Source organism: Corvus moneduloides, chromosome 1, assembly GCF_009650955.1.
Source record: "Corvus moneduloides isolate bCorMon1 chromosome 1, bCorMon1.pri, whole genome shotgun sequence".
In the NCBI taxonomy this organism is placed as follows: domain Eukaryota; kingdom Metazoa; phylum Chordata; class Aves; order Passeriformes; family Corvidae; genus Corvus; species Corvus moneduloides.
In genome coordinates this window covers 100,833,444-100,943,126 of record NC_045476.1, presented here as the reverse complement: position 1 = coordinate 100,943,126, position 109,683 = coordinate 100,833,444, and the positions used below count along the sequence as shown (strand labels likewise).

The 109,683-nt window shown below is 42.3% G+C and overlaps 2 protein-coding genes across 4 annotated transcripts; both read left to right on the top strand.

Annotated features, from left to right (window-relative positions):
• Positions 1–23,577: 23,577 nt before the first annotated feature.
• Positions 23,578–53,133, top strand: NR4A3 (nuclear receptor subfamily 4 group A member 3). The gene is made up of 8 exons (XM_032120276.1): positions 23,578–24,000; positions 26,514–26,672; positions 29,261–30,147; positions 32,338–32,467; positions 33,427–33,599; positions 38,942–39,141; positions 40,303–40,481; positions 49,970–53,133. Exons 3-8 carry the CDS (start codon positions 29,263–29,265, stop codon positions 50,230–50,232), a joined length of 1,830 nt encoding a protein of 609 aa, XP_031976167.1. The 5' UTR covers positions 23,578–24,000; positions 26,514–26,672; positions 29,261–29,262; the 3' UTR covers positions 50,233–53,133.
• Positions 53,134–80,320: 27,187 nt separating this feature from the next.
• Positions 80,321–108,954, top strand: STX17 (syntaxin 17). Of its 3 annotated transcripts, none has more exons than XM_032120257.1 (8): positions 80,321–80,356; positions 86,132–86,313; positions 90,231–90,296; positions 98,179–98,398; positions 103,548–103,666; positions 103,750–103,800; positions 105,366–105,452; positions 106,136–108,954. In XM_032120257.1, the coding sequence occupies exons 2-8, from the start codon at positions 86,191–86,193 to the stop codon at positions 106,373–106,375; spliced, it is 906 nt and encodes a 301-aa protein (XP_031976148.1). In that variant the 5' UTR covers positions 80,321–80,356; positions 86,132–86,190; the 3' UTR covers positions 106,376–108,954. The 3 variants fall into 3 exon arrangements, with proteins under 3 accessions (XP_031976148.1, XP_031976157.1, XP_031976142.1); XM_032120266.1 differs by lacking the exon at positions 80,321–80,356 and adding an exon at positions 80,618–80,722; XM_032120251.1 differs by lacking the exon at positions 80,321–80,356 and adding an exon at positions 80,653–80,738.
• Positions 108,955–109,683: the final 729 nt, after the last annotated feature.

The following is a 109,683-nucleotide window of genomic DNA, read 5'->3' as shown; positions in this document are numbered from 1 at the left end:
TAAAGGTACTTTTCCCCAAATCATAAACTATCATGTCTGCCACATAACTTTTTACTTCAGTCTGTTTCAGCCTCTGGAAAATGACAGATACTGAACATGAAGGATTTTTAACAACTTGAAGAGGGATCCTAGAAACCAAAGACCAGTATGTCTGATCTGCTGACCAAACCAGTAAAAGCCTCTAGTAATTGACTAAATTCTGAAAGACAAGAAAGGGAAAGGAAAGAGAAAGGGGAAAACATCATACAGGAATAGGTCATTTGTTTTAACAATAAAGAATTCATGGAGCAATATTTGAACAGAACAGCAGCTTTCTCACCAGTTCATAACTTCCTTAGTATTGCAGAAAGGAAAACTTAAACAGATTCTATTGGTCTAGAATAATTAAATTTGATTGACTATATTGTAACAGAGTAGTAGAAGAGAAATATCTCAGTCAGGCACCAGAAATATGACACTGATTACGTGGATGATGGTGATTAGATTTATTGTGAAGACAATATCTAAATATTGCCAATGAAGTGTAGAATATAAGCAGGTCTAAAGGGTTACAGTATAAGCAGGTTGAGCTAGAAATGTACAGGTTTACAGTCTTTGGCTTTGCAGAACACACAGTCACAAAGCACCTATGGAGCTACTTCATTTTATCTCCACATGTGACCTTATCTTAGCAGTTTTACTCACCTGTCCAAAAGTGAATGTTTTCCTTATGAGAGCATCCAGAGAGGCCCTCCTGGTATCTTAGGATAAATCGTACTACCCATCAGAGACAATCACAAGGGAGAAGAGGTATGTCTGTGGGGGGAAGACTCACACATGGCCAGACCATCTTTTGTCTCCAGTCACATATATGCCAGCAAGTTACTTGAAAGAAAATCTCTAGTCAATGCATGAATAAATGCGCCAAGCAAGCTATTGGCAAAGTCAGTGATGTACTTGGGATAAATTGTTAGCATTCATGCAGAGAAGGGGTTTGGAAGTTTTGTTTATTTATTTTATAAGCATTAAGACTCTAAATAAGTTGTTTCAAATTCCAGAGACCCTCAAAGCATTGGCAGACTCAAGGACCACAAAATCACCAAGAGAACTCTCACAGGTTTAAATTTGCTCTTCCTTCTACCACTGCACATTTTTCTGGGCCTTCCACCTGAGAAGTTGAAAATCAGTCGTCTGACAAAAATGGACATGTAAAGTCTTCAGCAAAGACCTAGCTACAGGATAAGTGTGACATTATGTTCAAAGAAAAAATAAATTCAGTCCAGTAACTTGAAAAAAGAAATTACTCAAACCAGCATACATATACCAGGTATTTTTTATTATTATTTTAGGAGTTAAAAACCACTTAGCATTGTCTATTAATTGTAAAAAGTGGTATACTTGCATGGAGCATCTTTGTTCCTTGTATATGGGCTATTCTCCTCATTTTCTAATTATCATGCCTTTTTTGAAGATGAGAGTTGCAACACCAATACTCAGATCTTGGTTGTAGGCAGAAGTTTTAACCATAGAATCTCTCTTATTGCCTTCGGTCTGATTCAGGAGACACTTCCATGGGGACAACTTCCCAATATTTTCTGACAGGTGCTGAGCAGATAGGCACTAGAAAACATGTATTTCACCATTATCTCACTTGCTTCATATAGGGTGTTATTCAAAAAAAAGGGAAAAGAACACATTGATAGGAGTAAAGTTACTTCCAGTGTGAGTGATTAAATCTTGCAGACAATAAATAATAACTTTTTAAGTTTCATTTTCTCTTTTTATTATTAGCCTGTGGTCCAGCAAATGCATCTGACACACTGGACAGGTATGTATTCACAAGACTGTCTTTGTTGCTAGGTTCTCCCCTGAGCCCATGAAGTTAACACACCCAGAAGGTCAGTAAAAACAGCTTTTCAATTCCTGTCTTGCTTTTTAAAGGCTTTGGGATGAAAAGAGGTACACTGACATTAAGATGCACCTGAGGCTCTGTGGCTTCGGACCAGCTCACCGATCATCTTTCACAGCCTATGGAAAGATTATAAACATTTTGGTATTATAATCATCCATCAAACCAGTGTGTGGTGGGTAACGAACTATGCCATGGTGTTCTGTACGATTTTACATTGAATTTCAATCATTTCCATTTTTTCATATTTAGAAACAAAACATTCCTTTTGTCAACTGTTATATGCACACACCACATCCTGTGCACAAGATGTTTCCTCCACTACAGGCCACGGTGGGGAGTATCACAGCAACTTCTCCTGATGTCAGGACTCAGTTCCCCACAATAGGCTGCAGTTTCACTGACTCTGCCACCTCTGACAGTGGCCAACACTGGCTACTTTGGAGAAAGCATAGCACCGTTGCTCTTTAGCCAGAGCCAGTTTAAGGTCTTTCTGAACCAGAAGTGACATCACCACCTTTGTTTGTGGGGTTTTTTTTTCCTTTAGAAGTACCTCCTCTTGCTTGTTTGTAAGCTTTCATCTTGAAGACTTAGTTTTAATTTGTGGCTTATTATAGAGAAAGGAATTACTTGGTGTGTGTCCTCCCATCCACTATTTATCTCTCTGTAAAGAGCTATCAACTCCTCTCCCCTGAAATGTATTATTTAAGAGGAAAAACTCTTCTGTCCTTATATGAAAACTATTCCAATGATTCTTGTTTCTTTGCTGAGGTTGGGGATTTTTTCAAATTCTACTCTATTTTCCTTTTGATAAGGTGGCTCAAGATGCACGCAGTGTTCAAGATTTCCATTGATTCATATACCAATTTGATGAAATTTTCTTTTTCCACTTCCTTTATTTTTACTTTTTGCTCTTTCTACTCCTTCCTAACGTAGTTCTGCTTGCCTTTTTGACCCCTATTTAGTATTGAGCTGACATTTTGACATAACTAGTCACAGTGAGTCCAGGATCATTTCTGAGTGATAATAGGTAAAACAGAGCACATCACTGTGTACGTATAATTAGTGCACATGCACACTATTTTACATTTACCGGTTCTGAATTTCCTCTGCCATCTTCTCACCCAGTCATGCAAGAACTGCAAGAATTTCTGCACTGCTTTATAGCCAGCTTTAGGTTTGATGTCTCCGTAAGCTTCGTCACTCCCCTCATTCTCCTCAGACTTCTTTTAAACATAAAAATACAGACTGCATTGTGCCAGATCAGTGATCCCCCTAACCAAGCATTCTGTGCAATATTGACTAAAAACAAAGATGCTTAGGCAATAGCATTAGAACACAACCCTGGAATACCTACCACTCTCAACCACTCCTGAGTTTGCATGCTGTGTTTACAGCTTTGGCTTGCTTTTCCACACTGCTGCCTCCTTGGAGCCAGAGAAACTTCTAGTGTTTGTCATGTCATCAGGTGTGGAATGTCAGAGCTTAGTGACACACTGTGCAAAGAACCACCTCCTCTTGTTCTGAACGTGACTCCCACCAGCTTCCTTTGGCACCACAGACACTCCGGCTCTAGTCACCCTCTAATGACACCCATGATTTGGTTGACTTCTGTTTTCGAAGACCGAACCATTTGTTAGCTATTTTTGAACTGATTCAGAGTTTCTTTAGGGTCAGGCTCAAAACTGAACTACCGAGCAAAAGGACTAAGACAGCCAGATGGGCTAAAAACGTTGTCCAATGCTTTTCTGGAAAAAATTGTAGCAAGTATTTTCTCCTTGCTATTTGATCTATAATTTAAATGCAAGCTACACCAGGTTCTTGTCCCAAGAGCAGTTGCAACACTCCTGCAAACAGTTACTAAATTAGACTCTTGCATTTCAACAATATATAATACATCTGTAAATTAAAAGTATATTAAGAATAGATGTGCAGAAGAAAGAAGGAAGCAGAAAAAATTAAACTAAAATTTTTAGAAACATTCTTTTGAGTTGACTTTGCTTGACTTTCTATTGTCTCCTCTTTGATTGGGATTTTTCCTCACCCAAAAAAAACAAGCCTAAGTAACACTTTTACTGCTGGCCAGCAAAGTGAAAGTTGTGAGGGCAGAAGTTTTGGGGTAGACTACCAAAAACTGCACAGGAAGAGCAGACAAAATTTACCCTATTCTTACCCTATACTTTCATATACATTGTTATTTGGGCTTTTTAAAAGGAAACTGAAATCATCCTTGCCTATGCCCTAGGGATTTTTTTCCCCTGGTCATTGTGGAAAGTCGAGGTTGAAGCAAGTGAATTTTACACTTAATTCTGAGGACAGGGAGGTTTATAGTTGCTCTGATGTGTTCCAGGAATCAATCCCTCAGTTCTGGGCTAGCTGCAGAAGCAGTTTGTCTCTCCCATTCATTCCCCCTCTTGCCAACAATGCCATTGTTCCAGAGGAATGCAGCTGTCATGAGCGGCCGTGACTGCAGAAGGTGCTCCCTCAGGCAGCCTGGGCCACTGCCATCAAGCATTGTAAAGTGTAAGACCAAAACCAAAACCTTGAACTTGCCTTGGTGCTCAGCGGGGCTACAGTGCAATGAGCAGAACTTCAGGGCAATATGCTTTCAGCAGCCTGTAATAGGGAGGAGATGAATGGCTTCATTTTGCGTCAGCTTTGCAAATCTATACCATATGACTGGCTACTAAAAGTCAGTAGCCAACCCGAGCGCAGGGATTTGTAGCTTCTAAAGTTATTGTGAAATTATGGGGGGAGGGAGTGGTTCAGTACTTATACAAGTGAGAGGCACAATCTGAATTCAGGAAACTGTTTAAATATAAATAAATCCATACTGTGTGGAAAATCATGCTGCCAATGGCCTGTGTCCACAAAGGAGTCCTGCAGAAATTGACTTTATTCAGATAAAGGGAGACTCCACTCGGCCATACCCCTATGGGGTCTCTCGAGTTGTTGGAGGACACAGCCTCCTTTTATCCTAAACTCCTGACCGCGTGTTGCCCTCCTCCTCTTCCCATTGGCTGAGGTACTAGGAAGGTACAGCCTTCCCAATCCTATTACTACATATCTCCCCTCCACCATGTACCCCCACACCCATTCTTACAGATCCTTGTTTCCAAGTCGTTTGTAAAGACATACAAACCCATTCCTCCTATCAGTACAATTATGCATCCATGAATTTAGTGAATCCTACACACTGTTCAGTCAAGAATTTACTTTAGCTTAGCACTTAACTCCTTTCTTCAGTTTTAAAAAACAATTAGGAGGGTTTTCAAGAAGCAAACATTTACTGTTCATGTGAAAGTGTACATCGAAGCTCAAATCTTTACATCTGTACAATTATTATACCAGGATGCACAAACTGATTTTACGAGGGCAATTCAAGCATCATTCAGAAGTAGTGGTTAACTATCAGGTTTTGTCTACATCATAAAATTTTGCAAAAAACAAGCTCTAAACCAAACAAAATCTTTATTGGAGTTGTAGAACTTCAGTGTGACATTCCCCATATTTTTCTTCTGGTTCTCCCAAAGCACTTACTCCAGTCCTTACAACCTTTAAGAGATCTTGCCCAATATGACCAAGACTTCTTACCTTCTATTCTTCCTGTTTTATCACACCTATCAAGTTCTATCAACAATGACTTTCAAAGAATTTCTCTTGTACATCCACCCTTCCCCTACCCAACCATCTCTACCAATAATCAGCCCAATGTCCAAATGATCACAGCTAAGAACAATCACTTATATCCTCAATCACCCATTTTCTAACTTTTCCCTCACAATTGACTGAGGAAATTCAAATGAAATTAGAACAACCTGCAGATGACTGCACTGGTTATTTCTACCTTCCATTATTTTTGTAGAACTTCTTCCACAACTAAGTGCAAGCAGTTAAGTAAGCGCATCATGCACATTTTAAGTATCAAATTAATTCCAAGCAAGCAATAAACTTACCCAAGCATATTTCTGTAAATAAATTACTGAGAATGTATACAATATCAAATCACTTTGACACACAGAATTAAAAGGGCCAGCATGAGGGGATTAGTCTTTCTCCAAATCATCTTGCGGGGAATGGGAAATGGAAAGCAGTCACCAGTCCTCCAAGACTACTTGCTGCTCTAGGGCTCTAAGCCTTAAGAATATCACATCTCAGGCTTGCGTCTTCTTCTCAGTGCAAAAGTCTTGGCTTTGCCATGGAAGAGTGAGCAAGTTGCGGACCAAATAATTAGGGAAGATCTACTCCCTAATAGAAAAAGCCATGATACATAAAGGCATGCACAGATCTCATCATACATACCTCACATGCCAGATCCCAGAGCAGAACTCCTTACTAGTTTTGCTTCACGTCTGAAGTCAGTTCTGAACAACAAAGTCAGTAGAAGAGTGCATAATGAAAGCCAAATGTCAAAAAATGTTTAGAAAAAGGCTGAATGTAGAAAAAAAAAAAAGCCACCCATGCTTCAGACATTAGCAGGTTTCATTAGCACTTCTCCCACAAGGAGACCAGCTTGGAAAAAAAAGGTAAATAAGAGTTATTAAAACCCTAGAAAGCTAGCATGAAATCACTTCTTAATTTTACTACATAAATGAAAAAAATTAGTCAATTAGGGATATGTGAAGCAGGAAAATCCAGAACTGGCCTACTGTGGAAGCAAGGAGACCCAAAACAGAGACTGGAAACTCTAGAGGTACAAGGCAGAAGAGAGATTAGACTGAAAAGAAGAACAGAAAGCATAGAAACCGAGAAGGGTATTTTAACGCATGACCACAGACATAAGCTGAAAGCTGACATTAACAAACCACATTATCTTGTGCTCATCTGCTTATGACTTCCCACTCTATCCCATTTTTGCTTCTCATTAAATGCAAAACAAGGGAAGAAGGCAAAAAACGCCACTTAAATCTTTTTTAGAACATGGAACCCTTGCATACAGTATTGTTACAATCATATTCAAGAACTGGACCAAGCTACACTTTTTAGTAATTCAAATATCAAACTAGATTTTAATACAATTATGCACACTGTTATATTCCATCTAGACATGTTTTTCTAAACTAATTTTCTTCACTTCAACAAATGAATCATTTCTGGAAAAAAAGCAACAGGAATTTGCTCAAGATAAAATTTTGCAAATCTGCTCCTAGACATATATCTCAGAAAGAATGCCTTTCTTTTTTGTATTTAGAAAATATATCTGACACATTGAATTCTGTAAAACAGACTGGAGTGACTTCACTGACAAGTATCCCAGTCTACCTGAAGTTAGAGAGTAAACCTTTGGAAAGAATAGTTATTTAAAAAAAAAAAAAAAATCACACAAAAACCAACCAACCAAACAAACCAAACCCAAGTACTCAAAGAATGTACAGTATTGTCACATCAACATCTGATTTTCTTGTGACCAATTGTTGCTGCAAATATATTTTTACTGTTTACCATTTGCAATGACAAAAACACTACTGATTAGCCTGATCACAGACAGCATCACGGTAGGGGATGTTTACTCTCAGCACTGAGCATTAAGAGGCATCCAAGACAGAGGAGACAGCTCTAAAGGAGACTAGCTTTTTGCTTTATTACCCTACAAAGCCATTATGACTTTGTGTCATACTCATCTTTCTTTCCTTTTCCCTAAGCTCTGTCTTTGTTTCAGTTAAATTTCTCTTCTATTCAAATGAATCACTACACTGGTAGAATTACGGTCCATGCACATGAGCTGAGAGAGTTGCTACTTTTTTGGTTTGGGCTGAGCCCCACCAAGATTATCTCTTACTTCCCACATTTTTCATCCTCCTTAATTCAAGGCCTTGGGACCCACCATCAAGAAGTGACATGGTGTTAAAGTTAGCTTTTCTTGGCCCACTCTCAAGTGTCTCAAATCTAGACTTTCTGCAGGAAGAGAGTTTACTGCACGCCTAAGTGCTTTTGCTATCAAAAACCCTTAAATGGCCAATTAGTAAAACACTTGAACCTCAAACAAAAAGCTCAAGATGAGTTTAAGGAAAGCTTGCTAAGAGTGTTTTTGGTCAAATACATTTATGGATTTAATTTCGCCCACCAGTGCTACACCGTATGATAGCTCTCACCAAAGTTCTCTTTGAAATTTCACAGCACATAGATCCTAAGTAAACATTTCCTGGAAAGATAGTGCTGTGACTCAACTCCACCATTTTCAGAAAGGTAGGTTGAGGGCTTGTTCATAACTAGCTCCTTTCATCTTTTTCCCTTGGCTCTAGACAGCTGCCAATGGCTTGGAATTCATAATTTGGGGATGACTAGGTAGTGGCAATGATACCATCTACCCCACTGATGATGTCACAGGTAATCTCTCCTAGTGCAATGGTGGAATACACCAGGAGAAATCTGTCACAGATTACTGAGCTGTTCCTAGTTTCAACTCACCTGTGCAGTCATCTTCTCAGTGTAGGAAAATTCTCCTCCTTACAGATAAAGTAAATGCAGAACCACTGAGTTTCTCTCCTTGAATGTAATTACTGAAGTAAACCATTTTGCTTGAGAACTGAAGCTGATATTAGCATCAAAGATGATGGTATAGGGCTGATGTAGTCTCTGCATGATGTTCCAACAGACATGTATCCCAGAGGAGGGCATACATTCAAAAAAACTGAGATTTAAAATAGTTCCCACTTGTCCAAGAAATTACTATATCAAATACGCTCTAGAAAGCTGACTAGCAACTGGAAATTACAAGTATCACTATTCAACACACTACTAGATGTAAAATTTTCAATTGATCTGCAGACAGAAAAGAATTTGTCTAGTCCACCAGGGCTAGAAAACATATACAAAACTCCCCAAATGCACAGAACTCGGTGGAAGCCCTAAATCACCAAAGCAGCTAATTCCCCTAGTGCAAGAAGTTGCTTTTCTGAACTCCATTGATATAAAAGCACAAGACAAGAAAAATGTAATATCGAATATTTTGTAATCTGTAATTTAAGCAAACCAATCAAGTTTTTGATGTTGACCTATAAAATGAAGCATAAAAAAACCCAACAAACCCCACACCAGAAAACCGTCAAAATGGCTGGATTTCCTGAAATGCCAAGCACTAGAAGTGCTCTATTGAGTAAATCTGCTATTTCCATTTTCTTTGTTACTGCTTTGCAAAGACTCTCTGGAAGAAACACACACCTTGGTGCAAGCAATAAGGGGTCGCTGGGGTTTTAGAAGTCGTCCAGTTTTCTTTTTCTCTTAAAGAATTTTTCCCATACATGTTGCCTGGGCAACAAATTACTGGGTGCTTAAGAAAAACAAAAGACCTGGCCACAAAGGGAGGGTTCCAAGTGGCTACTCTCTTTCACCTGGGGGGTGGGTACACCCCAGGCTGGCTGGTGGTCTCGGCATTTGGTGTTCAGAGGGAGAGAGGCTGCCATCGTTGTGGAGGGAATTTGTCAGCGCTGCAGGCTTCTGCTTTTCGGCTGCCTTCCTTCTACCGTGAGTGGAGCCTGCTCACTGGAGCGGCTGTTGCACCGGGACCCTAACAGCCCACCTTACTAAAAGAGGGACCTGTTCACCATCTGCTCGGGTGCTTCAGGGAGATTCCCGGAATTCCCAAGCCCGCCTTTCCCTGCCCTGCTGGGAGCTGGGCTGCGGCCGCCCTCTCCCCACCGTTGCTTCGAGCCTTCACTACCCTGTAGCCCCGCACGTCCTGCCTGCCAAGACCTCCCAGGGTTCCCACCGCAGCTCCGGAGTTTGATACTTCTCATCTGCCACCCGGGATTTGTGCTCATCCCTGCTGTTCCAGCCTGCCGTTCCAGCTTGCTGCTCCCGAGGGTCCGGCCGGACACCGCGATCAGCTGCCCAGGGGTTTGTGAAGCCTTTGTCCCATCCCTCCCCGGGATCCCAGGGCACCGGTGCCGCGTGCTCCCCGAGCTCGCTCCGGAGCGCCCCCTGCAGCCGCGGGGGAACCATCGCACCTGCCCTGCTCACCGGGAGCCGCCAGCGCCCCTGCCGGCTGCAAGCGGAACTGCACCCGAGGGGAAAGGGCCCGACAGCCGAGAAGGCTGGGACTGGGTTTGTGATTGTTTGCTGTTACTGCCAGAGTTATTGCTGTTTTGTTTAACTGGTTATATAGATAATAGTAAAGAACTGTTATTCCTATTCCTCATATCTTTGCCTGAAAGCCCCTTAATTTCAAAATTGTAACAATTCGGAGGGAAGGGGGTTGCATTTTTCATTTCAAGGGAGGCTCCTGCCTTCCTCGGCAGACACCTGTCTTTCAAACCAAGACAGGGGTATGAGACAGACAACAACTGTGATGCTCCCGTACCCAGAAAGCTTACAATCAAAACTAGGTAATGATTTGATTTTCACACTATTTAGCAACAGTCCAAGCATTAGAACTGAATTTCTTTTTACAGAATTGTTTTCCATTCAATTCTTCAGACAAGCCTAGCTTTAAACCTAGCCCTACACACTTAGGAAGCAAGTGAGATGCCCAGACAGGAAAGCCAAACACGCTACTCATGCCTACACTCTCACCTGAAGAGGTTACCTGGCACACAGCCCTGCTGTGAACAGATCCAGAGGTGCTACCAACCAGGCTGACCTGAGGATTTGTGTACCCATCCTGAACCCCAGGCACCCCACATACTCACAGAAAAGTCGTCCTCATGCCTAAAGTGACAGGCAGGCATCTTCTTTTGCGTATCACTGCAATAGGTATTATTGCCATGCAGTGCTGCCATCATGGACAGCCATAGAGAACACCAAGTCCAAACCTCTGTCAGCAAGAGATATCGCAGGAATCCTCCCTAGGGTGCCTCAGGCAGTATTAGTACAGTTCATCCAGCTGCTCGCTTATCCAACATCAACTCAAGAGCTGTGGGGGCGGTAACTCTGGCAGAAGAAAGGCAGCAAATCACTGGGGGAGAGTTGCATCTTCAGCCAGCACAGCTGCTTGCAAAATGAGTTATCTTGCTACACTCCTAGCCCCAAGGGGCCCACTGCCTGCCGACACACACAGACCAGCCATCACAGCCATTTCTACACAGCAGACCACTGGCTAAAACACTTGTCTAGGCTGTGAGAACATTCACTTCCCTCCTGGACCTAAAAGGATCCAAAAAAGCCATTGCCTACCTCCTGGGAGATGGCTGCAGCTAAGCCTATTGAGACACCCATTGTATAGCTGGGAACACATTACCTATATTTATAATAACCAGCTAAAGTACACACAGATTCCCTGTAACCCTGCCTGGGATCTCAGACTAGAGGGAGAACAGCAGCACTGAAGTTACTGCTTCTGCTATGTACTCCCATCTCGGCTGCACATGGGAGTCAGGCTGACTGCAGGGTGACTCCTGAACTACTAACTCACCGCTGACACTCAGGCACATAATGATTTGTGCATCTGTGAAGACATGCTAAGAATATTGTGGCTGTTCAGCCTGGAGAAGAGATGGTTGTGTGTGGAAACCTCATTGCAACCCTCCAGTACCTTAAGTGGGCCTACATGGAAGCCAGAGAAGGAATCTTTATCAGGAGCTGTAGTGATAGGACAAGGAGTAGTGGGTTTAAGCTGAAAAGAGGGCAATTTTGAGTTAAATATACAAAACAAATTCTTTACTGTGAGGGTGTGAAAAACTGAAACAAGCTGCCCAGGGGTGATGTGCATGCCCCATCCATGGCACTATTCAAGGCCAGGTTGGACGGGGCGTACAGCAGCCTGGTCTGGTGGGGGATATGCCTGCCCATGGCAGAGGGGGTTGGAACTGGATGATCTTTATTATCCCTTCCAACTCTTTTAACATTCTATGACTTTGATCACGGGGCTGTGAACTGCCACCGCTCAAGGCCAGTTACGCCGCCGGGCGAAAGGGGGAGGCAGAGGCAGCAGCACCAACTGCCCAAGCGCAGCGCGGCCCTATAGAAGAGAGACCTGCCTGCCCAGGGAGCTCCTCCTCACGCAGCCCGGAGGCCCCCACGGGAGCGAGGCCGCCGGGGCCGGCGGCTCCCGCTGGAAGCGGCACCGGGAGCACCAGCGGCAGCGCGCGCCCGGCGCTGGCGCCGGCCGCCGGAAGGCTATTTATAGCTTGGCCCGGATACGCGCTGACGTCACGGAGCGCACCGCCCCCGTGCGTCAGCGTAAGGCGCACGTAATGGGAACGTGACACACGCACGGCGCGCAGGAGCTATTTATAGCCGGGAGAAGGCGGAGAGGGGAAAGGGAAAAAAAATTAAAAAAAAAAAAAAAAAAAAAAAAAGAAAGGAAAGGGCCGTTTGTTCGCCGTCCGCACGCGCTGGTAGGGGGAGGGCGTGGGCGCCGTCAGGTGACAGGGCCGGCAGCGGGGGGAACCGCGCGTGACGGGGGCGGGGAGGCGGCGGGCGCGAGCTGGCGGCGCGCGCGGGGGGATTCCCCCTCCGCCCTCTCCCCCCGCCCCCCCCCCCAACCCCGGCGCCCGGGGAAACCCCCCCATGGAAAATAAAAGGCGTAAAAGTAGCGGTGCTCGGGTTTCCGGCAAGCGGAGCTGCGCCCGCCCGGGTCTGGCGGTGCCGCTCCGGAGCCACCGTTTCTCCCGCCGCCTGCGTGGGATGAGCAGCCCCACGGCAGCTTCCAAACGCCTTCCTCCCACCGCCACGTCCCAGCGTGGCGGGAGCCGGTCTCCCCCGCGGGGTTGTCAAGCCCCCTGTGGGAAGGGACCCGGGCAGATCCCGTGCTGGGGACGCACCGTCCCCCGGAGCCGGAGCTGTTCTCGGTGACAGTCCCGTCCCCAGCTCCCGAAAGTTGAAAGAGGCTTTTCGGAGTTTTTTCCCGCTCCGAGAATAGACCCGAAAGGGATCTGGAGCATCTGTCGTATGAGAAGAGCCTGTGGGTGCTGGACCTGTTTAATCTGGAGGAGAGAAGACTGAAGAGAGGCTCTCATCAATGTATATAAATATATTCCAGGGCGGGTGCCAAGAGCATGGGGGCAGACTCTTTTCCGTGGTGCCCAGCGACACGACGAGGAGCAATGGCCATAAACTAAATCACAAAACGTTTCACATCAACACGAGGAAGAGCTTCTTTACATTGAGGGAGGCAGAGCACTGGACCAGGCAGCCCGGGGTGGTCGTGGAGTCTCCTTTGGAGACATTCCAAACCCGCCTGGACGCGTTCCAGCGTAACCTCCTTTAGGTGACCCTGCCTTGGCAGGGGCTCTGGAGTAGATGCTCTCCAGAGGTCCCTTCCAGCCCGGGGGTGTCCCGGGGACACCTGTTGGCGCCGCCGCCGCCGTCACGCGGCGCTCAGCCGGGCGCGCGCGTCACGGGACCGGGCGCGCGTGCCACCGCTGTCACCTGCCCGCGCCCCCCCCACCCCGCGGAGCAGGGCTGGCGAGAGGGAGAGCCCCGGGGTCATGGAGGGTCTCCCCCTCCCAGGCGGCCCCCAGCAAAAGGTGGGAAACTGAGGGGTTAAAGCAAATAGTCCCAGCTGGAGTCCTGCGGCTGCTTAGCCTGGGAACAACCGCTTAACTTAATCCTGGCTGGGTTCCACCTCAAGGCACGGTAAATGGGAGCAAACTCTTCGGGTAGGTGGGGAAGCGGCAGCGGTTCCGCCGGTGAAGGTTTAAAAACAAATCTGAAAGCAGCGCATGAGCAGAAATGAGAGATTAAGGGAGTTTAGTGGAGTGTGCTGGTATGACACAAATCCTGCAGGTAACGTGGAGCTCCCCCAGAATGTTTCTAATATGGCAAAGTTATTAAAGAGCCAACCGGACAGCTAGAAAGAAAGGAATCGTGAAATGATACAATTTTTCATAAAAGCCTATTTATGAATCACAGAATCATCAAGATTGGAAAGGACCTCCAGGATTATCCAGTCCAACTTTTGACCAAGAAATACTTTCTCTGACAGCAAGAGATACGTGCATCTAGACAGAGTAAGATCCATTAATGTCTAGGTTGAAAAGTAGTAAGTAGTCAAGGAGTTTGTTGGTGAGACAGTCTGGTTACTAGATTGATGATACTAAAGGAGACGGAAAAGAGGAAATCCAAAGCCTCCAGTGTTAGAAGGGACCCAAGTGAGGGTTTCGGGTTCTTGCCACTATTTAAATACCATGCTAGGAGCAGGTATAAGGAATGATAAAATGGTAAAGCTCAGTGGTGTTATCTCTCTGTTAAAAGCATGATACTACGGCTTAATTTGAGAGCAGCAGCATGGAAAATAAAGAGAACTGCCTAAACTCTTAAGGGTAGAAATACTGAAAATTTAACTTACTACTTCATCAGCAACAAAAACAATAAAACAGGGAAATATAATAGGAAAAGATATCTAATTTAGAACAGATGGCAGGAAGCTTTTTTCCTCCTTGCATGGAACCACAACTGCGCAGAATGATCAGTGGGGAATTTTGGTAGGGTGAAAACACCACAGTTATTCTAGCACTCAGCACATGAAAGCTTTGGTGAAGGAAAGAGAAAACGGGAATGAAATTTGCTTTTTAAATTGCCCAGACTTCTAATTAGTTTCTATTGCCAATTTTAACTGCAACATGACAAAGCTTTTACTTCATCATCCACAACAAATTTCTTATAAAAATACAAAGCATATCCTAGTAAAAAATAGGAGACTGTTCAAATATTAATCCTCTAGCTGTGCAATATTCTGCTCTCTTCCTGTAAGGCAGAGTACTGAGATTGGCCCAAACTGTGCAGGACAATGTCTTTGCAAAGACATTTGCTGGTCTTCTTGCTTTGGAAAATGCAAAGGTCCTTTTACTAGAGAAACACTTAGAATCATGGAATGGTTTGGGTTGGAAGGGACCTTAAAGATCATCTACTTTCAGCCCCCCTGCCATGATCAGGGACACATTCCACTAGATCAGGTTGCTCAAGGCCCCATCCAGCCTGGCTTTGAACACTGCTCAGGGATGGCACATCTGTGCAGCAGTGAGCACTTCCACTGATTTTCGGTTCCACTGTGGTGCTTCCTGTTTGCCTTTGTGAAGCTCAAACACTCAGAGGAGGATTTCTTAAGCAAGCAGAAGACAAGGCATGGAATCTCTTTGCTGCCATTCTCCCCCTCATCTCCATCATTGAGACACACATGCTTTCTGTAACTGGATCTCTGCTCTAAGTGCCCCAGAAGCAGTGATGATTGTTCTCTAAAACTATTTAGAGGCGTTTGACTTTCACTTCTTGGTGTTTCAAATTTTTTGCTATTTAAACCACATCATCATCTCATACAGCACTCCACCTGTAAGTTTTTGTGTAGTGTACAATTATAATGTGAGACTGTCAAGTTCCTTGGCTCCTTAAAATGGGAGGGAAGAGCCAGTAATTGAGCTTCTCTTTTGGTCTCATTTTCAAGGTTGACTTTCTAAGACATGTTTCAAATCTCAAATGCTTTCCTGAAGAGTGTGAGGCAATAGTATTCTTCCTTTGCCTTTCTCGGTTTTTTCTGCAGAAAAGGCAGAAGGCTCCTCCTATTTAGTAGAAGAGCCAAGCTTCCCCAGTAACCTGGTTTTAGTTGGAAAGGAGTTAATTTTCTTCCCAGTAGCTGATATAGTGCTTTGTTTTGGATTTAGGGTGAGAATAATGTTGATAACACACACTGATGTTTTGGTTGTTGCTAGTGAGCAGGGCTTACACTAAGTTAAGGACTTTTCAGTTTCTCACATCAACCCACCAGTGAGTGAACTGGGGATGCAGAAGAAGTTGTGAGGGGACATAGGCAGGGCACCTGATCCCAGCTGACCCAAGGGACATTCCATACCATATGGCACCATGCAGAGCACATTAAGCTGGGGGAAAGCTTGGGAACAGTCTAAGCATTGGTCAGCAGGTGGTGAGCAGTTGCACTGTGCATTGCTTGTTTTGTATATTCTAACTAGCGGTGGTAGTAGTAGTAATAATACTTCCCCTTCCATTTCTGTTGTATGAAACTGTCTTTATGTCAACTCATTAACTTTACTTTTCCCCTCCCAGTTCTCTCCTCCATCCTGCTGTGGGGGAAGTGTGAGTGAGTGGCTGCATGGTGTTTAGCTACCCACCAGGTCAAACCACAACATCTAAGCAGCACACCTGCACTCAGCGCACTTTGCTCCTTTTGTTCCTAAGTTTGTTTTGGCACTCCACATTCCCACTAGCTCCAGAGGGCTGCACAGAGGAGTACACATAACACAGCTCCAGGCATGGCATTCCCAGCCCACTATGGGCTGCAGCAGCCCTGACCTGCCAGTTTCATTCAAGTTTGGATTTCAAGATGATTTTCACAACTCCAAAGACTAGACTCTGAGCTCATCACCCTACTCCTGGAGCTGGGGCTGTAAGCTCAGGTGCATACACCACAATTTGGTCTTTCATATATAGTGCAGGGGGGTGGAAATGGAACTGATTTCATCAGCTTACTCTAGCAGCGTATTTCAGCTGATTCAGAGATGCCGGAAGGTTTAGACACGATTGAAGAAAGCTGATGCTTAAACTCTCTTAACCTGTGACGTGATACTAGTGCCCACTTCTGATCTTTAAGATATGATAAGCTTGAAAGAAATAGTCCAGATTCTCTCAGGTAAATGATTCATTTCTTTATATAAGAGAAAAAAAAAGTAATTACTGCCATTGAGGGGTTTGAGGCCTTGTGCGTTAGTTAGACATAAACAATAATAGTAATTAGTTTTCATTTCTGTGCCTTTATTTCCTAAACACCCTGTTGTAATTTTACAGATGGAGAAACAGAGCAGGCAGAGGTAAATGAAATTGTGAAAAGGCACAAGCCAGGACAAAGATGAAGCAAAAAGCAAACCTGGACAAGGCATTTGCCCTGGCAGCTGGGATCTCTCACTTCTCAAATCCCTCATCCTACTGCAGCTGAAGAACTGCTACCCTTTGGTTCTTGGGAATGGGCAGTTCGGATAGCGCAGTAGTGAGAAGACAAAGAAAGGGACAGGGAAATAGTAGGAAACAGAGAAAATGCAGTTTAAGAAGAGGTGAGAGAGATAGTAAATGAAATGCAATGCTCAGTAACATAGGAAGATGGTTTGGAAATCACTAGAGTAAAACAAACAGTAACTGGAAAGACAATGTAGTAAAAAGCAGATGAAATTTAAAAGATCTTAGGGAAAGTAAATAAGTATTAAGTTGTTGCTTTTGAGGAGCTATCCTTTGTCAACACAAGTAGAAAGTCTGCCAAAAAAGCAGTGCTGCTGAACAAGCCTAAATTATTATCTGGTATAAACTATTAATTTTTTTACAACTATATAGTTGCATTTGTTTAGTACTTCATGTGGTAAGTAAAGAGACTCCTTCTTAGGGGTAAAGATTGATAATCCAGTCAAGAATTAAATGTAGAAATGAAGGGCCCAAAAGGAAGCCATGAAAATAACTTATAAAATAATAATTATAATTGGTAAATAGAAGGAAAAAAATACTAACTTTTGGGGTTTGTAAACCAGTCCCATGGCCTTGATTCCCTATTAAAATCCATCTCTCTGTAATAAACATTACAGTCTGTGAGATCTTTGCCTAGGATAAGATGATCTTGAGCCTTTTTTTTTCCCCCACTCTCTCGTTTCTCTTTAAGTGAGCACAATCACATAAGATTGTCCTTTTGAAAGTATCAAGGCCAATGCAAAATGTAGTTCTTTTGTATCCACTATAAATCCAGTTTAAAGCTGCTTCATGATTACATAATTAATGTACTTAATTTAAGATCCCTCTGAATGCTCCTTCATCTCCTTATTTAATAATCTGCTGTGCTTGCATGTCTGAACCTTGTCTGGTCCTGGCTTCTCCCATTCCTAATCAGCTCTTATGTTGGCAGTAGGAATTATACTCTCAACAGCCCCTCTGCTTAATATGATCACAGTTCAGTCTGTGGGCTTGTCTAAAAGGCAGTCGTTCCATTTGTTAATATGTGACCTCCTTTACTTTTCATTTTGGATCACCACAACCAAGGAAGAATCGTCTATTGTCTTACAAGCCAGGCAAAGTGAACAGGCTGAGTCAGTCCAGGAATATTCAGGCCTCCCCATCTGTGGTATTGCAGAATTCCAGGGCAATTCCACCAGTTGGTGGAGCTTCTGTCTGGGAAAACGGAGCTATTGTGAACAAAGCATACTGTGCATATTTCTAACATTCATAAAAGACTGGGTTTGAATCATTTGAATCTTTCTCAAAATTTCTTCCTTTGGGGCAAAAATTTCCAATGCATGGCCATGATCCAGTTATAGTCATTTGGAAAATCTGAGCATAAACCATGCAACCATGTCTTTAACTAGTTATGAAAAGAAAAGATGAATGTTTGACTATAAAAGTATGACAGCAGGCTGGATTATATTGGGACTTCATTTAGTCAAGACTAGGACTCGGTTTTAGCAGGGGATGACTTGCCAAATACACCACCAAAGACTAAGCTAGACCTTCCCCTCTTCCCTATCATGACCTCTCTATGGCAAAGGCACCTTTCAAGCAAAGGAGGCGGAATGAGTTCCTCTTTCAGTTTGGAAACACTGCGGTGATAAACTGGGTGTCCTGACAAGCTGTTGTAGCATGCTACCTCTCATCTAGAAATGTGCTGGCCTAACATTGTAAGGCAGCTGAGGCAGAGCTGCTGTTCTAGGCTATCAAACTCTGCTGAGTGTTACTTTGATCAGCACCAGAAGATGTTACATTTTTTTTCTGAATGACAGAATAACTCTGAAAGGCAGGATTCTGACTCAGACCTAAATCCAACGATGTTTTAGATGACCAGATTAAAAATGGCAGTGTTTTTTCTAGTGCCCCATGCCCACAAATTCAGAAATCTAAATTAATCATACTTGCAGGATGAAGAAAGGGTACAAAACAGACTAACTTCAACACAATGATAAGGGCCATATCCCAAATCCCACCCCTCTGGAGCAAGGAGATGTAGTTTAGGACAGCAGGAAGTCTTAGGCTAGTAGAACCTTAGCTCACCTAAGCTTTTTCAAAGACACATCTGGAAGGAGACGGATGCTACCTTCTGTTGACTCTGTAGCTTTGTCAATTACAGCACTCCCTAGAAAAAAGAAGATCTGTGATTCAGCTCCTTTCTTAAGAAGACTCAAATCCACACTGACCTTTATCTGAGAGAATGGCCTCATCACCAGGTTATTGGTTGTCAGGAAGGTATGGAGGGGAAAAGGAACTTCAACATAGAAATCATGCTCAATCAGGCAAGAAAGTTCTCTTAAGGCCATAGCAGTATTTTTATACTATAGGTGTGTAATATAAAATAACACAAGCCATCCTTGGAGCAGGAATGGATAGTATAGGCAGTTCTCTTCCATTCCAGCAGACAGCCTGAAGCACTAGACTACAGAGCTTGCACACAAACCTGAAAGTGGTTTCACCACTTCAAACAGGTGGTTGGGATACCACCCAGAATGATGCAGGGATTACAGCAATCTCCTGGGAGGTGGGGAATGCAGGTTGAGTTTCCCCATTCCCACCCTCGTCTCCTTGCCCCAGACAAACAAGGTGAATCTGAATGTCCTGTTTTCTGTGCAAATGCTGGAACTACTGAGCTATTGTGTAATTTAGCCAACTCCTCTTTGGGGCTTTCCTAGAATGTGGCATTTAGGCAGATGAACAGTTGTTTTCTACATGCTGGAGGAAGGTAGGAAATTTTCTTTAAAAAAATGCCAGGGGATAGTCTTTGCATAGGAGGTTAGACTAGATGCCATTTCTATGGTACTACTGAATCTATCACAGAATGCACTGGGTCAGAATGGATCCTAAAGATCATCTTGTTCCAACCCCCCTGTCATAGGCAGGGCACCTTCCACTAGACCAGGTTGCTCAAAGCCCCATCCAGCCTAGTCTTAAACACCTCCAGGGATGGGGAATTCATAACATCTCTGGGCAACCTATTCCAGTGCCTCAGCATCCTCACAGTAAAGAATTTCTTCCTAATATCTAACCTAAACCTGCCCTCCTTCAGCTTAAGGCCATTCCCCCTTGTCTTACCACTGTCCAATTTAGGTGCCTCTGGGCAGATGGCAGCCAGTCAGGATTTCAGCAGTTCGACTTGGGTATCCTGTGGTAAAAGCCTAAAACCAGTGACATTTCATGGCCTTGGCCCCAGAAATCTTCAGGCCTAAAGATTGGCTCTGGTCTTGGGGAAGCCAAGCAAATTCTGATAAGGAGTTGTCAAGTTATTTGGCCATAAATACAAACGCATGGGTGGGCACTGGAAGTGAACCCCTCAGTCTCTCCACACTGTCTGCTCCCTGTGTAACCTTCATCCACCCCAACTCTGGCGCACCCAGCAAACATCCCTCAACAACCTTCCCTGCTTCCTCGATCTTTATTTCACCCAAGGCCTCCTTCATACTGCTGCAGGCTTCCTCCCCTTGCTGCAGTGCCTGGTTTTGTTATCCCGAGTTATCCCACAAGCCCTGGGAATGACATCCTTCTGGCCCTCACTCCTGCACCACTGCCTCCAGCGAATCAAGCTGTGTACACACCAGTTAGACAATTTGCCTACTGTTGTTCCTGTCCCCTTATCTCTCCCTCCACCTCGGTATTTATGCTTAATGGATTGGTAGTTCCTTGCATGAAGAACTTCCTTTTCGCCTCATGGGAAGCACACAGCGTATAGTGAGTGACCTCTCATGACATAAATAACTGCAGGACAGCAGACCGTGCTCTCCCTGGAGGGAACCTCTGCCTTGGGCCGGTCGGTGAGCAAGTGCCCGGCTCTCTGCACAACACCCGCATCTGCCCGAAGCACATAGCGCTCTCAATGCCACTTTCTAATCATTTCTCCAAACATCCCATTTCCTGTTCTTTAAATAGCACCTCAGAGATTATTTTAAAGGCTTTCAAAACACTCTTGCCGCCGGTTTTGGGTTTGGAGTGGGTTTTGTTGGTTGGGGGTTTTTTTTTTAGCCTTCTTGCATGACGATTTTTCACGTCGTGGGAGACAGGAACAGCTCGAGGAAGCTGCGAAGTTGCACAGAGTACCCGGGGGAGGAAAGGCGGGGGGGGGGGGGGGGGGGGCAATACGGTTTCTAGGACCGTCCACCTGGCACCGACGTTTTGTTCTCGCACACACTTTCAGTGCGGAGTTGCGAGTTTCGGGATGACTCTGGAACTTTATACCCCCACCCCTCCCCCCCCGGGGGTAGCCCGCCCGGAGCGGGCGGAGGGCGGTGGCGCTCCGCGGAGTCCCTTTCCCAGCAGAGAGGCCGAGAGGCAAAGGAGAAATGACAACATGGAAAGAGGAGTATTTTTATCGGGGCCGGTGCCCGGGGTGAAGGGTGGGCGGAAAGTGCCACCCTCTCTCTGTCTCTCCTCCCTTGCCCTCAGCCGCCCACGCCGGCAGCGGCATCAAAGGGAATCTCCCTTGTCGCGGCGTGTCAGCACCGGGGATGAGAGCACCGGCCCGTCATGGCATTTGCGCTTCTCCCGGCGCTTACTCAACAGGCGGGAGGGGAGGCAGGGCTGGTTTGGAGGGGGGGCGGGGGGAGGACTCCCAACCAGCGCCGCTTCTGCCATGAGGTCACCGCGGCGCTATGCGCTGTGCCCGCCGCCGCCCCTGCTCCGCTCCGTTGCGTCAGGCAGGGGGTATCCCCGCCGCGGCCGAGCGAACGGGGCATCCCCGCCGCGGAAACACCCCGCGCTGCCACGCGTGTCCCCCGCCGGCGGGGGGGGGTGATCCTGCCTACATCCCCTCCGCCGCCTCCACACCACAACCCCCCCGCGCAGCGGGCGCTCGGCCGCCGCTCGGGAATGTCAACAGCGGTTCGCCGTGTGGCCGTGCAGGGGTGGCGTGCGATGCGATGGGGAGGGAAGGCAGCGCACTGCATGGAGGGAATCGCACCGAGCCGGCCACGCGGAGGGAAAGTCCAGCCACAGCCACCATGAGACTTTTCTTTTTAGGGGGGAGCCGGGTCTGGCGCCCGCTGCCAGCGTCCGGCTGCGGCTTTCTCCCCTCCGGGGACCTGCCGGGGGGATGGGTGTGCACGCCGGGGTCCCCGTGCGCTGCCCCGCACTCCACCCCCTGCGCAGAGGAAGCCGGGCAGGGGCGTGGCCCCACGACAATGGGACTCACCGGCGCTATAAATACCCGCCCGCGTCTATATTTGGTTTGGCCGGATCACAACCGGGGGGGGGCGAGAGGGGGGTGTCCCAAAAATAGCCCTGCGCGCCCGCCCGCCGCCGCCGCCGCCGCTCAATGGGCTCCGGCCCCGCCCCCTCCCTCGCGCGCGATCCCGAGCGCCCCGCGCGGGCCCCGGCGGGGCTAAATTTAGCAACGCCGCTTGCGTCAATGACGCGGCCGCCGTGCGTCAGCCCCGCCGCGCCCCGCCCCTCGGAACGGGGCCCGCCGCGTCCTGTGCGTGGATTGGCCGCGGCGGCGGCACGAGGGCGGTGACGTGGGGGCGCGGGCTGGCCCCCGCCGGGGGCCGGCGGCGTCCGGAGTGGAAGCGTGGCCGCGCGGGGAGCCCGGCGGGTTCCCCCGCGGGGGGAGCGGGGTCTGGCCGCGGCCTCGGAGGGAGGGAGGAGGGAGCGAGGGACGCCCCGGCGCCCGCGGAAAGACGGCGCGCACCGCCTCGGAAAGGGGATCCCGGGCTCGGACGTGGCCGCCGCGCCGCCGGTCCGCGGCGTCCGCCGAGCCCTGCGCCAGCCCTGGCTTTGCTTCCCGGGGAGGGAGCGCGCCCCGCGGCGGTGCCGGCGGCGGGATGGTGGAGCGAGAGGCAAAGCGAAAAGTGCCGCCGCTGCCGCCCGTCCCTCCTCGGGGCGGTAGGCGCCTCGCCCGTTCCCGGGTCCCGTCCGTCGGGAGAACTCGCTTGGCGGAGCCTCTCTGTGCGAAGCACAAGCGCAGCACCGGCTGTCACGGCTGCGGTGACAGTCGCGAACATCACGGCTGCCGGCGGTGGATGTAAACACGGCACCGGGCATGGCGGCGGGCGGCTGCTGCCGGCGGACACAGCGGGGGAGTCGTCCGCCGCCAGCCCGGTGCCCCAGGCAGACACACGGACACAGGCAGACACACGGACACCGAAAGACACACGGACATGGGCAGTCACAAGCAGGCGGCAGCCGGAACGCTTCTCAGGGCCGCTCGCAATAGTGCCCGCTCTGTGAGCGGCACCTCCCGTAACCTGCTCCTTGCTCCTGCGCACTGGAAAGTTTCGAAAGAAAAGAAAAAGAGGGTGAAAAAAAGGGGGGAAAAAAAGGAAAAAAGAAGAAAAGAAACAAAAAAAAAAAAAGAGAAAAAATGGGAGAAGAGAAAAGAATAGGGAAAAAAATAAAAGCAAAAAGAAGAAACGTCTAAAAAAGTGAAAAATAAAAAAGTGAAAGAAACCTTTATTAATTCATCCTGAAAGTTCCACTAAGTAACCAAGCAAAGCTCTTTTAATTTGAGCCGCTTCAGTAAAGATATATTAATTTTGTTATTATCACTATCTTAATAATAATTATTATCAGACTTGGGAACGACTGGCCAGGCTGTCGCGGGCAGGCGGCCCCAAGGCGGCCGGCCGGCCGTGCTGTCCCGCTGCCGCCGGCTCAGCACGGCTCTGCCGGGGCTCTGCACCGCTCCGCACCTCTCGGCTGTGCGCGGCTGTGCACGGCTCGGCGCGGCGCGGTGCGGCGGGAGCGCGGCGCACACACTGGGGCGGGGGGGGGGGGGGGTCAGTAGCGTCAGGCTCCCATGGCGTCACTATTGACGTTTCGCATTCCAGCCGCTCTATGGAGAGGCCGCTAGGGCTCCTCTCACATAAATGACGTTCAGAGAGAGGGAGCGGGAGAGCAGCGCAGAGAGGCGCCTCCGTCCCCTCTCTCCGGCGCAGGCACACGCGCACCCCGGGGCACTCGCACCGGGACGCGGGCACAGGTCCCGGCCCGGCTCCCGCCGCACACACACAAAGGCACATCGCGGCGGCGGCGGCCGCTCGGCATCCCTCGCCCGACCGCCTGCTCACTCCCTCCCTTCGCCCGGGGACGGGCTCCTGGCTCCTCAGGCTTTTTCAATCCTTTTCCATGCCTCGGGATAACGCACCCTCTGGACCTGCAGCTACCGGGAGTCTGAGGGATTTTGTGTCTCGGGTCCTGCCGCTGGACAGCGCCTACATACGCCTTTAAGGAAGCGGGCACCTACAAACTAGATGTAAAGACGGAACCTCCACAGCAACCGAGTACGTATGCGAGTGAACGGGAGCGGCTGAGGGAGAGGGACAGCGCGGCATGTCCCCACTCCGTGAAAGTTGCGCCGCCGGGGTAGAGAGATGCTGGGGAGATGCCGGCGGCGGGCGATGCGGCTCAGCCGACGCGCTGCCGTGCCGGGCTATCGCTGAAACTTTTCCCTCACCTTCCCCCCCTCCTCCCCCATCCTCTCCGTGGATGCTCAATTGCCGCTTGGCTTCCGAGCCTCCCTGCCGTCTCGGCAACTCCTGCCGTGCGCGGGGCATTGCTGCCCCTCGCAAACGGGAGGGCTGTGGTTGAGCGGAGAGGGAGCCGGAGCCGGTGGTACTAAGGTATTTCTGCTAGTTGTTGTCATGGAAATGATGCTGCCGGCGGCGGCGGGGAGTTTACAGCGCCGGTGATGAATGGCAGCAATTTGTCTCCTTCCTTTAGCCGCGCTTGGGAAATAGGTGGTTTTGTTTGCACAAGTTCAGCTGTCTAATAGGGACGGCGGGGCAGGTTGAGCTCATTTCACTTTGGGAGACAGCAGCCCCCCTCGGCAGCCCAAAGAGCTCGCCCAAGAGGTAATTGCTGGAATGTGACATATTGTATTGAAATGAGACGGGATGTTTGCACGGCACGTCTGCCCGGCATCTGCTCCTCGGAAATGTGCACTTTTCCCTTCGGAGGTCAGAAGTGGTAACGAGGGGCCGCGGTGCCCCGGCACGGGCGGTACCATGCAGGGAGGCTGGGCAGCGCCGTCGCTGCCCCGCTCCCTGCCCCCGCGGCGCCTCTCGCCTTTGCCTTCTCGCCTTAATAGCTGCGAAAGAAGTTTCAGTCTTGGAAAGAGGCGAGAAAGCGCGGGCGTTGGGTTGTGATAGTATGTAGGGGGACAGTTATCGGGGCAGCATTATCGCGATAGTCTGTCCCGGGCGGAGATGCGGCTCACCTTAGCGCGGCTAGTTAAGAACGCTGTTACTTAACCTGCAATTTTTGGATACGATGGATTCCTTGCGAGGATATTTCCCAGGGAAAGGGCGTAAAACATTGTTTTATGTAGGGGGATTGGTGTTTTGGGATAGGATTTTTTTTCTCCAGGAAAAAAAAGTTTGGGAATGAATCGCTAACTTTTATCCAAGCCGCTTCACTCGATTACATTCTTCGCCCTATTTTTCTCTCCTCCGTGGAGACCGCTGTATGCTGGAGTCAAGCCCCGGTAAAAAACAATGGACTGAACCAGACCAGACGGTTTCTTCGGAGGTGAATCTCACGCGATCTCGTGGACGTTTGCTGGAGTGACCGTGCGGCTCGGGGCGATCCCTCCCCCCCCCCCACCCCCCCCCCCCCCCCCCCGCCCCCAAAAAAATCGCCAGCTAACCGGCGGTGGAAATCCAGCACGAAACTTTTTAATTGAATGGAGCTTCCCCCTCCGCAGTCCCTCCCGGGTAAATGAAGGTTTCGAAACTCGCCTGAAGAAGTCACAATCACAATGGAGTATTTCACGGTTTCCTCCTCGTATTACAGGGTGGGGAGGGGTGTCACTCGGGGCTGAATGTAAAGTGCACGGAGGAAGAAAAGAGCTTTGACAAGGGTAGTTATTTCCTCCTAATTTACAGCCCTTACGGCCCTGCGCTCCTGGCTCGGGCGGCGGCAGCCCGGAGGGGTGCTGCGTGGTTAAAAGCGCAGCGAGTGTCTCTAGGTAACCGGCGGCTCGGGGGGGCAGAGAGGAGCCCTAGGGCGCTCCGCGCCGAGCGGGAAACCGCCTAGCAGGAGCTCGTGAGGGAACAAAACCATCGGGAGAGAATGGGATGAGCTGACAGGCACTTATCATCCCGGGAGCTGGCGGGGGTTCGAAGGCGAGGGGCGCGGGGAAGGCAAAAGAAAGGCAAGGAGCGGGAGAAAGAGTCGCCGAGGAGCGGCTCCCGTGGGCAGGGGCCGGCGCGGCCGCGCATCCCCCGCGCTGCCGCGGAACCCGGCTGGCAGCGCCCAGAGGGTCAGGGGGAGGCGGCTGGGCAGCGCTCCCTCCCCCGCGCCGGCGATGGTGGGCCCGGAGACACTGCACAGGGCTAGCTGGGCCGGCAGAACACCCCTCAAGTCTGGCCGGTACCTTGCATAGAAACTTCCAGCCTGCTTTTCCCCGGTCTCTACATCCCAAAATGAGAAAGTTCTCACGGGGAAGTGGACGCTCGAGGATGCTGCCCCGCTTGTTGTAGTCACCCCACCCGGGGTTCTCCTCTTGCCTTCCCCAGGCTCCTCTCTCGGAGAACAAACCGGCGGCTCTGTTGTCCCAGCCCGGTGCTCGCTGCCTTTTGTGTGATGAGGGAGCGGGAGCCGGCAGGAATCCGCTCCCCGGCCGGCTCCCCATTCCCACCCGCGGGGCGAGGCGGGGGGTTGCCGTGCGAGCGCGGGGGACGGTCCCCCCACGTCCTCCCGAGGCGCCGCGCCGGGGGGAGGCGGGGGTCTCCCCTCTGCCTCGCTGGGCACCGCCGCCCCTGACCGTGTCTTGTCTCCCGCCTCCGGCGGACAGAGCCCGGGTCGGAAGAGCGCCCCCCGCCCAGGCCAGGCCCCGGGCCCGCCTCCGCAGAGAGGTCCCAGCCGGCACCCATCCCGCCGCCGCCGCCGCCGCCCGCCGCCGCCTCCGTCCGCACCTCCAGCCCCACCATTCAGCGCGCAAGATACCCACCAGGTAAGCTGCCGCTCCGGGAGAAGGGCAGGAGGGGGGGTGGGGGGGAAGTGCGGGAGCTCCTGCCGCGGCCGCGGCCCCTACCCTTCCCAAATCCCTTTGGCATCATTGGTCCCCGACGTCCCGGGGCGTTTAAATCCCAAAAGGATCAGGGCAGCGCCTGCCTTTCGCAGCGCTTTTGGCGATGCCGTGCCTGAGCACACACGAGGTTGCGAGCCCCTCGCCGAAGATGTGACAGATTTAAGGGGAAGCTGGTTGGGGGTGCTAGCGTCCCTGTGAGGAGCCCAGCTTCTCTGGCGTTAAACTGGGCATCCTTTTCAAGTTCTCGCAAAGAAAGCAAAATAACATGGTAATAGCTCCCGATGTCCCTGCCCTGATGCTTTTACCCATTCATTTGGGTTTTGGTGACAGGTTGCTCTTCAATGTGCCTCCTGTGGGGCTTTTTCTTTTCTTGCTTTAATATTGTTAGATAAAGAAGAAAGAATCCCAGGTTATTTACTTTGCAGGGGAAATAATACTGCTGCCCTAAGTGGAAAAGTAGGGGTTAGACTTAGACAAGTGCGCTGGCAAAAGGCGAGGTAGGAGGAGTCCCACAGAGCCAGGATAGACCAGACCTTTAGGTTAGGGATATTTTTTCAGTCCTTCGGTCAGAGTTATTTTAGACTTCTGTTTTTCTACTCCACTTTGCACAGAATTCAGTGACATAACTCTCTAATGCTCAGAAAAAAATGCAGAAAAAACGGCATAATGATCTGTTCCCTTGAACTCCTGCTCGTTTTCTGAGCTAGCAAAAGAGACTTTTTCCTTCGTAGAGCTGTGTATCAATATGTCCACTTGTGACATTATCTGTCCACTCACTCTGTTGTGTTCCTCCGTCAGTTTCCAGTGGAGGTGTGTGGAAAGAATTTCTTTCCCTTTTTATTTGATTAAGCACTGATCACTGTGTTTTAACAGCCAGTACTTAAACTAACAAATGATAGTGATACGACTTGCCAGGAAATGTGTGTGCGTGGAATGGCATGGACAGAAATTGATAGGAAAAAAGAGAACAGTAGAATAAATACATGAATAACATTGGGAGGCAAGGCTTGGGGGAGGGTTGTCCTGCCTTTTTCTTCAAGCTTTTGGATTTAAGAGCAGGAAGGTCTTAATTTCAGGAAACAGCAGTACTGTTTTTTTCTCAGATTTTAATGTTTCCTCGAGAAGAAGAAAAATCTGAATGGTTTGTGACAGCGTGATAATTCAAATTTGGTGCTTAGTTTAAATATATTTATCTGTAAAGTGGGCAGGAAAGAATTAAAAGTTGATTTAACACAAATTAGTTGGATTCCTCCATGCCAGGAGTGAATATTTTAAAATAGTAAATGAAAAGAGTTCTTAAAATAATGAGGAAAACCTCATTATTTTCAAGGCAGTTTTGGGGGGTTTTTTTAGCATGAATTATTTCTCAAGTGCTTCTGGAATATAAATTACCATGATTAAGAAGAGATGAACTGCACTTAATTTTGATATACATTTTATCCATATTTACTTTTCTCTTTATGAGGAAATTTATACTAATTGAGCATTTTTTTTCCTCTGCTGTGGAACCAAAATACACTACACACTTTTAGTTCGAGTTGCAAATATTGGGCTAGAATCTCATAGTGTTTAGTCAGACAAACCTCAATGAATTGCAGAATTCAGTTGATTATTTCCTGTGACCAGCAAATTACATGGCAGACTAGTAGGAAATGTAAAAGAAAATAACAATCAGATCTTTTTAGCCAGGCACTGTGTTGCTTCAACCATCCCAGCTATCAGTTAACCACATTAAGTTTTATGACTAATGAATAAAACCAACTGTATTACTAGCCTCAACCTTGCTTTCCTATAAAAACAGAAATACCACGTAATTTTTATCCTACATTTTTGCAAATTGAGGGGGATGTTGCACCCTCCACTTTTTTAAGAACATTTTACCAGACATAAGCCTTAAAACTAACAATGAGACAGCAACTTTAAATTATTAGCTGACCAGAAATATTCTTTGAAGGTCTGGAATTGGGTAAGCAAAATTGGTGTTTGCAAGTCCTGAGTAGCAAACCTTGTGATTTGAGTAATTCCTCTGACATGTACTGCAGATGCTGCTTCTTTTAAAATAAATATAATTTTTAATATTATGCGTTTGATAATCTCGTTTACCCTTCATGAAAATTTTACAGCATGATTGCATGCATACAGAGACAGACTTAGAGTCATAAACTGTTCTCATTCTGCTTATCTAATTCTCATTGACACCTATGTATATTAAGCAGCAGATGTAGGGCAGCTTGAGATGGATTCTTCTCTCACTGACACTGGTATAAATGTGAGTTTCTCCCTTGACTAGATGAGAGCAGGCTCCATAATACCGAATACTTAGCCGGTCCTTGATGAATATTTCTTGTTGAAAGGAAAAGGCTTGAGGCTAATTTAAATGTCCGAATGGGAGTTGGGTGCTTATCTGAGCTCTGAAACGTGGGAAGGCTCCTAGGAAGGAAGTTTGTGAGGGCCTGGGCCGCGGCCTGGTGCACTGGGCTGGTTGTTAACGTGCCCCTTTGCCCCTGCAGATATGCCCTGTGTGCAAGCGCAGTATAGTCCTTCACCGCCGGGTTCGAATTATGCATCTCAGACCTACGCGTATGGCTCGGAGTACAGCTCAGACATCATGAACCCTGACTATGCCAAGCTGACCATGGACCTGAGCAGTACCGAAATCACTGCCACCGCCACCACCTCCCTGCCCAGCTTCAGCACCTTTATGGAGGGTTACTCTGGCAGCTATGAGCTCAAGCCTTCCTGCCTCTACCAAATGCAAACTGCCTCCTCTGGCCAGAGGCCCCTCATAAAGATGGAAGACACCCGGCTGTCCCCATACCAGCCCTCACTGCCCCCATCCACAGATGAGGGGATGCCCAGCACTTCCATGTACTTCAAGCAATCCCCACCCTCCACGCCCACCACACCCGGCTTCCCTGCTCACCAGGGCCTGTGGGATGAGCCCCCGCTGCAGCCCACGCAGACCTGCCTGCCTCCCGGCCACCTGATGGACGCCACCCCCATGAAGACCGTGCCTCCGCGCTTCCCTCTCTTCCACTTCAAGCACTCGCCTCCGCACACGCCGTCCGCGGCCGCCCACATGTGCTACGACCCTGCCTCCCTGAGCCTGCCCCTGGGCTCGGACAGGCCCGCCGCCAGCCAGGCTCCCATGGAGGGCCATTCCTACGGGCTTCACCTGGCCAAAAGACCAGCCACCTTAGCCTTCTCACCACTCGGCCTCAACGCAGCCACCTCCAGCCTGATGGGCGAGAGCAGCGGGAGCGGCAGCAGTGGCCTCCCGTCTCCGCCCAGCAGGAGCTCTTCGTCTGGGGAAGGCACCTGCGCTGTCTGTGGAGATAATGCCGCCTGCCAGCACTACGGGGTGCGGACGTGTGAGGGCTGCAAGGGCTTTTTCAAGGTGAGAGCTCTGCGCTTCGCTCCCCTCCCTGCTTGCCCCCACCTCACTTCCCACTCCCTCTGTCCCCGCATGCTCCTGGTCCTGACCCGGGGGTTCAGGGACATCGTGTGTTAAAACTCAGGCCCCCCACCAGGGTGGGAGGGACATCCAGAGTTTTTGAAGAAGGCCAAGGAAAGCCCTGTGTAGGATAAAAGGATCTGCCAGTGGCTGCTGAGAGGAGGCCATGGCAGTGATCTGGGCAAACCACATCTCTGGTCTGCCAGCATTCCCAATGAAACATGGGTCACCCTAGTTTAAGCTATAAACTGCATTTATTCTGTAGTGAAATGCACCTGGAGTACATTCAACCTGGATTTTACTCAGTCACCCATTCCAATTATGCTTTGTTTTAAGGTGAAAAAAGAAACCCTGAAATCGTAGAGTCCACTTAATATTTTAGGTGGTGGCAGCAGTGCCGTTTGTTGTCATGGGGTGGTCAGCGTGAGGAGGAATGCAGGGTGGTCAGCACCAGGAAGAAACTGGTTTCACTCATGGGAAAAACGCAAGTACTTCTAGTTGCATTTGGTAGCTGCCTTGTAACTTTCAGCTCAGGAGCCCAGGGAGTCCTCACCGGGGGAAAGCTGCCTGCAGAGCAGTGACTAAGCACTGCACAGGGTCCTGGTGCCTGCTCTGCAGTGAAGGCAGCTCTGCAGCTGAATAGCAAGACAAATAACTTACACACAGCAGTTTCTCAGTGGAAACTTTGTGCTTATATTTTCAAGAGCTGAATATGCTCTTTTGATCTTAGATTTGGGTGCTTTGTAATTTCCTTTCAGCAGACTGGGTCCAGAGTCCAGTATTAATTTCAGAATTAGCTTGTTTAAGTGAAGAGCTTGGGATAGACTCTTGGTAGGATGGTTCTGGGCAGCAAGTTTAAGATTTGAAATATTTGGGGTTGATTTGGTCTATTTCTTCTTGCTAAGATAGCAGTCATGCCCCTGTTCTGCTCAAAGATAAAATGGAAAGAAAAACAATCCCAAAATATTTGGGGGGAGGGCTTGCAATGTTTTTTTATTGTAGATGGAGCTGTCAGTGTTACTTAATAATAATCCTTTGATCACATGGTAACACACACATCTCCTATAAAACTAATTTGTTATTTAAATGTAACTAGAAAAGGGTATACAAATAACATGGAAATAGCAGCTCTTGTTATCCCAAACCTGCCCCTGTGGAAATCAATAGCATATCCTTGATTTTTAACAGTACCTTACTCTGCAAAATTAAACTGTTTTCAGCTCCAAATCACAATGAACAATATTTGCTATATCTCTTATATTTAGTACATTGAGGCTGTTATTTGATAACAAACACAAATTAGGAAATAAAATTTATCCATTAATTTAATTGCAGTGACAGATTTAATATTGAATGTTGAGTTGATAAATTTCTTCCGGGTGTCTTTTCTAGTAATATCTTTTTGGATGTTATTTATTGATCTATCCTTGATTTTAAGTATGGCAGCTTGATACATTTTTGCACTAATATTTGTTACATTCTTCCAAAGCTTACCAGGTTTCTACAAATTTTAATTTTGTTTTATTTTTTTTCAACATGACTTTAGAGTTAATTAAATGTACGTATCTATGGCATTATTCTGTCTTTTTTCCTTAGGTCAGGTTAACTTTCCCAGAGTATTTAGCCAAAAATCTTTTGTAGGGGTTTCTGGTATTTTTATTTTTCTCCCTGATGATTTTAATGGCTAACCAAACCAGTTATTGTGGTATTTGACTAACAATAGTGATAGCAAGAGAAGTACATTGCAGATAATTTTGATTTTATTTTAATAAGGTCAGCAATAATCAAGGGAATGAACCAAGTAGAAAATTGTTCCCAAAGGGATATTAAAAGCGGAGATAATCTAATCCCCAAAGGTAGATGTGATGACCTGGTAATTTCAGATATGATTTTATCATTCAAAGTTGCCTGTCTCCAGAGACTTGCTTCAGAACAATCCTAGATGATTTTCATTGTCAGCAGCTAGCACTAATAAAATTGTTTTTCCTGCAGGCTAGTGTGTTAGGAAATTAATTTTATCTAATTATATGAATTGCACTGTCACTTTTCATGTTGTAATTAAAACACATTTTGTCAGGTTCTAAGTTGCTCAAGAAACAATCAGTTTACTATTTTTGTGTTGCATTTTTGCAGAGAACAGTTCAGAAAAATGCAAAATATGTTTGTCTGGCAAATAAAAACTGCCCAGTGGACAAGAGACGTCGTAACAGATGCCAATACTGCCGGTTCCAGAAGTGTCTCAGTGTCGGCATGGTTAAAGAAGGTAAGGGCCCTGGCTATTATCCCAGGAAACTAAAATGTTATGTTTAATGAATGTGTGTGTGTGTATGTGTGTGTGTGTGTATTTCAGCATGGATGTCTCTACAATAAATTTGACAGTGATGAGATTCATAACTTACCCCCAAATATGTGTGTTTATGTAATAATGTATTGATTTTCTGCTTTTCACCCCTATTATCATATTTAGACTAGAGACCCCAGAGTTCAAGAACAGCAAGGTCACAAGAGGATAATTTGACAGTGGCCAAAATGTCTCCTTTATTAACTTTGAACATTGCTCGATAATGCTGTTGGCTTCCCCTTGTTATCTCACTGGGGGCTGCACTGGATTGTGTGCATTTTGACATAGGATCTCGTTTCATTCCCATAAGCTGATTGTAAATTTGCAATTAATTTAAATGGAAACAGGATCAACTCATTAGTACCAATTCTGCAAATATTTAAGCATGTGAGTAATATTGTGTGAGCAGTCCCATTGCAAATACTGACATGGATAATACAACCTATATAGTGTGACCGTGTTTTTTCAAATGCTTCAAGAAAGCTAAAATTACTTTGAATGAATGCCTCTGCCATTTAAAAGAGACACTGGTAGTAGAAACACAAAAATCTGTGTTTCACATTCAGGTTTTTTTTCAGCAGTGGAGTGTCACAGGCACACATACACGGGCACACAGACGTGCCGCAAACAAAGCATGGACACAAGGAACACAGCTGGGCTCTCAGTAAGCAGCTACATTGCTGCTTACAGTCATAGGTCTGACACAGTTCTGGTGCCATTTATGTTCCTTTGCAATCAAAGGCATCAGAAGCATGTGCTGAAACTGGAGAACGTTCTTATTTTTGCTGGTCTGTCCACTGTAAGGAAAGCAGGGTGTTCATTCTGACCCATCATTTGCTGGTACCTTCACAACTCATTCCCTTGGGATTCTTTTCACCTAGTTGTCCGTACCGACAGCCTGAAAGGGAGAAGAGGTCGGCTGCCTTCCAAACCAAAGAGCCCCTTACAGCAAGAACCCTCTCAGCCCTCCCCACCCTCTCCTCCCATCAGCATGATGAATGCCCTCGTTCGAGCTTTAACCGACTCCACGCCCAGGGAGCTGGACTATTCAAGAGTATGTCTCACTTTTCTTTCCCTATTTGCTTTCCTCACAGAAATGATTTGCAAGCTGCATTTCTCCTTACCAGCTGGTTTGCCAAAATGAAATTAAGTGTGAAATTTGGATGAAGGTAGAAACTGGTCCAGCCAGCCGTTGTCTTTTTGTGATAGGTGGACTATGAGAGGAAAGGAAGTTCAGTAGTTAGTAACTATTAGTTATTAGTGTTAGTAACTATTCATTGTGAGGATCTCAATCACAAAATGATCTAATATTCTGCAGTATATTCCATGGCTGAGTGAAAGGAAAAATGCACGGATAAATAGAGCATTCTTCTTGCAAAAAGGCTGTGCCAAAACACAATCAAGTATGATGTCATTGATTAACCAGGAGCAGTACTTATATGTCCAATATCTTAACTTCCATTTTCTGAAGGCTAAAATTTAATAGCACTTCCCTAATATTCAGATAGAAGGGTTGCAGAGTATGGCACTGGATGGATAGGACCATTCCTGTTGAAATCCACAGGAATTTTGCCATTATTTAAGTGGGACCAGGGTTGGCTTTGGATACTCCAGCATGAATATTCCTTCAGTAAAACTCACATTTTTAAAACAAGCCTTTTAAAATAAAAATTCTGAAAAATTATCTCAACAAAGCTTTACCAAAGATTATATATTTTTTTAACCTTGTTCTTTAATGTATCATAGTCATGATTTAAATATTCATGGCACATTCTGAAGTCTGAAAAAAAATGTTCTGTAGTTGTTAAAATACAGCACTGAAATGGCTTGTTAAATACAATTTTTAGGCAGGTTGATATAGGATAAGAAAGAAATTACAGCTAAGGAAAAAAAAGATCAAATTCTTCCCCCTAAAAGAAATATGACTAAATTTGAGACTGTAAAAAATAGCAACTGTATTCAGACAACAACTCCATTGGCCATTTATCACTTGTTGCTAAGTAATATTTAATCCTAAATCATATTTACTGTAATTGTATAAAAATTACATTATGCTATTTTAGACTATACTTATATATATAATTTAGCAATTTAAAACATGCTGTAACATATTTTCTTTAAGCTAATCTGTAAGTATTAAATAATTTAATTTTTCAAGTTATTTTCAAGAATCTAGCTGTTCAGTGTCTGACAACCTACTACGGGGAGAATGCATTAGCCATATCTGCATGTACTTTAACTTACCCAGAATGTCTCAGGGATCATTCTGCAAATACCAAGGTGTGTGACAAGCTGTGCTCTTTGATAGCAATCTGCTGGGTTCCACAGAATTACAGGAGTCCAGAGGCCATAGTTTGTATTTTTTATTGATATAAAGCTCTTTTGCATTTACAGAAAACTGAACAAAAATTATGTACTTTTATGTGATTGTTTTCTTTGTCCTGCAGTAATTATTTCTCTTTTAATGAAAACAACCCATAGATTTAATTATTGAACAAATTTGTTGGAACAATTTTGTGGGACATTACAGGGACCATATGATTGACAGTAAATTAACTTAGTCTTGGTAGCTAAAAGATTGTGTGATTTTCTGTTAGAACCTATTAGTATCTAAGTTTTCCTTTACACTAAAATATATAATAGTCTGTTATGCCCAGCAGTACTGAAAAGACAAAAAGATTCTACTAGAAATTAGTAGATTCTTATGTTTTTCATACACCCTTATACTTACTTTGAAAAGTTAGAGGAGGTCAGAAACAAATGCTGTGTAAAAAGCAAGATTAACTGAGTTTAATGAAGCATGCCATAAACACACAGCAATGCTAAAATACTCCTCTGAAGAATCATCCTGTACCTGTAAAAACTAACTTATGGCATGTTCAGCTAGGCTGTGACCCTGCTGAGCACCACAAATGGGCAGATCTCGAAACCTGGCTTTGGAGTCAGTCCTGGCACTTCTGCAGATACGACCTTAATGTTTAGCATGGTCTTCATGTTTACAGGCTGTAATATCTTGACCGTCTTTAAAATACTGATAAAAGTTTCAGAGAGAAACATGTATCCCTTCCCTCCAAAAAACCTACACACACACACACACACAGACAGAGCAACCCAGGAAGAAAACAAAAACAAAAATGAAATTACATAAGCAACAAACTTTACACCAAAACATTGGAAACAGTTCTGTTCAGAACATGGCTGCTTTTCATCTCAGCACTGGTTTTAACTTACCAGTCCACAAGCAGTGGTATATTTAGGTACTTCGTTTCAAAAGGCAATTGCCAAGGGCTGTAGTCTGGTCTCACACCTGTTTACTGGTACAATTCCCTGAGTTCACACTTTTAAGGAAGTGAGATGAAAAACAGACCCTATAACTTGCCATCCTTATTCATGCAGAGTAGGCACCAAATCAAATAGAAATGTTGCCTTTTCAGAGGGGGAGTGCAGCATTTAGGCAACAATCCCCCCCTTCCTGGGCCACAAAATTAAGCACATATCATGGCTTTTGGAAAAATGAGCGTAGGTTTTCCTCTGTGCAGGGAAGTTATTGTTAGGCTTTTGCAGCTGTAGCAGTCGATGAAGGACTGATGAAAGCAGGCAAAGGGCAGAGCTAAGTTGTGCTATCGGGCTTCCCAACCTCAGGCTTTCCAAATCTCCTCAGATATAACATACAAGTTAATGTTGCTTGCTACACATGCAACCCCCTCCTTAAGTAACTGTCAGATTTCATTTAATTCCCAAAGGAGCTTCGAGGAAGGGAGTGGGGCAGAGCTTTGTCTTTTGTCTTTCTCCCTGTTTGCCTCCAGTTTGCATAGGGCAGGTTTAGAAATGCAGATCAGAGGGAGCCCTTCCGTCCCTGTGGCCTCCTGACCAAGGGCAGGTTTGCCAGCTGTCTTGGTCACAAGTTAGGTCAAATATCATTACTTCTCCATGAAATAATCATGGAAAAACCCCACAATTGTGGTGCAAGAAACGAAAACATACATACCATTTATGGTTACTTATATCCTCCTAAATCTATTACAAGTAAATAATATTTTATTTTAACAATCCTTTGTAAGTGCTAACTCTTTGTAGCGAGCAGCGATGTATTGCAGCAGCTGAAAACTATACAATTCCATATAATCTTTTTACCTTTCTTCTAAAATTGCTCTCATGGGATAGACTATAATAAAAAATACAGGTTATAATTTTTTTAGATGCATTTAATTTCAGTGCCCAGCGTGGGGTATATACCACACTGTAGCATTCACAGTTACATGACATAATGCAGCATTCACCTTCATTAGAAAATGTTAAAACTTTGCCGTACTTTTGCCAAAGGAATGTTTTATAAATATTGGGAACAAATTAACACCTGGCATAATTACACTGAGTTGTGATGAGTTATAATTAGAATGAACCCATTCAGAATGGGTACTATCTTTTTTCTTTCCCCTTTCTTTTCCCTCCTCTTTACTGCTCAAAGGATCAAGAATATGTCTTGCCTTAGCAATACCTATTGTGAGGCAGGAGTTTCCATCAGCCTGTTTAGTTTCCCTGTGTATTAAGAAAGAGTCATAGGTCCCCACCTGTTCAGCAAAGCACATCTCCCAGAGCCAAATGCATACTTGCTGTGGCTTGCTCTGCACCTTCACTTCTAGAGGGTCCAGAACATGCATAGTCTGTGAAAAAGCAAATTATCTTTTTCTACCCATTAATTATCTGGGTGCATCTTGCTGCAGTCCAGTGCCAGGAGTAGTTGATTCATGCTGCTTGAGTATCCTCAACTGCTCCATTCAGGTGGGAGTCTGAACACATAAATGATGCAGCATACAGATTTTTCTACTGATGCTCCCCTTCTCCATATTGTGCCTCTACCTCCCTCACTATCACAGGATTCTTCGGAGTAGCTGAGGCAAAATTTGTCTCCATATAAACTTTTTAAGAAGGATTGCACATGTTTCACCAGCTGATAAGGGATGTGAACTGGAATTTACCATGAGAAGCTCATGCAGTTAGTGTTGGGTAAGCAGAACAGAGTCACTAAGGGCTAGTACCAGGACCACAGATACAGGGAGAGGTCTCTAGGATTGCTGTGGTTCTCCCATCAGTCAGCAACTCTGACATTGTGTCCTTCATCCCTTACCTGCCAACAGCAACCAGCTCCAGCTAGGAGGGGCAGAGAGCAGGACAGCTACCTGAGAAGTTCTGCTTGCTGCCCCTGCTCTCTGTCCTGCACAGTTAGCAGCTTGGGTTGCAGTTAGCAACTTGGGTGATATCTGCAGCCCACAGTTGTAGTATGGTCCTCCCAGGCTGCCAGTCCACTGTTAATGATAGGAAAGAGTTTTTTTCTGCTTCCACTCTGGCTTGGAGAGTTGCTAGAGTGGCCTTTAGGCTGATGCACTGAAGCCTAACTGCATGTGGGAAGTTGTTTCCAAAGGGTACGCAGGCTTCTTTTGGCTGTGGAGACTACCTCAGCCTTTCTTTGGCTGAATCCATGAGAGAGAGTGGGTATGAAGTCTCTCCCAGAAATAACCCAGCAGATGTTTGATGATGAGGATATTACAGTAAATACCACATTATTCAGTACCTGCTCAGAAAACCAGCAGCACTTTCCAAGCACAGAATTGGACTAAGCCACAAAAGCTCATGTTGTATTTTCTGCCGACAGAGAGAGAGCAGTGTCAAAGGAGTGATAGGGATCCACTGGTGACGAAGTAGGAGATAGTGGGGAGTGAGCTGTCAGGGGGTCACAGGGAAGCTGAGCAAGCTGAGACTGTCAAAACGGTTGCCTGGAAGAGTTATGGCCACATAAGCAGGATAATAGGTTCTGCTGAGCCTCAAATGCTTCAATTTGAAGGATAAGAGGTGATATGGGGCAGCTGGTTTACTTTGAACCAATTCTGTATTCAAATGAAGCAATGCTGCATGTGTCAGATAAAACGTGATTTATCTTATGTGTCTCTATCACTGTCAGATAAAACGCACTTTGTGAGGTTTTGGAAGAAATCTGCATTTCCAACATATTGAGACAAATTCATCAATGGGAGAAGTGTTTCATTGTAGTAAGCCAAATAATGTTCCTATTCTAGTGTGATGCAAATTATCCTACCCACCAGGTTTCTATTTCTGTTTACTAATAGCATATAGGTACTTGTAAAACATGATATTATATTTTAGTTATAAATTTGAAATTACTTTTATACATATGGAAATGTTTTTGCAGTATCTATCTGAATAGCAAAATGCCTGTAGGTAGCCAAATAAGTAGAGAGACGTAAACCTACTTTTTATGTCTTTGTTAATAATACCAGCTTTGCCACAGAAGGAAATGTTGTTGGGCAAATAATGCTGTATGTTTCACAGAATGCCCTTAAATGCATATAACCTTGCTTTCTGTGGCTTTCATTTTAGTACTGTTCCACTGATCAGGCTGCTGCAGGCACAGATGCAGAACATGTACAACAGTTCTATAATCTTCTGACTGCCTCCATTGACATAACTAGAGGCTGGGCAGAAAAAATCCCAGGATTTACTGACCTCCCAAAAGAAGATCAGACATTACTCATAGAATCAGCTTTTTTGGAGCTGTTTGTACTAAGACTCTCCATCAGGTAACTATTTATTTCATTTCCTCTTAAGATGATGTCAAAAATCATCTGAGTGTTTTTAAGGAATAAATATGACGCTATCTTTGAGCATAGTCAATTGTACCAAAAAAAAGCACAAAATAATCAGCAATGTCATCATACAAAGGATATGATGTTTAATTTGTTTTACGCTGCAGGAAAAACCGAGAAGGTGATTTAAAAAGAGATCATAGGTGTCACTAATGTGCTTCTTTTATTTGATCTATCCCATCTTCTCCCTACACAGCAAACAAAATTGATCCTCAGGTACTATTTGAGCAAGTCTGCTTTGTACTCATAAGTATGAAATATAGAAAAGCACTTTAAGTAGGAAAGTTCTTTTCTTTTCCCTTTGTCATCTGTTTTTGAAAGGGATGAAGAAGATTTAAAATCTTGTTCAGATTGGTTTTCTTCTTAATACCAAGTCATTTAATAGAGTGAGATGCTATTTGTCAGTCTAGTACTAGTTAAGACACTTTACCAAACCCACTTTCAGAAACTGGCAAAATTGCAGACTGGTGATTTCAGTTATGCCCATGTTTATTCAGGTTGAAAATGACCTTTGCATGTGTGATATTGGCAATGGGGAGGAGAAGGAGAGGAGAGTTTGGCTGTAATTTCTCTTCTACACACAGGTTTTCATATAGAAAGGTTTATGCTGTTATGTGTATTGTGCTGCATTATTGCATGCATGTTCCATTGTTTTTTCCTTACCAATTTTTACAATCTGAAAAATGCAGATGATACTAAGTAAATGCTGAGAGTTGCAGAACCTATCTTTTTATTAGTTTTGTATTTCAAAATGCACTCACTTAGTATTCCTTTGGTTCAAACATACAGTATTTAATGCAAAATGTCTTCTTTGTTTATGCCTTTGGGCAGGACCAAAATCTTAACTAATTAGACAGTCTACACCACATGCTACAGCTAACCTCAGGCTTATAACTCTACCAAGTAAGCAATCATAGAAGCTTGTTTGTTGTACTTTGGCCCCAAGGGAGAAACATATTGTCAAACGTGAATGCCCACATATGTCTCAGGATAATATGCCTTGGATTTTAAATGACAGACACTTCAATACTGGTTATGCATTTGGCTGTAAAGTAGAAGATGCATTTATAATTTTTTCAATTGTTTTTATTTGAGGTCTGATACTGCTGAGGATAAGTTTGTATTCTGCAATGGACTCGTGCTTCATAGACTTCAGTGCCTTCGTGGATTTGGGGAGTGGCTCGACTCTATTAAAGACTTTTCCTTAAACTTAAAGAGCCTTAACCTTGATATCCCAGCCTTAGCAAGTCTATCAGCTCTAACTATGATTACAGGTAAGTGCTCCTTTTCTAATAGAAAGCTTCAGACTCTAGTGCTTTGCTTTATTGTAGATTCAAGCAATTTCAATTAATTTAGCGGTGTTCAGGGTGAAGTGATTATGATTTTTAAGCACTGGAATGGCCATATTGAAACTGTGGATTAACATTAGGCTATCAGACACTCCATTAAAATGTAACTCAACTATTTCTTTGCAGCTTCATTGTTTTCTCAGAATAGACTAAAAAAGCAAACTGCTTCCAAGAAAATTGTGTAGCTCCTATGAAAATATTCAAGATACTTGCTGAAGTCCCAGAAAAGCTTAATGAAATTACCAGAGCTAGGTCTTCTGTGTAGGAACACTAATATTAAGGCAGCTTGAGACGTAGAAGCCGTACAGCTAGTATAGCTCATCTCTTAGCAAGATAGCTAGACCAGAAAGAATGCTTCATGAGAGCAGGCAGGCTGCTTTTGGCAGCCAGGCTTGCCTAGGTATTCCACGTACTGCTTTTCTGAGAGAGGAAAATCAGAGAATAATGAGAAAAAAGTCACATCCTGCAGCTGTACAAAAGCTTTTGGGTGTGCATGTGCCCATATGACCCCTTCTGCCAGCTGGGGTGAGCAGCAGGAAACTAATGTCAGAATCTGCCAAATCTGTCCAGTAAGTACAAAATGGGGGAACATAACCTTTTAAAGTGTAATTTTTGCATTCCTGAAACAATAAAGCCACTGCATACCTTGGGCATCTTGCAATAGAAGAGTCATGGCTGATGGCAGTAGGAGGAGTTGGGAGAAAGGGTGTCTGACAACCATACAGCAGAATTTGGAGCAGAAGTCATCTCCACAGAGATCCTCACACTCATATCTGAAAAACTGGTAGTTTAACAGAGCAACTGTGTCATCAGTGTGAGACAGGGCTTCAGTGTGCCCTGAGCTGAATCTTCCCAGGGATGCTTATAAGCTCCACTGGGATAGATATTGATTTCCTTCTGCATTTCAGGCATCCACTACTTTGCAGGCAGTGGCCTCAACAGTATCAGCTGTAGCCTTCCTTTTACCCGGGATGAGATGATGTCAGGGCAACACTGAGATAAAACACTCAATGACAGATATAAAAACTAAAATTGGCCAATTCCTGCTGACATTTGCAGGGCCAGGATTTTGGCTTCAGAGTTTGCATGGTACGCTTCCTTCCTGCACTTTGGTGAGGGGTTAGTATATGTGTGTAGCTCTTTGTTTCTTAAGTATTTTCAGGCTTTTTATTAATTTCTGTTCATTTTTTCTGCAGTTCGAAAGGGTACTTTAGGGTCCAGATTTCTGGTTTCTTTGATAAAACATATAAGACCAAAATAACTCCCAGGAGCTGCTTTACTCTGTATTAAAAAGTTTCTGAGATAAGTGTTATGTTAAAGTCAGGAAGAACATTACCAGTTTTTTTTTTTTCCCTGCATATAAACATACACTGGCATATGTTCATGCCTACTTACATGTATGTGCTATAAATACCTATATATGTATGTGTATACCTGTATACATACATAATATATTTATGTATGTATATGCATTTAGATATCTCTAAATCAAGGACAGGTGCTGTCCCTCTATACATTTACATACAGGCATATATGCTCACACACATATATATATAGCACATATGAATTATTTAGATTATTTACTATATACAAGATATGTCTTTTTTAGATAGTCATTGGTAGTGTGTTCTTGATTATCCTTCTGGAGACCGAGAGGATGCAGGTTGATGAACAGGATTCCCAGCAAGATAAGTGAATGTAGCAAAAACAAAAGTATAGGAAAAAATCATCAGACTTACTCCCCTTACAAACCCATCTGTCCTGTCTTAGCATAGTAATTTGTTCAGTTAACCACTGCTTGCTTGCCCTTACATAAGGAGTCAAAGTTGTCCAGTGGCTGGCTCAGTTCACCCTAGGATAATTAGAAATAACTTTTAATTGGATACACCCCACCTTTCTTCCTTTCCTTGATCATAACCCTTCCAGGAGTTTGCTATATTGTGCTGGTCTTCCCAAAGTTTCTAAACAAATGGAAGCAATTGTTGCCTTTAAAAGGAGACAGTTTCTGTACATAGAAACTTTAAGATTTTCTCTGTTTGTCAAGCTTCTCTTGATTTTCTCACCTGAGATGGTGTTTAAAATTAATGCTGTTTGCTGCTTTCTTTCATTTCATGAGGCTGGTATATCTCTGCTGATTTGGTCTTAAGGACAGCATGTATTTTCATGTGATCTAAATTAGACCAAAGCTCTAGTGACTTATATTCACAGGTTTCAGATGTCCAAGGGCAGTTAGCTAACTCAGGGACTCAGCCAGAAATTTGGTCACCTGAAAACGGATAGCATTGTATAATGATGAACAATATTAAAAATAAAACATGTAAGAGGAAATCAGGTGATTCTAGATAGTGTATTGAAATTTTTTATTCAGGAAAACCTTGAGATTTGCCTCTGATGTGGCATCCCACAAGAAATGGCTTCTTGTCTTCTCCCTGCAGTTTGAGTATGACAAGCCATGTGCTGGTTTTCAGCTAGTTACACCAAAAGAGAAAAAATAATGAAGAGAAAATTTGGAAATATGAAACCTGAAGAAGTCTGAAATGTTGAACATTTTAAAGCATTGTTTTGAAGCTTGGCTTAGATTTAGATGGGTGGTTTAGGTGCCATTCTTTATCTCCAGGGAAGGCACCCTTTTCTCCTGTAATGGACTGTTGGAGGCAATGGGTAGTTGGCAAACCCTGCATCAAGCCCTCTCTCTGAGTCAGACCAAGGGAGAGCAACCTTCCCCAGGAACACAGGATATCCAGCTATTGAGCGTCACTGTCTTTTGTCTTAAGACAACTTGATATATTTCATGGGGATGCAGAATGGCTGTTGTGTCTGATGATTTGCGGACAAGCTGGTGGTCAGAGGGATACCAAAGACCCTATCTCTAGTCTGATTCCAACAGGAAGGGAATCTGACTCTGGTTCTCCCATGTTCCAGATGGATATCCATGTCATTAGGCTTCAAGATAAGGAGCAGGAAAGCTTTCTTTTGTGAATCTAGTTGTTTGCCTTTAGTAACAACATTGCAAAACCAGAATGCTGCCTTGAGCTAAATTTTCTTGCTTATTACACAAATTGCTCATGACTTGATGGCTTAACCAAAAAAACCAAAAACACAACAACCCTGTGATCTATGGTAGTCATAGCCTGTTTTAATACTGTACAGCATCTTAGGTACCATTGAATTCAAGGATTGTCTTTCCAGGTAAAGAAAAATTTCTTCTGGGAATAATGACCTGTTCATTCTTCTTGATTTCACGAGTGCTGTCCTCAGCCCAAACAAAGATGTGCTCTTAGAAAACAAACCCTCTTGTATACTACTAGTTTTTGGCAGTTTTGCTGAGGGAGAAGAGTAAGAGGAGCCACTGCTCTCTTTTGCATGTTCTCTTTCTGTTCTTCAAGAGTGACAGGGAGAACTAACATCTGTCCCCCAGTGAAGGAAGAAGGAATAAATGTAAAAATCAGTGTTGGAGACTAAAACACATTCCACTGGTCCCAGTGTCCTAAGATATGCTGAGGGCTGTTCCTTCATTTCGGGATGTCAAATTGTCTCCCCAGTAACAGCTCCAGTAGTTCCACTGACCTTCAATTAACCCTGCTGACTTGTTTGGAGCTGCAAAGGTCCATGTGCTATCCCAACCGCAGCTGCAGATGACAGCATAGGATGCGTGGTTATAGGCATGTAGGGTCATTTGTTCTTTTCAGTAATTGCAAAGAGAACAACAAGAGACCTATTGAGTATCACAGTACTCACTAGTTCACTACACTGCTTGCTTTGAGTAAAGGTATGTACAATATTTTGCATTACATATTCCATTAGAAAGTCCATATATTTATGCTTTTTCTATCTATTTTATGTTTCCTGAAAATCTGTGGTATGTTGCCTTGAAGAAAAAGCATTATGTCAGATTGCTGATGAATTTTCAGGTCCTCTCAGACATCAGCTTAAAAGAGCATCCAGAATGAAAGAAGTAACATCTGGTTTACTGTGGAGGCTTGCAAACAGTTGACTTAGAACTCTGTTGTGCCAAAACTCATCTTTTTACTGTAAGGTGCTCCTTTAGGATCTTCCTCTCTCTGTCTCTCTTCTCTTTTTTTACTTCCTTTAGTTGGTTTAGAAAGGCTGGACACAACTTCCTCCACAGCACGAGTGTTGCTCTAAGCATCACCCAGAAGAAAGTAGGTAGGAAACAACACACAACACTCACCTCACATGCCTATGAAAGTAAAAAAATTAGGTCTATCATGTTCTTCTTCTTTGGATCACTTATTCTGTTGGTATGTAGGATCTAATGAGCTGAAGAAGAGTGACAATATGGAAGGAAAATGCTGGCCATCTTGGAACAAGTTCTGTTAATTCCACACGGATGATTACTGTCAGTTTAGTATGTTCATGGATCACAAATGTTCCTGCACAATCATTCTATGATGGACTGGATAGTGTTGAAGATGAAGCTTCGCAGAGTAGACTAGATACTAAGCCAGTCTATGCTTGAAAATGCTTCCTTAACTTCCCAAGTGATCATTTGTTAGGTTTTTTTCTAACAGTGTGAAAATACAAAGACTGAGAGTTCCAGTGCAGATCATCGCAAGGGCACACTGTAATTTAGCCTCAAATTTCTGCATGCTCTAGAACTGCTAGTGTTTTCTCTCTCTCTCTTTCTCCTTGTTGATTAGCTTTTCCTCTCTGCCCCTTCCTTTCTCTGTCCACATCAAACCATTATTGTTTTGCCCACTTGACACTCTCGGTGGGATGCTGCCGAGTACAGAGCATTCTAGCCCTCATTCAGCCAAGCTCTTTCAGCATATGTTTTATTTTAAGTGTGTTACAGACCAGCCCAGAACCACTGTATATATTGGGCTTATTCACACTCCTAATGCTTTGTTAGACTGGCACCAGACCACTGAAGAATATTATGAGGTTTCAATTAATTACAACTTTGTGTTTGTCTTCCTGCTGTTGGGCTTTCTGTTCCAGTTTACAAACACAATTTTTAGCACCATCAGTCATACCAAGAAATAGTAATGAGACCAGTGTGGCTAAAAAGAGTATGACTGCTGCAGTTCCTTCTGAACATGAATTTGTCCGACCTCCCTATGGAAGGGAGACTTACCTACTCTGCAGCAGCAGCTATCCTTCAGTCCTCTTGCCAGGGTATCCCCTGGAGTGGGTGCTTCGTGTGCTGGGTCTACATACAAGCAGGTGGCAGACTGGAGGAGTGTAGGAGAGCTGGTTATAAAAAAAACAACCCTCCAGATTGCATTGTCTGCCTTCCCCCCGCCACTTAGCTGGGGGAAATACTGTCAGCGTCAAAGTAAAGTACTCACTCCTCCTTTTTCACTCCCACCTCTTTGTTGAGGCAAGAACTCTTTGCTTCTACAGCAACCAGCAGTCTCCATGTTATATTGTGGTTTTCTCAAAGGAGGGAGCAAACTATGGTGTTCTGTGTGGTCGCTTAGCTCATCTGACTTTAGGTACCTTGCACAGCTGATGGAGAATACAGGGCACCTCCAGAAGATGATTCATCCACCTAAAATTTAATAATCTTCTAAAAACGCCCATCCTTGTATTGATATTAGGAGGAGTTTGAGAAGTCTGTGCACCAAAGCTGGGGATCCTTGTGAAGTGTCTGAGAGTTAGGCAGGATAAATGGGGGCCAGATTGCAACAGGAAAGGAGATTCTTGGGTCTGCTGAGTTGCAGTGTTTCCGTGTAATAGTGTGTGCACAAGAAAGCTGTAGGCAACTGAGCCTTGTGCTTATTTGAGTTATAGAAGGGGAAGAGGAATGTGAAGGGGGAAGAGAAAATCACATAACTACATTGAAACCGAGACAATCAAGAGGCCTATTTTAAGTCTGCAGTGTTCATCCGTTGCATTTCTGGACACCTCAGAATTAATTGAGACTGAAAGTGATCCCCCGTGACACAGAGTGCAGAGCCCAAGGTCTTTGAGGTACTTCAGGTCTCTGAGGTACTCGTGCTCTCTGAGAGGCATTTTCTTTCCAAAGGTACTGCTCAGTCTGCCTGACCCTGGCATGATCCACCTCGGGTCAGAGGTTAGGGAAAGAGGGACTAGCACTGCTGGGTGATGGATTTCTTTGCTTTCTTCCTGTTGAGTTTTTGCTGATCAGTGTGATGATAGCACAAAATCACATTCAGCTTCCTGGGAAAAGGACAAAGGTGTAAAAAACTTGCTGTGTTCAGTTTGCCGGGATGAGCTAAGTTTGCAGAGCTTTAGAGGCAAGACTTTTGGTGAGTCATTTTGGCAGCATCTTTGCCATAAATCACCATTTTTCTTGCAAAAATCAATGCTATCCTAAAACAGAATCTTGGTTTGTTACAGGCTGAGAAATCCTATATTCACTTTACGTGTGCCTTTGTAATTATAAGAAAGTCTGACTACGATAATATTTACACATCTCCTCAATCAGTTAGAGAAAATCTATCTATTTTGACCAGCTGTACTTCTTGGGATAAATCTTGGCCTTATCATTCCCATGTGGATATGAACATCCTGTGGAAGACGGCGAATAATGATTAGAGGGCCTTGGCTTCAGTGCGACTGCACACACTTACCACAGGGATCTTGTGCTGCTCCCGCTAGGTTGTGTAAGAAAGACTGTGGGTCTTTTTTTGTACAAACGGGACTGGGCATGTAAAAAAGGCAAGAAAATGTGCATCCTGTTATTTGAACCCTGTTAAATCTAAATCTTTGAGTAAATTAGGCCCAAGACACCTCAAGTCTACCAAGTAGGGGAGCCTATTCTTAGATGAATGTGTTCTTCAGAAGGTAGTTGTGCTTCAACACCAGAGACTGCAGTGCCAGTGCCAGTGCATTCAGTGGCCTTCCCTAGCAGAAGGGCTTCCACATAGATGGCTTTGACTTTCTATGGATGCCATAGGAAATTTAAGGGGATTCATTTAGGGAAAACCCTAGAGGCAGTTCCAGGCATGAGAAATTAACCCTTATGGAGATTTGCAAGTAGCGGAGGCCATTGTATGGCAATTCACTCAGGGGAGAACAATTTGGGTTATCAGGGACTGCTTTAATATTGTAGCACCAGAGTTTAAGGACAGAATATATCTTAATTCTGAATTTTCACGATTTTGTTGTGTAAAGTAAGACTTCTAATTTGATAATCTTTGCACATGTGCATTGGTACATTTCATGGCTATTCACCAAAGACATGATTTTTTCATGAAACCTTCTGAACTTGTCAGTGGGAGACAAGCTGCTTAGTTCTGGCTGAAAATGCTAACAAATCTGCTGCATGCTCCAGAGCCAGAGATAATTTTCCATACTCTGCAGCAAGGTACACACCTACTGAGGCAGTGGTTTGAAAATGTGCTCTGCTAATTTGTAGTCAGGTTTTGAACCCACTCTAATATTCCAGCTCCCTACATCCATAAAAAATATCTTCACTTACACAGCTAGGAAACAAAACAGATTAAAATGTGGGAACTCTTCAAAGATTGCAAGATTAATTTAATGTCCTGCAGATTCTCTCAGTAGGCTAGTGGTAAAAAAAAAAGTCCTACAGCTTTTCCAACATGTATAAAATATTTATCTGCCAAGATTTTTAATGGCGGAATCTGCCTAAGTATTTACTCTCGGTGACCTGTATAGTTAAGGCTTACATAATTACACTATACACCATTTACTGGAAAGACTTTAAATATTCATTGACTTCTCATGTTTTAATGTAAACAAGGCACTTAGGATACCTAGGGTTTTTAATTCCTGCAAGGTGAAAACGTGTCTGAAGCAGATGTCACTGGCTGGATAAGTGTTGCTCTGAAACAACAGGGCAGATTGATGGTACTTAAATGATAGAGCAAGGTAGCTTCTGGCCAGAGATGTCCACGTCCGCACATCTCCGATTCTGATCCCGAACCAGTATTATTCAGGAGCTAACTGTGCCTAAGTAAATACAGTTGAAAAAAAGTGTAAAATGGGTGAATATCAGTGCAAACCCAGACCTTTACATTTCTGACTGCCCTCATTGAATCCTGTCTGTTTTATTGGTTTGTAAAGAGCATCTAAGCCAAAACAGGTGGTGAGGGGAGGCAGCAAGGAGTTTATGTACACAGGCGTGGGCAAGGCACCACTGCACCTGGTGCAGGCATTGCTCCTGCTTCTGGAAATAAAGAGAACTGTACTCTTTTCACTGTTCATTAGGGGACAGACAGAGAACTTGTCTATTGCTTGCTCCTCCTGGCATGGAGGAACAAGACTTGGGAACAATGGGCAGTGTGGCTGCTGGCTGCCAGGGATGGGAGAGAGGCCCAGGGAAGGACATGACTTCAGAAGCATCAAACACAAGAACTGCCACAATTACTCCTTATCCACTGCTGTCATTGTTTTATATATCTAATTGACTAAATATAACAAGCATTTTCTTTGATTACCTTGTCTGGCACAATTCTATTCCACATGTAAATTATTATGACTTTGCTGTGAAGCCAGTTCTTACTTACCTGTGTATTTCAAAGTCAGAGGCAAATGAACACATCACAAATTTGAGATTTTTGTTCTGAATTCTTTTTGTTCTGTTATTTTAATTCATTCACTAAGCCTTGATAGCAAACAACACAGAATTCTTTCCCCTGTAAAGAGCCTGCTTTTAATGAATCACAAACCTGATTCATTCTACTTATGCTTAAAGAATTGTGAATGCATTTAATGTCATTGTAGTATTTTAAAAAGGTATTTGAAGGGGAACAAACCCCAGCTCCACTTCCTTTTAGGAGTGCTGAGGTTTTTGTGATGGATAACATAGCAGCTGTTCAGGCATTGCTCACTCAAAGCAAAATAGTTAACTTCCAGGCTTCTTTTATCTTAGAGCTTTTAAAGATGAATAAACTAAGAAGCAGCAGCTGATCAAAATAACAAAGGGTAGTAAGGTGCCTTTAGTTTCTTGTAAGAGTGTCTGCAAATTCCTGGTGGAATTCTAGGCCAGGCGCTGATGGAACTAGCTAAGGATATTGATCGCCACTTGAATTCACTGAATAAATAATGGTTGCCATAGTTATTGAGCATTCACAACTGGTGGGGAAGCACGGAAATCTCCAAAACACCTCCTGTGATAGTTTTGCTGGAAAATCACCCAATTAATTCTGTCTCATATCATGAAAATTATGTCAGATATGCAGGATGCTTGGATTCCTTGTACTAGAATTTCAATCATAACTGAGCATCTTTGTCGCCTGCTTTAGCAGATGAAGAGAAAAGGGCACTTGCCCTCTCTTATTTTGTGTGGCAAAAAGGTTAACTGACACCGTATAACCCCAGCTGTTCTGAGAAATCTACAATTTCAAAGCACTTTTTCCTCAGAGTTCCAGAGTATGGACCTGGGTTACGCCTAAGAAAACGCTTTCTCTCCGTTTGTGATCGGGATGCTGATGTGTTTTTTTCCTCTGGCTTTGCAGAACGACATGGATTAAAAGAACCAAAGAAAGTGGAAGAGCTATGCAACAAGATCACAAGCAGTTTGAAAGATCACTTAACTTTCAGTTGCCAAAACAAAGGACAACCACTCGAGTCTGCAGAGCCGAAGGTACTGGGTGTTCTGGCTGACTTGCGTTCTCTCTGCACACTGGGACTGCAGCGCATCTTTTACCTGAAACTGGAAGATTTGGTGCCAGCCCCTTCCATCATTGACAGGCTGTTTCTGGACACCTTACCCTTCTGAGTCAAACCACCCTCCTGAGAGGCAAACGCCCACCAGAGCAGGCAAACGGATTGTGACTTACAGTTAACATTTCTGCCCTCACTTAACAGAAAAGCCGCTCCGAGTCTAACATGAGGTCTTTTCTGGCGCTTTGTCCTTACAACCTGAGGCCTGAATCTTACTGGCTTACTGGTTTGGGGTTGTGTTCTTCGTTTTCTTTTGTGTGATTTGGGTTTTTTAAATGGCTAATATGGCACTTTTGGACAATGCTATCCCAGCAGCAGTAAAAGGTAAACATGACTGTTTTAAATCTGTTGTTTAACACCTCATGGTCTATGAGGAGTAAAATTGTAGAAGCTGTGTTTGAAAGAACAGCAAATAGTTGTTTGCCAGGGTAGTATGTGTTTTGTGAGGATACCTTTAGCATACTTCCTGCATCAAGGGCACATACATCAGCACAATCTAAACAAAAATCCACTTTTTTAGCAAAGTACATTCAATTAAACATTTCATACAAATCAAATATAGCAAAATGACAATGGCTGTTAGCTCCCATGTTCAAGTGCAATTTTTTAAAGTGCTGTCTTACTAAGTCTCGTTTATTAACTAATTTATTTTACTAGGAAAACAAACGGAAGAAATCAAGTGAGAAAATTACATGCACTAACTTACCTGACAGAGTTTTCCAAACTTGATTCCATGTAGCGTGACTTATTGACAAATGTATGTGGAAGACACGGGAGCAACTGTGGCTCAGTTGTTCCTTAGCTAAGGAAACCCGAGTAAGTAGTGATTGGAGCATACAGGGTCAGTATCAGGGATAGTTCAGCTCTAGACTTCTAACACGAGCAACTCGTTAGTAAGCAGACAGAAGATGGTTTTCAAGAACAAGCAAGTCTTGTAAAATAGTATGAATGTAAGTGCTAGGAAGGGTATAGTGGGCTGCGTTTAAACATTCCGTGTTCGTACTCCTTTTTGTATGTTTATACTGTTGATGCCATATTAATATGAGATAATTTGTTGCATAGTGTCTTTATTTGTATAAATGTTTGTATGCATGGTATATTGTAATGGCTTTGCCTGTATTTATTGCAATGACTGCCAGCTCATGGGAGCCCTGTTACACATGATAACTAAATGGGGTGTTCACACTGACTCAGATACACCAGTTGGAAAACTATATACATATATATAATGTGTATGTATATATATGTATATACCTATATTTGTGTGCGTGTGTGTGTGCGTGTCTTTTTATTAACCATTTGTATATAAAATATCTGTCAAATCACAAGCAGAGTTATTTTACAGTTTATTTGCAGTGACTTTTAAGGCAGTACTGTTTAGCACTTTGATATTAAAATCTTGCTCATGTTTTGCTAAATTCAAATAATATTTAAAAAGTTCAGTTCTAAAAAACTTTATATGCACTGTATTAAGTCAAAATTTTGTTGGTCATTTTGCTAAAGAAATTTTGAATGTCAACCTGATGTCACTGTATCTTTTGTTAGCTTTAAACATTCTAGCTTTTGTCTTTTTTTAAACTATGCTGTTTATATGGAAATTAAATTATACAATCAAACAGATGCCAAATGAATTGCCTAATTGCTGCAAAGGATAACCCAGATATCGAGTCACTGTATGGTTTTCAAATAGGAATCTGGTATTTTATCACTTACTATGTTTGGATGTGCTTTTATGAAAAAATTATTCTTATATCAAGATTTATAGTAGTGTCAATAGGGAAACAGACTTCTAATCACTATAGTTAATATTTCTGGTTTACCTGCAGATAATATTTGGAAAAGTATTGCTTTTTGTATTGACTTTTAAGCTTATGTGCAAACATAATAGCATAATTAAATATCAGAGAAGCTAATGTTTCTTGTAGGTTGCTGTAACAAGCCTGACCAGCAAGACAAATATATTTTGACTGAATTTGCTTTTGTATATACTAAATATATATATACATATATATATATATATACACTCACACACATGTGCGCATACAAAAACATGCAGACATAAAATCCAAAAAAAGTATGTTTGCTTTTGTCTCCTTGTGTATAACACAAGGTCCCTTGAGAAATTACTTTTATCTAGGGACAAATCCTGCCAGGTGCTGAGCACCAGCCAGACAAGGGTTTGCAGGAGCTTTTTGCGAGTGGGCCCTTACCAAGGATTTTCAGGCAAATCAGCATAGTACAGTAAAATTGCTTTTTTGTTGAGCAAGGTTTATTTATTAAGTGGAATGTGAGTGGGAGGAAGCAGGTCGAGAGCCCCATGTGAGATTTCACGTAGCCTGTGTCCTCCAGTCTTCCATAGATAGTCTTAGCTGTGATACTCTCCCAAATCCCATCATCTGTGGAATTGTCCTTCATGTCAACTTCAATACACGGATTCATCCTAGAGTACAACCGGTGACCTGTCACAGTGGTAAAGGAAAGAGTTAATGCAGAATAAATCTACTACTATTCTTAGAGCTCTCTCAGTGTGAACATGCCTTTGTCTAGGCAGAATTCAGGAATATATCAGGTGTTAAGGGAGAGTGCCTTGCTTTTATTTCAGACAACAGTGTCTCAAGAGTTTCTTCACTCAACTAACCACAGTACTTTTTTTCTTTTTTATTTCTTTTTCTTTTTTTTTTGTGGTGTTAACCTGTGGGTTGAAAGAAATGCTCATGTACATATACAATGTAAATTAAAATTATTAAATTGAATAACTTTTTTTTTCAGAGGCCCCATGTGTGTTGAATAAGTATGCTTAATTCTGTTAAAATCTGATGTGAATTTTTTATCATTTATAAAACATTTAAAAAATTGTCTACTTGAGTCTTAAAAGTGGAAAAATTGGTGAAGCATGCTTAAGAACACTGGCAATTTAATGGCTAGTCTTTTGATTAAAATAGCTTTTATATAAATACATGCCTGCAGTATCTGGTTATGCAATTAGATATTGAGAGCTGGACCATGGCTGTCCCAGAAGTTGAACTACATATAGACCAGAGCAGAGATACTATTCACCCCTCACTCTATTTCTCCTCCATGACAAAAAGGGATTATAATTAACCCAGAGCTGATGAGGCCACAGGGAAGGGAAAGGATGGCTACAGGGCTCATAGCACCTATGTCTGGCCAGAAAGAGGACAGAGCTCCCATCCCGTCTTCAGCCCCTTTGCGTCAGTAAATCCTGCCAAGGCATCGCTCCAGCAGGCACCTGCATCATTTTCTTCAAATGTGCATCCAGCTCCTTCCCTTACCGTGCCGTTGCTTTGCAGGAGGGATCACTTATCCCCTGCCAGGCAAAACTGTTTGGCTGCAAATGCATTTCCAACAAATGCAGTTTTGAGAGGCATCTGCCACTGTTTCGGGCACCGCCATGAGTACCGATGGCTCCGGCACACCTCCGCCAGGGCTGCTCTGCAGGAGCTGCTCGGCTGGGGGTTACATCAAACGACGTGCTGTGGTGGGCTGCAGGATTGGCAGCTCCTTCCTTGGAAATGTGACAAAACAAAAGGTTGCACCAACTCTTCCAAATTATTTTCTGTTGGTTTTTTTCTATGCAGTATTTTTAAAATTTAAACTACGAGTCTTAAGATTGTTAATGATAATGAGTTTTGCACATTAGCCCCTGTTGAGCAAAATATGCAGACCTTGAGATCAAGCCACACCAGGATCTGAACTTTCACCCTACAAGACAGTTTATCCTCACTAAACTCACAAGTATCTCAATTTGTAATTATTTTAGGCCCTTGCGTCCTTAGACATGAGAACAGGTCTGTGTCCTGATCTAAGTCACCTGCACTTGTGTCCTTATCTGTGCCTTGTGTACTTATGCTCCTAAACCACATCAGCAGCAGAGGCCTTGCTAAGGGATTTGATGCCCAGTGGTTGACTCTGGCAGTGGAAGGTTGGGCTGAGTCAGGAATTTAATAGCAGGTTCCTCTAGTAGAGACCATCCTTGGACAAGAGACTCACAAAGGCACCCAAAAATGAGGAACTGTGACTAGAGGTGAGTCAAATCTCTTTCTACAGCTTTCCTACTTCTACTTTTCACATTCAGGTTCATTTGCCCAATACACAAAGCTAAAATTTCAGTTATGCCGTAGAGACGAGGGAGAGAGAGGGATTTAACTGTATAAAATTAAGCATGGCTTTGGGAAAAATTGCCAACACCCTCGGTGGACACTGAAACATGTCTTTTGATTAATTATTTGTATTATAGCAACACCTAGAGGCCACAACAGAGATCAGGACCCCATTTTGCTACCTACCCTAATTAGCACCTCCAGTACCTACCCAGGAGAAGCTCCAGTCCAAATAGACAAAATAAAAGGAAATAGGAGAATGCCAGCCCAAGTGCATACAGCATCTCAGTCATAGAGCTGGGAATAAAACCTTCTGTTTGCTGAGCTACTGTCCAGTGAATGCTCTTGTTTTGCTTTCCTTTTCTTTCCATTATGCTGCCACTGTATTGAACTATAAAAACATGATAAAAGCATTGAAATATTCAAAATAACCCAGGTATTCAAACTGACCTTTCTTACCCTGCTTATGAAGTCATCCATGAGACTATTCAAAATGATGGTCAATCACATGTTTGTGAACCAAACTAGACAGTATTTAGAAAAAAATACTTAGTAGTCCTTTATTAAATTAATGAAGCCAACCATTGGGAATATTGCACAATATGGATTAAACAATAATTACTAATGGACAAAAAAGATTAACTTTTAAAAATGCCAGACTATTGATGTAGTAATTGAATAAATGGGGTGCCAATTAATCAAATTCTTAGCAGCAGATGACATATTTGAGAATTGTATGCCAGACCTGCATTTGTGAGTATTACCAATGCAGTGATTTGTCAAATAAAAGTAAAAGAAACTTGTTTATTATATGGAAACGCAGCAAATTTTATTCTGTTTTCTTTTTTAGCATTAGAACACCTTTATATTCATAATATGGAATGTTCTGGCCGCATTTGATTACAGAAGGAGTTTAAATACTTGAAATTGTTATATGGCTGTGAAAGTCAAATGAGATAAAGATTCTAACCTAACCCCACAAAACCAAGGATTTTCTTCATAAAGAAGCGTGGGATTCCACCTTATGCTGGTTTTGGCTGGGATAGAGTTAATTTTCGTCACAGTAGCTGGCATGGGGCATTTGAATTCCCAAGTCACTGTAAAGCATGATAGAGCCCTGGTCTCCTGGGGATAGCTGAACACCTGCCTGAACACGGGAAGGGATGAATTAATTCCTTGGTTTGATTTGCTTGTATGCATACCTTTTGCTTTCTCTAATAACCTGATTTTATCTCACCCAAGAGTTTTCTCCCTTGTACTCTTCCGATTCTGTCTCCCAGCCCACCAGTGGGGAGTGAGCAAGTGGCTGTGTGGGGCTGAGTTGCCTGCTGGGGTTAAACCATGGCACAGATGTAAATGATGTTTTGCATATGGCAAGATCCTTATGTGTCTATAGTGAAACTATTCAAGTAGTACAAGATTCTGAAGTCATGCAAGAGACAAGACCATGGGGAAAAAAAGACATTTTTTTCACATTGTTTAATATTTGTATGGCATCCTTGAAACATAGAATCATCTAAGGTCATTGAGTCGAACGGTTAACCTAGCACTGCCAAGGCCATGAAAAAGCCATGTCCCCAAGTGCCACATAGACATGCCTTTTAAATACCTCAGAGACGGTGACTCCATCACTTCTCTGGGCAGCCCATTCAAGTGCTTGACAATCCTTTCAGTGAATAAATTTTTCCTAATACCCAATCTAAACCTTCCCTAGCACAACTTGAGGCCATTTCCTCTTGTCCTGTCACTTGTTACCTGGAAGAACAGATCCATCCCCACCTGGCTACACCCTCCTTTCAGGCAGTTGTAGAGAGTGATAAAGTCACCTCTGAGCCTCCTCCCCAAATGACCCCAGCTCCCTCAGCCACTGCTCACAGCACTTCCCATCCAGACCCTTCACCAGCTCCATTGCCCTTCTCCGTACTTGCTCCAGAACCTCAATGTCCTTCTTGTAGTGAGGGGCCCAAAACTGAACACAGGATTTGAGGTGCAGCCTCACCAGTGCCGAGTACAGGAGAATGATCCCTCCTCTGGTCCTGCTGGCCACACTATTCCTGCTACAGGCCAGGATGCCATTGGCCTCCTTGGCCACCTGGACACACTCTGGCTCATGTTCAGCCACTGCCAGTCAGCACCCCCAGGTCCTTTTCCACTGGCAGCTTTCCAGGCACTCTGCCCCCAGCCTGTAGGGCTGCCTGGGGTTGTTGTGACCCAAGGGCAGGACCTGGCACTTGGCCTCGTTGAACCTCACACAGTTGGTCTCATCCCATCCATCCAGTCTGTCCAGATCCCCCTGCAGAGCCTTCCTGTAGATCAATATTTCCACCCAGTAGATTGATATTCCCACCCATCTTGGTGAGAGTCTGCAAACGGACTGAAGGTGCACTCGATCTCCTCATCCAGATCATTGATAAAAATATTAAACAGGACTGGCCCCAACACTGAGCCCTGGGGAACACCACTTGTGACCTGCCACCGGCTGGATTATTCCATTTGCCACTACTCTCTGGGCCTGGCCGTACAGCCAGCTTCTTACACAGCAAGGAATACACCCATCCAAGACATGGGAGGCCAGATTCGCCAGGAGAATGTTGTGGGAAATGGTGTCAAAGGCTTAATTGAAGTTTAGGTAGACAACATCCACAGCCTTTCTTTAACGCACAAAGTGGGTCACTTTGTCATAGAAGATCAGGCTGGTCAAGCAGGACCTACCTTTCATAAACTCATGTTGTCTGGACCTGATCCCCTGGTTATCCTGTACATGCCACTGGCTGGCACTCAGGATGATTTGCTCCATTTTAGACTGTTTATCAGTTTTTATTAAAGGAACAGAGAACTCTCAGCTTATTTAGGTGGAATTTTATCTTAAACAAACAAATAAATAAACATGCTAAGTGACATTTAAAGAAAGAAATGCCTTGAAGTTGCAGAAGTAGCCCAAATAAGCTGAAGTCTTTAACTTGGTAAATAATGTGTTAAAAAACCCTCTTCACAACAACTTCCACTGTGGTCTGTGATAAAACATTACTGTAGAATGAAAGTGAATTACAGAAATGCTTGATACTGGGGAAACTTTCAAATATAGCAGGCAGGAAACAGAAGTTAATTTACCTTTCATGGGTTCTTATTATTTATCTTGCTGTGTTTCCTAATTAATTGATGATATTGATGTTTACATAGGGATTTGCTCCTTTCCAACTTTGCTTGATCCTGTGAAGAAGTCAGAATGCAGCATTTGTAGTATCACATTTATTGCCATGGCAACAGTCGAGGATTTCACAAACACTAATTAGGGTTGGCAACTTGGACTGTTTTCAGTATGGTCCCATATAATTTTCCCTCTTTTATCCGTTTCTCATTATACCCCACTTTAACAATTGACTTCTTCAGCCCGTGTACAGGTTTTTTCCCACATGGCCTCAAGATTCAGTTAATACCTCCTCTGATTTGCAGCCACCTTTCTTACATGCCCTCACACATCCAGTTAAGAAGCAACTGCAGTCCTACCTGCATTTGTGTTAAGCTCCATTTCTTACCCTTCAAATTAGTCCAAGTTTCAGTACTACCAGCTGGCTTCTACACCAGCAGGTGCAAAAGTAGTAAGGAAAGGTATAGAGGCTTAGCTGTATCTTCCAAGCTACTTTTAAAGGTAGATGCTAAATCTTGCACAAGGCGGACTACAAGCCTTCTGTTCACAGAAGCTTAAGTTCTGCAAACGTCCAAAAATCATACTAGGTATTTTAATTTAAGCATATCAAAAGCATTTATGGACACTTCATTTATTATATAATAATATAGAGAGCTGCGCCCACATGCGCCTCATGAAGTTTAACAAGACCAAGTGCAAAGTCTTGTGCCTGGGTCAATCCCAAACATGGACACAGGCTGGGTGATGAGCCAGCTGAGAGCAGGCCTGCAGAGAAGGACCCTGCAGGATTGGTGGGTGAAAAACTGAATATGAGCCTGCAGTGTGTGCTCACATCCCAGAATGACAATTGTATCCTGGGATGCATCAAAAGAGGAATGGCCAGCAGGTTAAGAGAGGTGATCCTTCCGCTCCGCTCTAGTGAGACCCCACCTGGACTCTTGTGTTCAGGTTAGGGCCCCCAATATAAGAAGGTCATGGCACTTCTCGAGTGCATCCAGAAGAGGCCCAGAAATATGACCGGGGGCTGGTACACTTCCCTATGAGTAGAGGCTGAGAGAACTGGGGTTGTTCAGATGGCAGAGAGAAGGCCTCGGGAGACCTTGTTGTGGCCTTCCAGTACTTTAGGGAGGCCTAGAAAAGAGATGGGGAGGGACTCCTTATCAGGGAGTGTAGTGATAGGACAAGGGACAATGGTTTTAAGTTGACAGAGGATAAATTTATATTAGACTTTTGGAAGAAATTCCTTACTCTGAAGGTTGTGTGACACTAGAACAGGTTGCCCAGCAAAGCTGTGGATGTCCCATCCCTGGAACTATTCAAGACCAGGCTGGATGGGGCTTTGAGCAATCTGGTATAGTGGAAGCTGTCTTTACTCATTGCAGGGGGTTTTGAACTGGATGATCTTTAAGGTCCCTTCCAACCCCAGCCATTCTATGGCTCTATGACTAATCATGTATTATGGTTATCCAATTGAGTTAGTGCCTAAAGTCTTATCTCAAAAGTCTTATCAAGCCCTGTGTTGGTAGTGAGCTTTTGAGCCTCTCAAAAAGCAAAGCATACTCGTTTGTTATCAAAGGAAGAAGGTAAATTTATGATGGCATCACCAGCAAGAGGGGAGGTTTTACTTTTTCATGCATACTCAGAGTAAGAAAGAGAAGTGTCTACCACACAAAGTAAAAGATTCCCATTCTGCAGCTCCCTTGATAACAAGTCCCAGCTGGTTGTCAAGCTGGCTTCCCAATAAAAAAGACATCCAAACAAAACGAAGGAGAGAAAACTTAATTTGGAAAGGAAGATGGTAAATCAAATTGGTTATAGTATATTTATACTCCAAGACACTACAAATTACTAAAAAGCAAGAGAAAAATAATGGAACCAGCTAAATCATCTTTGTTATGTTTCAGTTTAAATCATATCACTTGTTTCTAATACAGAAAGGATTTTGTACAGTATTAATGGAAAATGTGCATTTGAAGAATAAATTCTGAGTCTGATCACTGTCTTCTTTTCCTATGTGATGGGGAGGCAAGAACCCTTTAAACTACAGAAAAATGTCTCATAAGGTATGAAGGAATTGAGAGTTGGTCTTGATGGTAAATTACTGAATCTTTTTAGGAGATTATAGTTGAACTAAGGGAAGAATGACTATAATTTGTAAGGAGGTCTTATTGAAATAAACAGCATATTGTGTTAAAAAAAGCAAACCAAATATTTACATTGGACATTCAAGACAAAAGCGAACCATTGGAAGAAGCTTTGTATTCCAACAGACACTGAGACAAGCTGACATTAACATCTAAAGAAAGCCTTTAACTGAAAAAAAGCCTGTTGCCTCAGAAGCTTATGATTTGCCTCCCTGTTTTTTGAGGAAAGACTGTACTATGTCAGTTTGCCCAGTTTTTGATGATGGCTCCTGTTGCAGTTCACTGCAAAGACCAGTTTTAAAATTTAGTTCTAATGCTTTTGAGAAATTTGAAACCAGAGCCCTTCAGCCATTGGGACCTTATTTTCATGACTTAACTTTGTTCCCCCTATCCTTAATTTCAAAGGGCATGGTCAAACTCATGGCAGTGCTTTTTGCAAGCTTTGTGAACCCGGCCACAGTCAAGAATTTCCACACTGAGTAACTTTATTACATGAAGTTTCCTGCCTGCTGTACAGAGCTGTGCAATATTCAGCATGAACATCTGCTTTTTGTCTGATTGCTAAAGGAAACTCTGGTAGACTGCTGCCCCTTTGAAATTAAGGAGTTAGGGAACAAATTTAAATCATGAAAATAAAATGCCAAAGCTGGAGGGCTCTGGGTTCAAATTTTACAGAAGCAATGATGCTCTGTTTTAAACTGATCTCTTGAGGGAAGCACAGTGGAAAGTATTTCCATTCACTGGGCAAGCTGACACTGTTCAGTCTTTTGGAAAGAGAACCAGGATCCATTGCACGTTCAGATGCAGAATTACACCCACTTTGGACCTAAGTGATAGCTTTCAGTGAAAGACTTTTCAAGCTAAGTTAACAAGGATGGCTGAACCTAAGAAATTAAAAATATAGAAAAATATAGATAATACATAAATAAAAATGTATGTCATGAACTTAACTGAAATCCTCAAATTCTCTTATGAAACATGAGACTTTTTTAAAAAGGCTTTTTTTATTCCAGGCCTCCAAATCAGCCTCTCTTCCCATGAGATGGAGTTGTTAACACAATGTTATAAGGCTTCAGACTCATGCTGCTGGACTCTCAGGGGCAGAAAAAATCCCAGAAATCTAATAGATATGGTGGGAAATGCTATTTGGCATTGGCATTTTCCACTTTTCTATAGTGCATTACTCTTGCAGCTCAAGTAAAGGCCTGGTTCTGTCTGGGCTCCTGCATCATTTAGGCTGCAGCATTGCAGACGTGACCAGTGCACAGCAGAACTTCTGTCAGCAGCAGGGACATCAACACACCACACTTGCTTCTTCCCTCTGCAGGGCTTTCCCTTCCTTGGGCTAGGGCACAGATCATGTTGATGGGAGGAGAAACAGCAAGAAACTCATCTGGCTTAAAACCCACCTGGTTTTCCCAGGTTGGGGTCTTGTCTGTGCTCCTATGAGACCTCACCTGTCCAATTATGGGGTGCCTGGTGTAAAAAGGACATGGACCTTTAGGAGAGGGCTTAGAGGAGAGCCATGAAAAAGATCAAAGGGATGGAGCACCTGTCCTGTGAAGACAGGCTGAGAGAGCTGGGGTTGTTGAGTCTGGAGAAGAGAAGGTTCCAGGGAGACCTGATTGCAGACTTTCGATGTAGAAAGAAGGCTTAGAAGAAAGACCACTTCCCATCCCTGGAAGTGTCCAAGGCCAGGATGGATGTGACTTTGAGCAACCTGGTCTAGGGGAAGGTGTCCCTGCCCATTACAGGGATGTGGGACTGGATGATCTTTAAAGGTTCCATCCAACTCCAAACCATTCTGTGGTTCTGTGATTCCTGCTCTTTCCTTACAGGTCTGCAATGCTATTTATAGACACTTATTTACCCATTTGCTGTCAGGATACTTTGGCCGAATTTTTAGATCTGCTGCATACCTGTAGCATCAAATAGAAGCAAGAATAGCCATGGGTACTTTTTGGAACCTTACTGCCATATATTATTTGCACAGGAGTAGCCTGCGGAACTCCCAGTTGAAATAAGGGGCCCATTGTGCCAAGTTGTCTTCACTTACATAATTGGAGACATCCACAGACACCTCCAGGTCTGAAGACATTTAAAATAAATGAAAAGAGACAAAGGAAAAAAATACTATATTTGCCGTATGGAGACAACTTTTATGGACAGAGGCATTTAGAGATTGGTTTTGTTGCATGGCAACTTTGGAAAAGTTAAGAAGTGAATCCAGATCCTACCATACTAGCCCATTGCTTTAAAAAAGAAATCCTTCCTCTCTCAAGCCATGAGTCAGCATACTTTTCCAAAGCAGTGCTTTCAGTCTAACAACCATCAAATTGCTTGGGGACACTCTACCTTGACATATTTAGTACGTTCTTCCCACATCCCTCACAGAAGCCCACAGACGTCAGCTTCGATCAGACTCAGCTAGGACTGCAAAACCCATCAGGTTTGTAGGGCTAGGAGGCATGTTAAGATGTCCTAAAAAGTAAATCCTCCCAAAAGGACTGTTTTCTGCACTTAGAAAGAGAGAGAGACATGAAGCTGCAAAGAACAGCATTTCTAACAGGCTGCCCTAAAATAAGAGCCTAGTTATTGGTTCAATACTAGTTTTAAACCTACACATTTCTAGACCATAGGAACTCTTTTGGAAGTGGACTACTGATTTGAATCTCAAATTGTAGTCCCTCCTACATTGTGAAGAGCTGCCACCATCAAGTCAATGGAGTCCAAACCAGTCACAGAAACCTGCATGTCATAACATACAAAGCAAAGGATGTCACTGTGACTGTCTATATTTATTATAATCAGACTAGGTCATATAAAAAAAGAAAATATCATATAACAGGTTTGTTTTCAATACTATTAGAAGGCTGATTTATGACTGGACCATTTAAAAGATGGTAATTCAGTAGTGAGAGAAGAGAGAGAAAAAAAGTTTAAATCAAAACCTATATATTGCCAGAAAGCTGCAGACCACCCACAATCTCAGAAGGTTTTAATTTTATGGATTAAGACTACGTAAGGAGTTGTGATAGTTCCAAGGGAAGGTCCATCTAGCCTAGCATCCTGACAAGTGGCCAGGACAAACCAGAAACGGACTGTGCAGGCTGGTCATGACTTTAGGATCACTGAAACCTAACAGTGTACTTGCTCATCAAGCAATGGTCTCTAAACATTGTTTTTGTGAGCCCCTATCACTAAAACATTTTTGAGCATGCACCCCGAATGTACATATATTTATGTATAAACTACAAACATACATTTATTTATAAACTACATACATATACCAGTGAAGTTCCGTATTTTTCCTGCATCCCACTGGACCATTGCCTTCACAGGCATTTTGCAGCCAATACAGACACTTTAGGATGGTAAAGACATGCCTATTTGGCTACCTGTAGTCACAGCCCTCTCTCATCTGCTTCATGCACATTGAATGTGATACCACCCAGAAACACAAAGGGACAATTTGTCCAAGCTCAAGAAACCCTGTTGCTTTAGCATGCTAGGAACATTAATTTAATGTGGGAAATATTAATAGGAACTGGAAATTGTTCAAGAACATTCTACTGGGTATTAAAAAAAAAAAAAAACCTGCAAATTTGCAAGTAGAAAAGAATTCATGCTGGGGAAGAAAAAAATCTTGAAATACAGAAGTTGCAGAAGTTCTAGTCAAACATTAGCAATAAAAATAAAGACAATGCAGAAAAATTGTAATAGCAGTAAACTGCAAATTTAATAAAAATGTACCCTGCTAAAAACAGCTATATCAGAAAAGATCAATGGGCAACATAGTTAGAAGGAACATGCAAGAAACTGAGTGAAAAATTTCTGCACCAAATATTGGTCCATTGCTAGAAACAGGTATCACAATTTCAGACAGAGGCTCAAAAAAGACAGATGTGTTCATCACCATTTCTCTTCTGATTTCAGAAGGAAGTAGGAGGATAAATCTGCCCGATAAAACACTGTAGATGGACCAGAACACCTGGCATCTAGAATGAGGAAAAATATGATGCAGAGTCACCTGCAATTACAGACGAACAAATCAAGCAGCTTAGAGGGAAACACAGCATGGAAAACAGGAAAAACCTCAAAGATCTCTGAATACCAGTGTATTCCAAGTATTTTAAAAGAGCAGAGAGAGATACAGGAAAATATAGATGTGTTTTTCAGATGCTGAGCTTGGACATATAACAAGAAGTTTCATTTAGAAGCCCACAATATAGAATTGAATGCTTCAGGTGCAATTAATAATAATCAATATGATTACATGGAATGCAGGTTGTGTAAAACAAACCTTCTTTGTTTTGTCTTCTACAACTTTATTTTGGTTCACAGCTATAGCTCTGGTTGACAAAGACAGCTGTCTTCATACAGTATATTCACACGCCTGTACTTCAAATCATTTAACCATGGATTTTAAACAGCACATTATAGGGAACTAAAAGGATGTAACTTGGGAATTGGTCCCTATCTGTCTATTAGTAAATTTTTCTGTCATTGCTACAGTTTCCACTGATTAAATTTGCATAGTAATTCTTGTGTCCAATCATGGAGCATAAAAATTGCAATTCAATTGAAGTGACCAATTATACGTCACAAGCAGCAAATAGTCACACTCAAAAACTCACAAGCATTGACAATATTTTCCTTCTAAATCTTCAGGTGAGGTCTTTGAAAAATGAATCAATCCTGAGGAATGAAGATCAGTTAGTGAATGATTTGTGAGAAACAGCAAAAAGGTGAAATGGTTCATCCAGTGACATCCATGCTGACACTGCATCACCGACGCAGCCAGGTACTCTATTTTTAGGAAACAGCAGAGCAATATCTTCACATGCCACCCTGAAAGGTTCCATGCAAACAGACAAGACCTGATTCTCCTGCCGGTGCAAACTGCTGTCTCTATTAGTTTGGACAGAGCTATTCCAGTTTCACCAGCTCAAAATCTAGAGTTGAGCAATAACATTGATAGCCACAGTAGCAATAAAATATTATGGACTGCTTGTTTTCTGAAGGACACAGGTATATTAACTTTTGATAGGTTTAATGGGTTTTGTGTACAGCTTTTATATAGTTTTGCAGCTTACTGTACATATTTATGTTCCAATTTCTGTGCTGTTTCCCACTTGTTGCTCCAGGTTTTCTCTTCTTTTGTTCCCATAAGGCTCTCAGCAGCAACTTTTCCCTGTGGTACTTTGTCTTTCCAGTGGCTTCCCACTTAGTTGAGCCCTCAGCATTTTGCTTTATTTCACTGCCAATGGTCTGTACCAGCTAGTACACACTGACATTTCTCTCTCCTGGGGTGATCTCCCGATAGCCTGTGCCACGTGTCATGACAAGTTTCCCTTCATGTCTGACACCTGCACCTCATACACATGCAACTTTTAAACTTGCTGTTCTAATCTATCCTGTATCCAACTATGGGCAATCAATCTAGCCTTCCTCCTTGTTCTGGGACTGGGGGAGATCCATGGATCAGCTATGGCTTCTGTGAGGACCAGCACCACTGTTCTTCAGAAGCACATGGAAAAAACTGCATTAACTGTACTCCATTTTGAGCCCATGAAGACCCAGCTGTCCAGTCTCCATGTAAGCCTTGCTATTTTTAGTTTGGTGCCTCCTACATTTTACCTCTTGCAGATTTTCTGACATTTTATTTCATTTCCTTAGTGAAAACATATGGCAAACAGATGCCTAAGCAGGGCCCCAGGCACCCATCTCTTTTTCCAGACTTTTCAGAATATCTGGGAAAATTCTGAGATTTACCCTGATATGCATCACACTTGCAATTTATTTCAAGCGCTACCTTTTCAGTGACAGGCATCCTAAATACCATCAATTTTGGAGAAATGTCATTTTAAGATCAAATTTCTGCCTCTATTTTCTTTTTCCATAGGTAACCTTGAAAACATAAAGAAACTAACCACCAGGTTTCAAAATGGTGGTAGCTGGTCATCAGTCAGGGGAAGCAAGGATGATCTAAAAAGCTTCTTTCTCCTTCTCACATGCACATCTCAAAATTTAGAATAATTCCTCTACAAAAATCAGTTTACCAGTCCCTCCCTAAACCTTAAGTAATGTTTTCCACACAATGGCTTGACCACACCTCTATCTGAGATAAAAGGGAAATTATCTGAGGACTTGAAAATGTCCAAATCTAGCTCTGGTTAAAAATTGCTGGTACCCTCTGGGACTGGGATTTAGTTGTTTTGCATAGATTATGGGTGTATTGAGCTTGGGCAGCAGGTCCCCACTTGCTGTGGCCAAGGCATCTATTCCATGGGAGAGAGTGTCTTCCAAACCATCAGAAAAAAGGGCAAGTCTTCAGTAGAGTAATCCATCTGTGTCATACACTTTTTCCCCTGGTGCTTCTCTTCCCTTTCCCATGCCTCACCCTCTGTTATACTATCCTAGAGCAATGCATTTAAAATTAATATTTCAATATGCTGAAATAATTTCTGAATTTTAATAGTGTATGTGTATTCTGAAGAAAGTTTCTTTTGGTAAGGGGGCTATACATGGATATTGGCATTCTTTCTTAAGGTTGCCTTGTAATTAATAGCTCACATGGGACCTGGATGCCAAGAAATAGCATATCTGTTTTCCTTCTGCTATGTCTCCTTCCCAGGATTCATTCACTCCAGAAACATGAACTACTGAGCACAGGATTTATGATGCAGTCCTGTGTTGAGAAGAGAGAACTGAGAGCCAAACGTGTGGAAGGTGGCAGATTTACCCTTAAAACTGGATCTATCTCCCTAACATGAAGAGACCCAAGGTGTGTCAAGATTTGCTCCAGATATCAGGCACCAGGATGTAGATTTATTCACAAAGTGCAAATGTTTCATTTAGAAGCTGTTTAAATGAACAGCCTCTTGAATTTATTGTCATACTTCCTTTTTTCCTTTCTCATTAATAATGTTGCTTTTTTTTGCACAAAGGAGGAGAATGTTGTAACACAGTTTTCTGTATCAATATGCAGCAATCAAAAAGTGCTGAATTAGATGATTTTAACATTTCTAAGACGTTCAGTGGAAGCCAATACAAAGGCTGGATGAAATTGCTCTAAAAGGCACAGCACATGGAAAGACTACAAGCTCTGAGGCCACAGAGTCTTTCAGAAGTGGTTTACTGGAATCATGTTTCATATTTTATATCAAAATCACACAGGAAAAAAAAAGGCACAACTTAATCAGTGCCACCCTGATTGTTGTATGTGATGTTTCTTTTTCTTCAGGATAAACTATACCAACATAAAATGCTCCTAATGAATGAAGGAACCCTTTTTGTTGTCAAATGAAGGACTAGAGAAAATAATGGAATAGCAGCCATCACAGGTAATTCCCAAGGGATGCTTACTTTTTCTGTATCAACACATAATGTTCCTTACAGATAAAGGAGCCATTTTTGCTTGTTTTGCCAAGGAAATGCTAAAGAACATGAAATTTCATCACACCAGGTCACAAATGGACTGCTTGAAAGAAGTAAAGCTCTGTAGTCCTCTCAAAAGATGACTTTTGAGTAACTAGGGAGCATCGTGTTCCCCAAACTCCAGCTGATTAGCTGCTTAGTTGTAGTTGCTGGTTAGCTGGGCAGCAGAGGCAGCAGCTGCCTGTACAGAGCTGAGACCTCCCAGGCACACTCCTGCCAGCAGGACTGACAGGTGCTTTTGGACTGTCCATCCTTTTGCACGGGAATGGGGCAGAAGACTCTTATGTGCAACCTCAGACATCTCTGCAGGTCTCCTTCTGTTCTGTGCCCGAGCCTCCCTGGTGCAGGCTGTTGGACCACTTCCACTCGGTAACGTGCTTCTTAATTTGCCTTGGCGGTCCTAGCCATCATGCCACTAGTAATTACCAAATGTGTGTGAGCAGAGCGCTTGGTAGCCCGTCTTTCGTAGCCGCACGGGGCAGCTGCCGAGCCAAGGCGCCGGACTGCAGCGGGTGCGGGAGAAGCCGAGTGCCGCCCCGGCAGCGAGCGCCCGCTCTGCTGGCAGCCCTTCCAGCCGGTGCCAACTTCTGTTCCTATGGCACCACAGGGGCCATAGGAGAAATCTGACTGCAAAATAATGTGATTGCTGCTTTAATTAAATGAAACACTTGCGTTCGTTTTGAAAAGGTGCAGACATTTTACTCCCCCCCCACCACGCCCCCCGAATCACAGTTTTCAAAGGAAACTGATTGCCATCACATGCATCAAAAATGGTATTTAGCAGTGACTTTATCAAATGTACTGAAATGTCTACGTTACGTGCATAAATGTAACATGTCTCACCTTCTCTATCTAATCCAAAACCTTCTTATTTTCCATCCACCCACTCGGGCACACAGTTATTCATTAGGTACCAAAATGAACTGCACACCTTAAATATATTCAGATTATTGTAAAACTGCCTCCACCTTGCTACCAGAATTGCCAAGGTAAAAATATCTCTCTCTTTCTCAAAAGATAGATGGTGATAATATAGAAATGTTTCTACTTCCATAGCACCTATATTAATACAAGGAGTCAATTCTATTTAAAAATAAATTCACACTTGAACAGTTGCTGTACTCTATACATGTATTTCACACACTCAGAAAAAAATTGTTGAAAAAGTTATGTAGCTGTAGTCAAGCATTTAGAAGTTAGGAAATAAGAGTGAAGAAGAATCTTCTGTGCCTGAAGAAACTTTTTTCTCCCCATTCCTGTATAAACATGATTTAGTCCACAATTACATGAAAATGTGCTTTTTTGCCACAGGAATCCATCTTGTTTAAACCAAAGAACACCTTTTTCTCTTCAAATTGTTCTACTTCAGCCATCTGTGCCATGGACAGCTATAATATTATTTAATGCCCCCTCTGGCCTAGTTTTCTAGGCAAACAAATCTTATGATTTGTCCCTCAGACCCCACTGGGTGGGCTCAACAAAATACAATGGAAAAGTGAAGGTTTTAAAGAAGAAAACCCTTTCCAAGTTTCAGGACAAACAGGAAAAAGTGAAAGCCATACCAATGCCTTCATCGAAGCAAAGGCTGAAGATGAACCCTGCTCTGCTGCTGGAAATCAGGTGGCACAGCCCTGAGGTCCTGCACCTCAGGGAACCTGCCTTCACCTGTCCTGCTGCACCAGGGCCACCCACATCCCTGCTGCACCTCTCACTTGGCCTCTCTTTCCTAAGCATCTGCTTTTTTAAAAAAATCTGCTTTTTTTGAAAATTGGAGCATTTTTTGACCCCAAAAATGCCCTGAGTGTGTTACCTTACAGCCTGGGATGATGGGGATTATAATACAACCAGACTTACATCCAGAAATGTGGTTCACTCTTTTCTTCTTTCCCTTGGTAATCCCAATGGCCTCAGCCTCTTGCTTTTGTCTGGCTGATCATGTTTTGGCTCTATAGTTCTCCCTCACCTTGCACACTCAGTTTGTCATCAAAACTCCCCCTCTGAGCTGAACATTTGGGCTGTGCTATTTAGGCTTGCAGCCCGGAAATCTGCAGTAAAAATTCTACACACAAGGCATGTCAGGGCAATTTCAGTATTAGGTGATAAAATTCCCCTTCTTTCTATGCACACAAGTCACCCTTCAGTCAGTGTTTCCAACAACTGCCCAGTCTCTGATAACCCTCGGTGTAGCTAAGATGGAGATGGGTCACAGACTGTAGCAACAATGCCTATGTCAGAGAAAAACAACAACAAAAAAGAAGATATAAAAAATCAGCATACTACCTGAGGATTCATCAGCCATCCCTGCCAAACACAGATCTTAGAAAACATATTGTAATTTTGCTAAAGACTGTCAGTAGAGATGTCTGCACATTGGCAGGAAATTGATTGATTCCCACTGTTCTTTTTATTCAAACTCTGCTTCCATTTTCTCTTAAAAGACAGAAGTGTAGCAGTAGATGGTGTATAACCTCTGGTGTATTCAGGGTGTTGTGCAATACATACATATATATATATAATCACATTGATTTTCCTGTATGTGCCTTTACTGTCACTCCTCATTGCTGCAAATGATTAAATGAAGTAGCAGGCAGTGAAAAACTACAAAACCTCTCCGTTTGGCACTATTTGTAACAGCAGCTAATCTGCTTGTGTCCATGAATATCCAACTCATCTACTAGGAATTACCATTTCCCCATTTTGTAAAGGTCCCAGGGTTAATTGTCTCATATAGAGCAATCACCTTTATTTTTTCTCTCTCTCTCTTGCTTTTTTAAGTCCTGATTTGATGATTCAGTTTGTAGCCACATGCACTTAGTGACAAATAACACTCTGCCTTAGCAGAAAATGTCTGTTGAAGGGTTGCTGAAAGACTGGACATCAATCTAGGGAAGAAACACTACAAGAACAAGTGCCCACCTGCAGTGCGAAGCAGAAAAAACCCAACTCAAATTCTAAAGTACACATCTATGCCTTATAATCATGATAAGATATTTTGCTTGAGTTCCAATATGTCAACACTGAAATAGGATATTTTTTATTCTTAAATGAGTCAAATACTGATGACTGAAATCAATGGCAAGATCCACCCTTACTGTGATAAAATGTGACCATTATATGAGAAATTTAAATTGAAAAATATGAGTTTTAAAGCATAACATCTGCATTCTTCACGCCTTATGCTAATGAAATTATATATTGTTAAAGAGTCAAACAGTTTTATATAGTTTGACTTTCTATTGTTTCCAGTATGTTTTATAATGTACAAACTCATAAAAGAACAAAAGAAATAAAATAAATACTTTTCTATAATTACATCAATCTAACGTTTGTCAATAAAAATTTAACTTTTCATACCATTTTCTTCCAAAATGTTACTGTATCTTGCAGCTTGCCTGGTCTTTGGAAGTTGCTTCAACAACTGCATGTATAGAATAAAACTACTGAAGACTACACCCTGATAAGAATGGTGGTGAAAGTGTATCTTTGACACCTCTCCCTATCCTTACAGTACTGTCCTTGTTATGTATTGTTATGAATGCTTTTAGAATGCTGTAGTGCTTCTAGATCTGCTGTAGTGCAGTATAGACCCAGGGCATTGGGACAGTGGAAAAGAGGGAAAAGCTTTGGGATGAGTCATACATAGGGTACCAGAGCTGGAGAAGGAACAAGAAGGACAGAGAGAAAAGACTAGTGGCAGAGTACTCTGAGGGTGGCAATGTAAAGAACAAGGCTATTAATAACAAGAAACACATGTAGGGTGTAGGCTGGAAGATGGCAGATCCCAGCATTCCAATCAGCAACCTCATCCTACCGCTCCCTGAAAACCTCCTTCCTTATCCAAAGGATGCAGAGCCAAACTACCATCCCACTTATGTTCTTTCTTTGCAGAACTACCTGCGAAGACAGACTTCCACAGGAAATACAAGTCATTTCACTGCTCCTCCACTTGTGTTTGCATGCAGCCTCTTTCCTAGGACACACCACTGGTAGAGAGCTGGGTACTGCATGAAGAACATCAATTGGTGGGACACCTTTTAATGCTCCTTGCAATCCTGGAAAGAAAGTCATAGAGGATAGAGGGTTACAGTGAGGGAATTAATGAAAGACAAATGTCTTTTGTTCTCCTGAAATATATTTTGAAGGTATTCCTGAAATGGCAGAAATGTATGTGTTAGCATAAATCTTACAGAATAATTGGAGCCTAAAGCAGTCTACAGGAATCTTGTTTATTGCATCTGAACATCAAGTTCTGCTGTGAGTCCATTAACCTGAACACTAGGACTGAGGTTCAATTAGTCGCAGGACATTTCTTTAGTGATCAGCTCTGAAACAGTCCTGAGAATCACAAGGAACTTTTAAATTCCTGGCAAACTTCCATCTGATTCACTAAAGAGCTGAGAATTATCTTTAGGAGGGCCAAACTCTAATTTGACAATCCCAAACCAAGTTTAACCCACACAGCATTAGATTAAAAATGCACCAGTGTAAAATTTTAATACTCACTCTATCTTGGTTCTTGAACTACTTTCCTCCCACATATCTTCTAGACTTCCCAGACAAACAAATTGAATCTGAACTAATTCCTACCTTCACTGTAGTCCTTTTGCCACACAGATCAGGTGTCTTCTGCTCTCATTCTGGAACTGCATCACTTCTGGCCTGCTTCTTATCAGCCCCCATACCTAGACACCCTCCACATCAAGTTTGTCCTGACCTTACCTCTAAATTTTCCAATACTAGAAGTAAAAGTATTGGCAGGTTCCTCAATTGCTTCCAAGGATTGATGTTGAGGAGTGAAGGGGACTAGTGAAGGGAACCTGATAATTTTTCACAAGAGAAATCAAGAAGAATAACAGTGATGATCTCCTGAGGTGCTGGATCCTCTCTCCCTCCAAATTTTTGGTGTATTTCTTGGGAAAATGATGACAACTATTTCTGTTAAGCCATAGTTCTGTTCTAGACATAGCAAGAGACTGGACAAGTCAGTAATAAGTATAGCAGTGGAGCAGTAAAACTCACAATAAACCCCTAAGATAATCACAGTCATATTAAAAATTACAATTGAGAGGACCAACTAAAAAACCCAAGAAACTACCTGCAAAAGAAAGAGAACTAGCACTTGGCTCCAAAGAAGTGTTGTCATGGTTTATTTTGAGGCCTGGGGCTCATAAAAGCTTTTGTGTTCATCACCTCCATCCTGTTCACTTTGGGACTGCTGTCCGGCTCAGAGATGACCCTCAGCAGGAAGCAGTCAGATGATAGACTGAAAACAAGATCCAATCATGTTCCTCAAACTGTGCAATCAATGTGCAATACTGCCAACACAGTCACGCAACAATTGGAGTTCTTTTGTTTTCCCAGTGTTTTACCTGCCTGCAGCTGATGTAGAAGACAGCCATTCATAAATGATTGAAGTCCATCCTGCAGACAGTATTTGCCACCAGATATAAAACTGCTAATATAATTCACTCTCTCTACCACCCAAGAATTAAGCTAATGCCCCTCTTAAGCTTCTCTGAAACTTAGAGCTTTTGCACACAAAGAAATAATCTTCACAGTGCCCACAAAACTTTGATCCAATCTACTATTTCCAAGATACGAAATGAAGCCATTTTAGTCACAATTTAGGGTTTAATTCAAACTGTAATTATACTATCTTTTAAATACAATTAAATATCTTTAAAAATGGTCTTTATCATATGTTCATGTTTTCCTTTTTAGTATTACAGAAAACTGCAACAAGGAGAAAGCAATATTATCATTGCTCATCTAAATACTAAACAAAGATGTAAATATTCAGTATGATGTGCAGGGAATTAGTAGTAGCTTTAGCACTGACGGGACTTGCACTGCTAATTCTCCTCATAGCTAGCTGAACATGTATCCCAAAGTACTTATCAAGAAAACAAAATCTTCAACTACTTTTTAAAGTAAAATAGGCTTCAGAGGCTTTCTTTCTCTGAGACAAAACTTCAAAGTAGTTTTATCTCTACAAGACTGAACTTCAGGACTTCATAGTGTTACTGCCATCCTAAAGGAAAATAGAATAAGACTCAAACATTATTTATAGAAAAAATTCTTACTATGGAATCAAGTCTCTTTGCATATCTGTTTATGCAGCCTCTCCACTCTCTACTGTTACAGAAGTTGAGCACTTCACAGTTCTAGTGCATATATGGCACTGCCTGTGAGGTAATGAAAAGGTGTACCTGACTTGACAAAGGAGTTGATACCCTTCAGCTTTGCCTCTTTGATGCTAGATCATCAATTTTCTTTTTCAAGAAGTGCTGATGAGCACCTCTGCACTAAAAATTTCTATCAGGGAAGAAAAAAATAAGTCTGAAATGTGAACTTAAGCCATTTGTCTTATGCCAGCATCCCCCTTCATGGCTTAGATACATCTGTGACCTATGAGGAAGCAGAAGACAGGGAAGGAGTAATTATAAGTGACTACCTTCTCATTTTGTGTCTTTCAGAGAAAAGGGTCTGACTTCCGCTAGAAGCAACTTAAACTTTTCAAGATAATACCAGCAAGCATCACTGTAAAGATCCAGGTCATGAGGGGTTCCTTAGTTGCAAAGAACTTGATAATTCTGGAAAATGTGTAAGACAGAAATAACCAAAGCAGCACAGGACCAAAGAAGTTTCTCATTTGAAAAAGAGTACTTTATTACATATTTTTTATCTTGCTAAGATAATGTTTCAGTTACATTTAAAATTGTATATCACTTACCATGTATTAGAAATGGCAGATACTTTCTAGCAATAGATATTGACCTATACCTCAGCCATTCCTCCTCTTCACTTCCGACTCGCCTTGACTTTCTTGTGAGTGGAAGTATTCCTCTGTACAATTGCTTTATTTATTATGTTGCCTTCAATCATTTTCAGTGCAACTGTATGGCCCATTCCTAAGGTAAGGAGCCAATCATTTTGTTGGCCATTACCACTCAAAGTAAAACTTTAAGGTTAGAATGAAAACGTGCAGTAAAACTTCTCAGACATGGTTAAAAAAAAAAAAAAAAGAGACAGACATATCAAATGCTAGGAATTGCTAATAGAGTAATAGACAACAAAACAGGAAAAACAATTATAACCTTGTAAAAATATGTATTTGCCCACAAAATTAATACTGTGTGCAGCTCTTGTCTCCTCACCTCATTAAAAAAAAAAAAAAAAAATCAGAAATGGAAAACCCCTAGACAAAAATGACGAGGATCATCAAAGTTATTGAGAACATTGACCACAAGGAGCGGTTGAGACTAAGAAAAGGCAATGCAGAAATGAGGTCATTGGAGCAAAGAGTAGCAAGAGGAAGTTGGACAACAGTGAACTGTCAGAAGAATCGGCTTCTTTATACAGACAGCACCTGTGAAAATCTTTGCAAAGGACCTTTCTGCCCAAAAGAGCCTTACTTTCTAGGGAAGATTGGCTGAGTATTTGGAAGAGAGATCCACTGAAGTTACTGATAATCCAAACCAATTCTGGTTCAGGAAGCCCCCTCCAAAGGGGGGTAGAATAAGAAGAAGGAACTAGCACGCATGCTTACCCGATTCTTACTCTGACCTCACTGTGCACTTGTGGCCACTGCTGGAGACAATCCAAGGCTCTGTGGCACACAAGGCCTTTGAACCAGCAGTGTGATTAATAGGTCATTGTACAGACAGGTAAATTCCTGATCAATGTGATGGCCTATAACTGTAGGAGGGTTGATTTCGATTAGATATGAGGAAGAAATTCTTCACTGTGAAGGTTGTGAGGCACTCAAACAGGCTGTCCAGAGAAGCTGTGGATGTCCCAACCCTGGAAGCGTTCAAGACCATATTGGATGGAGCTCTAAGCAACCTGCTGTACTGAAAGGTTCCCTGCCCCCTTGTTTACTCACCTCTCAGCACAAGAAACTTCTTTGGCAGAGCCAAACAATGTTTTTCTGGTTACCCCATAATGGGGGAAGAGAGAAGGCAAGGAGAACTCTAGAAATCTTAAAAGCAAATATGTAACATCAAGTCAGTGAAAAAGGACCCCAAATGAATATAAATACTCTAAATTGTCATTTTTTTCTGTAATTTCCTGAAGGTTTTCTTGAACAGGCAGTTGCTCATGATCTGGACATGTTAGAAGAACAGCAGAATCAGAAGCACGTTCCTAACTAAACAAGAAAAATTAAAAATGGCTTTTAAAAATATTGTAATATAAATTGATTATGAATATAAGATGATGATATTACACCTCTGGTTCTGCGATTAGAAGACATCCTGAATCCTTCCTTCATGAATGAATAGTTTTACAAAAGGAATGTTTACTGGTAAATAAGGTGGATGAACTGGATGAATGAATGTTTGCTCAGCTGATTTGCCATTTTCTATTTTTTTATCCCTGAATATAGTTAGTCTTTTTTTTTTTTTTTTTTTTTTTTTGGTCTCAGGAAGCACTGGAACCTCAACAAAGAATGAAGTCCTCACCATGCTAATTTTAATGGCAATGTTATCATTGTTTTGATTGGCACTAAGATTTGATAGAGAATTTTTAAGGTCATAAAAACCCCAGGGAAATGGACCAACTTCCTTTAGTTGGTAAAACTGCCTTGTATGGAAACTCCCATTTTTTTTAGTTGGAGTGACCTGTTGGGATTTAGCTTAAGGTGATGCCAATACAATCCAGTATTTCAAGAGACAAACGTGCACAAAAGACAGTCCCACTGAGAGATTTTCAACTGAGTTAGCTCAGCCTTCTTCTGAAGCAAAACTGCTTAGGTGACAAACAAAACTGGGAATATCTCATAAATCATTTCTACAGCATATGCTGAAAGCTGATCAGTAGTTCTGAGAGGGAGAAATCATCTTGAGTGGGAACAAAAAGATATTGGGAAAAAACCCAAAATGTGGATCTTGATGGAATTCTAGTCATGGGTAAGTTCCCAGGTAGGGCCACAACCCCAGCAACACTTTTTTTAATGTTTTACCTCCCTTGGTTATGCCAGCAGTGGATATCTAAGGCTCCCCAGGCAAAGTGCCGCAGGCACACATTCCCTAAGTGCCAGCAACACGAGCTCCCACCAGCCAGTGATGCTTGTTTCACCCTTCTGTTGTCAGAAGGGAGAGCCTACTGCAGACCAGGTGTTGTAGACAGTCTCTGTACCTACCATTCTCTCTGTACAGGCTTTCCTGTGTGACTCTTGCAGGGGTAGATCAGTGGCAAGTGCTGTAAACTATTCCTGCATCAAGGTCACACTGTGAGACCTGTGAGTATGCTGGAAAAGACCCAAATAACCAGGGCAACCAGTGAGGAAGTGCTTCTATCAAAATGGAATCTGCTTTGCCCTTATTTCTTTCTCTCCTACTTTTACACTCTATGCAGTATTACTACTACTGCACATAAGTTAATGTATGATAAACCTCTTCTGTTTCACTCCCATTTGAGAGCCCTACTTTCTGTAATACTATAGAAATGATTCTCAAGCAAATCTGAGACGGTTTTGCCACAAAGTACACTGCAAGAACTTTGGATCAGAATTCTAGCAACTGTCAAAAACTGTAGCACAACTTTTGCTAACAGTAGGAAACAGTTGACCCCCAAATTAACCCCCAGTATTCTGCTTACATCAAGAGTATGGTTTTATAAAATGCAGCCACATATTCCAGAGAACACCCCTCAGTCAAGAATTATGGAAAGAGTTTGATTTTTTTCCAGGGATGTATGTTAAAAGGGATCTCATTTCAAACAAGCTTGTGCTCCTGAAAGACTGTGAGAGAGTGCAATGTTCTCTGTAACACAGTAAGGGCTGTTTTCCATTACACAGTGGAAACTTTATGAATGGTTCTTGCCAGCACAAGCCGTTTGACAGTGAAATCAGTGTATCTGTAATAATAATACATTGAAAAAGGCAACAGAATTTTGAAACGCTCTACTGGAAAAAGATACATCTTTGGGAACATAATGTAAGCATCTTGGAAGTTCTGTGTCTATTGAGCAACACTCACTGAAATATCCCCAGCACGAGTTATCTGAGAGTCTGTGTATAAGTAAAGATTGCTGGGAATAGAGCTAAGCATGTGAAATTAATTGCACATCTGGGTCCTAGTTCTGAATCCATGTATCTGAAAACTATGAATGATCTCATGTGGAAAAAGAAACTGCTGCAATCTCTTCCTTAGTCAGATGTACAACAGTTCTGTGCCTTTCTAGGACTCTCCATTATTTTCTCCTACATATTTACTGATAATACAGAGCAGCTTGATGACTATATAGGGATGCACACAGTCATCATGTAAGAGACCACTCAGAATTGATCACTGACTTGCAATAAAAGTCTGAATCTGTGTGTAATTCAGAAAGCCAAACTTCATCTATACTTTTTTTTTTCCTGAGATATCTTTTGCCATCAGAGGTAGTATTTTCCCAGACCTGAAGGTGGAACTCTTGTTCCTTTGATGATCTTTACGTGAGTGACATAGCATTTTGCATTGTCATCTTTAGCTCGAGGAGATTCGGACTTCTCTGAAGTCACTGCTGGGTTGTCTGGAAAACCACATTATCATTGGTAGCAGAACTGGATAGTCAGGCATGAACATCATGCTCACAATGAGATGTGCCAGGAGTTCTTCAGATGTTGCCTGTTAGAACTCACACACACAAAAATCTTTCCTTTTGGAAACATCTGGATCCCGTTCCTTCTTTTGCTGCTATACAAGTAGACATCTTGGTCTTTTTCTGGAGTCATCAATTTTAAGGAAAGGAATGGCTGAGTATAACCCTGTGGTTGTGCCACCTCCATATTGGACCAATGTATTCTGCTGTTTATGCTTGAACTACAGGGTATCTTTGCAAAAAAATCTCCATTTTTTTAATTGACAATTTTGCATTGTTTCAAAACAATTTCACAGACAATTTGATCCTATAGCAAACTAAGATATGTCATATTTCTAGTCTCATTTTTATCCTAGTTTTGCTTTCAGAATTTTGTAATTTTCTGAAAACCAACACGTCTTCTCTTCAAATATCTCTAAGTACTACTTAGACAAGTACTGCTACGCTTATGACAAAAGTACCTCCTCACCTGCATTGGATTATACTTTTAAAATATCTCATGTTAATGCACATCTTCCACACCTTTCATAACTTTCTTGTTGACCCTTTAAAGTGCTAATGTTAATGTATGAAGTGTTAATGCTCAAACTGAGTGCATTATTTTGATAATGGTTACATCAGTTCTATAAAAAGGGAGAATACCCATTCCAGTTGTATTTGATGTTCCTCTGGTTTTCTTCAGAGTATTAGCTATCAAAAGCTTTGTTCTGAGAGCTCATGTTTAGCTGATTATGTCCAGGTCCTCTTTAGCACTGTCTCATGCCAGTCATTCTCCCTCAGATTCCAGGTGTGCCCTTAAGGCTTTATCTTGAATGCATGACCTCCAATTTGACTGGCTTCAGAGGAGTATTTTTGCAAGTGAGACAAGCTTACAAAGCAATTCAAAGCAGTTTATCTAAGTGAATTGCTCTTATCTCTATTTATAAGAGCAAAGTAGTCATTCGGTATTTTTGTCTAGGTGATTTCTAATAGCACCAGGCCAAGAATAACACCAAGACAACCTAATGACAAATCTTCACTTAGAATTACTCCTCTCAAGAACTGTCACCTGAATCACTTACTATGATCTTATTATCACTTATGAGGAAAGACTGAGGGAACTGGGCCTGTTCAGCCTTGAAAAGAGACAACTGCAAGGGGACCTCATCAATTTGTACATGTATGTGAAGGGAAGGTGTTAAGAGCATGGAGCTGGGCTCTGCTTAGTGGTGCCAAGCAACAGGACAAGAGGAAACAGGCGGACACTGATGCTCAGGAAGTTCCACCTGAACATGAAAAAGAACTTATTTTCTGTGCTGGTGAGCAAGAACTGGAACAGGTTGCCCAGAAAGGTTGTGGAACCTCCCCCACTGGAAATATTCAAGAACTATCTGGATGCAATCCTGTGCAATATGCTGTAGGATAACCCTGCTTGAGCAGGGAGGTTGGACCAGATGACCCACTGCCGTCCCTCCCAACCTGACCCATTCTGTAATTCTATGATTCTTTGAGCTACATAGAATTTGCACTCCTCATTGTATTTATGAGAATAGCATGCTGCTTTACATCAGATGGAAGCTATTGCATCAACATTACCACCTTTGTCTACCAGACTTAAATTCAAACACATTTAATCAAATATTTTTCATAAAAATATGTTGACTAGCATTCAACTATTGGCATTTAATGATTGTATCCACGGTCAATACTTCCATGATTCTGTTCCTAATCTGGGTCAAACTATCAATGCTAGGCTAGCCTGTGTCATCCTCCTTAACCTTTTTAAAATATATGCCCAATGTAAGCTTTTTTTAGTAGCCTGGCATTCCCCAGTATTCCATTGCCATTCCAGAAGCTGTGCTGTGAACAACAAAATTAATGGAGCCATGGGATTCTGTTGATTTGGATTCTTCAGCCCCTAAATAGGCATAATTATGACTAAAATTTCTTCTCCATTAGCCCTCTGAAAATCCCATCTAGCAGTCTAGAACTATATCTGAGTAAAGTGGATGGCTAATATATACACACTGACTGGCTGGCTGTTTGCTGCTAACAAGAATGTGTAAGAGCTGAGCTTTTTGCTTACTATTCCTTCACTGAGGAAACAAATTTACATTTATTTCCTCAGTGACATAGCAATTTCCACAAAACTTACAGGACCATAATGACTTCCTCCAAATCAGATTGAAACTGGCCAAAAAGTCATGGAACAACAGATAAACAGATAACATAAATCTTGTTTAGAACATCACAACCAACGTGCATTCATATTTTTTACTTTGGCAATCTTTCCTAACTTTTATTAATGTTTAGTTAAAAAATGGTCTAGTATTGATGTAACATAGTTGCTCTATAGATATTACCAGGTAGCCAGACAGTTTTACACTTCTATGCAGAGGTGACAAATTGATCAAAAGCGATACCAGGCTGCCCTCGGAGGTTCTGCTCCATCTGTCCCACAGGTGTGGGCACGCCTCAGGGAGCAGATCCTCTGCCAGCCACGGGGTGTGGTGTCGGGGAGGATCCAGTCGTCAGTGTGTCAGGCACAAACAAGTTGCACTTATTTTCAAATTTATTTGCAAAACATACTGGTAGAATGTCCTGAAGTTGCGTCAGGAGAGGTTTAGGCTGGATATCGGGAAAAGGTTCTTCACCCAGAGGGTGGTTGGGCACTGGAACAGGCTCCCATGGTGTGCTCTTGGGGATCGTTCTGTGCAGGGCCAGCAGCTGGACTCGATGACCCTTGTGGGTCCCTTCCAGGTAAGAGTATTTTACGATTCTATAAAAAAATTCTTAAAGTTTTGTCGGGAATCTTTGGCTCTCTTTTAGAAGAATAAATTTAACTTTTCCCTCCCGATAAGCTCTTATCCCCAGACTCCCGGTCCCCCCCTCCGTAGCCAGGACAGCTTGTCCTCCTCCTCTCCGTCCCTTTCCCGCCCCCGACCGGTCGTTCCCGAAGGAAAACAAACGTGGAAGATTGCCCGGGGGCGGTGGAGGGGGTGTGCGTGTGGCGGGCGGGGGCTGGGCCGCTCCCTGCGGCGGAGGGGGAGCCCGGCGCCGGCTCCCGCCCAGCGTCCCGGGGCCGCCGCCGGCCGCGGTCAGCGCCTGTGACACGGCCGCCCCATGGTGAGGGGGTGAGGGGGTGAGCGGGTGAGGGACCGCGGGCGGGGGTCGAAGGGAGCGGGGACCAGCGGGCAGCGGGGCCGGGGCGGCTCCGCTTTCGCTTTCGCTCCCGCTCCCCGTGCCGGCGAGGCGAGGGAAAGAGCCGGGCCGGGCCGGGGCCTGGCGGGCGCACGGTGGGCCCTGGGCTGGGCCGCTGCGGACGGGGCCGGTAGGAGCCGCAGCGCGGAGCGAGCGCCGGGATTCCCCCCGCGACTCCCGGTTCCGGGCCCTCGGCGAGGCCGCGGCGGCTGCCGCTCCCCCCGGCCTGGCCCCGAGCGGCGGGACTCGTCCCGCTCCCGCCCCTGCCCGGCGGAGGAGCTGAGGGTGCCCCCAGCAGCGGCTGGGCCCGAGGTCCGCGGTCAGGTCGTGGGGAGCTGATCCGGGACAGAACTTGTCACGCCAGCGTGGATTGTCTGTATTTATTTATTTATTTATTCATTCTATGCAGCGTGACAAATTGTTTAGCCTGGTATTGCTCAAGCTTTTAAAATAGTCTATCAGGAAAAAAGAACTAGTTTAGTCTGCTTGAAGCCTTTATGTAAGACTTAAAGTCTGTTTTTATTTTTTATGCTTCTGCTCTGTTCACACTCGCCTTGTCTTTCCAGGGCATGGTACAGGCAGGGTAGGCCTCCGGAACCTGTTGGTCTTAAGCTGCACCAGAGGAGGTTTAGGTTGGACATCAGGAAGAATTTCTTCACAAAAGGTTGATTGGACATTGGAATGGGCTGGGCAGGAAGGTGGTGGAGTCACTGTCCCTGGAGGTGTTTGAGGAAAGACTGGCCATGGCACTTAGTGCCATGGTCTAGTTGACAGGGTGGTGTTGATAGGTTGGACCTGATGATCTCAAGAGTCTTTTTCTACCTAATTGATTGTGTGGTTCTGGGGTGAGACCGGAGGCGTAGTTCTATTGATACTGAGAATTCAGTATTAGGGCTCTGATTGCAGGTTGAACTGCTGTGGCCTCTTATGGCAGGTGTCAGCCCACTGCTGACTTGCTCCACCGGTTCAGCTGTGTGCAGAAGGTGTTCACGTGTTAGTCATTAGGTATTTTCTGCCCTTCTGCAGCTGGCTTAAACATATAAATCCAGGACAAAATGCCTGTTGTCTGCTCTGATCTCTCAAAATGCACTCATGTGCCCTTGCCTTGCCTGGAACAAGTCTGTCTTGCCACGTGATCCACAAGAGCACAGATCTGCTGAGAACCACAGCCTGACACGTACAGCTCCTGATTCTGGGTATTCTGTGGGAGATCCCAAACGTGTGGTTGCTTATCCCACTAAGCGGTTTCATGTTACTTTGTAAACACACTGGGGCTGGTGACTATGCCTTATTTCAGCCTAACAAAGCTATTTTCTTTTGATTTATTTTACAGACAGAAGGAAAAAGATGTAATTTAGTCCCAAAGTGCAGTTTGGCTGTAGCCTACCACAGGAGCGTGTTCCTCACTAACTACAGGCCTCAGCCAAGTGAGCAATAGTGTATATGGTGTCACTGCAATTTTGGGGCCAGTACCACTCTAGGAAATGTTTCCGGTCACCTTAGGGAGAAGGCTGTTGTATGTCCTTATATTCTAATTAATTTTATTTACAGGGAAAAGCTTTTTAACCTTTCAATCCTTATCAACAAGGCATTTATGCTGGAAGTACTTTTTCTAGTGGCAGTGGTTGTCTAAAGTGTTGTGAGTGAATTAAAATCAAATCGATGAATTACACTGTGTTTCCCTGGGCAAGCAGAACTCCTGAGGTTTGTTGTGCGTTGTTGTACTGCATTTGAACCGAGAGCAGCAGGCAGTTTAACAAAAGTTCATGAATGTTAACATTTGAGGCGTGTAAGCAGCATTTTCTGAAATTCATAATAACAAGTATGTTACCCTACATGGGAAGAGTTTTACCTCTGGTTGACTGCAACTACGTGACTTGTGCTGCTACAGCATGCTTTGGATATGTCTTTTTTATTGACATAGTTGACTGGAAGTTATTCTGCATCTCAGTCTTGATCACTTCTGGATTAGTGTTATTTTAGTTACTGATATTCAGATCCAAGGACAGAGGTAAAATCGCCTTCCTAAGAAGCTGAAGTTGAGTGCAGTGTTTTCACTTGCCTGAGGAGAGTGGTTTGTAGGCCAGACAGGGCTGCTGCTCAGAGGGATCTTGAGGGGATGGAGAAATGGGCCGATAGAAACCTCAGAAGTTCCAGCAGAGGCAGTAAGAAAGCCCTGCACCTAGAACAGGTTGGGAAGACTTGATGGAGAGCAGCCTTACAGAAAAGGATCCGCGTGTTGTGGTGGACCACATGCTGGTTAGAGGGCTGGAGCACGTGATACTCAAGGAGAAACAGGGGTGGGTTTGTTCAGCCTTAAGAGAAGGTGAAGGAAGGGGAGGTCTTAGTGTTGTGGGTAGAAGCTGTAGAGCTAGGCTGCTCTTGGAGGTGCATGACAGTGGGATGAGGAGCAGTAGACACAAGCTGGTTTGGCTACAAGGAAGGTCTTTGTTTTGTTTGTTTTGAACCTGTACAATAGTCAAACACTGAAGGAGGGGTCTAGTGAGTGTGAGGAGTGTCCATCCATGGAGGTGTTAGAACTTGACTGGACAAGGGCCCATGCAATGACATCTAATTCAGCTTGTACTGGATGGCACATGAAAATCCTGCCATCCTAAACTGTCCTGTTACTTTGTGATTACTGAAAGAACAGGCATTCTTACTTCAGAAATTAACTGTTTAAATTATGCTTAGGAGAACACAAGTCAAATAAAGTATGCAAGGTTTCCTTGAAATTGCATCAGCTACAAGCAGAAACGCATAATGTTAGTTTAATTTATTTAATGTTAATATTATATGAACTTAAAAAAAGTAAGACACTGCATTGATAATTTATGTCTTAGAATTTTTGTTGCAGAAGCTACTATACTATTTGAGAGAAAATTAAGCAGGAGACCTGATGAGAATGTAGAGTTCTTATATTTCTTTCTTAGTTTTCAAACTTGCTGCACAGTGAATTTTAGGCAGCAGTGTCTTTAAGAAATTGGTAGACACTGTCATGGAAGTTCCTTTACTGTCTGAGAATTCTTAACGAGAAGAAAATGACTACCCAGAGCCCTGCATGCAGCCAAATATTCAAAATTCAGATAATCTACCCAAGGCACATGACCATTGTTTACATTAACTCTTTTCACAGTGCTCCAGATTGTAAATCATCTAAACTATCGGTTTTGGCTCTCATCAATCTCTAGATGTCATGAAAGGTTAAGGACAAAGTTATGGTGAATTTAGCTTAGTCTCTGCTGCATTTCTTCTAAGACAGAATGGGCTGTGTGTTTCTGTGAGTTCATGTTGTGTTATATGTTTGAAGAATTTGTGTCATCGCTTCTTCAAGATGATTCAGTATGAAAGAAAAGCATGACATGGCTATTAAACATCTTTAAAGAACCAATTTTTAATTACTTCTAGCTCATAAACTCATGGATTAGTGTATAATCTGTCACAAAATTAAATGTGTATTTGAAGAGGAAGTACTGCAGTTTGGAGTATGATGCTTTTTATCTTCTGGACATTATAAAAAAAAAATCAGTTCTAGACTCTGAATAGAGGTCAGCTGTGATATATGAGTGCCTCTTTCCAAAGTTATGGACTGTAGTGACCAAGGTATAATAGAATGTATTTTTTACCATCTTGCATTTAAACTGCTGTTTTTAGAATGATGAAAAGAGTAAATCAGTATAAAAGGATTAAAGTTCTTTTTGCAACCTGAAAAATGTGAAGTCACCTTCCCACTGCATGTTTATTGGAAGGTTTGCTTGAAGGACTGTTAATATTAAATGCCTTAGGTTAGGAGGGGATTTGTAAGACTGCTTGGTAGTGTGTCTTTATAATTTGGAGTGGGGATAATTTAGCAAAGACTGCAAAGTCAGTTGATGAAATAATTTCCTTCTGAGGTTCTGAAAAAATAAAAAGATGTGTCATTGAAACATTAAAGATTGACTTCCCCTAACTTGATCTACTCTGAGTAAACGTTCAGTTTTCCATAGTTTTCAGTTTCTTTGTTGGGTGGGATAGATACAGGAGGAGAGTCTTCTGCTGGCATTCCGTTCTTCCGAAAAATGCAGCATTGTTTTATTTGCAACTGTCTTCCTCCCTATACCAGAAGTGCTCTCCCTTTCTTGCTGGAAGATGCTTCCACACTTGACTCCTTTGAGTTTGGAGCAGGTTTGTATGTGTGCTCTCTGCAGCCTGCATGAGAGGCCTGGGGCTGAACACTGAGCAGTTCAAAGACCCAGTGCCGTCAACTGGTGTCTGCCCTCATGTTCTCTCTGCCTGCAGGAATCACAGGTCTCAGAAAAACATCAACACCCTCCCTCTGCATTTTCACACCATAGGTAGATGTGAGAAAAGTAATGTCTAGTTTCACTGTTGATAATATGTTTGACTGTGGGAAAAACAGGAATGTTTTTTAAGTTGTTACATTCTGCTGTGCCTCACCTGTACCAGGAGGATTATGCTGGGTTAATTACTTTAAATCAGTGTAGTTACTGAGAGAGGAAAATCAGGGAAAGCTTGCTGATACAGTTGCTGATGTAGTTCAGGTACTTCCATATAACCAAGTTAGCAAATATCTTTTTACTGACACTTGTGACAAAACTTTCTCATAGGTGTCTTCTTTCCCTTTGTGTGCATTCAGCATAATGGAATTTATTTAGGTTACTCCTATGCTCTGTAGATAAATGCTATTACATACAATACTACACATCTCTCTTTTAGAGAAGTGAAACTCAAAAATTATGTTTTATGCTATGCAGGGAACAGAATTCAGGCTCTTTATGTACCCACTGGTCCTGCAAATACTTCAGCAGCCTTTTTATACCCCTTGCTAGGTGATGCCTTAGTCATTTTCAGTAGGGGGCATACACAATTTGGAGTGCAAATCTTCATTCAGGAACTCTTAACACTTCCAGGAAATGGAATTCCAAAATTAATTTTATTCTGGTGTCTTTTCAGGACATGATTTACAATTTTTAAGATGATTCTGAATGTGAATTGGCAAAACATGAACTCTGATCAATCGAAGCATCTAATTGGAAGTTTTTTTCAAATCTTTTCATGTATCATTATGCTGCAAAGCATGTTTGCCTCTGCCTTAATTACTTTGCTGGTTTTTTTCTTGTTAGTGTTAAGTTTTATGAAAAATGATCCCCAAAGCCTGCAAATAAATAGAGATAATACAATTAAATGCAAATATCCAGATATTAAGTATTAATACTGCTTAATTGTGGTTTTGGGGGATGTGTGATTATTAGAAAGACTGATTTATTTTATTTTGATTTCTTTAAAAAGTGATTCAAGTTTACTCCTTCTTGTTGAATTTTCCTTTGTTTTTAGGGGTTTTTACCTTGGTGAAGGTATATTGGGCAACTGTTGACTTGAAAGCTGCTTTTAGGATGTCTGAAGATGAAGAAAAAGTTAAACTCCGCCGAATTGAACCTGCAATTCAGAAATTCATTAAAGTGGCAATTCCAACTGATTTGGAAAGGTTAAGAAAACACCAAATAAATATTGAGAAGGTTAGTGTTCACTTTTTACTAATGTAGTTCTTGTTACAGTATAGAAGCAGTCACACTGAAAGATTATGTAGAGTTTTTGATGAGAAGTTGATGACAAAGTGCTTTAATTCAAATTTGGCTAAAGACGAATGTTCTATATTGTCGTGTAATTGTGTGCACAAAGGCCTTTACATTTGTAGTAAACATTGTTAGCAATAGTTTGGTTGAAATACTTGCATGATAATTTGCATTTTGTATCTTTTACATGCATTTTAGCTATAATGAATGTGTTACAGTACTTTTGTGAGCTGTCATGATTTTCTCTTAAATATTTTCTCTAAAATTAACTTTCAGCCATGTAAGCCAAACATCCCTAGAGGTAAAAGGATAATTTTATAGAATCTGATCCTGTTTATTTTACAGGCTACTTTTAAACAAAAATCACTAATTATGTCCAATTGCTTAGAGGAGCAACATTATTTACTTATGATGAAGCCAATATCTCTAACCTCATTTCATGAATATTGATTTAAACCTTAGGTTCCAGAGATAGTCCAAACAATTAATCTCCTAAATCACTGTTTGAAGAAACTATAAAATCAATATATAATGAAATTTGACCTTGAATACACCTTTTCAGAGGAAATGGCTACCATCAATTCATCATCATTGCTTCTCAACTGTTTGAGAGTCCAACTTTCTGTATGACAGTTTTGGAAAACTTAAAAGCTATATCCTTAGGAAATGAGTTCTCTGTGCTTTTTCTTTCTTTCCATGTTTTCCCCATGAAAATTCTTGTTTTCTAAAGCACATCCATGGATTGGATGGCCTTTCACTCCAAGAGGGAATAAAATGCATGTGTATCCAAAAGAGTTACAGCTGTCTGTAAGTCTCTATTAGATAACAGCAATTGACTTGGTAGTACAGGAAGGTGGAGATTTTGTTTGGCTTACTGCCCTAAGCTTTGTTGGTGATATGCAACAATCCTTTCAAAGTGCCAAAGGATGTTGTGTGAAACACTTTTTGCCTTTGGCTGGGGACCATTGTTGTGGTGGGAAGATCCGTAAAGGTGACACAAAACGAGAAATGAAGGTATCTGGGTCTTACTGCAGTCTTACCTGAGTGTAGATGTTTGAATAAGACATTTATTGAAGAGCTTTTAGCAGGAGATATTATGACAAACTCTTGAGTTCTCTTCATGTCCACTGGCTGCTTTCAAGGAGAGATGGAAGGGATCCAAAGCAAAAGTATCAAAGTTTCTTTCTAAAGAGAGCTCTCTAGAGAATGGACTCGGAGCAAAAAAGATTGAGTGTTTAAGGTAACCTAATGTTTTATATTTCTGTTGTGGACTACAAACTATCTGGCTATAGCATAATTATGATTTAATACCACAGAAATATGGAACTATAGAGTGATTTGGGTTGGAAGAGAAGCTTTAAAGATCATCTAGTCCAACCCGCCTGCCATGGGGTGGGAACACATTCCATTACATCAGGTTGCTCAAAGCCCCACCCAACCTAGGCTTGAACACTTCCTGGGCTGGGGCATCCAGAACTTCTCTGGACAGCCTGTTCTAGTGCCACACCACCCTCATTATAAAAAAAATTTCTTACGACCAATCTCAACTTCTCCTCTAAATGTTTAAAAACATTGCCCCTTATGCTGCCACTGCAGGCTTTAGTAAAAAGTCTTCGTCTTTCTCCTAAGCCCTCTTTATTTATGGAAAGGCTGCAGTAGGGTCTCTCAAGAGCCTACTCTTCTCCAAGCTCAACAATCCCAACTTTCTCAGCCTTTCTTCACAGGAGAGCTGTTGAGCCCTTGGACCATTTTTGTGGCTCTCCTGTGGACCTGATATAACAGGTTAGGATTCCATAGATGTTTTTACTTCATGGACCTCCCTTAATTTTACATGTATTTGTTCATAGAATGTTAAGGGGTTGGAATGAACCTTAGAGATCATCTAGTCCCAAACCCCCTCCCATGGGCAGGAGCGCCTTCCAGCAGGCTCAAGGCCTTATCCAAACTGGCTTTGAATACTGCCAGGGATGGGGCATCCACTGCCTCCCTGGGCAACCTGTTCCAGTGTCTCACCACCCTCACAATAAAGAATTTCTTCCTAATCTGTAACCTAAATTTCCCCTCTTTCAATTTGTACCCCTTGCTCCTTGTCCTATCACTACAAATCCTGATGAAGAGTCCCTCTCTGGTTTCCTGGTAGGCTCCCTTCAGATACTGGAAGGTTGCAATGAGGTGTCAGTGCAACCTCCTCTTCTCCAGGCTGAACAGCCCCAGCTTCCACAATAAATAATGTCAATACTATCTCTTCTCAAGCTTTCCTATCCTTGAGGCCCCCAGGGTGAACATTGTCCAGGAGAGTGGCCTACTTTGTGTATGCATGACAAAGAGAAGTCAACAAGGAGGAATTCTCTGACCACATGTCATTGCTCTGGGTGTGCTAAGTCATTGGATTCTTTGGGCTTGTCACTAGCATATTTGGAATTTTGAAGCAAAGTAATAAAACCTCTAAATATATAAAGCTGATGGATGTGCTGAGCATTTCTAGTAGAAATTATGAAGAGCAGTCAAAGTTTCCTGAGAAATTTTTTGTCACAGGATTTTTTATCATTAGTTATTTGGACAGTGTATTACAGTCAGTTGAAATTAAATAGGTGGTTTTTCCCTAAACCCCTGAGAAATTCCTGTTTCAGTACTCTTTCAGGGATGACTAAATTGGAAGATCTACTGTTGATACAGGACTTCTTGACCTTTTTTTTTTTAAAGAACATTGGCAGCAATTTTAATGGCATAGCAATTTATTCAGAGGTTGTTGTTATTCTGTTTATAGAGGAATGATGTTAATCTAACTTTGTTGAACACTAAACCTCTTATCTTCTATAGAACTACAAAGTCCTAACATGAAAGAACTTTTTGCTCTGAAAATAAGCAGTAACTTCAGATTTCTCATTGTATTTTAGGAAGCTGAGTAACTTGTGATCCTTATTGCTGTGGCATCTAAAATTATGAAAATAATTATGGAAAGATAGAGGCTGTGAAGAAAGGTTTTTATTGGTAGCAAAGCATATTAAGAAATTGAGGAATTAAACTTTACATTAAAATACCTTACAAATCATGGTAAATATTTTACCTTGTTATCTAAACAATTAAAAAAATATTCTAGTATTGTCTAATATTGTAAATGCATTCTTTGATAGCACACATTCCAGGAATCACTGCTTCTACTTCTATTATTTTACTATCCTTTTTATGCTAAAGTCTCTACATTATTTGTGTCAACTGCCTATAGGAGCGACCGATTTATTTTAATGATGAAAAGGTTGATATGTGATAATAGGCAGTTCTTTTGCCAAACTTGCTCTCTGCTAATGTAATAGTCGGGTCTGCGGGCAGTACTGTATGAATAGTTGCCCACTGAAGTTAGTGGGGCCTCATGAAGGTGCCAGATCTGGCCTGTTGGCTCTTGTAGCTGTGTTTGTAGCTATGTAGAAATGTTGAGTGTAAATGTAGACAGTAGCATTGTGTAATGAATGCCATTTTCTGTGTCAATAGTACCAGATACCTCATTGTCCTGTATGACCAGTACTGCTTATTCACAATTCCATTCTTTTCTCCTTCTTCTGCCACTTGTTCTACTGCCAAGTGAATTATGCCACAGCAGTGTCAGGATGCAATATCACTTGGATGTTAAAAAATGATGCTGAAACCCTGGTTGTCTGTACTTCAGTAAAATATACTGTACAAATTTTTTCACAAAATACATTGCTATTTACCTCTCTAATTTTGCAGTGGAACTGTTTATGACTGGACTTCTTTACTGTCAGTTTTGGAAAACTAGTGATCATTTACCAAAGGTGGCTTTTTTTCTGCATAGCCAGTTGGTAAAAATAGCAATTCTAAGGAGTCGTTTTCCTCTGTTTTAGTATCAGAGATGCAGGCTCTGGGACAGATTGCACGAAGAGCACATCAATGCAGGCCGAACAGTTCAGGTAAGGATATGAAAATGGCTGTGCTACTGATGGGGTTAAATTACATACGTAGTTCTGGTTACCTCAGGGATGGACCTTCAGAGAGACATATATTTGACAGGTGGGTTTGACAAGCACACAGTTTTGCTTTACTTCATCTGAAAGGTAGGAATTTCCTGATTGTGTCCTATGAGGCAAATACAGTCAGAAATGTTTCCATGTTCTTGAAGAAGCAAAAGTTTGGAGACTGTGATCTTTTGCAAACTATCCTCTTACATTGTTAAATTAGAAGACAGCTATTGCAATAAGGGATACTGCTAATTTTAAAGCATGATTTCAGACATAGAGAACATCTGGACTACTAGTTTGGTGATCACATCTGTTGTTACGTGCATGATATTGTCAAGGGAGGAAATACCGGCACATTTGTCAACACGGGCATCATCTCAGTGACTTCATGCATAGTCATCCATAACTCAGCACACTGGGAATCTTACACTGTTTCTAAAAATACCTATGTCTTGATGAAAATGATGCAAGAAGCTCAGCCAGACATCAGCTAAATCGCACACAGCCAAAGAAGATTATCAGTACAGAAGAACACAGTGACCAGATCTGCAGCACTAAGTTTGCTGAGGCAGGTACAGCATCTAGTGGCTGGAGCAGCTGCACTGCCAGTATTCTGGGGACAGACGTGTGTTCGCCAGGAGAGGCATCTTGTGTTCGTTTCATAAATGTTGTTCAGAGGTGGGACCTGTCTTTGCTACTGTAAGTGACCTACACTGCATGTAGACAACCAGGATTTGCCTGCACAGGTGTCACAGTCCTAAACCAATGCATCTCGCAGCAGTTTTAATGCTGTAAATTCCCATCTTTGTTTCAGTGTCTTACTGACACTTGTGGGAAATTAGACCAGACTAAAAATGACAAAAACACAAAAGCGGCTCGCCTCAGAAAGAAGAACTTAATCCTGATTGAACAATGGAATTAGATGGTAGGGAGAGCTGGAGATATGTATCTTTTTTGAGGAATGGAAGGTGTTAATGAGCTTTCTATTTAGTGTAGATGATATGAAGTTACATGTGAAATCCTGTTGATTTTTCTGCTAATTGGAGATTTGAGTGTTTATTTTGATTTTCCACCAAGTACTTTTGAAATTTGAATACAAGTTTATTCTTCATATTCAAAGAGTCTTCCTAAGGTGGAAATTCTATTAAAACAATGGCCTTTTAACAGGTATGGTGTAGTAAGCCTGTGTTTTCTTATGTCTGTTCTCTAATCTGTTTTCACATCTGAGTTGTGGGAAAAGCTTCTCTTGTAACTTTAAATTATCAGTATCATTTCTTTAGCAAGACAAAAATCTATGAATAATTAGAGAAAAAAAAAGTTGAAGATGTTCTTTTTAGATATTTTAAGTGCTTTAATAAGAAAACTGTTTATATGTCTCTAGAAACATTTATATTTGTCTTGAATCTAAAGATTGCTGTTTTCACTCTCTGTCAAAATAAATTTTCTTACATTTTATTTAATGCTTATTGCTTCTAGCTCTGGGTACAGATCTAGATGCATTAAAGTGGTTCACATTCTGATACCCAGAGAGCAGAAAAAGTATCTGGGTGCATGAAAGAAGAGCAGACTGGCTCTTTGTTTTAATTAAATAGTTAGAAGTCTGGAGTACTTGATAATAAATTATATGACATGTAGAATGTGTTTGCTGTAAGCTGTTTAAATGTTTACCAATGGACTTGTGATCTGTTTGTTTGCGAAGAAATCAGATTAATTATTGTGATACCAAATGTTCTCTGCAAGCACACACTTTGCTCTCAAAATTAGATGTTGTAAAAATACATTAGGAATCCCTAAGTCAATATTGACCCAAGGCATCCGCCACAGGTTTTAGACAAATATATGCACAGCCATTCTACATTTAATCCATGTGCACATAATTAGCCATTTTTCTGAATTTTCAGTTTACCCAGAATAATTACTTCTGTTGTACTTTTGGTGATGGTCAAAATTATAATAGAAGTATAGATGAGCGTACATGTGTTGCTCTGCTTTCGGGTGACTGGGTGCCACTTTAAAAACTTCTATAAAGGAAAGTGAAGAAAACAGATAAATCTATGCACAGAGTGTGAAGAGACACCTTCAAAAATATTGAGAAAATAACTCTTGTATATCATGTATTAGTTTTTCTGAATGTGCTCTTGTATATTTTCATTTTTAGGGACAGTCCATGGACTTCTTAAAATGTTAGGGCCTGAATGAATTTGCAGTTTTCTAGGCTTTGCCCACATACATGCTGACTGTACCACACAATTAGTTAATTATTGCAAGGTTTAAGCTAATTTCAATGAAATGGCAGTATTTTGTTGTAACATCTAAGGACTGCCCTGATCATTCCTGTGGTGAGAGGAAAGGAAATGCTGCAGTTACTAGAGAGGAAATAAGACATTAAACCAAAAAAAAAAAAAAAAGGAAAAATGCAGTGGATGAACAGTCTGGCTGTCCTGGGGTGATGCTGTGAAGCTGCTTTACTCCTTACCCGTCCGCTCAATGCCCAAGGACGCTGTGCCTTTAGGATGGGCCCGGGGGCGGGGCCAGAGCCGCGGGACCCAAGTGCGGGGCGGCTGAACGGCTCAGCCCAAGGGCTCCAGGGCCTGGGCAGGGCGCGGGAGGGAGTGCGCCGGGAGCGCTGTGCTGCTTTTTGGGGTTGCTTTGTGTTCCAGCTGGCTGGGAAAAGGCTCTGTTGGGTTTTCTCGTTCTTTTTTCCCTTCCCTTCCCCTTGCCTCAGTGCCTCCCTTCCCTCTTCGCTGGTCCAGGGAGCCTGCGGGGGCAAGCCCGCGAGGTGGCCCTGGCTGGTCCAAGCCCAGGTGTCTGTTCCCTCTCCAGGAATTTGTTGTATTTTGAGGGGTTTTTTTTAATCCTGTTCTACCCTGTTTTGTTTGGGTGTTAATAAACAGTTTGGTTTTTTCCACTCTCACTTGCTATGACCCACTTGTCTTACTGGTGGGTCTTACTCCTTTCCCCTGCGGAGGAGACACTCACTCCGGAGTGTTTCCTCCTGACGTTTTGACTCCAAAACTGAGACACTGGCTTTAGTGTGTATTCAGCCCATGAAAAGAGACTCTGTTGTGCAAAACACGTTTAGGCAGGTATGGTCTCTCCACTGTGTTGCTCTAACATGGAAAGCTGCTTGAAAAATGTTAATCTGTTTCTTTTTTTTCTTTTTCACTTTTATGGTTTCTAGTTCAGCTGAAAATGGTTTACAAGTAAAAGATTGTTTCTGATCAGCTCTTTTTTTGCATAAATCTTCAAAGTTCAGTTATATGGCTCAGGTCTTCTGTGACATCTCTAAAATGATCTTCAGGTTAGGTACCTCTGGCATACGGTGTAGATATGCTGTGAGGGCATGAGGAGTAGTGCAGAGAACTTTATTTCTGCAGGAGATTGTTTCTGTTATCAGCTCATTACTGTGGCCATCTGCAGGGTAGAGAGATCCTTAAACTCAGAGTTCCTTTGACCTAGGCCGAGAATTTTGTAAGACTTGAGGGACACAGAGTAGAAAGTGAACTGACTGTGTGGTAGTGATCAAAAAAAGCCAAATAACTTAGGATATATAAATGGGAGAGCAGTCAGTGTGGTTTCTCCTGCAATCTCTTTGATCAGCAGTAGTAGGATCCCAGGCAGAATAGTCAGTCCAGTTTGGGCACCACGCTTCTACGGAAGGCATGAAGTGAATAGAGAGAGACCAGTGAATGCAGTCAGAAACTGAGAAAACAAGACTTCTTGTAAAGATCAACAAATTAGTTATTTTGCCCAAAGAACACCTGACAGCATTGTGCTGTCTGTCTGCAAACAGGGAGAGGATGGCTGCAAGGAGGATAGGGCTTGTTTTTTCCTGTTTTGAACAGAGAGGATTAGAAATACTTGGTTTAAACTGAGGTCAGGGAGATTTCTGCTAGACATAAGGAAGTGCTAGAGAATAATGAATTCTGGCAGTATGGCATGAAGGACATTGTAGCTCTTCATGAAGAAATAATATAGGGACAGCAGATCATGCATTGAAGGGATAACTTCCCAAGGTTTTCACCAGTTTTATTTTCCTACGGTTTTTGTGAGAAAGCCATTTGAAACAAAGATTGTTGTTTGGTTTTGGAAGTCAATGGACCAAAATTGCAATTATTATAAAGAGAAATTCCATGTCTTTTGGGTTGAATTTGGAGAGTTCAAAACTCAGGAGTTCCCACAAATGAAAAGAGAATTTTGTATTACCTTCCTCGCTAAATAAGCTTGGTTTTAAAAGTGCATACAGTTGGGATGAGAGCAATACACTTTTATGCTCTACCTAGAAATTAAACTGTGGCATTAAAATTATTATGAAAAGAAGTCACAGTCATTTGCATATCCATAACATTTATAATGTTACACCCTGGTGAGCTCCTGGGATGTCTCTCCTCGCAGCAGGGCTGAACTTTCTTGCTAGGCTGAATCCATTCACCTTCTGTTTAATTGACAGTACGTGGAACAAGAGTCCTCTCTTCAAAACCAAAAAGGAAGAGCTACTAAAATTAAATTTCACTAAATACGTGGATATCATCATCCAATTCCTCCATCTTCTTGCTCAGAAGTATCTCTCTTTGATCAGCAGGGTAATCATGAACAGTGGAAGTGAGGAGCTGGTTTAGACATTTCTTAGGGTGAGCAGTTCATACTTCTTGAAGCTTCTGTTCAGGATCTGTGCAAACTTCCATCAGCCAGTTGTGTTGTGTTGGTCCCTGCACAGGACTTGTAATTTGCCCTGGCAGCAGCTGCAGTGGTACTGATCCCAAGCAGAGCTATGTTTTAACTCAATTTCAACTGTGAAATTCTCCTTTTCCTTTAGAAGAAGCTGCTGTGGAACCATTATTCTCTCATTGCAAACTCTGTTGTCACTGTTTCACAAGCTTTGTTTGATGTGTCTTTTATTGGTTTCTTGTCTCCATTGTGGCCAAATACAGGATAATAATAATTTTGTTTCCTGAAATAAAACAGCAGGATGAACCTTGGTTCCCTGCATTTAGTTCTCAGAAACCAGATAATTAAGTGTTATGTCTAGATAGTCCCATTTTGTTTCTTAAATGAAATTCCAAGATTCTATAAACCAAGAATTTTGGCACATGGTGCACTATGACATCTCCTTTTTTCAGTACTTAGGGGCAGACCATGGGGGGAAGATACCAGGAAGAGCGAGGTAGGCTGAGATGAGAAATGTATGAGGAAAGTTACTGGCTACCATGTTTCTAATTCAACTCAGTGTTTTCCAAAGTTTTTCGTTTTTTCATCTCCCTTTTTTTAAATGGTCAATCAGTGGTTTTACCTGAGGTTAGTCTTGAATAATGCAGCCTAATTTGGCTAATAGTACTCTTAATTTAAGCATACAACATAATCTAATCTTAGTAATTTGACACATGATTTTAACGAATCAGTAGTTCTTTCTTTGGAAGCTTGTGCAATGTTACTTCAACATGTTGTTGAATAATTTCCTTCCTTCTTCTCTAATTGTATTTTCTACTATTTTTTTCAGAAATATTAAAAGCAATTAATCCCACTAGTGTATATAAATAAAATTAGTTCCATCTAGTTCTTGCTTTTCCAGATAGGCAGTTTTGCCTTTCTAAGGCATTACCTGTACCTGGTTTGTATTCTGGAAGAAAACCTTTCTGTTTCTAACCACTCATTGGTGTCAATCCATTCTCTTGTTCTGTTATGAGAATGTCTTGGGGTGACTTTATGATGTGTATCCCCTATCGCTGCTCTATGCCCAGAAATTAATTTTGTGCCTTTCTGTGCCTTTAAACTGAGCCTGAGAGGGGGGAAGAGGAAAAAAAACCAAGCAAACTTTTCAAAGCAGTTGTTCAAGGACACAGAGATAGATACAGACTCCTCTGCTTCTGCAGCAGCAAGAGCAGAGGAAGCACCCAGCTTGCTTTTCAGCCAGCTTTCAGCTCCTTTTCTCCAGAGGGAGATGGAGAGTTGAACTTTGTTTTCCTGGGACTTTGGGTTTTTTTCCCTTCTCTTCTGGACTGTTTCAACATCAGAACACATCGGGAGAATTTTCCACCGAGGCCCCGGAGGTGGGCCTACACTGACCCAGCTCCAAGGAGGAGGAGAGAGACCACACCTACAGAAGGACTCTGAAATTTTCCCAAGTTCCTCTCCACAGCAAAAGGTTTTATTATTCAGCATTATTATCTTTTTCCTGTGTGTTTGTTAAATAAATAGGTTTTATCTCTTTCACTTTCCTCAGAGGAAAACTTTTTTTTCCCGAACCTGGTGGGGGAGGGATGGTTGTAACCTGCCTTCTATCAGAGGATATTTTCCTCCAAATTTGTCCAAACTGGCACAAATAATTAGTGGCACCCAAGGTGGGGCCCGTGAAGATTGTGAAGAGTGCCTATGCCAGGCTGTATAGAAGCAGTGAGAGGCTTTTAGAGACTTGTGGCAAAGAAAGCCTTTGTGTTTAGGCCAAAATAACTCATCCTTAAAAAGATTAATAACCCCATGTGATAGCCTATGTTTGGCAGTGTGAAGGAACTGTGAGATTTTTCATGGAAGAGATGTTTTACACCACAGCAGATTGTTTCTTTCCAGGCGGGTCTGTTGTTGGTGGCAGGTTGGGAACCACATGCAGCTGAAGAAAACCTTTTTTTCCTTAAGTATAAGAGAGAGACTTTTCAAGAACTGCAACACTGACTAACATCCCATGTTCTGTTATCCTTTGTGCGACTTGGGTAAAAGGAGGGAAGTGCTGGGGGGGGGGGGAGGGGAGGGGGAGGTTTGCTTTAATTTCTTCTTTCTTCTTTTTACTTCTAATTCTGTTAGTAGTAAAACTCTTTCTTTGTACCGCAACTGTTTAAGTTTGAACCTGTTTTGCCTCACAGCTCTCTAGTTTTCCTCAATATTTTCTTATTTTCTCTTGATGAAAGTAACAGATTTCGTGTGCTTGACACTTAGCTGCATCAAACCACGACAGAGAAGAATATTCAAAACAATTGGTTAAAAGTGCAACAAAGAATATAATTTATTCTATCATTGTAATGGAGAGAATATATTTTTATTACAGTCTTATTTTTTTATAATTAGGTAAAAACTCTGTCCTAAAACAATAAGTGATATAATTTAAACCGTGAATTTCTTCTTTTCATTTGCAGGAAGAGAAAATTTGTGTGCATTTTTAGATTTTAAAAGCCCAGGCAGTAAAAAACCCCTTGAATGTAGAAAGAAATTTATCTTGTGGGAAATGCCTGCACACATACTCTTCTTGGTAGATGTGAATAGTTTATATCTTCTCAAAACTCTTGTAACTAAAGAAATATTTCTATTTGAGATTCCAATCAAATAAATATATTTGTTCTTTATCTGAAAAAAAAATTACAAGAAAAAAGTAATCCTTCTTCTTTGTCTCTGAAGTCATCTTCACAAAATGAAAATGATAGTTCTGGGGTAGTTGGGGGTTATGAATGACTGTATCCTGAGGTCCTGTGATCGCCACAGTCACTTTTTATTACAAAATAAGCAAATTTTGAGAAACAATCACTTACTTTATTTGGATATTATTGCAATTTGTTGAAGCTTGTGTAAATATTTTGGCAAAGACCTAAATTGATCAGAGAAACAGAAATAACTTCAGCAATTACACAGTGAATTAATTAGTTAAATACTTTAATTGAAACCGAAAATAAAGTGATTTTGAGAAGTGGATAAAGTACAGAATTGGCAGCCAGAAAATCAAAATAGTTGTGGCCATGGCTTCAAAAATGTTTCTCCCTTGATCATAAAGGTGATAGGTGCTTCCCAGGCACTGAAGGTGTCTGGTGTTCTCACGCAGTAAGCTACAAAATAACTCTTAATACTCTTGCAGCAACTCCGTGCCAATATGAGAGAGATGGAGAAACTCTGTTTGCGAGTCCGGCAGGAAGACATCCCAGTTCTGCAGAGAATGATAAATCCCATTAAAGAGGAAGCTTCAACTGCCATTAAGGACTTCCTGGAGCTGCATTCTGAATCTGCAGAAGAACTTAAAAGGCAACTCAGAGGACAGGAGGATGCCTCTTTAACCAGATCTGCAACTCTAGGACAAGGTAGTAGAATTTAATTTCTCTATTTATTGTATCTTTATCATTGTATCCAGTATGCAGTTTCTCTGACCAGATGTAAATGAAGTAAACAAATGAGATTTCAGTTGAAGAGTACTGTTAATGAAGAAGTAGATTCCTTTCCCTACACCACACTTTTGTCATGACCTGTAACTGAATTTTGATAAGCAGAAAATGCTTAAGTATTTTTAAAAATTAAGTATCTATGGCCTTCCATGAGAAAGATCCTGTAGCCTTGGATCTTGAAATAGTGGACTGTTCATAGGAAGCAGAATACTTACATTCATGTTTCAAGATAGCTTGGCTTCTTTTCCCCTCCCCTGCAAAACACTTGATGATGTGCAAGTAATCATTTTGGCCATTTTCACTGAACTAAAAAAAACCAAGAAGATTTTTATATGACAGTGTAATACAGCATTGCTGAAATATATGGAAAAGAGGAGAAAGTCTCTAGGTAAAGAAAAACATCTCTTCCTGTAACATTTTAACTTGGTAACTGACAAGAAAGAAGAAAAGACTATAAATCCATTTAAATAAATGTTTTGAAAACACATAGTGATATGCTAGAAATCAGACATGTTTGCTGGTCTTCCCTCCTTTCTGTATAAAATGTCTTTCAATCCTTGTTCTACCATTCTGTCTTCAGGAGAAGTCTGTATGATGCCCTGGTGCTGGCTAGTGCTCTCTCCTGATGACCTGTGAGAAAGCTGGTTACATCAGGATTAAACCCTTCCACATATCTGTAATTAGTTTGATTGCTGCAGTAGCAGTATTACTTAAAATTATTTGAGCATTTCATGTGTCTTAAAAATCTAAAGAGCATTCTTAGTCAGTGGCACTGTAGAAGAACCTGCTGTCAGATTTGTTTTTATGACCCTTCTTGTTGTTGCATGCAGAACTACAAGAACTCTTTCAAGGGTGATTAACAAGCCAATGACCCTCGTGGTTGAGCAGGGAGAGAAGTAGATTTGATGACCGGGCTTGCTTTCAAGAATGTCATGTGCAGTAGTATCAGAAAACCTTGTGAACATCAAGATATATCAAATACAGAGTCATAGAACCGTTTGGGTTAGAAGATGTAGATGATCATCTAGATCCTGCCATGGACAGGGACACCTCCAACAGACCAGGCTGCTCAGAGCCCCATCCAGCCTGGCCTTGAACTGTTCCAGGGGTGAGGGCATCCACAACTTCTCTGGCCAACCTGTGCCAGTCCCTCACCACCCCCACTGTAAAAACCTCTCTTCTTCCAAGGCCAACAGAAAAGATTGAATTAGCTTCTGACATACAAATCTTGACCTCTTCAACACCTTCAGCATCTTGTAATTGGTTATTAAGTAGTTTGTCCTAATATCTTTGTGGATTTCAAACTCTCTTGCAGTCCTCTGGGACCACCTTATTGAAGTTCTTAAAAATACGCTTGAAATTTCAGAGGCTGTTTCTTAAAAATGCTCTGGAGTGAATTTCATCAAACCCTCAGACCCTAAATAGGCCTAGCTCATCTAAATATTTTTGACCTCTTCTCTTTGTTTCTGCCTCTCTCTCTTTTTCTTTCTTATTTAAGTTAATTGCATCAGAGATCTGCTTAAAGGGACCTTTTTATCTGGCAATGCACTTATACTTCTTTGGTCTCCCTCTAGCTTCAAAAACACTCACAGAAACTTCCTTGCTACCATTTATTCCCCTTGGTAGTTGCAACGTATTTATGTCCTGGTCTTTCTGATATTAACTTTCTGTGTTTATATTTTTCTTTGTACTCATATTGTGTGTCAAATTCTTGACATCCAGGGCATTGAAGAGCTCTTGCTGAAGCCATAAACATCCTCCTTTGCATCAGGACAATTTGGTGTCATCTTCAGTGCAGCCTGTTTTTTAGTGTCTGCCAGCAATTCTGCAGTCCGGTTCTTCCACATAATTTCTATTAATTTTACCCAATTTGTTGACATGTCTTTTGTGGGGAACTCATTGTCTTCAATATTCAGTGATTCCCTTCATATATATTAGCCATTACCTTCAGTCTCTTTGTGAGCTCTTCTCTGTTTGGATCAGAACTAAATTTAAGATATCTTTTCTCTTGGTGACTTTCTTCAGTTGTTCTCAGTACATTCCAGTATTCTATTGGAAAGGCCTTGTCCTGGCTTACTGCTTTTCTTTTTTATACAACCCCACAATTACATAGGTGGCACATGGCAACTAAAGTTTAATTTCAAAGAACAGGATTGCTTCTGAAATCAAGGTGGAATACCTTTGAAGTATGGAGGACATTGAGTATAACAGCACTTCAGAAGGACAATAAATTGATCAGAAAGATGGGGATGAGAAGAACAGAAAAAATATTGCTGGAATGACAGGCATCTGCAAGTCTGCTCAGGAGTGTGGAATTAATTCACCCCATTTAAAGTGAAACAGACAGACAGGCAGACAACTAAATACAATTAAACAGATTTTTTTTTTTCAAGTTTGCCTTCCTGTGCAAGCAGCCCTGTTGAATTGCTAACCCAGACACAGTATATTGCCTATTCTTTTGTGCTTAGAGGCTGCAGTCCTGAAAGCAAATCTTGGCTGTTGATCTTAATCAAAGGAGGTTCAATACGTGCCTGTTCTTTGAAGCATGTTGCTTCCCATCTGGTAGAGAAGGAAGGAGTTTACAAATTCAAATCTCCCATTTAGAAAGCATGTCAGTGATATGATACAGTCCCTTCCCCCATTCACCATCCTCAACTGAGGGCTAATAGAAATGGAATTTAATTGCATATTAAACAAATATTAACAAAAGGTGAGACTCCACTCTTAAAATTACTAAAATCTTTTAAGCAACATATTCAATCTTCCACAGCATTAGATTTTTATCTCGCGTGTAATGAGGTGTAAAGCTCCTCTGTGAAATCTGCAGAGATGTTTTGTATTATTGTATTTCTTTGGAGATGCTGTATAAATGAACTGGTGGAGTCACTTCCCATTCTCAATTCTATTAAAATTGGTTAGACTTGATAAAAAGTGAAGTAGTGAATATAAATTTCTTACTCATACTTTCAGCCCAAATGTGACCGCCCTTCTTCTTCTTCACCTTAGTTTTTTTAAGTGAATAATGAATTTTCATGAGGAATTTTCTCACTGATTTTTAGTTATTAAAAAATGATAACATGTAAACCTAATTACAGTTTTAATTTCTCTTGAATGTGTGTCATGCAAAACTTTGGTATCATTTATACACTTTCAAGGATATGCTTTTCTACAGTAGGTCAGCATTGATTGTTAGGAACAGACCAGAGCAAGGTCTTGGGAGGAGGCAGTTTTACTTAGTGAGGTTTTTATTTTGCTTTTGAATTATGAATATTTTAATTTTAACCAACTTAGTATGCATGTGGCTGATTAGGGAAGAGTACACCTTTCTGGGCAGAAGAAACTTGATTTTGAAATAGGATCGTGTAGGATTAAAATGAAATAAAATCCTCAAAACCAGTGATAAATGTCAGAGTATGTGGCAGAACAGTTTTCTCAAAAAATGCACACATTTGGATATATAATTAATTATATTGAAAAGGGGAAAGCAGTATTTTAGAACTGAGTATACAACATTAATTAATCTGAGGTTATAAATCAAAGTTATGCTCTGGAAGAACAGGTGATGATTGTAGAACATGAAGTGCCTTCCATGTCTGGATTCTTAAAGGGAAAGGGGTAGAAATAATTAGAAAGAAAAACAAGCCCAAATTAAGCCCCCAATTGCTTAGTGCATTCGTGTTATTCTGCTGACTTAGTAATTATGTCTAAATATCAACTTCACTGATGTTAGACTTTTACTGAGCTGAGAGTAGGAAAATTGGGTCCTTAATCTATTTTGAAATATTGGGATAAAAATGTTGAGAAATGGACAAATGTTATGAAAATGTATCATTTTTATTTTATCTTAAATTAATTCCATGAAAAAGCATGCACTGTTACTGATTTTTTTATGAATATGATTATATTTATTTGTTTTCCATTGGTCATATCTGTTGTTGTAACAGTTATATAATATTATTATCGTACCTTGGCACAATCATTGTTTGAAAAGATTTTAATACAATATTTACACTTCAGTATTGTTAGACATACCTAACCAGCCTTCCCCATAATAAAGCTTTCTCTTGGGACTGCCTTCCCAAGGAAGGAAACACCAGTGTCCTACTGAAGGAATGATCTCCCTTCAAAAACTGAAATTGTTTGAATTGAGATGATCTTTGCACTGTGTTTACATACACACATTCTCCAGTCTGCCTTTCAGACTCCCAAGCTCTCCCTCAATCCTTGTGTTGACAAGCCAAACTTTTTTGTTATTTTTCTTTATTGCCGCTCAATTTGTTGCCCGCAATTACACGCATGTCCGTGATATCCACAGTGGCTCCGGAGTGGGCTCTGACTGGAGGAGGTGTGGGTGAGTCTGTCCATTGTATCTGCTCTCCCCAGTGCCACCTCAGTGTCTGTCATTCCCCATTTTTAACACCATACTTTGTCCTAACATATTCTCCATTAGTCCAGGTAATTTAGGGAGAAATATAATGAAGAATATCTCCTGTACAGCACTGAGCTGCAAATGTCTGCCATCCTCACAGTACCATTTACCCAACTGATCCAGCATGGAATGCTGGGCACCATGTTACTTGGGTTTCACTGCTTTCACTTTGAAAGCTGTTTTCTCCAGCTTCTTTTAGTTCCCAGTGGCTGAAAATCAAACCACTAGCATGATAATCAGTCATAAAATGAATAACTGTGTTCAGTTTTGGGAGCACAGTGTTTTTGTGTGTCATACATAAATGAAAAGTTTTTGTCCCAAGCTCAGTTTTCTTAGCCTGGTCAATACAAAAGGAATTAAATGACCTTGAATTCAGGAGTATAATTTAGTATAATTTCAGGACTGGTTGTGAAAATGTGCTGATAAAGTGAATCTATTTCTTTGTCAATAACATCCTTTTAAGAAACTGTGTAGTGCTGTAAGACTTCTCCCTATGCGATCATTTTTGGGGTTGTTGCTTGGCTTGAATTAGGTTAAGTATCAGGTTACCCTTGAGAGACTTTAAGAGTGAGAAAGCCTGCACACCTCCTGCATCCTGGTTCATTGCATTTGTTTATAAACATCATGTTTCTCATTCAGAAACTTTATATAACTCGGAAGTGAAGGATGGCTCCCAAAGTTTAATCCAGATCTACTCCCGCCTTCCGGAAATACCTCAGGAAGAAAATGCAGCCGAGTCCTGGGAAAGTTTAGAAGGGGTATGTTGGAACTCCCTCCCTGCCATGTTGGTGCTTCTGGTTTTAGCAACTATCACAAAATAACATTTGTTTTTTATTTGCAGGACTTGATTGAGCTCAGCCAGTTGGTGACTGAGTTTTCTCTCTTAGTCTGTGTAAGTATTAATTCTGCATTCTGTCCTACAGAGTGTCCTACAAAAACAGGGTGAATGGGTAACTCCTAGGTGGGGACAAAAAAAGCTGAGGATGCATCTCTCCTGTGATTTGGGCTCTGCCAAGGTGACGCTTTGAGGAGGCAGCAGTCTCCTCTTTCAGCATTAGTGCTGGGAGTTGCTCCCAAGTTCTTGTCACTGGAGCAGCTATGATGTTCCAACCAGTGCACATGGCCATGAGCTGAACCTTAGCAGAAGCTCTGCAGTGTTGACTGCAGACTTCTACCCAGGTCCTATTCATTTCTACAGTTTCTAATAGTAGTGGTGGTGACAGCTTTCACTGCACAGGGTGTGTGTTTGGCAGGTACCTTTTCTCACTTAATCAGGAGTGCTAGAAAAATCCTCACCTTTATCATGCCCTTTCTCTGCTCTCACAGCACTGCCAAAATGTTGGTTCCCAATGTTTAGTTCTTCCCATGCCACAGGCAATTTAAATGCACAATTCTCATCTCCTAGGAGTGTTCCTTAATCTCCTCATTGTTGGGTTAGTAGGGATAAATAACCTAGCTTTTGTGCTTTCTGCTGAGTATGTGCTGCTTCATCTATACAAAAAAACCCAAGAAAGAACCATTAGACTGGAGAGGAACTGGAAAAATGTTCATTCACTATTCTGAAGGTTAAAGGAAGAGGTCCTGTTCCCAGGACTTCCTGGATTTTGCACTTGAACATCATTAGATGTAATAGCATGCATCTAAGGTGGGTGGACTGCATAGTCGATGAACACCAGAGCTGGCGTACTCAGCAGTTTCTGAATTAGAAAGAGGCAAAAAGTTCAGAATGCCTTTTATTTTAAGCTGAACATCAGCCATCTCATTATTTTATGACATAAAATAGCCTGCGTACTGCTGAGATTAAAATAAGAACAAACAAACCCACAGACCCCTTTATCTTCTGCTTCAGTGTTCCCTGGGAGAGACTGCAGGGGAATCTGACTGACTGCATTTGGAGAAAGGATCGAATGTTTTTGTAAAATCAAACAGTAAAATACAGAGCAACATCAAGTATTTTTTCAGTGCTGTCACTATTTCTGAAGTCATTGTTCTATAATGTCATAATTAAACACTTCTACTTAGATTCCTTGATGCATCTTTGTATGTTGGAGTTGGTAATGATCTTATAAATGCCCTTTATAGATTTTTTTTTTTTTTTGAATGTGAGACTCAGCAGGGAACAAAACAGGCTAGTTTAGATTATTTTTCCTTTTAGAATGTGAATTCCTCTATCCATCGAAAAGATTTAGAAATCATATGTTTTGAGTTGTTTTCTCTAACTGCAGCAAGACATTGTCTAATATCCACCCCATATTATTACTTAATAGTTTAGATTTTTTCAAAGTAAGTTTGTAGTTTCAGCAGAGTTCATCAGATGCTAATCATGGAGCACCACTAAGGCTGCCGGGTGCAGATGAAAGCTGCTGTGGGGCCCTGATTACAGGCATTAAAATGGTGTGTATTGGCTCACTGCTGCTTCCCAGCAGGTTACCTCACTCATAATTCCATTGCATCTAGTCCCAGCAGGAGAAGATTGACAGGATTGAAGACCATGTCAACTGTGCTGCTGTGAATGTTGAAGAGGGAACCAAAAACTTGGGAAAGGTAGGGATGTGCTCCTGCTGGTGAATCAATGGTGGTCTGCCTCCCAGCCACCCTCTGTATTAACCCCATTGATCTGCCGTCTTCAATGCTGAGGGAACCAGCAATTAAGGAAATAAGGAAAAAATGACCCACAGGTAGCAGGGAAAAAAAAAATCAATCTCTCTTGTAATTTTCTATCACATCCAGGCTGCTCGAAAATACAATTATTTAATTTGAGGGGACCTTTTTAAACACTGTTCTGGTGGTTACTTCGTTTTACCTGCAAAGACAAGTGCAGTCAGTGACTGGCTCACAAGAATCACATAAACATTAAACAAGAGGCTGATGATAACCTGTCATTTCCATTCTGTTCCATGTCAGTTACTAAACAAACCCCAAAGCTGGAGTCAGGCCCATCACTGAAAAGTCTGAGCATTTTCTCAGTTTCTGATTTGATTTAACGGTGGCGACAAGGTAACACCCAGTGTATACAGCAGCCAGAACCACATGAAAGGACCTGGTTCACAACTGCATGCACAAGCGGATTTTGAATTGATTTTAGCATGTTCTGTCATACTTTTTAAAAAACACTAATTTGTAAAGTTTATTTATCACTGAGCTATCAAGTCACTGCCAAGAGCAGTGAGGAGAAAATGCACATCGCCACAGGCAAGTATTCTAACTATTTTTTTTTTCCTTTACAGGCTGCAAAATACAAGCTGGCAGCTCTGCCTGTGGCAGGTGCAGTCATTGGTGGAGTGGTGGGGGGTCCTATTGGTCTCCTTGCAGGCTTCAAAGTAGCAGGAATTGCAGCTGCACTTGGTGGTGGGATTTTGGGCTTCACAGGTGGAAAATTGATACAAAGAAAAAAACAAAAAATGATTGAGCAGGTCTCTTCCAGCTGTCCAGAGCTTTCTCACCAAAGTGCCAAAAAATCCAGCTGAAGTATAGATTCATTATGGCCAGGAACAACAGTGCAGTAGCTGAGCTAATGACAGACTTGCAGCCTTACACTTTACATACAAGGCTGAGATGTGTGAATTTTGATGACAGTTCTGTTCCTTGGGAGGGCTGAAACAGTCGTGTCAGAATTTCTCTTTTCAGACATGGTGACATCAGTCCTTTGAAAATTATATGGATAACTTTTAATTACATAATTCTTAGGTAAGCTATATTCACAGCTGTAATGATGGGTGACAGGTGCTTCATGCCAAATTTGCACAAAGTGTCTTGCAGACAATGCAAAGAGATACTTGGAAAATCCGAGTCCTTTCCCATGAATGCCATGAGAAGCTGGAGCTTTTACTGTAGTGCTCCAAAGAAACGGAAATAAATGCCATCAATCTTTCAGGGTCATAGTATTTTAAATTTACTTTCATTTATCTGGATTCCCAAACTCTTCCTGCAATTCCCCAGGATATGACTATGCCTGTTCAATAATGCACAGAGAAGCATGGGCTGTCATAAGGTAAGAGTGTTGGGTGAGCAAAGTGGAAAAAAGTTATGTATATATCACATCTGCCTCCATCAGCCATATCAGATCAGCACTGGAAGCAGCTTCTCCTCTTTCTAGGCACCTTTTTTTAATTTGTAAACTCCTCACCTTACTCAAAGTGTAGTTATGAATTAAACAGTCTAAGCAGCAACCCTGCAGCACTGCTACAGGAGGATAATCTTCCATAGCTGTTCAGCTCCTTGCCTTGTCCTGAGAACACCATACAGAATTGAAGAGCCAAGCTCTGGCATCCTGAACCTGAAGCCTCTCATCGCTGAAGCAGCCCTTAGTGCAAGATGTTGCCCTTGCTTCTCCTGAAGCCCAGAGCGCCCTGGTGGGAGAGCTTGAACAGCTTCCCTGGAAGGCAGGGCTGCAGCCAGGCCCACTCCCTCCACAGGCTGGTGTCCCTCAGGGGTGGTGTGAGGCCCCAGGCCAGCAGAGAAGCAGCGAGGCCTCTTCATGGTGCAGGGCGAGCTGGCAGCCCCAGAGGCTGGGACGGGGTCAGAAATATCAACCTGATACAGCTTATAGTGCAAACCACCCTTGTTTGGGCAGCTGCACTCTTGCATTACTCTCCAGTACCAAAATGTCTGTTTCCACCCACACTGCAGAGTAGCTGCTCAGCCTCTTCAAAATTTTGGGATATGCTGTGGAGCCTGTATGGGGTGAGATGCTGGCAGTGCTTTTGCTCATTTTTTATAGTGGACACCTGTTATCTTACCCTCCTTAAGAAGCCTTTTGCTTCTGGAGCTTCCATTGTTAAATACAGAAGTGTTAATGTGTTGTTATTGTCATATAATTGTACAATTATCCTGTAAGCTACTGTTCAGCACATGGTCCTACCTCCACCCTTTCAGGACTCTTCCCACACTACTGCTGCTACTGTTTCGGGGAACAGATATTGAGGTTGGGAAGCCGCTTTTTAAAGTTTTTAGCTTGATTGATTCATCCTGAGCTCTGCTTGAGTCGTTTTCTTGGGCGCACACTGAAGTCAGTGTTGAGATAAGGCTCTCTAGCAGGGAACACTGCCCAGGGAAGTGTACTATAGAAAGAGCTCCCTTTCAATAGGCAGTACTTTGATATCATCACTGGAAATCACTGTCTGCTAATGACAGATGATGGGGTTTTGTGCCTAGAGACATTGTAAGCAACTGTTACAGCACAAATAACTTCTTCTGAGCAGTTCTTCCTTATTACTTTTAAAATACTGAAATTGCTATCAACCGGAGCATTATGTCTATTTTAAGTAGGTCTGAGATTCAGGGAAACAATGTGTGCAAGAATAGTTTTCACAAGTAATTGCAGACATTGTCAAAACTGCATCTGTTGAAGCCTTGGTGCCTGCACTGGTAAAATCAGCTGGAGTGCAAAACATGACCTGAGTAATTCAGCTCATTTGCTCCTGACAGGCAAAAAGCCCTTTCCTTTCAGTGCATCTACTTCGGATGTAAACACAGTTAATGAGCTTGTAACAACTTCATAGTAAGGATGTTCATTCCTTTATTTTCTACATTTGAAGGAAGACACGAAAGAAAAAAATGTTCTTAATCAGAAACTGTGGTTGATCCTTTGTATGATTTTCAAATGCTCTCTCTGCTTTCCTGCTGTATGCTGTGAAACCTTGTGCATTTAAATGACAACAGCCGCATCGGTGATGTTGCGGACTCCATCCTCTCCCCCCAAGCTGTAATAATGCCAGGACAATCTAAATTAATAAGACTGAATTCTTGCCCCAGCTTATACAAATTCAGCTTGGTGTGCACTCATTTTATGAAATGTCTGCCACAAAAACTATTCTTCCCCCCTGCGTCTTTGCAGAAGCAATTTTAAATCATTGTGTACACACTAGACGTGGGAGACTGTTATTTAAGCTATGATGTTTTAAAATAGGTGGGTTATTTACATATGTGAAGAAACATCAGCGTCTGAGTAACCAAACTAGCAATTAAATTGCTAGGCATGTTACTCAAAAGAATTGTAAGATATAAATAATTCTTTCAGACCAAATAAAAGTTTTTGCCTACAAGACTGGTTGGATCATTTACTGAGAATGTCAGGGTTTATTTCCTTCCAGCATCTAAAAGATTAATCCCTCCCAGATTTGATATTATTAAAATAATTGCTCTACCAAGATTTAAGAATTCTGTAATGAGTTCCCAAACACATACTTCAGCTATCGAAATATTTACATTGGCTGAAATGAATACAGGTTCCTAAAATGTCACATGCATCCAGTACATACATGGTAGCTCAGAAATGGACTCAAGTTCAAGTGAAAACAGTTTGGAATGGTTTTGTTCCCTAAGGGGACAACACTAATATTTTTGGCAACTTCTCCTGGAAAAACTGTGAGAAGTATTAAAGGGAGTGGGAAGCTGAGCACCAAATGGTTAAAACCACAGATGCAGATGAGCAGAGTGGAAGGTCACAACTTGAAACACGGCTTGGATTTTGATGAGCACTTGGCTCTCCAGGCAAATTCTTTATCACCAGGTAAAAGCTCAAGTGCCCCTCAGCAGCAGGCTGGGCAAACATAGCTCAGCTTTAGCTGTTCAACCTTCTGCCTGCAAAGAGAAAAGGCACTTGAGCACCTGGTACAGCCGGGTCAGTGGTCATCAAGAACCAGGAGAATCAGGTCCGACTCCAGTGAATTCACTGAATGTTGAAATTACTTGAGCACGTAACTGTCATAAAACTCTTACATCTAACTGTCAACCTTATGCTGGGATGCCAAAGCTCTGGGAACAAGTCCTTCCC

Excerpts from the sequence above, each read along its gene's own strand:
- STX17 (XM_032120257.1), top strand. The coding sequence starts at position 86,191 with ATGTCTGAAGATGAAGAAAAAGTTAAACTCCGCCGAATTGAACCTGCA. Across the intron at positions 86,314-90,230 it reads ACCAAATAAATATTGAGAAG|TATCAGAGATGCAGGCTCTG; the intron begins GTTAGTGTTCAC and ends CCTCTGTTTTAG. Across the intron at positions 98,399-103,547 it reads ATCTGCAACTCTAGGACAAG|AAACTTTATATAACTCGGAA; the intron begins GTAGTAGAATTT and ends TTTCTCATTCAG.
- NR4A3 (XM_032120276.1), top strand. The coding sequence starts at position 29,263 with ATGCCCTGTGTGCAAGCGCAGTATAGTCCTTCACCGCCGGGTTCGAAT. Across the intron at positions 32,468-33,426 it reads TGTCGGCATGGTTAAAGAAG|TTGTCCGTACCGACAGCCTG; the intron begins GTAAGGGCCCTG and ends CTTTTCACCTAG. Across the intron at positions 33,600-38,941 it reads GGGAGCTGGACTATTCAAGA|TACTGTTCCACTGATCAGGC; the intron begins GTATGTCTCACT and ends CTTTCATTTTAG.